Source organism: Salmo trutta, chromosome 10 (assembly GCF_901001165.1).
Source record: "Salmo trutta chromosome 10, fSalTru1.1, whole genome shotgun sequence".
Taxonomy (NCBI): Eukaryota; Metazoa; Chordata; class Actinopteri; order Salmoniformes; family Salmonidae; genus Salmo; species Salmo trutta.
Genome location: NC_042966.1, coordinates 44,469,411 through 44,607,530, shown reverse-complemented (window position 1 = coordinate 44,607,530; position 138,120 = coordinate 44,469,411). Strand labels below are relative to the sequence as shown.

At 40.7% G+C, this 138,120-nt stretch overlaps 6 protein-coding genes and 2 long non-coding RNA genes across 11 annotated transcripts; 4 read left to right on the top strand and 4 right to left on the bottom strand.

Annotated features, from left to right (window-relative positions):
* Positions 1–114: 114 nt before the first annotated feature.
* LOC115200871 (protein TBATA) lies at positions 115–6,212 on the bottom strand (the record flags this gene model as incomplete). The annotated part of the gene is given in 6 exon segments (XM_029763989.1): positions 115–196; positions 2,132–2,293; positions 2,453–2,541; positions 5,067–5,240; positions 5,366–5,576; positions 6,054–6,212. Coding segments are annotated over 5 exon segments (712 nt in total), but the record flags the coding sequence as incomplete, so codon positions are not given.
* An 18,098-nt stretch (positions 6,213–24,310) lies between these two features.
* LOC115201763 (peptidyl-prolyl cis-trans isomerase A) lies at positions 24,311–35,118 on the top strand. The gene is made up of 6 exons (XM_029765652.1): positions 24,311–24,620; positions 27,415–27,445; positions 31,532–31,620; positions 31,770–31,866; positions 32,496–32,571; positions 34,358–35,118. The coding sequence occupies exons 1-6, from the start codon at positions 24,459–24,461 to the stop codon at positions 34,491–34,493; spliced, it is 591 nt and encodes a 196-aa protein (XP_029621512.1). The 5' UTR covers positions 24,311–24,458; the 3' UTR covers positions 34,494–35,118.
* A 4,723-nt stretch (positions 35,119–39,841) lies between these two features.
* Positions 39,842–46,016, bottom strand: LOC115201762 (zinc finger CCHC domain-containing protein 24-like). Of its 2 annotated transcripts, none has more exons than XM_029765649.1 (4): positions 45,782–46,016; positions 44,894–45,000; positions 42,695–42,859; positions 39,842–40,577 (listed from the first exon to the last, which is right to left on the bottom strand). In XM_029765649.1, the coding sequence occupies exons 2-4, from the start codon at positions 44,930–44,932 to the stop codon at positions 40,464–40,466; spliced, it is 318 nt and encodes a 105-aa protein (XP_029621509.1). In that variant the 5' UTR covers positions 44,933–45,000; positions 45,782–46,016; the 3' UTR covers positions 39,842–40,463. The 2 variants fall into 2 exon arrangements, with proteins under 2 accessions (XP_029621509.1, XP_029621511.1); XM_029765651.1 differs by having other exon boundaries at positions 45,835–46,016.
* A 1,817-nt stretch (positions 46,017–47,833) lies between these two features.
* On the top strand, positions 47,834–50,661 carry LOC115201761 (uncharacterized). The gene is made up of 2 exons (XR_003879811.1): positions 47,834–47,934; positions 50,297–50,661. It is a non-coding gene; the product is annotated as an uncharacterized LOC115201761 (long non-coding RNA).
* LOC115201760 (uncharacterized) lies at positions 49,838–108,394 on the bottom strand. Of its 3 annotated transcripts, none has more exons than XR_003879810.1 (9): positions 108,344–108,394; positions 107,970–108,036; positions 107,130–107,210; positions 104,348–104,404; positions 89,772–89,919; positions 81,570–81,655; positions 81,225–81,323; positions 67,592–67,739; positions 49,838–50,688 (listed from the first exon to the last, which is right to left on the bottom strand). It is a non-coding gene; the product is annotated as an uncharacterized LOC115201760 (long non-coding RNA). The 3 variants fall into 3 exon arrangements; XR_003879809.1 differs by having other exon boundaries at positions 107,130–107,170; XR_003879808.1 differs by lacking the exon at positions 107,130–107,210.
* LOC115201759 (myosin-7-like) lies at positions 57,896–79,452 on the top strand. Its single transcript, XM_029765648.1, has 40 exons — positions 57,896–58,002; positions 58,153–58,200; positions 60,480–60,688; positions 60,856–60,999; positions 61,094–61,250; positions 61,350–61,377; positions 61,674–61,779; positions 61,882–61,974; positions 62,083–62,146; positions 62,236–62,334; positions 63,967–64,070; positions 64,166–64,304; positions 64,404–64,522; positions 64,734–64,883; positions 65,348–65,518; positions 65,704–66,013; positions 67,308–67,378; positions 67,550–67,755; positions 69,386–69,509; positions 70,220–70,356; positions 70,446–70,701; positions 71,516–71,758; positions 71,844–72,020; positions 72,131–72,276; positions 72,395–72,485; positions 72,578–72,967; positions 73,113–73,239; positions 73,340–73,458; positions 73,547–73,743; positions 73,909–74,092; positions 74,191–74,356; positions 74,460–74,584; positions 74,682–74,990; positions 75,665–75,868; positions 75,968–76,264; positions 76,391–76,495; positions 76,586–76,681; positions 76,776–76,910; positions 78,135–78,182; positions 79,324–79,452. The coding sequence occupies exons 3-39, from the start codon at positions 60,488–60,490 to the stop codon at positions 78,153–78,155; spliced, it is 5,811 nt and encodes a 1,936-aa protein (XP_029621508.1). The 5' UTR covers positions 57,896–58,002; positions 58,153–58,200; positions 60,480–60,487; the 3' UTR covers positions 78,156–78,182; positions 79,324–79,452.
* On the top strand, positions 84,937–101,263 carry LOC115201758 (myosin-7-like). Its single transcript, XM_029765647.1, has 39 exons — positions 84,937–84,961; positions 85,845–86,053; positions 86,221–86,364; positions 86,459–86,615; positions 86,715–86,742; positions 86,834–86,939; positions 87,042–87,134; positions 87,243–87,306; positions 87,396–87,494; positions 87,703–87,806; positions 87,902–88,040; positions 88,140–88,258; positions 88,470–88,619; positions 88,726–88,896; positions 89,082–89,391; positions 89,483–89,559; positions 89,730–89,935; positions 90,043–90,166; positions 91,523–91,659; positions 91,749–92,004; positions 94,335–94,577; positions 94,663–94,839; positions 94,951–95,096; positions 95,214–95,304; positions 95,397–95,786; positions 95,929–96,055; positions 96,157–96,275; positions 96,364–96,560; positions 96,742–96,925; positions 97,024–97,189; positions 97,294–97,418; positions 97,521–97,829; positions 98,469–98,672; positions 98,772–99,068; positions 99,201–99,305; positions 99,381–99,476; positions 99,570–99,704; positions 100,722–100,769; positions 101,142–101,263. The coding sequence occupies exons 1-38, from the start codon at positions 84,940–84,942 to the stop codon at positions 100,740–100,742; spliced, it is 5,847 nt and encodes a 1,948-aa protein (XP_029621507.1). The 5' UTR covers positions 84,937–84,939; the 3' UTR covers positions 100,743–100,769; positions 101,142–101,263.
* An 8,985-nt stretch (positions 108,395–117,379) lies between the features above and the next one.
* Positions 117,380–135,441, bottom strand: LOC115201757 (cofilin-2). Its single transcript, XM_029765646.1, has 5 exons — positions 135,312–135,441; positions 124,190–124,348; positions 122,665–122,804; positions 122,199–122,275; positions 117,380–118,191 (listed from the first exon to the last, which is right to left on the bottom strand). The coding sequence occupies exons 1-5, from the start codon at positions 135,312–135,314 to the stop codon at positions 118,076–118,078; spliced, it is 495 nt and encodes a 164-aa protein (XP_029621506.1). The 5' UTR covers positions 135,315–135,441; the 3' UTR covers positions 117,380–118,075.
* Positions 135,442–138,120: the final 2,679 nt, after the last annotated feature.

Below are 138,120 nucleotides of genomic sequence, written 5' to 3'. Positions count from 1 at the left end.
TTTGCTCTTTGGGGTTTCAGGCTGGGTTCTAACTAAGCTCTGATATCTGCTGATGTAAAAAGGGATTTATAAATACATTTGATTGATAAATGTGATTGAATAGGATGTTTTTACCCCTCTGGCCCGCGAGCAGCAGCCACTGCTGGACCAATGATAAGGAGTCAGTCTGAAGGATTTGACACAGCAGCTCCAGCACCTGTCAAGAGGAAAGGAGAGAGGAGAGAAGGAGAGGAGAGGAGGAGAGAAGAGGAGGAGAGAAGGAGAGAGGAGGTGAGGAGAGGAGAGGAGGTGAGGAGAGGAGGAGAGAAGAGGAGGAGAGAAGAGGAGGAAGGGGAGGAGGAAAGGAAAGGAGAGGAGGAGAGAAGAGGAGGAGGAAAGGAGAGAGGAGGTGAGGAGAGGAGAGAGGAGAGGGCCATGACAGGGTGACCCAAACTGAATAGATTTGTTTGACATCTCAAGAAATTGAATAATTATTGTGTGGTAAACACATCTTCAGCCCTGTTAAAACCTGGTTTTATAACAGGTGTCCTTTGTCCTGATCTTGTTCACTTTCTGATTGTGTCCACATTTACAGACAGGTGTAGACGATTAAACGACACATTGTGATCTGATTGTGATCTGATCTTCCTGACCGCCTCCGGAGGTATTCAGGCACGTAATGTGTCTGGATATCTTACAAGTGTAAAAGGATCTGGAAAGTGAAACCATTTAAATCATCAGTATCCTGCCTTTTTATAATCATTGACAGGTGGCACCATTGACTTACGGCATCAACTTGAGTCTTAAATTAAAATAAACAACTACTATTTTGAAAGCATAGCGCTCCATTAATCTGCATACAGGGAGGTACCAAGAAATCTGGTCACAATGTGGGCACAGTGGATGGATATGAGACACATTTTAATACCATGTGTAAACATATTTTAGAAAATGTGGGCACAAACAGAATGCAGACAAAGGACACATGTTAGTGGCAGGTATAAATGAGGCTAGAAAGTTTGTTTCTCGCTCTGTGAATGGAGATGTGATTGCCTCAGGAACCTAGCTCTGTTGAAGTCTGTTAGCCTGAAATCAACTCACACATTCTCTGTGTATTTCTGTGTATTTCTGTGGAGATTCTGGAGCTTTGATTCTTTTTTTCCATGTCCTATGATATCAAATCACGTAATCTAACACAGACAGTCTATTCTGATGAATATAAACAGGTAACACAGACAGTCTATTCTGATGAATATAAACAGGTAATCTAACACAGACAGTCTATTCTGATGAATATAAACAGGTAACACAGACAGTCTGTTCTGGTGAATATAAACAGCTAATCTAACACAGACAGTCTATTCTGGTGAATATAAACAGGTAATGATTATTTATCAAAATGGCCGTTGTTCAACACCACATCATGAAATACTTCAGTATCTCATGTCTCTGATCTGCTTTGTTTAACTTATAGTTTAGAGCAATATAATATTTATTTTAGATACATTTTTAATTAAATTATTCAGAAGTTTTACAGAGGGAGAATGGAGGGGGAAACATTTTCCCCTTCCCTTTAGAGCAGGAGAAGTGCATTGCAGACAATAATAATAATAATAATAATAATAGCAGTAGTAATAATAATAATGATAATAACATTAATAATAATAATAGCAGTAGTAATAATAATAGCAGTAGTAATAATAATAATAATAATAATAATAGTAATAATAATAATAGTAATAATAATAATAACAATAATAACAATAATAATAATAATAATAATAGCAATAATAATAATAATAATAACAATAATAGTAATAATAATAATAATAATAGTAATAATAATAATAATAATAATAATAGTAATAATAATAAAAATAATAGTAATAACAATAATAATAATAATAATAATAACAATAATAATAATAGCAGTAATAATAATAATAATAATAATAACAATAATAGTAATAATAATAATAATAATAGTAATAATAATAATAATAATAATAGTAATAATAATAATAATAATAATAGTAATAATAATAATAATAATAATAATAGTAATAATAATAATAATAGCAGTAGTAGTAATAATAAATGAAATGTATATACCGTTTCGGTTATACAGACCATGTGAAAGACGGTACAGTACCATAAGTTCCTGCTGATGTAGACCCGGGTCAGGGGGGTGACGGGGGGTCTGAGGCTGGTGGCTACGCTGATAAGCCTGAGAGGAGGGAGGGATGATCCTTCCTGTCTTGGCCGAGTACTGGGTCTTCCTCCGGAACAGTCCCAGACCCTCCTCTTCATTCTCCTGTATAGTAAGACACACACACACACACACACACACACACACAAAAACACAATAGACAAGGTCAAACAGACATGATATTTCAGCTACTGTCTAAATAACGGCAAGAACAATCCCAATGTTATAAATAATTGCTGATTTTGTTTAAATTAATGTACTTACATCTTTCTCGTCCTTTTTGTCCTGAGTAGAAACGCTGACTTTCGCAGACAGATCTTTCAACTCCTCTTTCCAGGCTTCTGATAACAGAGCTTTAACGCAAAGAGGAAAGAGCATTAGCAATGAAATCTCACTTAATCCTGTTTATTTGTCTGTTTATAGATATCATTTACAGTGTCTTCAGAAAGTATTTTGGACTTTTTCCACATTTTGTTGTCTTACAGCCTTTAAAAAGGATTACATTGAGATTGTGTGTCACTGGCCTTCACACTGGCCCCATAATAAGTGGAATTATGCTTTTAGAAATATTTACAAATTTATAAAAAAAATAGAAAAGTGCATTAGTGGCAGGTATAAATGAGACTAAATCGGCCCTAATTAATCGGCCATTCCGATTAATCGGTCGACCTCTACCCACAACAACAACACCAACAACAAAAAATGCTTAAATACATGTTATTTTGTCTATGCAATTGAAATACTGTAGAATTCCATTCATTCCTATGGAGGACTGCTTTTTCTGGGAAGTGCCAATATGGCCGACTGGTGGCTTCAAAGCCTTTCATTGGCCAATACATAGCATCATCAGTAACCAAGGGTTTATATACATCATTAGTGGTAGCTAACTAGCTAGTCTCCCTCAGCATAAGGGTTGGCTAATGCTAATAAGCTAGCGTAAGAACAAAAATAAGATACTTTTTATAAAAAAAAGACCTCTCGTCGCACAGGGCTACTCATTTCTCCTAAGAGGAGATTCTGTTTTCTCCTATCTCACCTGTCTGTTTCCACATTTGAATTCCATGTAGTCACCGTCACTTGTCCACTCAAGCATAACATTGTTGTCATCTATCACCCACCAGGTGCACTTAGAGAGTTCCTCAATGAGCTTGACACCTTGAAAAGATCATTTTCCCAACGATGGTTCACCACTCATCGTACTGGGCGACTTTATCCTCCCGATGCCTGACCCTTTTCCAGTCGCCTCCCACTCAAGAGGAAGGCAATACGCTTGACCCCATCTTCACTAGAGGCTGTTCTCCTACTAATCTCACTGCAACCCCCTCCAGGTCTCTGTTCTCCTACTAATCTCACTGCAACCCCCCTCCAGGTCTCTGTTCTCCTACTAATCTCACTGTAACCCCCCTCCAGGTCTCTGTTCTCCTACTAATCTCACTGTAACCCCCTCCAGGTCTCTGTTCTCCTACTAATCTCACTGTAACCCCCTCCAGGTCTCTGTTCTCCTACTAATCTCACTGTAACCCCCCTCCAGGTCTCTGTTCTCCTACTAATCTCACTGTAACCCCCCCTCCAGGTCTCTGTTCTCCTACTAATCTCACTGTAACCCCCTCCAGGTCTCTGTTCTCCTACTAATCTCACTGTAACCCCCCTCCAGGTCTCTGTTCTCCTACTAATCTCACTGCAACCCCCCTCCAGGTCTCTGTTCTCCTACTAATCTCACTGTAACCCCCCTCCAGGTCTCTGTTCTCCTACTAATCTCACTGTAACCCCCCTCCAGGTCTCTGTTCTCCTACTAATCTCACTGCAACCCCCCTCCAGGTCTCTGTTCTCCTACTAATCTCACTGCAACCCCCCTCCAGGTCTCTGATCACTACTTAGCTTCCTTTCCTCTCCATCTCTTCTCCAACCCTAACCACTCAGCCCAGATAGTCATGAGTTGCCGCAATCTTTGCTCCCTCTCTCCCCGACTACTTCCTCCTCTTCTATCATATCCTCTCTCCGTTCTGCTCAATCCTTTTCCCTCCTTTTTCCTGACTCTTCCTCTTGACCCTACTCTCCTTCCTTTTCCTTTCTGCATCCTTTGCCTCTCATTGTCCCCCTTTCCGCACAGTCAGCTCAGCTCCGGGTAGCTGAGCGGAAATGTAGGAAAACTAAACTTCTGTAGGACCTATCATCCTTTCACTCCCTTCTCTTCCTCTGTATCCACTGCTAAAGCCACTTTCAATCACTCAAAATGTCAAGCTTCTGCCTCCAACCCTGGGAAACTCTTCTCCACTTTCTCCTCCCTCCTTAATTCTCTTCCTCCTTCCCTCTCCCTGTGGACGACTTTGTCAAGGTTGACAACATCTGCTCCTCATTCACTCAGCCAGTCCACTGGTCCCACTAAAGCAGAACTATCCTACGCCTTGACCTCTTTCTCCTCTCTCCAGATCAAATCCTGCGTCTAGTGAGGTCCGGACACCCAACAACCTGCCCACCATAAAAACATGTTTTACTCTTACAAACAGGATGAGAGAGAGAGAGAGAGAGAGAGAGAGAGAGAGAGAGAGAGAGAGAGAGAGAGAGAGAGAGAGAGAGAGAGAGAGAGAGAGAGATAGAGAGAGAGACAGACAGAGAGACAGAGACAGAGACAGAGACAGAGACAGAGACAGAGACAGAGACAGAGACAGAGACAGAGACAGACGGACGCTACTGTATTGGCAGTGGTGTCTGCTGTCGCAGGTGGGAATGTGCAAATTACCTGAAAAATATGTTCTAATCTGTCAATGTTAATTTCAAAATGCACCAAATTCATTCTTCTAAACAGGAATTCTGGGAAAACCTGGACTTTTTTGGGGGGGGAAAAGTTTCCGGAAGTTTGCAACCTTTATAAATTCACCTGTTCTGTGTCCTGTGCTATATCTGCCTCCGAACACGCTGTGTCCTGCAGGCAGGGAGAAAGGTGCCCCTGAAGTTGTCCTGAATACCTGACTCTTGATGAGCGGATGGGGGAATAGTGAGGTGGTCACATACCAGTCGTCATTCACCATGCATACTGGAATCCCATTTAGACCTATAGAGGAGGAAAAGAAAGTCGGAGGCCGTGTCACAAATGGCACCCTATTCCCTATGGACCCTGGTCAAAAGAAGTGCACTTCTATAGGGAATAGGGTGCTTTGGTCCAATGCGGTCTCTCACCTTGGATGTGTGTGACTCTGTGTGGGTGAGGGTTGTGTCTAGAGAAGAAAGAGTGGTGACTCAACGCTCCAAATCGTGGACTGCCCCTAGTGGCCATGTTGGAAACATCGGCCGTGAACGGCATAACATGATCGTCATGATGACCCGTATTCCTGTCAGATATTTTCTTTTCACCACAGGGATCTGGGCTGTCAAAGAGCGGCATGATGATCTGTGAGAGAAATATCACAGAGTTTATTGTGGATGTGAAGGGTTGATATAGATCCGTTGGTAGAGCGTGGTGCTTGCTAATGGCAGGATTGTGGGTTTGATTCCCGGGGTCACCTCCTTTGGATAAAAGCGATTTCTAAATGGTACTATTAGAGACAGCTCAATTACCATTGAAAGGTAACATTTAAATTCCACACTATACAACCCCAAAGCCTTGTCATGTGCACATACTGTTTATAAATAATATAATGTTGTCATGGAAACTTGAGAAGTCATGTGGACTTTATAAACAGTCTTGTGTAAGCAAAGTTGTTGAACATTTAGTGCTTAAAATGTTTTTTTGTTTTTTTAATAAAATATCTTCATGATTTTACAACGTATCTATAGGCCTAGTGTTCTGTTAAGCAAGACATGAAAAATAACAAAAATCTTTTTTTTTCTTAAAAACTGTGTTAAATAAAATGTAAACTTATCCTACCTCAGAAAGTCCACATAGCCTCTCCACAGCCTTCAGACTCTGACTTAGCGTCCAATGTTTCCCACGTTGCTAGGAGACCCAGCTCTCAACATGAAAAAATAAAAACATCGGTTAACAATGGGGACTGTGACTTCCACCCTGTGTATTAATCCCTGAGGAAATCCATGTATATTCCGAGGCCACACACAGACTACATTCCAAATGGCACGACATTACCTACACTGAGTATACAAAACAATAAGAACACCTGCTCTTTCCATGACATAGCTTTCACCTGGATTTACCTGGATTCACCTGGATTTACCTGTTCGGTCTATGATTCCTTATTGATGTCACTTGTTAAATCCACTTCAATCGGTGTAGATGAAGGGGAGGAGACGGGTTAAAGAAGGATTTTTTAAGCCTTGAGACAATTGAGAGATGGATTGTGTATGTGTGTCGTTAAGAGGGTGAATGGGCAAGACAAAATGGTGAAGTGCCTTTGAACAGAGAGACAATATTAGGAAGGTGTTCTTTAAGCTGGACATCAAGAGTAAGTTGAGACATTACAGTCTATCCTGGATAGGTCCCACTCTAAGACATTGATAGAGTCTATCCTGGATAGGTCCCACTCTAAGACATTACAGTCTATCCTGGAAAGGTCCCACTCTAAGACATTGATAGAGTCTATCCTGGATAGGTCCCACTCTAAGACATTGATAGAGTCTATCCTGGATAGGTCCCACTCTAAGACATTGATAGAGTCTATCCTGGATAGGTCCCACTCTAAGACATTGATAGAGTCTATCCTGGATAGGTCCCACTCTAAGACATTGTTAGAGTCTATCCTGGATAGGTCCCACTCTAACACATTGTTAGAGTCTATCCTGGATAGGTCCCACTCTAAGACATTGATAGAGTCTATCCTGGATAGGTCCCACTCTAAGACATTGATAGAGTCTATCCTGGATAGGTCCCACTCTAAGACATTACAGTCTATCCTGGATAGGTCCCACTCTAAGACATTGATAGAGTCTATCCTGGATAGGTCCCACTCTAAGACATTGATAGAGTCTATCCTGGATAGGTCCCACTCTAAGACATTGATAGAGTCTATCTTGGATAGGTCCCACTCTAAGACATCACAGTCTATCCTGGATAGGTCCCACTCTAAGATATTACAGTGTATCCTGGATAGGTCCCACTCTAAGACATTGATAGAGTCTATCCTGGATAGGTCCCACTCTAAGACATTGTTAGAGTCTATCCTGGATAGGATCCACTCTAAGACATTGATAGAGTCTATCCTGGATAGGTCCCACTCTAAGATATTACAGTGTATCCTGGATAGGTCCCACTCTAAGACATTGATAGAGTCTATCCTGGATAGGTCCCACTCTAAGACATTGTTAGAGTCTATCCTGGATAGGATCCACTCTAAGACATTGATAGAGTCTATCCTGGATAGGTCCCACTCTAAGACATTACAGTCTATCCTGGATAGAATCCACTCTAAGACATTGTTAGAGTCTATCCTGGATAGGTCCCACTCTAAGACTTTACAGTGAATCCTGGATAGGTCCCACTGTAACACATTACAGTCTATCCTGGAAAGGATCCACTTTAAGACATTGTTAGAGTCTATCCTGGATAGGTCCCACTCTAAGACATTACAGTCTATCTTGGATAGGACCCACCACCACTGCCACCGTGACTCAACTCTCCGACTGACAGAGGCTACTACCGGAATGTTTCTCAGACCACGAGACACCCCAAAAATCGGTGATCTCTCAAAAACGTCTGTAGCGCCCGAAAGGTTTGGTTTACAAAAAACAGGTATGACCGCTCTATGGAAAGATGAGACTCACGAACATGATGGTGTTGTTAATTTTGCTCTATGACCCACAAGCGTCACGGGACTCGTCTGAAGTCGTTACAGCCGATCTGCCAACTTCTGTCTGAAGCGTCCAAACCGTTTGGGCTACACACTAATATGACCCATCCATGGAGAGTCTCTCACGAACACGTACATGTTGGTTGTATTGCTCTAGGACACCCACAAGCCTCACAAGACTCATCTGAAGAGAGCCCGGTACCAAAAAAAAATGAATGGAAATTCAAAATGGAAGTAGTTTAGTGCCCCCCAAAAAATGGGCAAAAAAAATGTATCCTGATCTTTCTTAAATCTCTCAGATAAAAACAAATGTCCTTTTTGATTTATTTTTTCGACAATCTGTTTATCCATATTTGAATCTGTTATTCAATGCATTTCTATTGGCTAATAGCAGCAAGGTCAAATTCAAATGAGGATTCAGGAGCTCATGAAAATAGACCAGATGAAGCCGAGGGCTGTAGATGAAGGGTCTGGGGGAGGACTCTGTAGGGTTTGGCTTGGAGTCTCAGGTAGACATCATCGTTAGGCTGTGGTACTTAGGCTGCTGTGTTGATGAGTCATCTGAAATTAAAGGACCTCAGCATTACTCTGGACCCTGAACTCTCTTTTGAAGAACATATCAAGAATATTTCAAAGGCAGCTTTTTTTCCATCTTAGTAACATTGCAAAATTCAGAAACCTTTTCGTCCAAAAATGATGCAGTAAAGCTAATCCATGCTTTTGTCACTTCTAGATTAGGCTACTGCAATGCTCTACTCTTCGGCTAACCGGATAAAGCACTAAATAGACTTCAGTTAGTGCTAAACATGGCTAGTATCCTGACTAGAACTGATTTCAAGGTTTTACTGCTAACCTACAAAGCATTACTGTACATGGACTTGCTCCTACCTATCTCTCCGATTTGGTCCTGCCGTACATACCTACACGTACGCTATGGACACAAGACGCAGGCCTCCTTATTGTCCCTTGAACTTCAGGGCTTTCTCCTATTGAGCTCCATTTTTATGGAATGGTCTGCCTACCCATGTGAGAGACGCAGACTCGGTCTCCACCTTTCAGTCTTTCCTGAAGACTCATCTCTAATCCCCTCTCTCTCCTGGGATTCTCTTCCACGGACCCTATTATGTTGGCTGAATCACTGGCTTACTAGTGCTCTCCCATGCCGTCCCTAGGAAGGGTGTGCCACGTCACGTCAGGCTTTTTTCCCGCTATACTCGACTTGAGTGTGTTGAGTCACTGACGTGATCTTCCTGTCCGGGTTGGCGCCCCCCCTCGGGCTCCTGCGGTGGATGAGATCTTTGTGGACCATACTCAGCCTGGTCTCAGGGTAGAAGGTTGGTGACCTGTTGATATCCCTCTAGTGGTGTGGGGTCTATACTCAGCCTGGTCTGTTGATATCCCTCTAGTGGTGTGGGGTCTATACTCAGCCTGGTCTGTTGATATCCCCCTAGTGGTGTGGGGACTATACTCAGCCTGGTCTGTTGATATCCCTCTAGTGGTGTGGGGTCTATACTCAGCCTGGTCTGTTGATATCCCTCTAGTGGTGTGGGGTCTATACTCAGCCTGGTCTGTTGATATCCCTCTAGTGGTGTGGGGTCTATACTCAGCCTGGTCTGTTGATATCCCTCTAGTGGTGTGGGGTCTATACTCAGCCTGGTCTGTTGATATCCCTCTAGTGGTGTGGGGTCTATACTCAGCCTGGTCTGTTGATATCCCTCTAGTGGTGTGGGGTCTATACTCAGCCTGGTCTGTTGATATCCCTCTAGTGGTGTGGGGTCTATACTCAGTCTGGTCTGTTGATATCCCTCTAGTGGTGTGGGGTCTATACTCAGCCTGGTCTGTTGATATCCCTCTAGTGGTGTGGGGTCTATACTCAGCCTGGTCTGTTGATATCCCTCTAGTGGTGTGGGGTCTATACTCAGCCTGGTCTCAGGATGGTAAGTTGGTGGTTGAAGATATCCCTCTAGTGGTGTGGGTGCTGTGCTTTGGCAAAGTGGGTGAGGTTATATCCTGCCTGGTTGGCCCTGTCCGGGGGTATCGTCCCCCGACCTCCCCCTGTCTCAGCCTCCAGATTCTAGTTTAAAGATGCAATTTTTCATGTCACATGCACAAGTACAGTGAAATGTCTTTCTTGCAAACTCAAAACCCAACAATGCAGTAATCAATAACAATGTAATACTAGACAAAAACAAACAAGAAATATGAAGAACACACTAAGTAAGTAAGCAAGCATACTGTATACAGTGCATTCAGGAATGATTCAGACCCATTTATATTTTAGTCATTTAGCAGACACTCTTATCCAGAGTGACTTACAGTAGTGAATGCATACATTTCATACATTTTTTTTCATCATGTACAGTAGACTACAGACAATATGTTCCTCCATCATGTAGACTACAGACAATATGTTCCTCCATCATGTACAGTAGACTACAGACAATATGTTCCTCCATCATGTAGACTACAGACAATATGTTCCTCCATCATGTACAGTAGACTACAGACAGTATGTTCCTCCATCATGTACAGTAGACTACAGACAATATGTTCCTCCATCATGTACAGTAGACTACAGACAATATGTTCCTCCATCATGTACAGTAGACTACAGACAATATGTTCCTCCATCATTGTACAGTAGACTACAGACCATATGTTCCTCCATCATGTACAGTAGACTACAGACAGACAATATGTTCCTCCATCATGTACAGTAGACTACAGACAATATGTTCCTCCATCATGTAGACTACAGACAATATGTTCCTCCATCATGTACAGTAGACTACAGACAGTATGTTCCTCCATCATGTACAGTAGACTACAGACATTATGTTCCTCCATCATGTACAGTAGACTACAGACAATATGTTCCTCCATCATGTACAGTAGACTACAGACAATATGTTCCAATAGTTATATCCAAGTAGCGGCGTTTTGTTCGTGCGTTCAAGACACTATCCGAAGGGTAATGAAGAGTGACGCGCCGGCGCATATCGTGACAAAAAAATTCTAAATATTCCATTACCGTACTTCGAAGCATGTCAAACGCTGTTTAAAATCAATTTTTATGCGATTTTTCTCGTAAAATAGCGATAATATTCCGCCCGGGAGACTTCGTTTTCGTTCAAAGACTGAAAATGTAAAATGGACTCTTCAAGTGCACGCGCGCACCCGTCTCATTGTTCTCAGATCGACCACTATCCAAATGCGCTACTGTTTTTCAAACGGGGACTGCAGAGTCATCATTCAACGTTCTGGCGCCTTCTGAGAGCCTATGGGAGCCGTAGGAAGTGTCACGTTACAGCAGAGATCCTCAGTCTTCAATAAAGAGAGTGTAGAAGGCCAAGAAATGGTCAGAGAGGGCACTTCCTGTTTGGAATCTTCTCAGGTTTTTGGCCTGCCATATGAGTTCTGTTATACTCACAGACACCATTCAAATAGTTTTAGAAACTTTAGGTTGTTTTCTATCCAAATCAAACAATTATATGCATATTCTAGTTTCTGGCCAGGAGTAATAAACAGATTAAATCGGGTACGTTTTTTATCCGGCCGTGAAAATACTGCCCCCTATCCATAACAGGTTAACACTTTTTTGGTTACTACATGATTCCATATGTGTTATTTCATAGTTTTGATGTCTTCACTATTATTCTACAATGTAGAAAATAGTACAAAAAAAGAAAAAGCCTTGAATGAGTAGGTGTGTCCAAACCTTTGACTGGTACTGTACTTTGACCTCTTTTGTAACTTAGGGGGACTGGGACAGCTATGTTTGACCTACATGTTAATATTGAGCCTATGTGTACTAGTCTATCTGAGGTGCTACAGATAAACAATATGAAGAAAATACCAGGGGGATGCTAGAGGGGAACAGGTCAAAACCCAAACAGATTGTAGGTGATTCATTCATTGAAAAACATTGGCCTAATGTCTCTGTTTGTACATTGTATGTACAATCAGCTCATATTCTAATAACTGGTCAGAACAATAAAGGAACTAATTGTGATTTTTAGTCTTGCAGAATTATTGTATGTAGTTAGATGACGTGACAAGCTAATATTTATATAATAAATATGTATTCAGATGATACCTGTGTAACATTATTTTCTTGTCATTGGTTATTTTTCCGGATTGTAAATATGCCTCAAATTGAGGCTCAGCCATACTATATACCAGCCATACTATATACCAGCCATACTATATACCAGCCATACTATATACCAGCCATACTATATACCAGCCATACTATATACCAGCCATACTATATACCAGCCATACTATATACCAGCCATACTATACTATATACCAGCCATACTATATACCAGCCATACTATATATATATACCAGCCATACTATATACCAGCCATACTATATACCAGCCATACTATATATACTATATACCAGCCATACTATATACCAGCCATACTATATATACTATATACCAGCCATACTATATACCAGCCATACTATATACCAGCCATACTATATACCAGCCATACTATATACCAGCCATACTATATACCAGCCATACTATATACCAGCCATACTATATACCAGCCATACTATATATACTATATACCAGCCATACTATATACCAGCCATACTATATACCAGCCATACTATATACCAGCCATACTACTATACTATATACCAGCCATACTATATACCAGCCATACTATATACCAGCCATACTATATACCAGCCATACTATATATACTATATACCAGCCATACTATATACCAGCCATACTATATACCAGCCATACTATATACCAGCCATACTATATACCAGCCATACTATATACCTGCCATACTATATACCAGCCATACTATATACCAGCCATACTATATACCAGCCATACTATATACCTGCCATACTATATACCAGCCATACTATACCAGCCATACTATATACCAGCCATACTATATACCAGCCATACTATATACCAGCCATACTATATACCAGCCATACTATACCAGCCATACTATATACCAGCCATATATACCAGCCATACTATATACCAGCCATACTATATACCAGCCATACTATATACCAGCCATACTATATACCAGCCATACTATATACCAGCCATACTATATACCAGCCATACTATATATACTATATACCAGCCATACTATATATACTATATACCAGCCATACTATATACCAGCCATACTATATACCAGCCATACTATATACCAGCCATACTATATATACTATATACCAGCCATACTATATATACTATATACCAGCCATACTATACCAGCCATACTATATACCAGCCATACTATATACCAGCCATACTATATACCAGCCATACTATATACCAGCCATACTATATACTATATACCAGCCATACTATATACCAGCCATACTATATACCAGCCATACTATATACCAGCCATACTATATACCAGCCATACTATATACCATACTATATACCAGCCATACTATATACCAGCCATACTATATACCAGCCATACTATATACCAGCCATACTATATACTATATACCAGCCATACTATATACCAGCCATACTATATACCAGCCATACTATATACCAGCCATACTATATACCAGCCATACTATATACCATACTATATACCAGCCATACTATATACCATACTATATACCAGCCATACTATATACCAGCCATACTATATACCAGCCATACTATATACCATACTATATACCAGCCATACTATATACCAGCCATACTATATACCAGCCATACTATATACCAGCCATACTATATACCAGCCATACTATATACCAGCCATACTATATACCAGCCATACTATATACCAGCCATACTATATACCAGCCATACTATATACCAGCCATACTATATACCAGCCATACTATATACCAGCCATACTACTATATACCAGCCATACTATATACCAGCCATACTACTATATACCAGCCATACTATATACCAGCCATACTATATATATATACCAGCCATACTATATACCAGCCATACTATATACCAGCCATACTATATACCAGCCATACTATATACCTGCCATACTATATACCAGCCATACTATATACCAGCCATACTATATACCAGCCATACTATATACCAGCCATACTATATACCAGCCATACTATATACCAGCCATACTATATACCAGCCATACTATATACCAGCCATACTATATACCAGTCATACTATATACCAGCCATACTATATACCAGCCATACTATATATACTATATACCAGCCATACTATATATACTATATACCAGCCATACTATATACCAGCCATACTATATACCAGCCATACTATATACCAGCCATACTATATACCAGCCATACTATATATACTATATACCAGCCATACTATATACCATACTATATACCAGCCATACTATATACCAGCCATACTATATATACTATATACCAGCCATACTATATACCAGCCATACTATATACCAGCCATACTATATACCAGCCATACTATATACCAGCCATACTATATACCAGCCATACTAATATACTATATACCAGCCATACTATATACCAGCCATACTATATACCAGCCATACTATATACCAGCCATACTATATACCAGCCATACTACTATATACCAGCCATACTATATACCAGCCATACTATATACCAGCCATACTATATATACTATATACCAGCCATACTATATACCAGCCATACTATATACCAGCCATACTATATACCAGCCATACTATATACCAGCCATACTATATATACTATATACCAGCCATACTATATATACTATATACCAGCCATACTATATACCAGCCATACTATATACCAGCCATACTATATACCAGCCATACTATATACCAGCCATACTATATATACTATATACCAGCCATACTATATACCATACTATATACCAGCCATACTATATACCAGCCATACTATATATACTATATACCAGCCATACTATATACCAGCCATACTATATACCAGCCATACTATACCAGCCAATACTATATACCAGCCATACTATATACCAGCCATACTATATATACTATATACCAGCCATACTATATACCAGCCATACTATATACCAGCCATACTATATACCAGCCATACTATATATACTATATACCAGCCATACTATATACCAGCCATACTATAACCAGCCATACTATATACCAGCCATACTAATATACTAATACCAGCCATACTATACCAGCCATATATACCAGCCATACTATATACCAGCCATACTATATACCTGCCATACTATATACCAGCCATACTATATACCAGCCATACTATATACCAGCCATACTATATACCAGCCATACTATACAGCCATACTATATACCTGCCATATATTACCAGCCATACTATATACCAGCCATACTATATACCAGCCACTATATACCAGCCATACTATATACCAGCCATACTATATATACTATATACCAGCCATACTATATATACTATATACCAGCCATACTATATACCAGCCATACTATATACCAGCCATACTATATACCAGCCATACTATATAGTATGGCTGGTATAATATATACTATATACCAGCCATACTATATATACTATATACCAGCCATACTATATACCAGCCATACTATATACCAGCCATACCATACAGCCATACTATATACCAGCCATACTATATACCAGCCATACTATATACCAGCCATACTATATATACTATATACCAGCCATACTATATACCAGCCATACTATATACCAGCCATACTATATACCAGCCATACTATATACCAGCCATACTATATACCATACTATATACCAGCCATACTATATACCAGCCATACTATATACCAGCCATACTATATATACTATATACCAGCCATACTATATACCAGCCATACTATATACCAGCCATACTATATACCAGCCATACTATATACCAGCCATACTATATACCATATATACCAGCCATACTATATACCATACTATATACCAGCCATACTATATACCAGCCATACTATATACCAGCCATACTATATACCATACTATATACCAGCCATACTATATACCAGCCATACTATATACCAGCCATACTATATACCAGCCATACTATATACCAGCCATACTATATACCAGCCATACTATATACCAGCCATACTATATACCTGCCATACTATATACCAGCCATACTATATACCAGCCATACTATATACCAGCCATACTACTATATACCAGCCATACTATATACCAGCCATACTACTATATACCAGCCATACTATATACCAGCCATACTATATATACTATATACCAGCCATACTATATACCAGCCATACTATATACCAGCCATACTATATATACTATATACCAGCCATACTATATACCAGCCATACTATATACCAGCCATACTATATACCAGCCATACTATATACCAGCCACTACTATTATACTATATACCAGCCATACTATATATACTATATACCAGCCATACTATATACCAGCCATACTATATACCAGCCATACTATATCCAGCCATACTATATACCAGCCATACTATATATACTATATACCAGCCATACTATATACCATACTATATACCAGCCATACTATATACCAGCCATACTATATATACTATATACCAGCCATACTATATACCAGCCATACTATATACCAGCCATACTATATACCAGCCATACTATATACCAGCCATACTATATACCAGCCATACTATATATACTATATACCAGCCATACTATATACCAGCCATACTATATACCAGCCATACTATATACCAGCCATACTATATACCAGCCATACTACTATATACCAGCCATACTATATACCAGCCATACTATATACCAGCCATACTATAGACCAGCCATACTATATACCAGCCATACTATATATACTATATACCAGCCATACTATATACCAGCCATACTATATACCAGCCATACTATATACCAGCCATACTATATACCAGCCATACTATATATACTATATACCAGCCATACTATATATACTATATACCAGCCATACTATATACCAGCCATACTATATACCAGCCATACTATATACCAGCCATACTATATACCAGCCATACTATATATACTATATACCAGCCATACTATATACCATACTATACCAGCCATACTATATACCAGCCATACTATATATACTATATACCAGCCATACTATATACCAGCCATACTATATACCAGCCATACTATATACCAGCCATACTATATACCAGCCATACTATATACCAGCCATACTATATATACTATATACCAGCCATACTATATACCAGCCATACTATATACCAGCCATACTATATACCAGCCATATACTATATACCAGCCATACTATATACCAGCCATACTATATACCAGCCATACTATAGACCAGCCATATATACCAGCCATACTATATATACTATATACCAGCCATACTATATACCAGCCATACTATATACCAGCCATACTATATACCAGCCATACTATATACCTGCCATACTATATACCAGCCATACTATATACCAGCCATACTATATACCAGCCATACTATATACCAGCCATACTATATACCAGCCATACTATATACCTGCCATACTATATACCAGCCATACTATATACCAGCCATACTATATACCAGCCATACTATATACCAGCCATACTATATACCAGCCATACTATATATACTATATACCAGCCATACTATATATACTATATACCAGCCATACTATATACCAGCCATACTATATACCAGCCATACTATATACCAGCCATACTATATATACTATATACCAGCCATACTATATATACTATATACCAGCCATACTATATACCAGCCATACTATATACCAGCCATACTATATACCAGCCATACTATATACCAGCCATACTATATACCAGCCATACTATATACCAGCCATACTATATATATATATACCAGCCATACTATATACCAGCCATACTATATACCAGCCATACTATATACCAGCCATACTATATACCAGCCATACTATATACCATACTATATACCAGCCATACTATATACCAGCCATACTATATACCAGCCATACTATATACCAGCCATACTATATATACTATATACCAGCCATACTATATACCAGCCATACTATATACCAGCCATACTATATACCAGCCATACTATATACCAGCCATACTATATACCATACTATATACCAGCCATACTATATACCATACTATATACCAGCCATACTATATACCAGCCATACTATATACCAGCCATACTATATACCATACTATATACCAGCCATACTATATACCAGCCATACTATATACCAGCCATACTATATACCAGCCATACTATATACCAGCCATACTATATACCAGCCATACTATATACCAGCCATACTATATACCTGCCATACTATATACCAGCCATACTATATACCAGCCATACTATATACCAGCCATACTATATACCAGCCATACTACTATATACCAGCCATACTATATACCAGCCATACTACTATATACCAGCCATACTATATACCAGCCATACTATATATACTATATACCAGCCATACTATATACCAGCCATACTATATACCAGCCATACTATATACCAGCCATACTATATACCTGCCATACTATATACCAGCCATACTATATACCAGCCATACTATATACCAGCCATACTATATACCAGCCATACTATATACCAGCCATACTATATACCAGCCATACTATATACCAGCCATACTACTATATACCAGCCATACTATATACCAGCCATACTATATACCAGCCATACTATATACCAGCCATACTATATACCAGCCATACTATACCAGCCATACTATATACCAGCCATACTATATACCAGCCATACTATATACCAGCCATACTATATACCAGCCATACTATATACCAGCCATACTATATACCAGCCATACTATATACCAGCCATACTATATACCATACTATATACCAGCCATACTATATACCATACTATATACCAGCCATACTATATACCAGCCATACTATATACCAGCCATACTATATACCAGCCATTACATATACCAGCCCTATACTATATACCAAGCCATACTATATACCAGCCATACTATATACCAGCCATACTATATACCAGCCATACTATATACCTGCCATATATATACCAGCCATACTATATTACCAGCCATACTATATACCAGCCATACTATATACCAGCCATACATAATATACCAGCCATACTATATACCAGCCATTACTACTATATACCAGCCATACTATATACCAGCCATACTATATATACTATATACCAGCATACTATATACCAGCCATACTATATACACCATACTATATACCAGCCATACTATATACCTGCCATACTATATACCAGCCATACTATATACCAGCCATACTATCTACCAGCCATACTATATACCAGCCATACTATATACCAGCCATACTATATACCAGCCATACTATATATACTATATACCAGCCATACTATATACCAGCCATACTATATACCAGCCATACTATATACCAGCCATACTACTATATACCAGCCATACTATATATACTATATACCAGCCATACTATATACCAGCCATACTATACCAGCCATACTATATACCAGCCATACTATATACCAGCCATACTATATATACTATATACCAGCCATACTATATATAATATACCAGCCATACTATATACCAGCCATACTATACCAGCCATACTATATACCAGCCATACTATATACCAGCCATACTATATATACTATATACCAGCCATACTATATACCATACTATATACCAGCCATACTATATACCAGCCATACTATATATACTATATACCAGCCATACTATATACCAGCCATACTATATACCAGCCATACTATATACCAGCCATACTATATACCAGCCATACTATATACCAGCCATACTATATATACTATATACCAGCCATACTATATACCAGCCATACTATATACCAGCCATACTATATACCAGCCATACTATATATACCAGCCATACTATATACCAGCCATACTATATACCAGCCATACTATATACCAGCCATACTATATACCAGCCATACTATATACCAGCCATACTATATACCAGCCATACTATATACCAGCCATACTATATATACTATATACAGCCATACTATATACCAGCCATACTATATACCAGCCATATATATACCAGCCATACTACTATATTACCAGCCATACTATATACCAGCCATACTATATACCAGCCACTACTAGACCAGCCATACTATATACCAGCCATACTATATATACTATATACCAGCCTACTATATACCAGCCATACTATATATACTATATACCAGCCATACTATATACCTGCCATACTATATACCAGCCATACTATATACCAGCCATACTATATACCAGCCATACTATATACCAGCCATACTATATACCAGCCATACTATATACCTGCCATACTATATACCAGCCATACTATATACCAGCCATACTATATACCAGCCATACTATATACCAGCCATACTATATACCAGCCATACTATATACCAGCCATACTATATACCATATAACTGAATAGTCAGAAGGACACGTATGTTAATTGGTTTTTTTAAATACAGTAATGTCTTGTACATTATTTGTAAAAAAATATATACACTAACCACATTTCCATCCACATTTTTTATGCAAAGTAAACTTGGAGTCACATGATGATATGGTGAGTGGTCCTCCCTCCACGACTCGAGAAACCATCAAGTTTATTAGCAGATAGTGGGTGATATCGAGTCGTTTCCATCTTACCGTCCAAACGCTAAGCCATTAAATGTATTTAAGGACAAAATCGATGTCTTTGCAGCCTGAATGGAGAATGTTCTAGGTACTAACTGGTCCGCGAGGGATATGAGTGTATTGCTGGCTGCATACAATGAGTTTGGACGGTAAGATGTGTTGGAATCGGGCTAAACTTTGAACATTGAGATATTAAAATGAATGATAAGAAATGAAAGAGACCGGGGGTGTTATGTTAGAAGTTAATGGTTCTGGAGGAGAGGAGAGCGATGTGTTGATACAGGCGAGACAGATGGACATCTGTGGATTAGATGAAAGAGGGGGAGAGGACAGATTCTCTTAAGGGAGTAATAAATGTTTGGTATCCTGTTACCATCTTTATTAGCTTCCTGTAGAGCCATAAAATGTAAGGATTGGAGAGAAAGGGGGAGTGTCTTAAGTGGGATGTATATAAACTGTGACGTCTGAAATGTTTTGCTGTCTGATTTCAGCTGTACAGAACCTTCGAGAAGAATTAAACTTGGTTAAAGCTTCTCTTAGTGTCCGTGGGTTATTTACTCTGAAAAATAAGAACCTATCAGATTAATATCGCCATCTGCCGGCCTTTGGGCTAGCAGTTTATTAGGCTACAGATGAAATCAGTTATGATGAACTTCACAGGGTGGCGAAAGTGCACGGTGACGAGCTTGATGCTCCTTTTCCGATAAATACTGAGTCTTATTCTGGTAACATGATGATCCATGCTTTACTGCTGTTTGACCAAATGGTGAGGGTAGGCAACAACACATCTGCCACACTGACCCTCAACACAGGGGTGCGTGCTCAGTCCACTCCTGTACCCTCCTGTTCACCCACGACTGCGTGGCCACGCACGACTCCAACACCATCATTAAGTTTGCCGACGACACGATGATGGTTGGCCTGATCACCGACAACGATGAGACAGCCTACAGGGAGGAGGTCAGAGACCTGGTGGTAGACCTGATCACCGACAACGACGAGACAGCCTACAGGGAGGAGGTCAGAGACCTGGCCATGTGGTGCCATAATCCATCCACCTGACAGGTGTGGCCTATCTTATTTATTTTGTGGTACTTTTTACCCCTTTTGTCTCCACTATTTTGTGCCCCCCCCCCCCAAAAAAAAACACAAGCCATCGGTGCACACGATTAGAGAGAAATAAGCTTTTTGTGTTTATGGAACATTTCTGGGATCTTTTATTTCAGCTCATGAAACATAGGACCAACACTTTACATGTTGCATTTCTATTTCTGTTCAGTGTAGTTCCAAACCACATGGACCTCTTTACTGCATATATCTATGCATATAAACACGTCATGGGGTCTAACGCCTTGATCACACCAACAGGGCTAAAACGCAAAATAGTACACAGCATCATCAGGATGTGTGCAACAAAAGTTGAATATTCGCCTTATGAAATGGTATTGGTCACATACACATGGTTAGCAGATGTTATTGGTCACATGGTTAGCAGATGTTATTGGTCCATACACATGGTTAGCAGATGTTATTGGTCACATGGTTAGCAGATGTTATTGGTCACATGGTTAGCAGATGTTATTGGTCCATACATATGGTTAGCAGATGTTATTGGTGTTACGAACCGGCTCAGAGTTCGCAACAAAAGGGAGACAACGTGGAGACAAGGAGTATCAAAATATATATTTATTAAATAAAGTAACTAAGTAATTAACAATGGTGTGTGTGTAATCAGTAATCAGTAGTGTAAGTGAGTGTTTTGCATACCTGAATGTAATAATGCAGGGTGTTGAAAGGTGCCAAAGCAAATAACCAAAAAGCCACAAAACTACACAACCAAAAACAACAAAGTGTCTGCGTGGAGAGTCTCCCCAATGACTGTGGAAGAGTTGTCTTTATCCTGGGACACACCCGAGCCCAGGTGTTTCCCATCTAGCTGACGACCCTTCCAACTCCGCCCACTGGCATCCTAATAAGGAACAAGAGCAAAGAGAGAAAATACAGCAGACAGAGTGGGAGGGTCGTCACATTGGTCACATGGTTAGCAGATGTTATTGGTCACCTGGTTAGCAGATGTTATTGGTCCATACACATGGTTAGCAGATGTTATTGGTCACATGGTTAGCAGATGTTATTGGTCCATACATATGGTTAGCAGATGTTATTGGTCACATACACATGGTCAGCAGATGTTATTGGTCCATACACATGGTTAGCAGATGCTATTGGTCACATGGTTAGCAGATGTTATTGGTCACATGGTTAGCAGATGCTATTGGTCACATGGTTAGCAGATGCTATTGGTCACATGGTTAGCAGATGTTATTGGTCACATGGTTAGCAGATGTTATTGGTCCATACATATGGTTAGCAGATGTTATTGGTCCATACACATGGTTAGCAGATGTTATTGGTCACATACACATGGTCAGCAGATGTTATTGGTCACATGGTTAGCAGATGTTATTGGTCACATGGTTAGCAGATGTTATTGGTCCATACACACGGTTAGCAGATGTTATTGGTCCATACACATGGTTAGCAGATGTTATTGGTCACATGGTTAACAGATGTTATTGGTCACATGGTTAGCAGATGTTATTGGTCACATGGTTAGCAGATGTTATTGGTCCATACACATGGTTAGCAGATGTTATTGGTCACATGGTTAGCAGATGTTATTGGCCCATACACATGGTTAGCAGATGTTATTGGTCACATGGTTAGCAGATGTTATTGGCCCATACACATGGTTAGCAGATGTTATTGGTCACATGGTTAGCAGATGTTAATGGTCACATGGTTAGCAGATGTTATTGGTCACATGGTTAGCAGATGTTATTGGTCCATACACATGGTTAGCAGATGTTATTGGTCACATACACATGGTTAGCAGATGTTATTGGTCACATGGTTAGCAGATGTTATTGGTCCATACACATGGTTAGCAGATGTTATTGGTCACATGGTTAGCAGATGTTATTGGCCCATACACATGGTTAGCAGATGTTATTGGTCACATACACATGGTTAGCAGATGTTATTGGTCACATGGTTAGCAGATGTTATTGGTCACATGGTTAGCAGATGTTATTGGTGCATACACATGGTTAGCAGATGTTATTGGTCACATGGTTAGCAGATGTTATTGGTCCATACACATGGTTAGCAGATGTTATTGGTCACATACACATGGTTAGCAGATGTTATTGGTCACATGGTTAGCAGATGTTATTGGTCACATACACCTGGTTAGCAGATGTTATTGGTCACATACACCTGGTTAGCTGTTGTTTTCTGACGAAAATGAAGAAGAAAAAACGTGTCAGTTTGTCAGTTTCACGAGTTTGGAGTAATAACATGTTCTCAACTACTGAAGACGTTTGCTCCAATCTATGTTGTGCCTTTAAGATTTCGAGAAAATGAACAACTAAAGGAAAAGTGCTTCTACACCTGCATTGCTTGCTGTTTGGGGGGTTTTAGGCTGGGTTTCTGTACAGCACTTTGAGATATCAGCTGATGTAAGAAGGGCTATATAAATACATTTGATTTGATGATAAAGTTTGACATCTCTCATCGCCTTCTCAAATCCCGGCCTGATGTCTCGCGATGTTACGCCTCCGGGATTAGAAACGGTTGATATTCTTCCGAGATTTTGAGGAAGAACTTCCTCCTTGCCGTCACATGTAACCCACCTAACGTGGTATTAACACGCCATCTCAAATCAATTTTTTAATTTTTTATATGTTTACTACCCAGCCTTAAAAATGTTACTTGCCGCTTTACCGAGTAGGGTCAAGCTCATTTCAGGACGTTCGTTGGCGTTTACCGCCGCTCGGATGTATTCCGCTGGTCCTACCGTCGCCAACCCGGTCGTCTACTTTGACATTGCCGCTGACAACCAGCCCGTCGGAAGAGTAACGTTCGAGGTGAGTTCCGTTATTTTGATCCGATGGTTTACGTAACTCGGCTATTAAAAATGTTCATTTTGTTTTGGCCTTTTTGAGATAACTAGTAGACGTCTGATAATACATCAGATGCAACTTGGAAAAACCAACGTGAAAAACGCTAAATTACAGCACCATTTATTAGCACGTCAACCCTGTAGAACTGGGTTCTACTGTACAAACTAGCTAACTACTAGTCTGATTTTTAATCCGCTATTATTTGGTGTATATGCAGTCTGAAACGGATGCCTGCAAAATGGTGTAAATATTCCTCATGTCCACCAAAGATGCATGAAAGTCTTTCCTTTCCGGCGGAAGTCATTAAATGGAGCAGTCTGTAACTCCACGTTGGGGATGCCGCATGTGTTCAACTCGTGAGTTGCTTTACTGTGTGGTAGTACAGACTATAACTAGATAGCATTTAACTAGGGGAATGACGAGGGAAGCGTTTAACTAGGGGAATGACAAGGGAAGCACTTAACTAGGGGAATGACAAGGGAAGCACTTGACAAGGGAAGCACTTGACAAGGGAAGCACTTGACAAGGGAAGCACTTGACAGGGGAATGACAAGGGAAGCAAAACAAAACGTATCTGGTGGACATCGGAATTTAAACGCCGGAACGTTTTAACAAAATTTTATTTCAAACTTACTCAACCGTATTGTCTGCTGCGATTTGTCCTTCAGTTGCTCGAAATTTGAAACAAAATAAAGTATTGTTTACCGGACTTTGTAGTAGGTTTATGGTTCACTTGGGCACCATGAAGTTAGTTTTATATTGGATATGTATAGCTATTGAACCAAGCGTGATGCTGGGCACCGCCTTATGGGACTCCCAGTCACGGCTGGATGTGATGCAGCCTGGACATGGCAATAAACAATCAATATCTTTTTGTTTGAATTCAAAAATAAATCTTCAATTATTGTACTTATATATATCAGTGCCTTAGGAAAGTATTCAAACCCCTTGACTTTTTCCACATTTTGATGTTATAGCCTTATTCTAAAATTGAGGACATTTTTTTATTTAATGAATCTATGGGGTTTGTCATTTTAGCAACTTTTATTAAAACTAAAAGACAGAAATACCTAATTTACATAAGTATTCAGACCCTTTGCTATGAGACTCGAAATTGAGTTCAGGTGCATCCTGTTTCTATTGATCATCCGGGGACAAGGATCTTGGTCAGGGAGGTGACCAAGAACCTGATGGTCACTCTGATATATCTCCAGAGTTCCTCTGTGGAGATGGGAGAACCTTCCAGAAAGACAACCATCTCTGCAATAGTCCACTATTTAGGCCTTTATGGTAGTGTGGCCAGACAGAAGCCACTCCTCAGTAAAATACACATGACGGCTTGCTTGGAGTTTGCCAAAAGACTCTCAGAGCATCAGAAACACGATTCTCTGGTCTGATGAAACCAATATGTTTGTGTCGCACTGCTTTGCTTCATCTTGGCCAGGTCGCAGTTGTAAATGAGAACTTGTTCTCAACTAGCCTACCTGGTAAAATACAAATTAAAAATAAAGATTGAACTCTTTGGCCTGAATGCCAAGATTCACATCTAGAGGAAACCTGGCACCATCCCTACGGTGAAGCATGGTGGTGGCAGCATCATGCTGTGGGGATGTTTTTCAGTGGCAGGGACTGGGAGAGTAGTCAGGATCGAGGGAAAGTACAGAGAGATCCTTGATGAAAACCTGCTCCAGAGCGCTCAGGACCTCAGACTGGGGCGAAGGTTCACCTTCCAACAGTACAAGACCCTAAGCAGAGACCTGAAAATAGCTGTGCAGCGACGGTCCCCATCCAACCTGACAGAGTTTGAGAGGATCTGCAGAGAAGAATGGGAGAAACTCCACAAATACAGGTGTGCCAAGCTTGTACCATCATACCCAAGAAGACTTGAGGCTCTAATCGCTGCCAAAGCTGCTTCAACAAAGTACTGAGTAAAGGGTCTGAATACTTATGTAAATGTAATATTTCTGTAAAAAAAATAAATAAATTAGCAAACATTTCTAAACCAGTTTTTGCTTTGCCATTATGGGGTATTGTGTGTGTAGATTTGCCCTCCTGAGTGGCGCAGCGGTCTAAGGCGCTCGGTGCAAGAGGCGACACTACATTCCCTGGTTCGAATCAGGGCTGAATCCCATCCGGCCGTGATTGGGTGTCCCATAGGGCGGCGCACAATTGGCCCAGCGTCGTCCGGAGTAGGCCGTCATTGTAAATAAGAATTTGTTCTTAAATGACTTGCCTAGTTAAATAAAATAAATGAGGAGGGCGGGACTATTTAATACATTTTAGAATAAGACTGTTACGTTACAATGTGGAAAAAGTCAAGGGGGTCTGAATACTTTCTGAATTATTATTATTATTATTATTATTATTTATTATAAATATTTTCCGAAGGCACTGATTTGTTTTTCATCCTGATTCAGTCATTGTCATGGAGTGCTGGCTTCTGTTAGCTATTGACGAGAGAACTGTGTATCCAACCATGGACCTACCGGCTCTCTACAACGTTTAGTAAACAATACTTTCCTGTGGCTATTCTACCTAAAATTTCAAGGCAGCAGAAGGACAACTGGTATTGTTTTCTTTTTTTGAAATATAAAAGTATTCAACATTCTGTCTTGTAAAGAACATTTACGTGATTTTTGCGGGCATTAGTTTCAGGATTTATATACGAATGAATTGTGTATTACAGCCTGATTTTAATCAGATTAGCTAGCTGCATGCAATTGACTGTCTCATAACGTATGCTATTTTTATTTTGCAGCTGAATGCAGATGTTGTGCCCAAAACAGCAGGTAGGAGAAAGAACAACAACTATTCATGATTCAGTAGTGTTTTTAATCAAATCAAACTTTATTGGTCGCGTAAATCGTTACACCGTTTATCGCAGGTGCAGTGAAATGCTTATTAGGTGGTGGGCTGTACTAGGCCGGCTGTTTTTACTTTTAGAGATGATCGATCTCTGTCAGGAGGAGCTGTTTTTTACATATTGTGTATATTTATTTCTGAACACATTTCCATTTGTTGCCAATGTCAATTTTATTTATAATACTTTTATGTTCTCTAGCTGGAAAACAGGCTCCCAAGTGGCGCAGCGGTCTAAGGCACTGCATTTCAGTGCAAGAGGTGTCACTACAGTCCCTGGTTCGAAACCAGGTTGTATCACAACCGGCCATGATTGGGAGTCCCATATGGCGGCGCACAATTGGACCAGCGTCGACCGGGGTAGGCAGTAGCGTTGTGTTGTGTGACACAACTGCACATTTTTAGTGGCCTTTTGTCCCCAGCACAAGGTGCACCTGTGTAATGATCATGCTTTTTAATCAACTTTTTGATATGCCACACCTGTCAGGTGGATGGATTATCTTGGCGAAGGAGAAATGCTCCCTAACAGGGATGTACAACATTTGAGAGAAATAAGCTTTTTGTGTATGGAACATTTCTGGTATCTTTAGTTTCAGCTCAGGAAACATGGGACCAACACTTTACATGTTGTGTTTATTTGTTTGATTTAGTAGGTTATAGTATATTTAAATACTGCCTGAGACACCTTTGCTACTTGCCACCGTACTCAAATGGTGACACACTTGACGATGGTCTTTGTTCGTATGTACAGTGCCTTCAGAAAGTAGTCAGACCCCTTGACTTTTTCCACATTTTGTTACGTTACAGCCTTATTCTAAAATGTATTAAATTCGTTTTTTTCCCCACTCTACACACAATAACCCCATAATGACAAACCAAAAACAGTTTTTGGGCTATTTTTGCTATTTTAGTACAAAAAAATGGAAATATCACATTTTACATAAGTATTCAGACCCTTTATTCAGTACTTTGTTGAAGCACCTTTGGCAGCGATTACAGCATCGAATCTTCTTGGGTATGACGCTACGGGCTTGGAACACCTGTATTTGGGGAGTTTCTCCCATTTATTTTCTGCAGAGCCTCTCAAGCTCTGTCAGGTTGGATGGGGAGCGTCGCTGCACAGCTATTTTCAGGTCTCTCCAGAGATGTTCGATCGGCTTCAAGTCCGGGCTCTGGCTGGGCCACTCAAGGACATTCAGAGACTTGTCTCGATGCCACTCCTACGTTGTCTTGGCTGTGTGCTTAGGGTCGTTGTACTGTTGGAAGGTGAACCTTCGCTCCAGTCTGAGGTCCTGAGCGCTCTGGAGCAGGTTTTCATCAAGGATCTCTCTGTACTTTACTCTGTTCATCTTTGCCTCGATCCTGACTAGTCTCCCAGTCCCTGCTGCTGAAAACATCCCCACAGCAAGATGCTGCCACCACCATGCTTCACCGTAGGGATGGTGCCAGGTTTCCTCCTTGATATTCAGGCCAAAGAGTTCCAATATTGGTTTCATCAGACCAGAGAATTTTGTTTCTGATGATCTGAGAGACTTGAGGTGCCTTTTAGCAAACTCCAAGCTGGCTGTCATGTGCCTTTTACTGAGGAGTGGCTTCCATCTGGCCACTCTACCATAAAGTCCTGATTTGGTGGAGTGCTGCAGGAGAAATCTTCCAGAAGGACAACCATCTCCACAGAGGAACTCTAGAGCTCTGTCACAGTGACCATTGGGTTTTTGGTCACCTCCCTGACCAAGGCCCTTCTCCCCCGATTGCTCAGTTTGGCCAGGCGGCAAGCTAGCTATATCTGATCCTCTGCAGTCTGGGAGCGAGCTACCGTGCTAGCTATATCTGATCCTCTGCAGTCTGGGAGCTAGCGAGCTATATCTGATCCTCTGCAGTCTGGGAGCTAGCTAGCGAGCTATATCTGATCCTCTGCAGTCTGGGAGCTAGCTAGCGAGCTATATCTGATCCTATGCAGTCTGGGAGCTAGCTAGCGAGCTATATCTGATCCTCTGCAGTCTGGGAGCTAGCTAGCGAGCTATATTTGATCCTCTGCAGTCTGGGAGCGAGCTAGCTAGCGAGCTATATCTGATCCTCTGCAGTCTGGGAGCGAGCTAGCTAGCTAGCTATATCTGATCTTCTGCAGTCTGGGAGCTAGCTAGCTAGCTATATCTGATCCTCTGCAGTCTGGGAGCTAGCTAGCTAGCTATATCTGATCCTCTGCAGTCTGGGAGCTAGCAAGCTAGCTAGCTAGCTAGCTAGCTAGCTATATCTGATCCTCTGCAGTCTGGGAGCTAGCTAGCTAGCTAGCTATATCTGATCCTCTGCAGTCTGGGAGCTAGCTAGCTATATCTGATCCTCTGCAGTCTGGGAGCTAGCTAGCTATATCTGATCCTCTGCAGTCTGGGAGCTAGCTAGCTATATCTGATCCTCTGCAGTCTGGGAGCTAGCTAGCTATATCTGATCCTCTGCAGTCTGGGAGCTAGCTAGCTAGCTAGCTAGCTATATCTGATCCTCTGCAGTCTGGGAGCGAGCTAGCTAGCTAGCTAGCTATATCTGATCCTCTGCGGTCTGGGAGCGAGCTAGCTAGCTAACTATATCTGATCCTCTGCAGTCTGGGAGCTAGCTAGCTATATCTGATCCTCTGCAGTCTGGGAGCGAGCTAGCTAGCTAGCTATATCTGATCCTCTGCAGTCTGGGAGCTAGCTAGCTAGCTATATCTGATCCTCTGCAGTCTGGAAGCGAGCTACCGTGCTAGCTATATCTGATCCTCTGCAGTCTGGGAGCGATATATCTGATCCTCGGTCAACTTCAGTTTAATGCTTCACCACCTATGTTTCTAGCTCCCATAGTGCATTAATACACAACAATACACATAATCCAAATGTAAAAAAACAAGAAATTAGGACCTATCAAACCAAGCAATGTCCGAGTCGTGTGTGTGTGTGTGTGTGTGTGTGTGTGTGTGTGTGTGTGTGTAATTCATACTTTGAATAATACTTATTGTATTCGTAGATCCTGTTCATGTTTTGATGCTATTAACAAGGGCTCTCCCACCCTGTTCCTGGAGAGATACCCTCCTGTAGGTTTTAACTCCAACCCTGTTCCTGGAGAGATACCCTCCTGGAGGTTTACACTCCAACCCTGTTCCTGGAGAGAGACCCTCCTGGAGGTTTTAACTCCAACCCTGTTCCTGGAGAGAGAACCCTCCTGGAGGTTTTAACTCTAACCCTGTTCCTGGAGAGAGACCCTCCTGGAGGTTTTAACTCCAACCCTGTTCCTGGAGAGAGAACCCTCCTGGAGGTTTACACTCCAACCCTGTTCCTGGAGAGAGAACCTCCTGTAGGTTTTAACTCCAACCCTGTTCCTGGAGAGAGACCCTCCTGGAGGTTTTAACTCCAACCCTGTTCCTGGAGAGAGACCCTCCTGGAGGTTTTAACTCCAACCCTGTTCCTGGAGAGAGACCCTCCTGGAGGTTTTAACTCCAACCCTGTTCCTGGAGAGAGACCCCTCCTGGAGGTTTTAACTCCAACCCTGTTCCTGGAGAGAGAACCCTCCTGGAGGTTTTCACTCCAACCCTGTTCCTGGAGAGATACCCTCCTGGAGGTTTTAACTCCAACCCTGTTCCTGGAGAGATACCCTCCTGGAGGTTTTAACTCCAACCCTGTTCCTGGAGAGATACCCTCCTGGAGGTTTTAACTCCAACCCTGTTCCTGGAGAGATACCCTCCTGGAGGTTTTAACTCCAACCCTGTTCCTGGAGAGATACCCTCCTGGAGGTTTTAACTCCAACCCTGTTCCTGGAGAGAAACCCTCCTGGAGGTTTTAACTCCAACCCTGTTCCTGGAGAGAAACCCTCCTGGAGGTTTTAACTCCAACCTAGCAACCTCTAGCGCACCTGATTCTAATAATTAGCTGGTCGATAAGCCGAATCAGGTTAGTTACAACTGGGGTTGGAGTGAAAACCTACAGGAGGGTATCTCTCCTGGAACAGGGTTGGAGATCCCTGGCTAAACCATTCATTCTCCCTCTCAGAGAACTTCAGAGCACTGTGCACAGGAGAACATGGTTTTGGCTACAAGGGATCCATCTTCCACAGGATCATCCCTCAGTTCATGTGCCAGGTAGGTCAAGTAATGTTTTAGTTTGAGAACCCCTAATGATCATCTATACCTTTTTTTTTTGTATTATTGTGGTAACTCATGGTATCTTTGCCCCACACACACGTCTTTCTCTGACCCACTTCTAAATGTGTGTCTATTCGACTCAATAGGGGGGAGACTTCACTAATCACAATGGAACCGGAGGGAAATCTATCTATGGACCCAAATTCAAAGACGAGAACTTCGAACTGAAGCACACAGGACCTGGTAAGTGATTTGCCCTTTTCTGTTTTGTCTGGGTTGAAGTTGACCTGATCTAGCCTGAGTGTCGGTCTGTTTTGTGCTATTATGCCAACTCAATCACTCTGTGAAAGAAATGGCTCTAGATTTTAAATGTATTTCCAGAGTACTGTAGCCTACCTTTTTTGGGCTATTTTTAATGTGTCCCCTTCGTACCACTAGATGGCAGCATTGCACTGCGGATGTTTCAACGAGAGCCTTACTGCATAACCAACTTAATGTGGTTGAGAACGGTTTACCTATTTCGGTTAACACAGCCATAAAGAATCAATTGACTAAATCTAGCTTTTCTTAGCTGTTTCTGATTCTGAGTAATTAGGCCTCTTGATATTTCAGATCACTAACTTGATATCAAGGATGTTGTCATACGAACTGAAACTCGGCTTGTCTTGAGCTGTGTGTGTGTGTGTGTGTGTGTGTGTGTGTGTGTGTGTGTGTGTGTGTGTGTGTGTGTGTGTGTGTGTGTGTGTGTGTGTGTGTGTGTGTGTGTGTGTGTGATTGAGTGTGTGTGTGTGTGCGCGCAGTACCTCAGCTAACTTGCCAGGCATCACTTAGGGTCTAGTTACAATGTAATGTGGTGTTTTTTTTCCATTTAGGCATTCTGTCAATGGCCAACGCTGGGCCCAACACCAACGGCTCTCAGTTCTTCATCTGCACCGACAAGACAGAATGGTACGGGCAGACAGGGAGGCTTACAGAGACAGACAGACTTACAGAGACAGACAGACCAGGGCCTGCTCTGTTGATAAAGCGTCTTGAGTAGGACTGCAGATATACAGTGCATTCTGAAAGTATTCAGACCGCTTGACTTTTTCCACATTTTGTTACGTTACAGCCTTATTCTAAAATAGATTTTTAAAAATATTTTTTAGCAAATAATAAACAAATACCTTATTTACATAAGTATTCAGACCCTTTGCTACGAGACTTTACATTGAACTCAGTTGCATCATTGATCATCCTTGATCTTTCTACAACTTGATTGGAGTCCACCTGTGGTAAATTCAATTGATTGGACATGATTTGGAAAGGCACACACCTGTAATATAAGGTCCCACATTTGACAGTGCATGTCAGAGCAAAAACCAAGCCATGAGGTCGTAAAGCTCCGAGACAGGATTGTGTCGAGGCACAGATCTGGGGAAGGGCACCAAAACATTTATGCAGCATTGAAGGTCCCCAAGAACACAATGGCCTCCATCATTCTTAAGTGGAAGAAGTTTGGAACCACCAAAGACTCTTCCAAGAGCTGGCCGCCCGGACAAACTGAGCAATCGGGGGAGAAGGACCTTGTTCAGGGAGGTGACCAAGAACCCAATGGTCACTCTGACAGCTCTAGAGTTCCTCTGTGGAGATGGGAGAACCTTCCAGAAGGACAACCATCTCTGCAACACTCCACCAATCAGGCCTTTATGGTAGAGTGGCCAGATGGAAGCCACTCCTCAGTAAAAGGCACATGACAGCCCACTTGGAGTTTGCCAAAAGGCACCTAAAGACTCTCAGATCATCAGAAACAAGATTCTCTGGTCTGATGAAACCAAGATTGAACTCTTTGGCATAAATGCCAAGCGTCACGTCTGGAGGAAACCTGGCACCATCCCTACGGTGAAGCATGGTGGTGGCAGCATCCTGCTGTGGGGATGTTTTTCAGCGGCAGGGACTGGGAGACTAGTCAGGATCGAGGCAAAGATGAACAGAGTAAAGTACAGAGAGACCCTTGATGAAAACCAGCTCCAGACCACACATGACCTTAGACTGGGGCGAAGGTTCACCTTTCAACAGGACAACGACCCTAAGCACACAGCCAAGACAACGCAGGAGTGGCTTCAGGACAAGTCTCTGAATGTCCTTGAGTGGCCCAGCCAGAGCCCGGACTTGAACCTGATCGAACATCTCTGGAGAGACCTGAAAATAGCTGTGCAGCGACGCTCCCCATCCAACCTGACAGAGCTTGAGAGGATCTGCAGAGAAGAATGGGAGAAACTCCCCAAATACAGATGTGCCAAGCTTGTAGCGTCAAACCCAAGAAGACTCAAGGCTGTAATCACTGCCAAAGGTGCTTCAACAAAGTACCAAAACAAAGTATTGAGTAAAGGGTCTGAATACTTATGTAAATGTATATTTCAGTTTTTATTTGTATTAAATTAGCAACAAATTGGAATCTTCTTTTTGCTTTGTCATTATGGGATATTGTTTGTAGATTGAGACATTTTAGAATAAGGCTGTAATGTAACAAAATGTGGAAAGTCAAGGAGTCTGAATACTTTCCGAAGGCACTGTAGGATCAGTTATGCCATTTTTATATCCTAAAGAATAATATTGTGTAGACAGGGAGGACCTGATCCAAGATCAGGACTTGGCTGAGATGTTTTCTACATACAGAACGGCCCCAGACCATTATGGTTTTCTTTCTCAGTCCGGGGGGAAAGTTAATAAACCTCTTCCTCTTCTATCTCAGGCTGGATGGAAAACATGTTGTGTTTGGCAGCGTGACCCAGGGATTGGATGTGATCAGGAAAGTGGAGATGTTTGGATCTCGGTCGGGGCGTACCTCCAAGAGTATCACCATCGCAGACTGTGGAGAGCTTAAGTAGTCTGGCAGTCCCAAATTGTACCCTATTCCCTATATAGTGCACGGAAATGGGACACGACCACGGAGCGGGCATGATGGTTTCTAATAGCCTGGTGTGATTTTTTTTTCTTCTTCTTTTTATATATATTTTTTCTTTAATTTGTATTATTGTTGGACATAAGATTAATAACACGAGGAAATGAGTTCCAAGTGATTTTAATTTTAGAAATCTGTTTCCAGGTGTTCCCACGTATAATAGAGATGTGATTGTATACAAATGTAAGCAAGGTTTGAAGTAATAAGATTTAGGTCTTCCTCTTTTTAAACACTGTGACAGTAGTGTGTTTAGTTTAGTGTGCTTTTCTATGTTGTATTTCTCTCCGTCTTCCATTCCACCACGGATCTTGTTAAGTTAGGAAGAGCCATTTTTTGTTTTGGTCTGTGTTTGATTAATACAAGTGGGATGAGAAGATTCGGTTTCTTATCGGGCTATGTCTGAATGGAATTATATATTTTTTTGTTACTTTTGGAGTGGAAAGACTCTTTTAACATGATGTGGTCAAATTGTTCACGTAGAACAGAATCTAGGTTACTATGGCGACAGATTTTTCATGTGAATATTCTAAAATCTGTGCAATTAAAAATTTTAAAAAAAAAAAAGATATTACATTTGATTTATTTTTAAAGTTTCTAACACATCGACTATCTGTCATGAACCTGGATTCCATGACAGTACAGTACATGTAAGATAAATTCATGACGGCAAACTTTCCAAATGTCAACAGAATAAAATACACAAGGTAAGGAGGGATCTTTTTGTGTCGAACATTCATTTTGCGAGAAATGGCGGTGGAATGTCCAAATATATTGATATAATTAACGTCATATGGAAGTAAAATTGGTGTGTGTGTGTGTGGTCCTCCCACCGATCATATGAACCAATAGGTTATAGATATCATTTTAAAAGGTTACCAGAACTCTACCAATTAGTGCTGAACAGGAGATTCATATATTTCATTGATCCCTATGCTGAACCTCTCTCTATCATCTCTCTATCTACTCTAGTGAGTCTGTCAAGGAACATTTTGTATTAAAGGTACACTGTATTTAAAGGGGTGGCTTTAGATAAATGTACTAAAAACCCTATTAGATGAAAAAACGGCATGAGGAAAATCGGTTGGTCAGCAAGTGGGAGGGTGTTCAATAAAATGTATTTATAAAGCCCTTTTTACATCAGCCGATGTCACAAAGTGCTGTACAGAAACCCAGCCTAAAACCCCCAAACAGCAAGCAATGCAGGTTGAGAAGCACGGTGGCTAGGAAAAACTCCCTAGAAAGGCTAGAACCTAGGAAGAAACCTAGAGAGGAACCAGGCTATGAGGGGTAGCCAGTCCTCTTCTGGCTGTGCCGGGTGGAAATTATAACAGAACGTGGCCAAGATGTTCATAGATGACCAGCAGGGTCAAATAATAATAATCACAGTAGTTGTAGACGGTGCAACAGGTCAGCACATAGCCCATCACATTCAGAGTTAGATAGTGAGCGACGAAGTCGAAAACGGCAGGTCCGGTACAAGGTAGCACGTCCGGTGAACAGGTCAGGGTTCCATAGCCGCAGGCAGAACAGTTGTAACTGGAGCAGCAGCACGACCAGGTGGACTGGGGACAGCAAGGAGTCATCAGGCCAGGTAGTCCTGATGAATGGTCCTAGGGCTCAGGTCCTCTTGGAGGAGAGAGAGAGAGTTGCAAAGCCTTATATGGACCTGTGTACAGTCAGTCTGAATACAAACTTTTGAGAAGTGCTTAAATCAAAGTGTAAAAAATGAATAGATTTCATATAAGTCTGAATCAGGCCCATTGTGTGTACTGTTGGGTTTCACAGACCTTTTTCACAGCAAGAGTTGTAGCACCCTTCACAGTTCCGTCAGAACACCCTTCACAGTTCCGTCAGAACACTCTTCACAGTTCCATCAGAACACCCTTCACAGTTCCGTCAGAACACCCTTCACAGTTCCATCAGAACACCCTTCACAGTTCCGTCAGAACACCCTTCACAGTTCCGTCAGAGCACCCTTCACAGTTCCGTCAGAACACCCTTCACAGTTCCGTCAGAACACCCTTCACAATTCCGTCAGAACACCCTTCACAGTTCCATCAGAACACCCTTCACAGTTCCATCAGAGCACCCTTCACAGTGCCATCAGATCTTTACCATTTTACAGTACTTCTACATTTGAACCCATATGATTTTGCCTGGTCTCAGATCTGTGGTCTCCTCCTATAGCCTGGTCCCAGATCTGTGGTCTCCTCCTATAGTCTGGTCCCAGATCTGTGATCTCCTATAGCCTGGTCCCAGATCTGTTGTCTCCTTCTATTGCCTGGTCCCAGATCTGTGGTCTCCTCCTATAGCCTGGTCCTAGATCGGTTGTCTCCTCCTATAGCCTGGTCCCAGATCGGTTGTCTCCTCCTATAGCCTGGTCCCAGATCTGTGATCTCCTATAGCCTGGTCCCAGATCTGTGGTCTCCTCCTATAGTCTGGTCCCAGATCTGTGGTCTCCTCCTATAGTCTGGTCCCAGATCTGTGATCTCCTATAGCCTGGTCCCAGATCTGTGATCTCCTCCTATAGTCTGGTCCCAGTTCTGTGGTCTCCTCCTATAGTCTGGTCCCAGATCTGTGGTCTCCTCCTATAGCCTGGTCCCAGATCTGTGGTCTGCTTTTATAGCCTGGTCCCAGATCTGTTTGTTGTCGCCTGTCAAGCCAAAGATTTGGCATGATGGCACAGACTGGCACAAACAGAGGCTATATATGGTCACTTATCCCTAGTTAAACTTCCTTCCGATCCAAACATTCAGGAAGTAAAGCATACACATGTAACCTATCCTATAACTGTAGGCACATTCAGGAAGTAAAGCATACACATGTAACCTATCCTATAACTGTAGGCACATTCAGGAAGTAAAGCATACACATGTAACCTATCCTATAACTGTAGGCACATTCAGGAAGTAAAGCATACACATGTAACCTATCCTATAACTGTAGGTACATTCAGGAAGTAAAGCATACACATGTAACCTATCCTATAACTGTAGGTCCATTCAGGAAGTAAAGCATACACATGAACATCCCTTTTTACTAGGAAGGAGGCAACATTTTTATTTCATACAAAAAGTTAAAAACAAGTCAATTATTTTGTCAACAATTGCAGCATTCACATTTTTTGAATCTATTTCATATAGCACAGTGGTGATTTACTATCTAGCTCTGGTATAATTTCTGCTCTATATAATGCCAATTTTCATTCATGATATCACTAGTGCTTCAATATCTTTAACAGAAACATCTTTGGAATGGTAGGGTACATACCCTACACAATAAGCACCTTTTCACAGATAACAATATATAAGGCACTTGTTTGTTAATACAAATAGCATATTCCTAGATACACAAAACAGTTCATGGCTTTTCAAAGATATTAAAAATTATTATAATTGTTTTTATTTAACCTTGATTTAACTAGGCAAGCCAGTTAAGAACAAATTATTATTTACACCGTTTGCCTTGATGACAGCTTTGCACACTCTTGGCATTCTCTCAACCAGCTTCACCTGGAATGCTTTTCCAACAGTCTTGAAGGAGTTCCCACATATGCTGAGCACTTGTTGGCTGCTTTTCCTTCACTCTGCAGTCCAACTCATCCCAAACCATCTCAACTGGGTTGAGGTGGGGTGATTGTGGAGGCCAGGTTATCTGATGCAGCACCATCACTCTCCTTCTTGGTCTAATAGCCCTTACACAGCCTGGAGGCGTGTTCAGGATCATTGTCCTGTTGAAAAACAAATGATAGTCCCACTAAGTGCAAACCAGATGGGATCGGCGTATCGCTGCAGAATGCTGTGGTAGCCATGTTGGTTATGCGTGCAATGAAGAAAAAAAAATCACAGCCAGTGTCACCAGCAAAGCACCATCACACCTCCTCCTCCATGCTTCACGATTTGAACCACACTTGCGGAGATCATCCCTTCATCTACTCTGCGTTGAAACCAAAAATCTCATATTTGGACTCAGACCAAAGGACAGATTTCCACTGGTCTAATGTCCATTGCTCGTGTTTCTTGGCCCAAGCAAGTCTCTTCTGATTGGTGTCCTTTAGTAGTGGTTTCTTTGCAGCAATTTGACCATGAAGGCCTGATTCACGTAGTCTCTTCTGAACAGTTGAGGTTGAGATGTGTCTGTTACTTGAACTCTGTGAAACATTTATTTGGGCTGCAATTTCTGAGGCTGGTAACTCTAATGACCTTATCCTCTGCAGCAGAGGTAACTCTGGGTCTTCCTTTCCTGTTGCGGTCCTCATGAGAGCCAGTTTCATCATAGCGCTTGATGGTTTTTGCGACTGCAATTGAAGAAACATTCAAAGTACTTGACATTTTCCAGATTGACTAACCTTCATGTCTTAAAGTAATGTTGGACTGTCATTTCTCTTTGCCTATTTGAGCTGTTCTTGCCATAATATGGACTTGGTATTTTACCAAATAGGGCTATCTTCTGTATACCACCCCTACCTTGTCACAATTGATTGGCTCAAACAGATTAAGAAGGAAATAAATGCCACAAATTAACTTTTAACAAGGCACACCTGTTAAATGAAATGCATTCCAGGTGACTACCTCATGAAGCTGGTTGAGAGAATGCCAAGAGTGTGCAAAGCTGTCATCAAGGCAAAGGGTGGCTACTTTGAAGAATCTCCAAATATAAAAATATATTTTTATTTGTTTATGGTTACTACATGATTCCATATGTGTTGATGTCTTCACTATTATTCTACAATGTAGAAAACAGTAGAAAAAAATAAAGAAAAACCCTTGAATGAGTAGGTGTGTCCAAACATTTGATTGGTACTGTACACCATACTGCACTAGATTTAAATGTAAACTATTTGCCCTGTTTCAATAGCTACTGATTCCATAGTTTGATCCACAGCAGTCTAGGAAGATATATGAAAAAGGTTACACGATATTTAATCCTAGCTCGTGTTGATAACGTCGCACAATATAAAAACATAACTAGTAAATTACTCAATGAAATATGTTAGACGTAAACTAATAAATACATAAACAGGTAACGTGAAAGCTGACGTCTTCAGAATCCCTCTCTGCGTTAATCACCAGTTGATAAGATGTTATTATTATTATGACCCAACAACAACCTTAATTCACTTCACTTGGGCCAGGATTCAATCAACCGTGTGTTGTCGGCTAGTGCATTGCACTGTTGAAAATGTCCCCTTTTTAAAAGGCAATTTCTCCAACGTTCTCAGAGTTCATATTCACGGTAAACGGTGTGGATGTCGACTCGAGCGTAAATTACTTCTTTTTTTTTAAGTTAAGGCTATGCTCTTGTCGACAACACGCCTTTGGAATCCAGGGATATCGTCATAAAACACACCAGGGTTTGGGTCAACTTCACTTCAATTCAGGAAGTAAACTGAAATTGGAACTTCAGTTTACTTCCTGAATTGACTTAGTTGAAATGGAATTGTCCCCAATTTACACACATGTAGGGAACACAAACAGGTAAATGTTTTACAGTACAACAGAGTATGACAGGACGATCAGGCCTATTTTACTGAGATATATATATATAATCTCAGTGTATGTAGATAGATATATATATAAACACATTGAGATGAGTGTTGCCTCTTCATAAACCACTGGATTGTTAAGTGAATTTAAGGCCAGGGAAGTGAACTTAAGGCCAGGGAAGTGAACTTAAGGCCAGGGAAGTGAACTTGGCTCCAGGGTGAAGTTTTCTCTAGGGACAGCTTCCCCTCCCCCAGACCTAACCTTAACCATTGGTGGAGAAAATGCTAAACTGACCCAAGATCAGTGTCAAGGGGGCAACTCCATGAACTTGTGTGTCAAGGGGGCAACTCCATGAACTTGTGTGTCAAGGGGGCAACTCCATGAACTTGTGGCCAGATAACGACAGGTTATTATTGCACGCGACGACAGTAGTAGCCGAGGACCTTGCATTTTTCACACAGGTGCTGTGGGTGCTCCTTGCTCTGGTCTGAAACATCTAACCCATCAGGTTTCTCCAGAGGTCTCTACACAGAGAAACACAGGTTACATTAAGCTATTTAAAACACAGGTAATACAGGTTACATTAAGCTATTTATAACACAGAGAAACACAGGTAACATTAAGCTATTTATAACACAGAGAAACACAGGTTACATTAAGCTATTTACAAACAGAGAAACACAGGTTACATTAAGCTATTTAAAACACAGGTAACATTAAGCTATTTAAAACACAGAGAAACACAGGTTACATTAAGCTATTTAACACAGAGAAACACAGGTTACAGCTATTTAACACACAGAGAAACACAGGTTACATTAAGCTATTTAAAACACAGAGAAACACAGGTAACATTAAGCTATTTAAAACACAGAAACACAGGTAACATTAAGCTATTTAAAACACAGAAACACAGGTAACATTAAGCTATTTAAAACACAGAAACACAGGTTACATTAAGCTATTTAAAACACAGAGAAACACAGGTTACATTAAGCTATTTAAAACACAGGTAACATTAAGCTATTTAAAACACAGGTAACATTAAGCTATTTAAAACACAGGTCACATTAAGCTATTTAAAACACAGGTAACACATGTTACATTAAGCTATTTAAAACACAGGTAACATTAAGCTATTTAAAACACAGGTCACATTAAGCTATTTAAAACACAGGTTACATTAAGCTATTTAAAACACAGAGAAACACAGGTTACATTAAGCTATTTAAAACACAGGTAACATTAAGCTATTTAAAACACAGGTTACATTAAGCTATTTAAAACACAGGTAACACAGGTTACATTAAGCTATTTAAAACACAGGTAACATTAAGCTATTTAAAACACAGGTAACATTAAGCTATTTAAAACACAGGTCACATTAAGCTATTTAAAACACAGGTTACATTAAGCTATTTAAAACACAGAGAAACACAGGTTACATTAAGCTATTTAAAACACAGGTTACATTAAGCTATTTAAAACACAGGTTACATTAAGCTATTTAAAACACAGAGAAACACAGGTTACATTAAGCTATTTAAAACACAGGTTACATTAAGCTATTTAAAACACAGGTAACATTAAGCTATTTAAAACACAGGTCACATTAAGCTATTTAAAACACAGGTTACATTAAGCTATTTAAAACACAGAGAAACACAGGTTACATTAAGCTATTTAAAACACAGGTTACATTAAGCTATTTAAAACACAGGTTACATTAAGCTATTTAAAACACAGGTTACATTAAGCTATTTAAAACACAATGTATTCAACCTTTTTATCCAGGTCCCATTGAGGTCCGAAGACCTCTTTCACAAGAGAGACCCTTTATAAAGGGCTTCATAAGTAGTTTATAAAGTGCTAAGTATTAGTTTATAAAGAGCTAAGTATTAGTTTATAAAGTGCTAAGTTTTAGTTTATAAAGTGCTAAGTATTAGTTTATAAAGTGCTAAGTATTAGTTCATAAAGTGCTAAGTATTAGTTTATAAAGAGCTAAGTATTAGTTTATAAAGTGCTAAGTTTTAGTTTATAAAGTGCTAAGTATTAGTTTATAAAGTGCTAAGTATTAGTTCATAAAGTGCTAAGTATTAGTTTATAAAGTGCTAAGTATTAGTTTATAAAGTGCTAAGTATTAGTTTATAGGTCAGTAATAAATACTTCAGTTACACAATCAGTTTAAATAATAAGCGACGTCCTTGAGCCAATAAGAACAGTCAGATGGAGGTATGTCATGGTAGCCTGGTCCTTGAGCCAATAGGAACAGTCAGATGGAGGTATGTCATGATAGCCTGGTCCTTGAGCCAATAGGAACAGTCAGATAGAGGTATGCCATGGTAGCCTGGTCCTTGAGCCAATAAGAACAGTCAGATGGAGGTAGGTCATGGTAGCCTGGTCCTTGAGCCGATAGGAACAGTCAGATAGAGGTATGTCATGGTAGCCTGGTCCTTGAGCCAATAAGAACAGTCAGATGGAGGTATGTCATGGTAGCCTGGTCCTTGAGCCAATAGGAACAGTCAGATAGAGGTATGTCATGGTAGCCTGCACTCATATGTAGGCCTATATGCAAGACAGCACAAACAGATCTGAGACCAGGCTTATATCATGGATACTAAATACAAATGTTACTGTTTACCTGCTTCTGAGGGTAAACGTTGATGTGGCACTTGATGCATTCTTGTCCCATGTTGGCCCAGGAGTTTCCACTCACCCACTTCCTCTTGCATTTAGGGCACTTGTATTCCCTGAAACACCTCTTCTTGCCCTGATATGGGGTCACGCCTTCCCCTTTAGGCCGAGCCTGGAGACAAAGCAAATGGAAGAAAAGATTTTACAATGAGTTGTGCATTTATATCTGCATTTTGAACTGGCAATTCATCAGATAAATCAGTAAATGTTGATATTGTATTTATTGTAGTATACTGAGTGAATATAAAGTCCTGTACACAGCAGGTCCTCTACATACAACTAGTACTTAAAAAAAACTGTGTAAAAACTACAAACGGCAGGTCCTGTCTCTCGGTCCACATATATAGAGATATACTGTACACTACAAAGACAGACTGACCTTGACTTAAGATCTATTTATTTGTCATTTGCAGTGAATGAACTAACCATGTATTTCACGCACAGCTTTTTCAATTTCACTGAATGACATTGACGTAACGACCACTGACGATTTATTTATTTCACCTTTATTTAACCAGGTAGGCAAGTTGAGAACAAGTTCTCATTTACAATTGCGACCTGGTCAAGATAAAGCAAAGCAGTTCGACAACATACAACAACACAGAGTTACACATGGAGTAAACAACATACAGTCAATAATACAGTAGAAAAAAATAAGACTATATACAATGTGAGCAAATGATGTGAGATAAGGGAGGTAAAGGCAAAAAAATGCCATGGTGGCAAAGTAAATAAAGTATAGCAAGAAAAACACTGGAATGGTAGATTTGTAGTTTGAAGAAAGTTCAAAGTTCAAATATAAATAATATGGTGCAAAGGAGCAAAATAAATAAAATAAATAAATACAGTAGGGGAAGAGGTAGTTGTTTGGGCTAAATTATAGATGGGCTATGTACAGGTGCAGTGATCTGTGAGCTGCTCTGACAGCTGGCGCTTAAAGCTAGTGAGGGAGATAAGTGTTTCCAGTTTCAGAGATTTTTGTAGTTCGTTCCAGTCATTGGCAGCAGAGAACTGGAAGGAGAGACGGCCAAAGGAGGAATTGGCTTTGGGGGTGACCAGAGAGATATACCTGCTGGAGCGCGTGCTACAGGTGGGTGCTGCTATGGTGACCAGTGAGCGGAGATAAGGGGGGACTTTACCTAGCAGGGTTTTGTAGATGACCTGGAGCCAGTGGGTTTGGCGACGAGTATGAAGCGAGGGCCAGCCAACGAGAGCGTACAGGTCGCAGTGGTGGGTAGTATATGGGGCTTTGGCGACAAAACGGATGGCACTGTGATAGACTGCATCCAGTTTATTCAGTAGGGTATTGGAGGCTATTTTGTAAATGACATCGCCGAAGTCGAGGATCGGTAGGATGGTCAGTTTTACGAGGGTATGTTTGGCAGCATGAGTGAAGGATGCTTTGTTGCGAAATAGGAAGCCAATTATAGATTTAACTTTGGATTGGAGATGTTTGATGTGAGTCTGGAAGGAGAGCTTACAGTCTAACCAGACACCTAGGTATTTGTAGTTGTCCACATATTCTAAGTCAGAACCGTCCAGAGTAGTGATGCTGGACGGGCGGGCAGGTGTACATAGTCAAAGCTTTCCTTAAGTTTGGGTCAGTCACAGTGGTCAGGTATTCTGCCACTGTGTACTCTCTGTTTAGGGCCAAATAGCATTCTAGTTTGCTCAGTTTTTTATTTTAATTCTTTCCAATGTGTCAAGTAATTATATTTTTGTTTTCTCATGATTTGGTTTGGTCTAATTGTGTTGCTGTCCTGGGGCTCTGTGGGGAGTGTTTGTGAACAGAGCCCCAGGACCAGCTGGCTTAAGGGGACTCTTCTCCCTCTCTCTAGTATTGGGTTGTCAACAGTCTCTTAGAAGTAATACGACACGACTTAATACTGAGGTGTGAAAATCTGTTTCACACATTCAATATCTGCAAAGCTTTAACTTGTACATGACCTTGATTTCTAATGTTATACTGACATGAAATAAAAAAGAAAATATATTAAAAAGTTTGTCATAAAACTTTATTGAGAGTTCCTCTTCATCGGGAAGTCTCGCAAGCTTACATTCTATTTCACTATGCGCAAAGGTAATGAGTCTTGTAATTAATTGCTTCATAAACAACAGGTGTAGACTAAAGCCTCATTCACATTACCCATAAGCACTCCGTTACGTTGCGCTGGATGTCATGCATTTCGATGGAGACGTCCACAACGGAATGAAAACGCAATGCACTAGCGTCGTCTTCAGTCCAGCCAGAGTCTGTCGAAGAACAGGAAGTTACTAAAGCAGAGAAGATGACAATACGTGGTTTCGGGCAATAGCTTTATGGGATAGCTAGCAACTTGTACACAATGGCCCATTCCTATAAATGAGTGCTATTTTAACAGTAATGTTAAATAATACACATTGGCTTTTAAGCCAATTATACTATAGAACTGTTGCATCCCGTTTTAGTTTGTGATGGTAATGACAATTGTTTTTGGTGATAATTATTAGGTGGCGGTCGCTATCTACATGGTATCTTCAACCTAGCCTAGCTTTTAGCTAGCTACATGGTATCTTCAACCTAGCCTAGCTTTTAGCTATCTACATGGTACCTTCAACCTAGCCTAGCTTTTAGATAGCTACATGGTATCTTCAACCTAGCCTAGCTTTTAGCTAGCTACATGGTATCTTCAACCTAGCCTAGCTTTTAGCTAGCTACATGGTAACTTCAACCTAGCCTAGCTTTTAGCTAGCTACATGGTATTTTCAACCTAGCCTAGCTTTTAGCTATCTACATGGTATCTTCAACCTAGCCTAGCTTTTAGCTATCTACATGGTATCTTCAACCTAGCCTAGCTTTTAGCTAGCTACATGGTATTTTCAACCTAGCCTAGCTTTTAGCTATCTACATGGTATCTTCAACCTAGCCTAGATTTTAGCTAGCTACATGGTATCTTCAACCTAGCTGCTCTGCAGTGCAAACTAGCTTGACTTGCAATAAAGTCAGAGAAACAAGTTGAGAAAAAAGTTAAGACAAAACATGCTTTATTTTCACCTGAAACAATATATTTATCGTGTTTCAAATGAAAAGGTCATATTTTGCAATACCCCAAAATAAACGCGATCTCTGACGAGAGACAGGCTCTCCCCCATCTTGCGTTACAAACTGACACTTGTCAGTTCAGTAGCGGGGCAAGAAGATGACGTACGGCGTAATGAAATATGTCACAATGTGAATGGGCCTTAACAGTGAAATGCTTACTTATGGGCCCTTCCCAACAATGCAGAGAGAAAAAGAATAGAAAGATAACACGATAACTTGGCTGTATACACGTGCTGCTAGTACCATGTCGATGTGAAGGGGTACGAGGTAGAGGGAGATATGTACATACGCAGGTACATAGTGATAAAGTGACTAGGCAACAGGTTAAATAATGAACAGTAGCAGCAGCGTATGTGATGAGTCAAAAAGGGTCAATGCAGATAGTTAAATAGTTGGACTAACTACCTGGACTAACTATTTATCAGTCGTATGGCTTGGGGGTAGAAGCTGTTCAGGGTCCTGTTGGTTCCAGACTTGGTGCATCGGTACCACTTGCCGTGAGGTAGCAGAGAGAACAGTCTACCGCCTTGTATAGAGGTCCTGGATGGCAGGGAGCTCGGCCCCAGTGATGTACTGTACCGTACGTACTACCCTCTGTAGCGCCTTGTGGTCGGAGGCCGAGCAGTTGCCGTACCAGGCGGTGATGCAGCCAGCCGTACCAGGCGGTGATGCAGCCAGCTGTACCAGGCAGTGATGCAGCTAGTCAAGATGATCTTAATGGTGCAGCTGTAGAACGTTTTGGGGATCTGAGGGCCCATGCTGAATCTTTTCAGGCTCCTGAGGGGGAAGAGGCATTGTCGTGCCTTCTACAAGACTTGTGTTGGTGTGTGTGGACCATGTAGACACTGAGGAACTTGAAGCTCTCGACCTGTCAACATGCCTGTTCAACCCTAGCCTTAACTCTCAAACACAGAAACAGTATGTAGCCTACTGTAAATCAAATGAAAAATGGGGTAACATGCCGGCAGTTGGGGAAAGGTGGTACCTACTCAGTTGACCAACAAAGGGGATACCTATTCAGTTGCGCTGAAATGCGTCTTCCGCATTTAACCCAACGGCTCTGAATCAGAGAGGTGCGGGTGGCTGCCTTAATTGACGTCATCGGTGCCCGGGGAGCAGTTGTTGTTGGAGGTTAACTGCCTTGCTCAAAGTACTGTACTATTGTACTAGGTAGGTATGATGCAGTACGATGTGGTTATAATGCATTATGATGTGGTTATAATGCATTATGATGTGGTTATAATGCGTTATGATGTGGTTATGATGCGGTTATAATGCGTTATAATGTGGTTATGATGAATTATGATGTGGCTATGATGAATTATGATGTGGTTATAATGCATTATGATGTGGTTATAATGCATTATGTGGTTATAATGCCTTATGATGTGGTTATAATGCATTGTATTTCTTGTCATTGTAAAATAGTATTTGTTTATTGTATTTCTTGTCATTGTAATATAGTAATTGTTTATATGGGAAACCAGCAAGTTGAGAAATGGCAACAGCTAGGCCTACACCTCATTATTTTTTACATCCTACTTTCTACCTTTGGCTCACACGCACTCAGCAGCAATAACTGAGGCAGTGGAACGCCTGAGATAGCAACACTAAACTGACACAAGTGCTCTTTATAAAGAGACCATAGCTCTGAGTTTCTGCCAACACATCATGATTGCTAAGGAACACATTCATGGGGACATAGTTAGCTTTTATGTATCAGGAATGGATACAATTCTTTCAATATAATTTCTTTATAACTCAGTTCATTGATGGTGAAAACAGTGAACGAGTGTGAACTGCAAAATGCAAAAGTGGCCTTGACAAATTATGATATTATCTAACAGATTTCTGATGAATTACCTGCATTTTTGAAATGCCTTAACATAATGGTCAACAGATAAGATTGTAGCAGGTCCGGCGTGTATTTACCATATTATGAGGAACTGTGGACTGTCATGGGAGTGTGTGATTGATGTCTTTGCTGGCAGACAGGTACTATTATTAGCAGGCTCCTCTACAGCAAATAGAAATACTTCTCCACAGCAAGTAGGCTACTCAGAACAGCTAGACTGCTCGCCTGACTGGGTCCTGAGCCTCTGGAGGTAAGGTGCTCATATTATATATTCAATTGCCTTTTAATGTTTTAAGATTCTGGCAATCATATATGTATTTTTTTTTCTTTCAGATTTGATGTTTCTAAAATGTAGATGTATGTAGCCACTATTTTTCAGGCAATTAATTGAAAATGCTCTGGTGCTCTGATACAATACTAGGACACTTTATATGCTATTGTACAATGGGTGGGTCTAATCCTGAATGCTGATTAAAATGCCCATTTACTCTGTTTCATCTGGCTGCGCAATCCGCTGTCTCATCAGCCCAGCCAGGCAATTTATACACTTGATCTCCAATATAAAAAGCATCTAGACATTATCTCAAATTTCTTTTAGACTAACATTTAGTTTTCAACAGCGGAGATTTGTTTAAACCTTGCTGTCTGTCTATCTGACATTTGCAACATTATTTCAATTTTCAAATTCGATCTCCAACTGTCGCATAGTAATGAACGTGTCGGGAGTCGGGACAAGACAGACAGGCAGGCAGCGTTTCTCAGCCAATCAAAATCATGAATCAGTTGACATCTTTTTTATGGATATATACAAAGAAATGTCAATTGAAAAAAGGTCAAATGAAATGAAGTGCAGCTAGTCTTTCCAGCTTCAGTTTGAAGTGATTGTGTTATCTGTGTTGTTGGCTAGCTCCTCTGAACAACAGTGTCCTTACGAGAGAGCACATTTTCTATGCCAGGCGAAATTGCGCCTCATTAGCACATTTTTATGGATGTGTCCAAATAAATGTCACTAATAACTACTTTTGTTATCCGTAGTTGGCTACCTAGCAAGCAAGGGATAAGAACGTTGCCAGCCAGTATGGCAATGGAAGATTTAGAACAAACGACTGGGTCGCATCCATAGACAAAGAACGTAAAGATTGAACGACTGGGTCGCGTCTCTGGCAACCAAACCGATAGAATGTGGCTCTCCAGAAAGTGGAGAGCCACACTTATGCAGCTCCACTACACAATACATAAAAAAAAAAGCCGCGTTCAACAGGATTACCAACACAGAGTGACGAGCTTCTATGGCAGACCAATCCGAACTCCTCTCTCGGCATGTCCAGCCCACTCATTATCTCAGCCAATCATGGCTAGTGGGAAGGTTTACATGTTCAAGAAGGCATTTCTGCCCCCAAAAAATATGTATCTTGACGAAAAAATATTTTTTACGTTCAAACGGCTCTCCTGTGAAGTCGTGACTTGCGACATACGCCTAGATTCCTGAATCGGGTCACATATGCTGTATCTTGCCCTAACATTGGAGGGGGTCCCAGAAGTGCCGGAGGAGCACTTTCAAACGACATCTATTTCAACATAACGGATAACTGTTGTCCATTGGGAGGTTTTAAGCTAGCCATTGGGAGGTTTAAGCTAGCCATTGGGAGGTTTTAAGCTAGCCATTGGCAGGTTTTAAGCTAGCCATTGGGAGGTTTAAGCTAGCCATTGGGAGGTTTAAGCTAGCCATTGGAAGGTTTAAGCTTGCCATTGGGAGGTTTTAAGCTTGCCATTGGGAGGTTTTAAGCTTGCCATTGGGAGGTTTAAGCTAGCCATTGGGAGGTTTAAGCTAGCCATTGGGAGGTTTAAGCTAGCCATTGGGAGGTTTAAGCTAGCCATTGGGAGGTTTTAAGCTAGCCATTGGGAGGTTTAAGCTAGCCATTGGGAGGTTTAAGCTAGCCATTGGGAGGTTTTAAGCTAGCCATTGGGAGGTTTAAGCTAGCCATTGGGAGGTTTTAAGCTTGTCATTAGGAGTTTTTTTTGTTGTCTTATTAAGTCATAAATGATGGACAACTAATCTAATCACTAAATATCTTACAGCATAAAGATGATATCTATTTTATTTTGTGGGTCACAAAGCAATGCACAATATTAATGAGACATTTAGGAAACAGTTTTATGTTTGATCAATTTATTAAATCAATTACATTACTATACTGATCAACAAAATGTATTAAACAAAACATGAACTACATTACTGCATTGATCAACAAAATATTTATTCAACAAAATGTTAATTACATTACTGCATTGATCAACAAAATATTTAACACATGAACTACATTACTGTACTAATCAACAAAATATTAACAAACATTAATACTCCCCCAAAACAAAAACACATGAATAATATTACTGTACTAATCAACTAAATATTTATTCAACTAAACATTAACAACATTTATTAAACAAAACATGAATTACATGACCGTCAACAACATATGACAACAGATGGTAAATATAGTAACATCTATTTCCCACGAAGGGGTAAGATGTTTTTCTTACCTGTAATTGAAAAAAATATATTAAAAAGGCTACTAGGAAATGAGGTAACACTTCTTTTGTTTCCCCAGCCTACAGTAAGGGTGAAACGACTGTGTGTGTGACTTGGGCTGCAAACTCAGAATGTTCTCCTTGCACTTCCCACATTGTCCACTACGGGAAAGTAGAACATGGTCTGTACCATTCCCACCTCTTGACTGGCTTCCAATGCCACCACTGGTAAGTTATGAGAAGAATATAACATAGTCCCTACACTATTTTGAATATTAAATAAAAAAATACCTACACCAAAATCAGATATAACATTGAAGTGAGGTCCTTTAAAATCAAGGCCATTTTCTCAGTCTTTGAGATACAGACCATGACACCCACCAATTTCCTATGAATCCCTGGGAGTTCGATCTTGGTGCTGGACAATAAAGTATATCATATATCATATCTCATCTCTTCCACTCATTCCATTCTATGGAGACAAAGGATGCCAGGAGAAAAGGTTAAGGTGAGTCCATGTGTTCAAGTACATCAAGTAAGACTCAAATAAACCCTTAAAGGGATAGTTCACCCAATTGTCAAAAATACATATTGGTTTCCTAATATCGGGATATTGACTTGCATTGGTTTTGGGCCACAAATGCTAAAAAGTGGCAGTGGCCAGGTAAGCAAAACCAAAGCATGGACTGCTGTCTTAGCTTTGTCCATAGACTGCTTACAGGGTAAGGAAACCAATATGTAATTATATAATTTGGGTGAACTGTCCCTTTAACCCCTTCAATAAATAACATTGGTTCATCAAGCAAGATTCAAATGCACCTCTCCCCCCTCCACGTCACACATGCACGCAAGACAGCTGGGAATGGGACCCTTAACATGTCATTGAGGGACACGGTCTGGTATGTTCAGATCTAGAAGCTAATTACAGAGGCTCAAGGTTGAAGCTAGGCACAGGTGTGAAGTTGTAAGAGTCAAAAGGGCTCCAAGAGTTTACAGAAGAAAATACAGGGCATTAACCCCTGCACACACAGGTCTCGAAGGAGGTAACTTTCTTTCCAGCTATGTCAACCCCCACATTACAACCTTGTAGACAGCTTCACACTTTCACTGTCTCGAAGGAGGTAACTTTCTTTCCAGCTATGTCAACCCCCACATTACAACCTCGTAGACAGCTTCACACTTTCACTGTCTCGAAGGCGGTAACTGTCTTTCCAGCTATGTCAACCACCACATTACAACCTTGTAGACAGCTTCACACTTTCACTAGTGTCTTCCCACAGCCGCTGTGTCTCGGACAAAATGAGTACATTTACATGCACACTAATAATTCGATATTAAACTGATTATGGCAATATTATGACAAGTCATGTAAACACCTTACTCTGCTTAAATCGGTATTCCAGCGGCGTATTTGATCTGAGCATGTGCCAGCGAGTGAATTAGGAAAAACTTAAATTCTGCATCTTAGAAAGTTTTCACAAACAAACTTTATACATCCAAACTCAGAATAAAATAGGCTTTTCAACAAAAAAAATCTACTTGTATTTTGATTTAGCATTTATCCGAGTGCCATCATGACTTCAGATATGTAATTTTAGTCATTTAGCAGACACTCTTATCCAGAGCGACTTACAGTAGTGAATGCATACATTTCATACAAAATATGTCCATGTAAACAGGATTATTAGGGAAATCGTTCTTGCAAAGCATGTAAACGTTTAAAACAAACTATTATATTAATCTATCCACAATAATCACATTATTTTGTGCATATAAATCATACTCAATTGAGACCCCTAGTTGTTTTCTTCTGAATAATAACCTTGCCTGGGACCTTGTGGCACACAGGTCAAAAACATTTGTTACTCACCTGATATTGTATTGACCACCAGATAATGTAATAACTTAGGTCATGATCCAGGAAACAGTTACGTATCAGTTCAACCATTTTATTAAATTAACTGGCTTTTTATGACATTATCCAGTGTTATTACATTATAAAATACATTATTACATTATTCAGTTACAGGATAATGTTGACGGTCGCCCAATTAAAATGATCTTAATGTCCAGATTAATGAATGTCCTGTCTGCCTGTTTGTCTCCCTGCCCGTCTGTCTGTCTCCCTGCTTGTCTGCCTCCCTGCTTGTCTGCCTGTCTGTCTCCCTGCCTGTCTGGCTCCTTGCCTGTCTGCCTGCCTCCTGCTTTTCTCACACTCTTTACCCTTTGTACTGTGTGAAACTACACAATGTCTTGCAAGAACCTGCGCAATGTTATTACAATACATTATTTATATACATTATTTTGATACACTGTCCATCCCAGACACCATCCAGAAAATCATTCTGGACTGCACTAATTTGGAGGGAAGGTGTGTTTTTGGAGAGAGATGGAAGGAGATGGACCAAACTCATTTACATGCATACTTTGGGGTTCTTATCCTTGCTGGTGTTTTCAGATCCAATGGGGGAATCCACAGAATCCCTGTGTGATGCAGAAACTGGCAGATCACTTTTCAGTGCAACAACGTTTCTGGAAAACTTCCACATTATTTCCATGATTATCAGCTTCGAAAACAGAGACACCAGACCACCTCGGCGGCAGAGAGAAGCTAGCTGCAATCAGGTCAGTGTGGGACAAGTGGGTGGACTGCCTTCCCCTGTTTTACAACCCTGGGCCCAACATTACTGTGCAGCTTATGCCATTTAGGGGCCGCTGCCCCTTCAGGCAGTACATACTGTCTAAACCCGACAAATATGGAATCAAGATCTGGGCTGCCTGTGATGTTGCGTCATCATATGCGTGGAAATTGCACGTGTATACGGGGAAGCCAGATGGAGGAGCCCCTGAGAAGAACCAAAGGAAGCAGGTTGTCCTGGACGTGACACAGGGACTCCATGGCCACAACATCACATGCGATAACCTTTTTACTTCGCACAAGCTGGGACAGGAGTTCCTCAAGAGGAAGCTGACGATGGTAGGAACAGTACGGAAAAACAAGCCAGAGCTCCCACCTCAGCTGTTGAATACACAGAACAGGCCTATCAATTCCTCTAAGTTTGTGTTCACCGCCGACACGTCCCAAGTGTCCTACGTGCCAAAGAAAGGCAACAATGTGGTACTCATGAGTACGCTGCATAGGGATGAGAGAATCTGTGGCCAGGAACATCAAAAACCAGAAATATTAATTGATTACAATGCCACAAAAGGAGGGGTGGACAATTTAGACAAGCTGGTGACTGGCTACAGCTGCAAAAGAAGAACCCTACGCTGGCCACTTGTGATATTCTTCAACATCTTGGACATGTCGGCATATAACACGTTTGTCATTTGGATGGCGTTGAATCCAGATTGGAACAGAGGAGACAGCTCTTTCTCGAGGAGCTGGGCAAGGCATTGGTAAGCTCTCAAATCCAGAGGAGGCAACATATCCCAAGGACCCCAGCTTCTGCAGCCATCATGAGGAGGATTCAGGAGGAGGATGCTGGTGCCCCATCCACCCGACCCACAGAACCAAAAACTCCAATACGGGAAGTAAGTGTGAGTGATGTTGTTGCATGTGTGTGTGTCTGACTCTATTACCTTGGCCTGCTGTAACTAAACTCAGCAAAAAAAGAAACATCCCCTTTTCAGGACGCTGTCTTTCAAAGAGAATTCATAAAAATCCAAATAACTTCACAGATTTTCATTGTAAAGGGTTTAAACACTGTTTCCCATGCTTGTTCAATGAACCATAAACAATTCATGAACATGCACCTGTGGAACGGTCGTTAAGACACTAACAGCTTACAGACGGTAGGCAATTAAGGTCACAGTTATGAAAACTTAGGACACTAAAGAGACCTTTCTACTGACTCTGAAAAACACCAAAAGAAAGATGCCCAGGGTCCCTGCTCATCGGCGTGAACGTGCCTTCGGCATGCTGCAAGGAGGCATGAGGACTGCAGATGTGGCCAGGGCAATAAATTGCAATGTCCGTACTGTGAGATACCTAAGACAGTGTTACAGGGAAACAAGACGGACAGCTTATCGTCGTTGCAGTGGCAGACCACGTGTAACAACACCTGCACAGGATCAGTACATTCGAACATCACACCTGCGAGACAGGTACAGGATGGCAACAACAACTGCCCGAGTTACACCAGGAACGCACAATCCCTCCATCAGTGCTTAGACTGTCCGCAATAGGCTGAGAGAGGCTGGACTGAGGGCTTGTAGGCCTGTTGTAAGGCAGGTCCTCACCAGACATCACCAGCAACAACGTCACCTATGGGCACAAACCCACCGTCGCTGGACCAGACAGGACTGGCAAAAAGTGCTCTTCACTGACGAGTCGCAGTTTTGTCTCACCAGGGGTGATGGTCGGATTCGCGTTTATCGTCGAAGGAATGAGCGTTACACCGAGGCCTGTACTCTGGAGCGGGATCGATTTGGGGGTGGAGGGTCCGTCATGGTCTGGGGCGGTGTGTCACAGCATCATCGGACTGAGCTTGTTGTTATTGCAGGCAATCAATTGATTGCAGGCAATCAACACTGTGCGTTACAGGGAAGACATCCTCCTCCCTCATGTGGTACCCTTCCTGCAGGCTCAACCTGACATGACCCTCCAGCATGACAATGCCACGAGCCATACTGCTCGTTCTGTGCGTGATTTCCTGCAAAACAGGAATGTCAGTGTTCTGCCATGGCCAGCGAAGAGCCCGGATCTCAATCCCATTGAGCACGTCTGGGACCTGTTGGATCGGAGGGTGAGGGCTAGGGCCATTTCCCCCAGAAATGTCCAGGAACTTGCAGGTGCCTTGGTGGAAGAGTGGGGTAACATCTCACAGCAAGAACTGGCAAATCTGTTGCAGTCCATGAGGAGGAGATGCACTGCAGTACTTAATGCAGCTGGTGGCCACACCAGATACTAACTGTTACTTTAGATTTTGACCCCCCCCCCCCTTTGTTGAGGGACACATTATTCAATTTCTGTTAGTCACATGTCTGTGGAACTTGTTCAGTTTATGTCTCAGTTGTTGAACCTTGTTATGTTCATACAAATACTTACTCATGTTAAGTTTGCTGAAAATAAACGCAGTTGACAGTGAGAGGATGTTTCTTTTTTTGCTGAGTTTATATATGTGAGTGAGTGAATGAGGTGTTAGTAAAATGCCTGAACTAAGTGTTTTCATCATTCTAGATTGCAGCCGGTAGCAACAAGAAGCACTGAGATGTGTGTGGACCCAAGAAGGACAGGAAGACACAGTACACATGTATCAAGTGCAAGAAATACATTTGCAATACACACACAGTAAAACTCTGTCCCTTATGTGGGGTGTAGACCGGCATTAATTTGTGTTCAATTTGTGCTCATTTTTCATTTCCATAAAATATTGTCCTTCAAATTTGTTCAGTTCAAAGTAATAAACATCAGTAGTGATGAAAACCTTGTTTCATTTATATTTGTTCAAGATAAACATGATTTATTCCACCCGTTTTGAGTATAATTAATTTGTTTACAAAAATCTAATTTCATCAACAACAAAAAAAACAAATAGCGCTTTTATTGATGTGATCTAGCAGGTAAATGGCAAATATTAACCATGTATGCTGTCTATGTTGCTTGTAACTGATATAAGTCAACACATAAGTATGAAGTATTTTTATGTAAATTATTATGGCTGTATTGTTTTAAAAACCCAATAATGTTGTGGGTCCATCAGACCCGTGAACATTAGGTGAATACCAAAAACATGAACACCACACAAGGGTTAAGGAAGGTGACAAGTGTTCTTTCATGTATGGCCTAGATGTATTTATGTGAGACCTTTGCAAACAGCCCTCAGCTATTACAATGTCAGATGGTGAGGCCCAGACAGTCAAGCACATTGAAGTGCCTCAGTTGGAATCCAAGAACAATTTCACAGGTTTATCTTTGTCCTCAAGGATAAAGGGAAGGGACAAAGACACGTAAACAAGATGGGGCTTAGGGTTATACTTACAGTAGCTGTTACTCTGTGACAATGGATAGGACGGTGACCTTGTCTTGGTGAACAAAGGAGTACAGCTGCAGTGGTCTTGAAATAATCAGAAATTGTCAACATGAAACCATCTCATAGTGACAGTGCAAATTAGGAGGGTCCTTCTTGAATTGTGGTGGTAATGCTGTTCCTGGACTTTAGCACCATGTGAAAACACTTTAAAATGTAAAAAGAATGACAATACTGTTATTTAATAAGAAAACATATATGTAAGTAATTTATACTTGGGGCGGCTGGTAGCCTAGTGTTTAGAGCGTTAGGCCAATAACCGAAAGGTTGCTGGATTGAATCCCCGAGCTGACAAGGTCTTCCCCTGAACAAGGCACTTAACCCACTATTCCCTGGTAGGCTGTCAATTTAAATAAGAATTTGTTCTTAACTGACTTGCCTGGTTAAATAAATAAATACAATTATACTGCAAAAACTGTGGGGGTAACAAATTGGCTTATCCCGACGCTGATGTGTAGATAAGTAGTGACACGATTTGAGTAGATACTTATTTAATTAATTAAACAAAAGCATTATATTTACGGAAAATATATTGAGAAAAAAAATCAGCAATTCCTGCAAAATAGTTAAAATAATTTGTGTCAAGTCATTGGTGTTACATTGCGTCAGTGGTGTTATACAACTTTACACATACTGTACCTGATTAAGTTAAAATACATTTCCTAGTGGCTAAAATTCTAATAGTTCACATAATTTCAGTTTGTGACAAAAGCAATTATAGTGTTGAGAATCATTGTACCATCGAAACCACTGTGAAATATCTTTTCCATAACCAAAAATATTGTATTTTTCAGCTGTTTGAAGCTGGTGGACAAAACTGAAAGTAAAAGATGCAAAAACAAAACTTAAAAACGGGAAACGTAGAAATAGCAGCAATAGAACAGATCTACAACTTCTTAGACTTGCTTTCAATGAGAATGACAGCTCTATAACAGATATTTCTATGTGAATTTGGTCGGGTCGCCCAAAAAGTTACGTACTGCAGCTTTAAGTTAGAGATATCTGGCATTCCGCATCTGCGGTGGAAGGTGGCCGAGCAACAGGGAGACATCCCGAAAACCGGTCTTCTCACAAAAAGTTGTGCCCCCCCCCAAAAAGGGTGAAGCGTGTAAAAAAAAATAAAAAAATCCTAAGCATTTTTATATATCTCCTAGAATTAGCACAGAGACTTCAAAACCGTATTCCTTATTATTTATGATTTGACTGTCTTTTTGCCATTTATGAATGTGCTATTCAATGCGTTTCTATGTGCTATAGTAGTAAAGGCAAAATTCAATATTTGATCAAATACATTTTTATTATTATACCTACAGGGGTCCTACAATTCTAAATCAAATAGCTAAATGATCCATGGTATGAACATTTTAAAACAATTCCATATGTCAGCTTTATGAATTGGACTCATTCTAAAAAGCTATCATTTATGTTGATTTAATAATGTTAAGAAGTTCAGTAATATTGTACAATAAGTTTTGATAAAGAAAAAGTTGAAATGCCACCGCAATTTAAGAACAGCTCAAGAGTTATAACAAAGGGTTACACATCCTGGGGGTTTTGCCCCCTCCTCTGCCCTCATTGATAGCCTGCCTTACACACACCTCTACTTCCAAATACAGATCTTTTAAAATAATCAGAGTAACTTTTGCATGTCCCATCTCCATATAGGGCTGAACAACAGCCTTTATAAAGAGGGATGAAGGTCTGGAGAGAAACAGACCAGGGAGACACAAAGCACCGGACTGTCATCCTAAAAGGTAAGCACATAGAGGCAGTCTGATGAGGAAGATAATGATTAAAGGACCTAACAACTATGATTCCCACAGCATCACAAGGCACCAATCAGCAAATACATAGCTGGTCAGGTGATTGATGCTGGTCTTTGTATTTGTCTATTTCATTCTCAGTAGAGATCCTTTCTACCAAACCAAGAGGTGACCACTGACCAACAACAGGTAAGGAACGTAAACTTCCACACTAAGTGTAGATACACTCTCTTGACTAAGGCACAGGCCTACATATATATATATTTAAAGTCATGGCATGCATTTTCTTGGTTGTTTAAGTTGTTGTTGTGAAATAGTTTTTATAGTTGTGCAATGAATTGAATTTAGGCCATCAAAAGTCTGAGTGGAATGAAGGTGATTTAATGTGTAATTCATTACACAAGAGCACGTGTTGAGGTTGAAGACAGCAGTCTCTCTAGCTTGTAATCAACTTGTTATTCAGTCAGGTCAGTCTCTCTAGCTTGTAATCAACTTGTTATTCAGTCAGGTCAGTCTCTCTAGCTTGTAATCAACTTGTTATTCAGTCAGGTCAGTCTCTCTAGCTTGAGATCAACTTGTTATTCAGTCAGGTCAGTCTCTCTAGCTTGTAATCAACTTGTTATTCAGTCAGGTCAGTCTCTCTAGCTTGAGATCAACTTGTTATTCAGTCAGGTCAGTCTCTCTAGCTTGTAATCAACTTGTTATTCAGTCAGGTCAGTCTCTCTAGCTTGAAATCAACTTGTTATTCAGTCAGGTCAGTCTCTCTAGCTTGAGATCAACTTGTTATTCAGTCAGGTCAGTCTCTCTAGCTTGTAATCAACTTGTTATTCAGTCAGGTCAGTCTCTCTAGCTTGTAATCAACGTGTTATTCAGTCAGGTCAGTCTCTCTAGCTTGTAATCAACTTGTTATTCAGTCAGGTCAGTCTCTCTAGCTTGTAATCAACTTGTTATTCAGTCAGGTCAGTCTCTCTAGCTTGAAATCAACTTGTTATTCAGGTCAGGACATCAATTGAGAATCCTAGCCAAGAGTAACATTTTATTGAAGCCATACAAATATTATTATGACACGATCATTAAGCATTATAAGACTTGACATAAGTGACTATGAACTGCTTATAATATGTAAGTATTGTTGCGAACAGCGGGGCAGGGAAGCGAACCCGGGTCTCTGGGGAGAAAGTCAAACACATCGCACTGATAGGGTTAACTCACTTAGGGGGAATTGTAACATGGCTCACATTAGTGAGGATCGCTACACTTCCCGCTCCGAACAGGAAAGAAGCATCCCAGTGCTTCGACCACATGAGCCCCCTCACACGTCTGTCTGTGCGTTCCCATGGCCTCATGGCCACCATCCCACTTCTAACACCAATGTTGACCTACTTGGTGAGAATTGTAACGTGGCTCATATTAGCAAGGATCGGATACAGTATCCTCTTACAAGAAGCTAGAGTTATTATCAGTCATTTATAACCTATTATAAATGGTATATGTTGAGTTATGAAACATTGTAAGGACTCATACATATAATAGTAATAACAATACATTATAACTGTACACAACAACCCATTAACACAAAATAAACCATGTCACCATCTGTCAGCATCTCATTCAAAATGGAATTTGCTTACACGGCAGGGTAGCCTAGTGGTTAGAGTGCCCCTGAACAAGGCAGTTAACCCACTGTTCCTAGGCCGTCATTGAAAATAAGTATTTGTTCTTAACTGACTTGCCCAGTTAAATAAAGGAAAAATAAATACAGTATTAACAATTACCTAAGACTGAAGGTCCAATCCCTGTGATGAAAATAAACTGTCTTCTTAAGCATGTACTCAACAAAACCACGTATTCAGTGTGAAACAAAACGAAAGGAACATAAAACAGCTTTTCAATTCAGACTGCACAGAATAAATACTATTTAAAACTATCCTGGAAAGATTATATTTTTTTATTTAACACTTATCTTACCAGGTAAGTTGACTAAGATAACATTCTCATTTACAACAACGACCTGAGGAATAGTTACAGAGAGGAGGGGGGATGAATGAGCCAACTGTAAACTGGGAATGATTAGGTGGCCATGATGGTCAGATTGGGAATTTAGCCAGGACACCAGGGGTTAACACCCCTACTCTTACGATAAGTGCCACGGGATCTTTAGTGACCACTGAGAGTCAGGACATCCGTTTAACGTCCCATCCGAAAGACAGCACCGTAAACAGGGAAATGTCCCCAATCACTGCCCTGGGGCATTGGGAGAAAAACATTTTAGACCAGAGGAAAGGGTGCCTCCTACTGGCCCTCAACACCACTTCCATCCAGGGACCAACCCTGTTTAGCTTCAGAAGCAAGCCAGCAGTGGGATGCAGGGTGGTATGCTGCTGGCATTACAACTGCTAATGTCAGAATGGGATATTTTGAATGACACTGTGGACAGATGTAGATATTCTCTGTTCCTCCCTGTACAGATTTCAGGATGGGGGACATGGTTATGGAGGAGTTCGGGGCAGCAGCTCCCTTTCTGCGTAAACCAGACAAGGAGAGGATGGAATGCCAGACTAGACCCTTTGACATAAAGAGGGAGTGCTATGTGCCTGACCCTGAGGTTGAGTACGTCAAGGGCACAATCACCACCAGAGATGGGGACAAAATCACAGTTAACACGGAGTTTGGGAAGGTGAATGTTTTAATAAAAAGGTTTTAATGTGGATAGACAACAGGAACAATATGTAGTCTATATGATGACTCATGTTCTTTTTCCTTTACTGATATTAAATAGAATACCGCTGAACCTTGAAAATGAAATGAAACAAACTGTGGAAATGTAATTTACTCTTCTTTCAGACTGTTGTCGTGAAGGAGATTGACTGCCACCCCCAGAACCCGCCAAAGTTTGATAAAATTGAGGACATGGCGATGTTCACCTTCCTGCACGAGCCCGCTGTGCTGTTTAACCTCAAAGAGCGTTATGCAGCCTGGATGATTTACGTAAGTAATGACCTGCCTGCTGATATCTCCATTATATCAAAACATGGATTCAAATGAATATAACTTAAATCTGCACCTCTCTCGTCTTCCACAGACCTACTCAGGGCTGTTCTGTGTCACTGTCAACCCCTACAAGTGGCTGCCAGTGTACGATCAGTCTGTTGTCAATGCTTACAGAGGCAAGAAGAGGACTGAAGCTCCTCCTCATGTATTCTCCGTCTCTGACAATGCCTACCAGTACATGCTATCAGGTAAAATGCAACTGTTGTTTTCTAAGTGCATTCAAAACATCAAACTATATTTGGAAAATGACCTGTGCTATTTACTGATAATTCCTGTTCTTTCAACAGATAGGGAAAACCAGTCTGTCCTCATCACGTAAGTACCTCAGCCTTCAGCCTTCCCTGTAGCTCAGTTGGTAGAGCATGGTGTTTGCAACGCCAGGGTTGTGGGTTCGATTCCCACGGGGGGCCAAGTACGAAAAAAAAAAAAAAATGTATGAAATGAAAATGAAATGTATGCATTCACTACTGTAAGTCGCTCTGGATAAGAGCGTCTGCTAAATGACTAAAATGTAAAATGTAAATGTACCTCAACTAAAGGTTTTATCAATTTGAGGCTATTTCCAATTAGGAGAAATGTTGAAACATCAACATTTGTATTTCCATTCCCAGTGGAGAATCCGGTGCTGGAAAGACTGTGAACACCAAGAGAGTCATTCAGTACTTTGCCAGCATTGCTGCTGTTGCTGGAAAGAAAAGTGCAGCAGAAGAAAAAAAGGTCAACAGAATGTCCATCCTAAATGAAACACTTGAGCATGTTGACAAATTCATTGAGATATTCATGACAGAAATGTAACACTGTATGGATGTTGGTTTGTAGGGGACCCTGGAGGATCAAATCATCCAGGCCAATCCTGCCCTGGAGGCGTTTGGTAATGCAAAGACCATCAGGAATGACAACTCCTCCCGATTCGTACGTTTTTCCCTCTTGTTTGAGAACACGTCTTTATTATCAAATCCTATCACCATATTATCTGGTGTATATGCACCCATTAATTAATATGTTGGCAAAACCTTATAGGGTAAATTCATCCGAATTCATTTTGGAGTCACTGGGAAACTTTCCTCTGCTGACATTGAGACTTGTAAGTAAAAGTTCAATTTGATCAGCTTTGAACAAATCTCTTTGACAACAGATTCATAAAATACACATGTACTTTTTCATGCATATCAGATCTTCTGGAAAAGTCACGTGTCACTTTCCAGCTCAAGGCTGAGAGAGACTACCACATCTTCTACCAGATCCTGTCCCAAAAGAAACCAGAACTGCTAGGTAAGTAATAGAACACTCAACTAGGTACTGAACATTATATCAGTGTCTCTCAATTAGAGGTCGACCGATTATGATTTTTCAACGCCGAAACCGATTATTGGACGACCCACAAAAAACCCCGATACCGATTAATCGGCCGAGTTAAAATATATATATATATATATATAATGACAACTACAACAATACTGAATGAACACTTTTATTTTAACTATTTTAACAAATAAATAATGAAACTTGTTCAATTTAAATAATGCAAAAACAAAGTGTTGGAGAAGAAAGTAAAAGTGCAATATGTGCCATGTAAAAAAAGCTAACGCTTAAGTTCCTTGCTCAGAACATGGGAACATATGAAAGCTGGTGGTTCCTTTTAACATGAGTCTTCAATGTACCCAGGTAAGAAGTTTTAGGTTGTAGTTATTATAGGAATTATAGGACTATTTCTCTCTATACCATTTGTATTTCATATACCTTTGACTATTGGATGTTCTTATAGGCACTATAGTATTGCCAGCCTAATCTCGGGAGTTGATAGGCTTGAAGGCATAAACAGCGTAATGCTTGAAGCACAGCGAAGAGCTGCTGGCAAATGCAGGAAAGTGCTGTTTGAATGAATGCTTACGAGCCTGCTGCTGCCTACCACCGCTCAGTCAGACTGCTCTATCAAACATCAAATCATAGACTTAATTATAATATAATAACACACAGAAACACGAGCCTTATGTCATTAATATGGTCAAATCCGGAAACTATCATTTCGAAAACAAATGTTTATTCTTTCAGTGAAATACGGATCCGTTCTGTATTTTATCTAACGGGTGGCATCCCTAAGTCTAAATATTGTTGTTACATTGCACAACCTTCAATGTTATGTCATAATTATGTAAAATTCTGACAAATTAATTACGGTCTTTGTTAGGAAGAAATGGTCTTCACACAGTTCGCAACGAACCAGGCAGCCCAAACTGCTGCATATACCCTGACTCTGCTTGCACAGAACGCAAGAAGTGACACAATTTCCCTAGTTAAAATAAATTCATGTTAGCAGGCAATATTAACTAAATATGCAGGTTTAAAAATATATATACTTGTGTATTGATTTTAAGAAAGGCATTGATGTTTATGGTTAGGCAGGCTGTGATTCGATGATAAATTAACAGGCACCGCATCGATTATATGCAACGCAGGACAAGCTAGATAAACTAGTAATATCCTCAACTATGTGTAGTTAACTAGTGATTATGTTAAGATTGATTGTTTTTTATAAGATTTATAAGTTTAATGTTAGCGAGCACCTTATATTGGCTCCTTGCTGCACTCGCATAACAGGTAGTCAGCCTGCCACGCAGTCTCCTTGTGGAGTGCAATGTAATCGGCCATAATCGGTGTCAAAAAATGCTGATTACCGATTGTTATGAAAACTTGAAATCGGCCTTAATTAATCGGCCATTCCGATTAATCGGCCGACCTCTACTCTCAACCTCAGGTCTGTGGACCAGCACCAGTCCTTGGAATGTAACTGATCGTTGTCAGTAAATTAGCTGCCACAGTTACAAAAAAGATTGAGAAACACTGTATAATAAACAGTACCATAGACATACTACACATTCAACTGTGCTGTTCAAATCTTTTCAGAGATGCTCCTCATCACCAGCAATCCCTATGACTACGCCTTCATCTCCCAAGGAGAGATTAAAGTAACTTCCATTGATGATTCTGATGAGCTAATGGCTACTGATGTAAGTCAATTTTCATGTCAATTTCCATTTATCTCTCCGTGTTCATCTGTCCAACTTTCTACCCAATGCAAAAATATTATTTTATTCTGAACTAGGATGCCTTTAATGTGCTGGGCTTCTCTCAAGAAGAGATTAATGGCATTTACAAGCTGACTGGGGCCATAATGCACTACGGCAACATGAAGTTTAAGAACAAGCAGAGGGAGGAGCAAGCAGAATCTGATGGCACTGAGGGTGAGGATTTAAAACCTCTCACTTTAATATATAGTAATCTTTGAAAAATCTGACGGTCAGAATGCCGCCTCCTACAACCATAAAACCTTTCCTTTCCAGATGTTGACAAAGTCGCATATCTGATGTGCCTGAACTCTGCGGACCTAGTCAAGGGGCTGTGTCACCCGAGGGTCAAAGTAGGAAATGAATGGGTCACCAAAGGTCAGAGTGTCGACCAAGTGAGTCTAAAAAAAAAAGTTGTACATTTCCAGGAGCTAATAATTGTGAGTATAAAACTTCTGTTTAGGGTTGCTAATATTTTAATGAGTGATTCCCCCATTGAGCAGGATGTTTAGTCCAGGACTAGGCCTAATCTGTGTCTGGGAAATTGTCCCAATTCGTTCATGTTGAACCTATGTTTCAGTCATTTTTTCCCTCAATATTTTGTAGGTGTACTACTCTATTGGTGCACTGTCAAAGAAAATTTACGAGAACATGTTCCTGTGGATGGTGATAAGAATCAACCTTACTCTGGACACTAAGAACGCTCGGCAGCATTACATTGGTGTGCTGGACATTGCTGGCTTTGAGATCTTTGATGTGAGTGTTTCATGTAGGCTATATTTCATAAAAATAACCAATCATGGGCCTCCCAAGTGGCGCAGCGGTCTAACGCACTGCATCGCAGTGCTTGAGGTGTCACTACAGACACGGGTTCGATCCCCGGCTGTGTCACAACCGTCCATGAACGGGAGTCCCATAGCGCAGTGCACAATTGGCCCAGTGTTCGTCCGGGTTACGGGAGGGTTTGGCCGGGGGGGACTTTACTTGGCTCATTGCGCTGAAGCGACTCCTTTTGGAGAATGCATGACTCGACCTTCACCTCTCCCAAGCCCCTCGGGGAATTGCAGCGATGAGACAAGATCGCAATTGGATATCACAAAATTGGGGAGAAAATGGGGGTAAAATACAACAACAAAAAAAGAAAAAAAAGAACACATCATAAAATGATTTATCTAAAACATTACAGCTGACAAAATAAAGTAACTGAACTTCTATTCCAGTTCAACACCTTTGAGCAGCTGTGCATCAACTTCACTAATGAGAAGCTGCAGCAGTTCTTCAACCACCACATGTTTGTGCTGGAGCAGGAAGAGTATAAGAAAGAGGGTATCGTTTGGGAGTTCATTGACTTTGGCATGGACTTGGCTGCCTGCATTGACCTCATTGAAAGGGTTGGTGTCTTCAGTTTTGTAGTAGTTTATATAAAGTGTCCTGAGTTATCTTTGAGATTTCAAACATTTAATGGGAGTACTTTTAAAATGAGCATTACAAGGGAAATCTTCATAGACAAATGATTCTGATATTTATTCACTATGCTTTTCTCTTAGTACTAAATGATTTTCATTTCTTCCACCAGCCCATGGGTATCATGTCCATCCTTGAAGAGGAGTGCATGTTCCCCAAGGCCAGTGATTCTACATTCAAGGCTAAGCTGTATGACACCCATCTGGGCAAAAATGCATGCTTCCAGAAGCCCAAGATTGTTAAGGGAAGACCGGAAGCCCATTTCTCCCTGGTTCACTATGCTGGCACTGTTGACTACAACATTGGTAACTGGCTGGTGAAGAACAAGGACCCGCTGAATGAGACTGTGGTTGGACTGTTCCAGAAGTCAAGTCTTAAGTTCTTATCCAATCTCTTTGCAAGCTATGCTGGTGCAGAAGGAGGTACTATATGTTTCTATCTGCAAAGACAATAAACCACTAAAGTAAATAACATTTGACATGACAGAACAGAGGAGCGGCAAGTAGCCTTGCGGTTAAAGTGTTGGGGCAGTTAACGAAAGGTTACATGTTCGAATACCTGAACCGACATGGAGCAAGGCACTTAAAACCAGTTTACTCCAAAACATTTCACTGCACCTATCCGGTGTAGGTGACAATAACAACATGTATATTCTAATTGTTATGTGGTTATCAGATGAAAACAATAACAACATGTATATTCTAATTGTTATGTGGTTATCAGTTGAGGACAATAACAACATGTATAATCTAATTGTTATGTGGTTATCAGGTGAAAACAATAACATGTATAATCTAATTGTTATGTGGTTATCAGGTGAAGACAATAACAACATGTATAATCTAATTGTTATGTGGTTATCAAGTGAAAACAATAACAACATGTATAAACTAATTGTTATGTGGTTATCAGATGAAAACAATAACAACATGTATATTCTAATTGTTATGTGGTTATCAGTTGAAGACAATAACATGTATAATCTAATTGTTATGTGGTTATCAGGTGAAGACAATAACAACATGTATAATCTAATTGTTATGTGGTTATCAAGTGAAAACAATAACAACATGTATAAACTAATTGTTATGTGGTTATCAGATGAAAACAATAACAACATGTATATTCTAATTGTTATGTGGTTATCAGATGAAAACAATAACAACATGTATAAACTAATTGTTATGTGGTTATCAGATGAAAACAATAACAACATGTATATTCTAATTGTTATGTGGTTATCAGTTGAAGACAATAACATGTATAATCTAATTGTTATGTGGTTATCAGGTGAAAACAATAACATGTATAATCTAATTGTTATGTGGTTATCAAGTGAAGACAATAACAACATGTATAATCTAATTGTTATATGGTTATCAGGTGAAAACAATAACATGTATAATCTAATTGTTATGTGGTTATCAGGTGAAGACAATAACAACATGTATAATCTAATTGTTATGTGGTTATCAGGTGAAAACAATAACAACATGTATATTCTAATTGTTATGTGGTTATCAGGTGAAGACAATAGCAACATGTATATTCTAATTGTTATGTGGTTATCAGGTGAAGACAATAACAACATGTATAATCTAATTGTTATGTGGTTATCAGGTGAAAACAATAACAACATGTATATTCTAATTGTTATGTGGTTATCAGGTGAAGACAATAGCAACATGTATATTCTAATTGTTATGTGGTTATCAGGTGAAGACAAAGCAGCTGGAGGAAAGAAGAAGAAAGGCTCTTCCTTCCAGACTGTGTCTGCACTGCACAGGGTAGATCTGACATTAAATCAGTCTAGCTTTTCACATAGCACAATATTACATTACATTTGAGATGTCAGTATGTTGTGGATTGGAATGTTAGCATTTAATGTCGTTGTGACTCGTGAGGTACTCTTGAGACTCATTCACTGATGGAAATTTCTACATTTGTCATACTCACAGGAGAACTTGGGTAAACTCATGACCAACTTGAGGTCTACTCACCCTCACTTTGTACGTTGCCTCATCCCCAACGAGACCAAGACTCCAGGGGCCATGGAGAATCCTCTGGTCATGCACCAGCTGCGCTGTAACGGTGTGCTGGAAGGCATCAGGATCTGCAGAAAGGGCTTCCCCAACAGGATCCTGTATGCTGATTTCAAACAAAGGTAAAAAAAAAAAAAAAATAAGGTTATACATTTTCTTTCTAACAGGAAAGGAGGGCCTTTTGAGTCCCTTTGACAATTTAAGTAGAAATTGTTTTAAGCCTGTTATATTAAATGAAGTGCCCTTTAATATAGACCACATGGAAAATTTAATAAATCAGCTTTGCTAAAGTACAAAATTCCTGAAGCTGTGCATCCTATGCGACCTCTCGGAAGATTTTAACCCACTTAATAGCAAAATGAATCCACGTTTTCACCATCATTGTAAAGCCCTAGCTATTTTGTTGCTTTGACAATGTAATATCTGAAGAGTATTATTTATTTAATGTGATTAGTGATTCATAACAAAATGTATAATAATATATATCCCTAATTTTAAAGGTCAACCCTGTTACATGAACTGAACTGAAACTATTCCTTAAAAATGAAAAACAAAACACGGACATCCAATAGTCAAATCATAGTATAAAAGTAGATGAGCTGGTTCTACTCTTTTTGGTCATTTTCTGATGTTTTGTGGTGGAAAACTGAGTGGGTGGAGCACATCATGTCAACACTGTTAGCCATAGATAGACAGGCTAGAAATGTCAATTTCCTTGTGAAATTTGCCTTCAATTGCCACTCCCTGTTGCATACAATAAGCTTCCATTCCCCCCCTCACAAGGGGAATTATGGATGATTTAAGATTAAGTCATCAACCCTATTACTGTAACCCTGTTACTTTATTTGGCACTTAATGATAGTATAATAGGTACTTACGATAGATTGTCTTTTTTTTATTTATTTAACCTTTTGAGATGGGAAAAGATGTTTTTGTTAAGTTGAACATGTGCTCATTATGAAAGAATGTTAAAATTAGGTGAAATAAAATGTACAGTACCAGTCAAAAGTTTGGTCACACCTACTCACCTACTAAGTATTTTCTACATGGTAGAATAATAGTGAAGAAATCAAAACTATGAAATAACACATACGGAATCATGTAGTAACCAAAAAAGTGTTAAACAATATATTTTAGATTCTTCAAAGTAGCCACCCTTTCTTTGCCTTGATGACAGCTTTGCACACTCTTGGCATTCTCTCAACCAGCTTCATGAGGACTTCTTTAACAGTCTTGAAGGAGTTCCCACATATGCTGAGCACTCGTTGGCTGCTTTTGCTTCACTCTGCGGTCCAACATCCCAAACCATCTCAATTGGGTTGAGGTGGGGTGATTGTGGAGCCCAGGTCATCTGATGCAGCACCATCACTCTCCTTCTTGGTCAAATAGCCCTTACACAGCCTGGAGGTGTGATGGGTCATTGTCCTGTTGAAAAACAAATGATAGTCCTACTAAGCGCAAACCACCTGTTAATTGAAATGCATTCCAGGTGACTACCTCATGAAGCTGGTTGAGAGAATGCCAAGAGTGTGCAAAGCTGTCATCAAGACAAAGGGTGGCTACTATCTCAAACATAAAATATAATTCGATTTGTTTAACACTTTTTTGATTACTACATGATTCCATGTTTTATTTAATAGTTTTGATGTAGGTAATCGTAAAAATAAAGAAAAACCCTGGAATGAGTAGGTGTGTCAAAACTTTTTACTTGTAATGTATATTGAAGATAATTGTTTGGTGATTTTAATTCAGGTATCGCATCCTCAATCCAAATGCTATCCCTGAGGGTCAGTTCATTGACAACGTGAAGGCGGCAGAAAAACTGCTGGGCTCTCTGGACATTGACCACACCCAGTACAGATTAGGACACACTAAGGTAAGTTCTCTAAATAGATGGGAGGCAATATGGCCTGTTGAATCAGGAGGGAAAGATAGGAGCAACTAAAGGGTCCTAGCAACATATTGCCATTACACCACTATCACCAAAACCAGGCCAAACTGAGAATTACCCATAGAGTTGTACTAGAGAACTGATGCAATGGCCACTTTTATGACAGAATGGCCAGCAGCATTGAGGACTATCTATTTTAAAGAAGTCAATTAAGTTTTCTTATATTTCCATGAGTGTATTATTGGAAGTTGGTAAATAAACTGAAAAGGTTCATACTAGCACCTACTGAGCTAGAATGCATAATCTAGAAGTATAAAAACAACATGGTTGGTGATTTACTGCCACCTGCTGTTATTGAATGCTCAGGAGGACAATTAATTGGCAGACCCCTCCAGCTGATCTGAATGGAATTCTGTTATCCGTCCTTTACCATATACACAGTAAAATCATTGATGTGTACTGCATATATACACACACACAAATCCATCCATCCATCCATCCATCAAATCAAATTTATTTATATAGCCCTTCGTACATCAGCTGATATCTCAAAGTGCTGTACAGAAACCCAGCCTAAAACCCCAAACAGCAAGCAATGCATGTGAAAGAAGCACGGTGGCTAGGAAAAACTCCCTAGGAAAAACTCCCATCCATCCATCCATCCATCTTTATATGTCTCTGTATATCTTTATTAGGTGTTCTTTAAGGCTGGTCTCCTGGGTACCCTTGAGGAGATGAGAGATGACCGTCTAGCTCTCATCATCACTGGCATGCAGGCCAGAGCACGTGGTCTACTTGCCAGGATTGAGTTCCAGAAAATTGTTGACCGCAGGTTGGAAAAACAATAGATAGAACTTCTGCAGACAATAGGGTGGAGGTGGAAAGGGTTGTATAACAAGCAAATTTTATAACAATTCACAGGGATGCCTTGCTTGTGATCCAATGGAACATTCGTGCATTCATGGGTGTCAAGAATTGGCCCTGGATGAAGATGTTCTTTAAGATCAAACCTCTGCTGGTTTCAGCAGAGACTGAGAAAGAGATGGCAAACATGAAGGAAGAATTCCTGAAGCTTAAAGAGCTTTTTGCTAAAACGGACGCCCGTAGAAAGGAGCTGGAAGAGAAGATGGTCTCCCTTCTCCAAGAGAAGAATGACCTGCAAATGGCAGTCCTATCTGTGAGTAAAAGCCACATTGTACGCTACTTTGATGTAACTTTAACTGCACTAGTCCCTTTGCTGCAGTCACATCTTTTGTAAAAATAGCCTTTCGAGTTCTTAGCATGACTGAGGCCCAATCCCAAACCAGCCTTAACTCATTTGAAGGTTAATTTGCTGCCACACTTAATGGCAAAACTCAAAGGGTGACTTCCGGCGTGGATATCAATAAACCCGATCAACTACAGGACACATTCGTGACTTCAATGATGCAATTTAAGGAAAAAAGTACAATAATGAAAATGTATTTTATAAATTCTTTCAAGATATAACAAAATACAAGATTAACAAAATCTAAACCTCAATAACAGTTAAACATTTAATTTTGTTACATGTTTCACACCTCAAAAATAAGACAAACAAATGCATGTGTCATATCATTAGGCAAGACTTTCCATTACTTCATATGAAATTGGGACAAGTCCAAACATATTCCGATGCATGTTGGGATAGCACTTTGCCCTGGAGCCTACAGCGGTGCTGGTCAAAGTGGCTATCGGAGGGTCTCTTATTAGCCCCTACCCCCTTGATAATTTTCACTCCCTCAGCTATGTGAATATGGCGGAGACACTTGTGAACGTGCAAATCGAGGGCTTACGGGAAGGGACTGGTTTGGGATTCAGCAAGAGACATGGAAAACAAAAAGAGAGGGATGAGACATGATTTGATAAATCGATGTCATACAATTAATTAATACAGAATATTTTACAACCAACCAAATTTCAGAAATTTGAAGGATTTGATATATACTTACAATATATTGACACATTGACAGTCAGAAGACACTCTAGGTGACGCTGAAGAGAGATGTGAGGGGCTGATCAAGAATAAGATCCAGCTTGAGGCCAAAGCCAAAGAGCTGACAGAGAGACTGGAGGATGAGGAGGAGATGAATTCAGAGCTGACTGCTAAGAAGAGGAAGCTAGAGGATGAGTGCTCAGAACTCAAGAAGGACATTGATGACCTGGAGCTCACTCTGGCTAAAGTGGAGAAGGAGAAGCATGCCACAGAGAACAAGGTCAAAGTTTATTTTCATTCTTGGGTTGTTAAAACTCCAAATAATTGGTGTGGATGAAAGTGTAATGACACAAGTGTTTCTTTAGGTTAAAAACCTGACTGAGGAGATGGCAGCTCTGGACGAAATCATTGCCAAGCTGACCAAAGAGAAGAAGGCTCTGCAGGAGGCTCATCAGCAAACGTTGGATGACCTGCAGAGTGAGGAGGACAAAGTCAACACGCTGACCAAGGCCAAAGCCAAACTGGAACAGCAAGTTGATGACGTGAGTATCGAATTAGTATTGATAAAAATTACAACATAACTAGTCATATCCTAAAAAATAGGCTACAGTAAATGGTTTACTCCTAATAATGTTAATATATCCTTTATCAGCTTGAAGGGTCTCTGGAGCAAGAGAAGAAGGTGAGGATGGACCTTGAGAGAGCAAAGAGAAAGCTGGAGGGAGATTTGAAGTTGACCCAGGAGAGCCTAATGGACCTGGAGAACGACAAGCAGCAGATGGAGGAGAGGATGAAGAAGTAAGATCACAAATACATTGAACTGTTTACATACTAATATTATTTTATAGCAGAAAAGTTCACAACTCCCAAAAATCATTAAAATATTTCAAATAAACCATTGTTTTTTACTCATCAGGAAGGACTTTGAAATGAGCCAACTCAACAGCAAGATTGAGGATGAGCAGGCCATGAGTGCCCAGCTTCAGAAGAAACTGAAGGAGTTGCAGGTATTTCAATATTATTGTTGAAAATATAATCTTTCTGTTAAACTTAATTATGAACTGCTTTTACCAGAAAAGTTCAATTCCGACCATTTCAGGCCCGCATTGAAGAGCTGGAGGAAGAGCTGGAGGCTGAGAGAGCTGCCCGTGCCAAGGTGGAGAAACAGAGGGCAGACTTGTCCAGAGAGCTGGAAGAGATCAGCGAGAGGCTGGAGGAGGCTGGTGGAGCCACTGCTTCCCAGATTGAGATGAACAAGAAGAGGGAGGCTGAGTTCCAGAAGGTGCGCAGAGACCTTGAAGAGGCTACTCTGCAGCACGAGGCTACTGCTGCCACTCTGAGGAAGAAAAATGCTGACAGTGTAGCTGACCTAGGAGAGCAGATTGATAACCTTCAGAGAGTGAAGCAGAAGTTGGAGAAGGAGAAGAGTGAGCTCAGGCTGGAGCTGGATGATGTGGTCTCCAACATGGAGCAGATTGTCAAGACTAAGGTCAGTGGATTAATCATTATGAAACACAAGCCTTTTCTGAGATCAGATAGATATCGCACATGGCACTGCACATGCTCTTAGTTTCAGAGATATGATCTATGAAGGTTGTGCTGCATTATATTTAAAAAAAAAAACATGTTTTCAGACAAACTTGGAGAAAATGTGCCGCACTCTAGAGGACCAGATGAGTGAATACAGGACGAAAGCTGAGGAAGGACAGCGATCCATCAATGATTTCACCATGCAGAAAGCAAAGCTTCAAACTGAGAATGGTATAACAACTTAACATGAACATTCACATAAACAGCTACAATGAATACCCACATCCACAAAAAGAGACTAACTGAAATAATCAAAAATCGATGAAAACAGGTGAACTTGCCAGACAACTGGAGGAGAAGGACTCTCTGGTCTCCCAACTGACCAGGGGTAAGCAGTCTAACGTTCAGCAGATTGAAGATCTCAAAAGACAACTGGAGGAGGAAGTCAAGGTATTTATACAATAAATGTAGAATCTGTTATCCAACTACATTCATCCTCCTGCTTAACTGCATATTCCTTTTTACATTTATTTTCCAGGCAAAGAACGCACTTGCCCATGCAGTGCAGTCTGCTCGCCATGACTCAGACCTGCTGAGGGAGCAGTATGAGGAGGAGCAGGAGGCCAAGTCTGAGCTGCAGCGTGGCATGTCCAAGGCCAACGCTGAGGTGGCTCAGTGGAGAACCAAGTATGAAACTGATGCCATCCAGAAGACCGAGGAGCTTGAAGAGGCAAAGTAAGGATGTTTTCTTACTTTCAAGGCTATTCAACCATGGCTGAATGAGCGATACACAAAAGTATATGATGAAAGATACCTGAATTACCTGATATACAACCATTATATATATAGAAAAATAAAGTCAGCTGTTCTGAAATGAGTTTCCCATCTATGTCAATCTAGGAAGAAGCTGGCTCAGCGTCTGCAGGATGCAGAGGAAGCTGTGGAAGCTGTTAACGCTAAATGCTCCTCCTTGGAGAAGACTAAACACAGACTCCAGAATGAGATTGAAGATCTCATGGTGGATGTGGAGAGATCCAATGCAGCTGCTGCCGCTCTGGACAAGAAGCAGAGGAATTTCGACAAGGTATTATTATGGGACAGTCTCCTTAACTTTCATTATAATACATGATAATCATATGCTGTTTATTCAAACCATTTACAATACCTGTATGATTCTACTAGGTCCTGGCTGAATGGAAGCAGAAGTTTGAGGAGTCTCAGACTGAGCTGGAGAGCTCCCAGAAAGAAGCTAGATCTCTCAGCACTGAGCTCTTTAAACTCAAGAACTCTTATGAGGAGTCTCTGGATCATCTGGAGACCATGAAGAGAGAGAACAAGAACCTACAAGGTTAGAGCATCAGTATTATTGGCCTGCATTTCAGGCAATCATTTAAATATTATTAAAGAGATTTGTCATCACAAGATACTGATGTGTAATTCTTTTCCCACAGAGGAAATTTCTGATCTGACTGAGCAACTTGGTGAGGGAGGAAAGAGCGTCCATGAGCTGGAGAAGATCCGTAAACAGCTGGAGCAGGAGAAGGCTGAGATACAGACTGCCTTAGAGGAAGCTGAGGTGAGACTGGAAGATATTTACTGGCAGGGATAGACACCATTTACTGAGGGTAAAATATTAGAAGATTTTACATACAATGAGTGTTGTGTTCCCATAGGGCTCCCTCGAGCATGAGGAGGGCAAGATCCTGAGAGCACAGCTGGAGTACAACCAGGTCAAAGCTGACATTGAGCGCAAACTGGTGGAGAAGGATGAGGAGATGGAGATGAATAAGAGGAACCAGCAGAGAGTGGTGGATACCCTGCAGAGCTCCCTGGAGTCAGAGACTCGCAGCAGGAATGAAGCTCTCAGGCTGAAGAAGAAGATGGAGGGAGATCTCAATGAGATGGAGATCCAGCTCAGCCAGGCCAATAGGCAGGCAGGAGAGGCCCAGAAGCAACTTAAGGGTCTCCATGCCCATCTGAAGGTAACACTTCCACAGCATTTAATCCAGGGTTGGGGTCAATTCCAATGTAATTAGAAATTACAATTCAATTCTTGAATTTAGGTTGAATTAAATTCGAATTTCACTGCCAAGTTATGGAATTAGACGACTAGAACTGTTTGAATTGGAATTGAATTGAAAATCAATTTAATACTTGTGTAAGAGGGCGGCAGGTAGCCTTGTGGTTAGAGCATTGGACTAGAAACCGAAAGGTTGCTAGATCGAATCCCCGAGCTGACAAGGTAAAAATCTGTCGTTCTGCCCCTGAACTAGGCAGTTAACCTGCTGTCATTGAAAATAAGAATTTGTTCTTAACTGACTTGACTAGTTAAATAAAGGTTAAACAAATATAATTGTTTGGGATAATATTGAATTGGGAATTTTGGAGGAATTGAATTATCTCTGATTGAAAAGACTAACTTTAAAAAAGACTAATTTTAATTGAATTAAATTTACAGGGAGATGGAATTGAATTCGAATTGAATTAGTAGAATTAACCGCAACCCTTATTTAATCATAAACACTACAGCCTTCACAAAAACACAATACCAACTACATTTTTACTATAATGATAAATGATTTAAAAAAAGAAATGTTAAACAGATCTGGGGTATTTCTGGGACCTCTTTCTAACAAAACTAAAATTCTCTCCACAGGATTCTCAACTGCAGCTGGATGATGCTCTACGTGGTGGTGATGACCTGAAGGAGAACATTGCCATTGTGGAGAGACGCAACAACCTGATGCAGGCTGAACTGGATGAGCTGAGGTCCCTGGTGGAGCAGACTGAGAGAGGCCGCAAACTGGCCGAGCAGGAACTGATGGATGTCAGTGAGAGAGTTCAGCTACTGCACTCTCAGGTAAGGCATTGATAGACAACAATAGATAGCCTTATTAAATATACACAACTTGAAAATGTTGAAGATAATATGAAAGTAATTCCTCAAACATATGTGTAGAACACCAGCCTGTTGAGCCAGAAGAAGAAGCTAGAGGGTGACACATCCCAGCTTTCGACTGAAGTGGAAGAGGCTGTGCAGGAATGCAGAAATGCTGAGGAGAAGGCCAAGAAGGCCATTACTGATGCTGCCATGATGGCAGAGGAGCTGAAGAAGGAGCAAGACACCAGTTCTCACCTGGAGCGCATGAAGAAGAACATGGAGCAGACCATTAAGGACCTGCAGCATCGCCTGGATGAAGCTGAACAAATCGCCATGAAGGGGGGCAAGAAGCAGATCCAGAAGCTGGAGGCCAGAGTAAGTGTTTGAGACTAACCTACCTTCTCTTCTATAAATTAACATAAAACATTTCTAGCTTCAATGTTGAATGTAGTTGTAACGACATAATTGGAAATAGTGTTAACATCCATCATATCTTTCTAGGTGAGGGAGCTAGAGACTGAAGTGGAAATGGAGCAAAGGAGGGGTGGCGATTCTGTGAAAGGAGTCCGTAAATATGAGAGACGAATCAAGGAACTCACCTACCAGGTACATCAAAGTTGCACTATGAACATGCTCAGAATAAAATGAAGGTTAATATATATGACCCTATTTTTTCCCCCTTGTTTTCTGGTGCAGACTGAGGAAGACCGTAAAAATTTGAGCCGTCTGCAGGACCTGGTGGACAAACTGCAGTTGAAGGTCAAATCCTTCAAGAGAACTGCAGAGGAGGCTGTAAGTACAAAACCCTTCCATCATCCAACTGATGCATCTGTCATTAATGAATTGTTGCGTTTGCTAGAGACTAAATCATCCATATTTTTCACAGGAGGAACAAGCCAATTCCAATTTGGGCAAATTCCGCAAGATTCAGCATGAACTGGATGAGGCAGAGGAGAGGGCTGATATTGCTGAGTCTCAGGTCAATAAGATGAGAGCCAAGAGTCGGGATGTCGGTTCCAAGGTCAGTAATTGCTTATAATTTAATAACTCCCCCATGTAATGTATGGCTGAAGCCTTAATGTGGAATACTTTTAAGGCGTATGATATCCAATAGCCATAATATCATTAACATATGAATATCTACATTTATATTATTAATTTGCGAGCATCCACTGTGTTCTAAAACTATACAAGACAGGATCAACTCTAAATGTAATAGCTTACTGCTAATGGTCCCAATGGTTTCATAGATACATTTCCTAAAGAACAAAAAGGCCCCACTTCACATTTAATATATTTCCATGGTAGTTTTATAAGTAGGTACAGTGTAATAACAGTCAAAGATTATACTTTATACCTGTTGCAGTTTTTTACATTCACTCATTTGATAAACAAATTCAAATTAAAGGACAACTTCAATATTAACTTTGATATTTCAACCTTGTGTCTACCATAGCCTTAAGTCATTTCCTCGATAGCAAATCACTGAAGATTATTATGTTATAGGGTAATTGCCCATAGCATTATAATTACTAGCAATTATACTGTATGTAATAACCACTCCGCAACACTGATATTCATTACATTCTTTGACTTATAGAATTTTGTCTTTAGTAAGAAAATGTACCTACACTGCAAATTCCACTGAAACACTGTACCTTCCTATGTAGCTAATATGGTAATACATGGGATTTAAAGAAACTGGGACCCAAAAAAGAATGTTACATTGCATTTTTAAAACACATTTTATGTAATACCTACAATTTAAGAATCAAATGAATCTACTGTTCATTTTACTTTAATTGTTCATTGGACAATATTGCAACTATAAAATGTTTTGCAAACTTTGAATTGATTACATAGCAGATCTAAGGAAATCAGGACCATTACAGGTTTGGTATCTGTATGGGGAAAACATGATGTTCATAGTTTATAAGTGTATACTACTTACCTGTTGAAGCTTATTGTAATTTTAACTAGAGCACATCGTATATGGCAATATAAAGGTTTTCCAGTAGGATTACAATGTTCTTATAACCAAGGGCCAGTAACCCAAAGGTTGCTAGATCGAATCCCCGAGCTGACAAGGTAAAAATGTGTCATTCTGCCCCTGAACAAGGCAGTTAAGCCACTGTTCCTAGGCAGTCATTGTAAATAAGAATTTCTTCTTAACTGACTTGCCTAGTTAAATAAAAGGTAAAAAATTTAAAATATAGATTTTTTTAATATATCTTCTCTGTCACAGAAAGGAAAGGATGAGGAGTGAGACCAAGAGTTGTGACTCTGCTCCCAGGTCAGTTGCTTTGGTTATAATTTGCACACTTCCTGGTTTCAGTGGTTACTTACTACGCAATGGCAAGCAATACTGTTTGAATTGAAAATGTTTATTGTAATAATGACTAGTTGAAGAGCAATAGCCAAATGTATTTAATATTAATTTACTTATTTGATTTGACATCATTGCACCTTTAAAAGTGTTGTAAAATCTTTGTTAATTTGGTAGTTGGTGTAATGTCAGGTCCATTACATTAGTGTTTTAGTACATGATATTTAGTGTATTCCATACCTTAATAAACACTCATTGGAGTTGCCCCATTGTGTAATTTACATTTGAAAACACACAGTATATATTGACACACGGTGCGTCAATCTAAGTTACATAACAAAAACATCCCCAGCAAAATCAGTCAGTTTAAACTAGAGATACGTTTTTTTTTTGCATTGGATTCGTCTCAATCCACCGCATCCGCCAGTGTCACACTTCCACATCTGCGGTAAAAGGTGGCAGAGCTAGAGCGGTGTTTGTCAGCCCATAAAACATTCTGAAAATGTGCCTTCTCGCGAAAACGTCTGTAGCATCCAGTTTGACCTACAAACTATTATGACCACTATATGGACAGGGGAGACTTCCACGAACACGATGGTGTTCTCCGTTTTACTCTACGACCCTCAGAAGTGTCACGGGACTCGTCTGAAGGTATCCAGTTTTTTTAAAAATAATGGAAGTATGAAAGTAGCTTTGTGCCTACACCAAAAATGTGTTAAATATGTGTAAAAAAAAAAAAGAGTACATTTTTTTTATATCTCCTAGATTTAGACCAGACACTTCAAAACCTTATTTCTTCTGATTTATTTTTTTACTGTCCTTTTTGCCATTTATGAATGTGATTTTCAATGCGTATCTATGGGCTTTAGTAGTAAAGGCCAACATCAATATTTTATCAAATATTTTTTGGTGCACTTTTTGGGATACCTACATGGCCCCTAAAATTCTAAATCAAATAGCTAAATGATCCATAGTATGACCATCTTAAAACAATTCCATATGTCAGCTAAGCAACATCCCCCCCCAACGTCTTACACTAAAGAAACACAAATGTTTTCAGAATATACAGTGGTTAATGTTTGTAACGTTTATCCATCTCCTGTCACAGAAAGGACATGATGAAGAGTGAAGCTCTCAGACGGACCTTTCTGATAATCTCCTGACTGTAGTGCTTTAGTTTCTCTCTATTCTCCATGTAACATGAGCTGAATAAAGAATAAAGTCATTTGAAATTGCATCTCTGTGTTTTGCTCTGCATGCTTGCAATCAACCATGTTAAAGCTGTGAACAAATATGTGTCTATCTATACATTGTCTTGAACACACTTGTAACCCTTTCTGTGTGATTACAATTTAGCCTCCATATATGCATCATCCTAAATGTACATACAATTTAGACTACTGTATTCAAGCAGTGTCTTATTGACAGCCTTGAATGCAGATAACAACATATTTCTATGAATATATTCTGTTGAAATCCATTTGAGTAAAGCATCCAGTCACAGAACAAAAATGTTTTACAGTAAGTAGTGAAGGCACATGTTCTAAATATACTGAACAAAAATATAAATGCAACATGTAAAGTGTTGGTCCCATGTTTCATGAGCTGAAATAAAAGATCCCAGAAATGTTCCATATGCACAAAAAGCTTATTTTTAAAAATGTTGTGCACAAATTTGTTTCCATCCCTGTTAGTGAGCATTTCTCCTTTGCCAGGATAATCCATCCACCTGACAGGTCTGGCATTTCAAGAAGCTGATTAAACCATATGACCATTACACAGGTGCACCTTGTGCTGGGGACAATAAAAGGTCACTCTAAAATGTGCAGTTTTGTCACACAACACAATGCCACAGATGTCTCAAGTTTTGAGGGAGCGTACAATTGGCATGCTGACTGCAGGAATGTCCATGAGAGCTGTTAAATTAACTGTAGCTCAGAAAAATATTTGAAATTGTTTCATGTTGTGTTTATATTTTTGTTCAGTGTATATTCAGAATAAGAGGTAGACTTACTTAGTAATGTATGGTACAGAAACAGTGTGACAATCTGGATACTGCCTAGCCATAGTGTTACCTTCACTCAGAGACCCTTCAGGTAAAATAATCCCTGATTTTTAAGCATTTAAAGTGAGTGCGTAAACACTGAGCTATTACCATCGTTGTGGACATTAATCCAGATTCATCTTATTTAAAGCTCAACCAGTACGTTTGAGTAACAGAATACAGTGACAATAGATGGAATAATTACAGAAAGCGGAACGTATTACAGCAAATAGAAATGACCAAAGTAGTGCAGTGACATGAACAGAGTACAGATCACGTACTGATCAAAACAAGATGAAGTGTTTTACATACTTAGAAAACTGTTAACGGGAGTCCAAAGATTAGAAGACATGTAGACAACAATCAGATCAATTGAAATCATCTGATGTACAGACGTAGTGGGAAGAAGGAAGTTAAAATGATCTGATGTACAGACGTAGTGGGAAGAAGGAAGTTGAAATGATCTGATGTACAGACGTAGTGGGAAGAAGGAAGTTAAAATGATCTGATGTACAGACGTAGTGGGAAGAAGGAAGTTGAAATGATCTGATGTACAGACGTAGTGGGAAGAAGGAAGTTAAAATGATCTGATGTACAGACGTAGTGGGAAGAAGGAAGTTGAAAGCAAAAGGAATCAGATGAAAGAGATGAAACGTGAAATGTAACATCAGATTGAAAAAATAAAAAGCTCAGGGAATCATACAGATACGCTGGTTTAAAAGTTACCCTTCAAATCCAATAAATATCTTACATTCTACGGTAAATTCCAGATTAAAAACGTTAGATGAAAATAAAACGTGCAATTATGCTTCCTGCCACAATGCTCTTAACGCAGCGTGATGCAAGCAAAATTTTTTATTTTACCCAGCGCATCTGTACGTTCATGGTATCGAAAGACAGAAATGAAAGACCTTTAACAGAACAGCTTAATAGATAGAGATACATTTTAAAGTGTCATCAAATACCTTATTTGCTTTGGCTGTCAGTTACAGTCTCTTCAGGTATGTTGGGGTGGGTAAATCCTGAAGGCCAGTTGAGATGATGAGAGGCATCATTTTCATAACCTAAGCACAAATGATAACCGAGTTTGTCAACAGCATGATACACGTGGTGCATGCAAAGAAGATACAAGGGACAGTATTCAGAACTCTCGTCAATTTACCTTACCGTTGTTTGTTCACAGCGTGTCTTTGCATGAGGAAAAGGTTTCTAAAGCTGCTTTTCAAAGTGTGTCCAGGTCTCTCTTGCAAAAGCGATTGTCTCAATGTACTGTGTTTAGGGTTGTGGATCATGTCTCCTCTTTCACTCACCCAATCAGGGAGCCCACGTGCCTTGGTGAGGGAAGACTTGGTCTCAGCCTGGGGGAGCAGTGGAGAAGGCCTGGCAGTCTATCATTCTATGGAGACATAGGGTGACAGTAGAAAAGTTCAAGGTGAGCCCATATGTTGAAGTACATCAAGCAAGACTCAAATACATCCATCCACAGACGCACGCAAGACAGCTGGGAATGAGACCCTTAACATGTCATTGAGGGACACGGTCTGGTATGTTCAGATCTAGAAGCTAATTACAGAGGCTCAAGGTTGAAGCTAGGCACAGGTGTGAAGTTGTAAGAGTCAAAAGGGCTCCAAGAGTTTACAGAAGAAAATACAGGGCATTAACCCCCTGCACACACAGGTCTCGAAGGAGGTAACTTTCTTTCCAGCTATGTCAACCCCCACATTACAACCTCGTAGACAAATTCACACTTTCACTGTCTCGAAGGAGGCAACTTTCTTTCCAGCTATGTCAACCCCTACATTACAACCTTGTAGACAGTTTCACACTTTCAGTAATGTCTTCTCACATCCACCGTTCTAATAATCACATCATTGTGCGCATATAATCATACACAATATCTGTTGCACTTATCTGGGTAGTCATCAATTGACAATTTCTGAATAATAACCTTCACTGGGATTTTGTGGCACACAGGTCAAAAAGTTTGATACTCACCTGATATTGTATTGACCACCAGATAATGTAATAACTTAGAACATTATCCAGGAAACAGTTACGTATCAGTTCAACCGTTTTACAAATTAACTGGCTTTTTATGACATTATCCAGTGTTATTACATTATAAAATAATAAGGTATTACATTATCCAGTTTTATTACATTATAAAATAATAAGGTATAACATTATCCAGTTGTATTACATTATAAAATAAGTTATTACATTATCCAGTATTATAACATTATCCATTGTCAAAGGGCAGGATACTGTTGACGTTGGCCTAATAAAAACTATTTAAATGTCCAGAATCATATACACGTTTGATTGTCTACAAATTGTTCAAACCAGTGTTGTAACCAGGGCTTAAGACTGAGTTAATTCATACATTAAACAGAGGATGCTAATAAATCACAAGAGAGAAACGTTAGAAAAGGCTATTGACCAAGGTGTCAATGGGATCTTGTGTTTGAAGGTGAAAATGTTAATGAATGCGTCATGGAGGAAGCAGAGGTGTAATGCACCTAATGCACTCAAGCACATTGTGGTCAGTTGGAATCCAAGAACAATTTGGCAGGTTTATCTTTGTCCTCAAGGATAAAGAGAAGGAACAAAGACACGTAAACAAGATGGGGCCTAGGGTTATATTTACAGTAGTTGTTACTCTGTGACAATGGATAGGACGGTGACCTTGCCTTGGTGAACAAAGGAGGACAGCTGCAGTTGTCTTGCAATGATTTCACACCATGTAACAAGACGTTTCTCACGTCATTCAATAAATCCAAAGCAATGACCTTAAGCAAGGAGATGAAATACGTTTGAACTCAGTTTCTCTGTGAGAAGTCCAACAGACAGTATAATTGGTATGAATAGTACGGGGGAAGAAACAAACCAACACCTTCTACTTGCCTTTCTTCTTGTTTCTTATTAGCACAGATTTGTCTGACTGCTGCTTTATTGAGGAAAGTTTAACTTACTATAACTGTAGTTGTCGTACCTACTAGTAAGTCACTCTGAATAATACAGTCCGCTAAATCACTAAAATGTAAATGAATCTGCGCACCGAGTTCAATTTGCTCGTAGCAATTACTGTTAATTTGCCGCACCTGGTGCTAAACTGATGGAGGAGAAAGGTGTTCTGTCCTGAATGTTGCACAATATAGAAAATCATGCCTGTTCTACTTAATGTCTATCTATCTGGATGTGAATACATTTCTGAAGGAGGGCTCTATTTAAAAGCACGATTATATGATACAAATGAACATGAGATTGTCATTCTGTCCTTGCTCAAACATACATACCATACATGCACCACACTTGGATGTACATGGTGTCAGACTGACCTGCGGAGGAGGGTGCTATTGTCATCATGAAGCCATAAAGTGACAGTCCAAATTAGGAGTTATAACAAAGGGTTACGCAGCCCGGGGGTTTTGTCCCCTCCTCTGCTCTCATTGATAGCCTGCCTTATACACACCTCTACTTCCAAATACAGATCTTTTAAAATAATCAGAGTAACTTTTGCATGTCCCATCTCCATATAGGGCTGAACAACAGCCTTTATAAAGAGGGATGAAGGTCTGGAGAGAAACAGACCAGGGAGACACAAAGCACCGGACTGTCATCTTAAAGGTAAGCACATAGAGGCAGTCTGAAGAGGAAGATAATGATTAAAGGACCTAACAACTATGATTCCCACAGCATCACAAGGCACCAATCAGCAAATACATAGCTGGTCAGGTGATTGATGCTGGTCTTTGTATTTGTCTATTTCATTCTCAGTAGAGAACCTTTCTACCAAACCAAGAGGTGACCACTGACCAACAACAGGTAAGGAACGTAAACTTCCACACTAAGTGTAGATACACTCTCTTGACTAAGGCACAGGCCTACATATATATATTTAAAGTCATGGCATGAATTTTCTTGGTTGTTTAAGTCGTTGTTCCCATACCATCTATTGGCTGATTTAGGTATCTGGAGTTCTAGACAAGTATGCCCATACCGTCTATTGGTTTGATTTAGGGATCTGGAGTTCTAGACAAGTATGCCCATACCGTCTATTGGCTGATTAAGGGATCTGGAGTTCAGGTCATTGCTTTAAAAACATTATAAAATGGGATAGTTTATATCCTATATCTCCAGTGACGAGCACCTTATCCAGCAGGTATGACGAGTTCCTTCACAATTTCCTGATTTCACAGGCCATTTACAAGTTAAATCATGGTGAAAATAGTTATTTTACCCACTGATGGAACATAGGCTTTTCACCAAATTGACAGGAGTCTCATCATTTGTATTTCTGGGAATGGATTATCCCTTTATTAATGCAACCACTGTGTCAGATTTCAAAAAAGCAGTCAGAAATAGCATTATAAATATACACTTACCTTTGATGATCTTCATCGGAATGCACTCCCAAGAATCCCAGTTCCACAGTAAATGTTTGTTTTGTTTGATAAAGTTCATCTTTATGTCCAAATACCTCCATTTTGTTCGCACGTTAGGTTCACTATTCCAAATGTAAGGCGCACGCTTACTAAGTCCAGACAAAAAGTCAAAAAAGTTATACTACAGTTTGTAGAAACATGTCAAACGATGTATAGAATCAATCTTTAGGATGTTTTTATCATAAATCATCCATAAAATTCCAACCGGACAATTCCTTTCTCTTTAGGAATGAAGATGAACTCAGCTTGCTCCCAAGGTAGCGAGCGTTCTAAAGACTGTTGACATCTAGTGGAAGCCTTAGGAAGTGCAATATGACCCCAAAGACACTGTATATTGGATAAGGAATCACTTGAAAAACTACAAGCCTCAGATTTCCCACTTTCTGGTTGGATTTTTCTCAGGTTTTCGCCTGACATATGAGTTCTGTTATACTCACAGACATCATTCAAACAGTTTTAGAAACTTCAGAGTGGTTTCTATCAAAATCTACTAATAATATGCATATCTTACCTTCTGGGCCTGAATAGCAGGCAGTTTACTCTGGCCACGCTTTTCATCCGGGCGTGAAAATACTGCCCCCTATCCATAAGAGGTTTTTAAGCAAATAGAATATGCTTACACAGTATTAACAATTACCTAACGATTCTAAGACTGAAGGTCCAATCCCTGTAAAGTAAATAAACTGTCTTCTTTAGCATGTACTCAAAAAAAACATGTATTGAGTGAGAAAAAAAACTGGGAATGATTAGGTGGCCATGATGGTCAGATTGGGAATTTAGCCAAGACACCCGGGTTAACACCCCTAATCTTACCAGTGCCATGGGATCTTTAGTGACCACTGAGAGTCAGGACATCCGTTTAACATCCCATCCAAAAGACAGCACCCTACACAGGGCAATGTCCCCAATCACTGCCCTGGGGCATTTGGAGAAAAGAAATTTAGACCAGAGGAAAGGGTGCCTCCTACTGGCCCTCAACACCACTTCCATCCAGGGACCAACCCTGTTTAGCTTCAGAAGCAAGCCAGCAGTGGGATGCAGGGTGGTATGCTGCTGGCATTACAACTGCTAATGTCAGAATGGGATATTTTGAATGACACTGTGGACGGATGTAGATATTCTCTGTTCCTCCCTGTACAGATTTCAGGATGGGGGACATGGTTATGGAGGAGTTCGGGGCAGCAGCTCCCTTTCTGCGTAAACCAGACAAGGAGAGGATGGAATGCCAGACTAGACCCTTTGACATAAAGAGGGAGTGCTATGTGCCTGACCCTGAGGTTGAGTACGTCAAGGGCACAATCACCACCAGAGATGGGGACAAAATCACAGTTAACACGGAGTTTGGGAAGGTGAATGTTTTAATAAAAAGGTTTTAACGTGGATAGACAACAGGAACAATATGTAGTCTATATGATGACTCATGTTCTTTTTCCTTTACTGATATTAAATAGAATACCGCTGAACCTTGAAAATGAAATGAAACAAACTGTGGAAATGTAATTTACTCTTCTTTCAGACTGTTGTCGTGAAGGAGATTGACTGCCACCCCCAGAACCCGCCAAAGTTTGATAAAATTGAGGACATGGCGATGTTCACCTTCCTGCACGAGCCCGCTGTGCTGTTTAACCTCAAAGAGCGTTATGCAGCCTGGATGATTTACGTAAGTAATGACCTGCCTGCTGATATCTCCATTATATCAAAACATTGATTCAAATGAATATAACTTAAATCTGCACCTCTCTCGTCTTCCACAGACCTACTCAGGGCTGTTCTGTGTCACTGTCAACCCCTACAAGTGGCTGCCAGTGTACGATCAGTCTGTTGTCAATGCTTACAGAGGCAAGAAGAGGACTGAAGCTCCTCCTCATGTATTCTCCGTCTCTGACAATGCCTACCAGTACATGCTATCAGGTAAAATGCAACTGTTGTTTTCTAAGTACATTCAAAACATCAAACTATATTTGGAAAATGACCTGTGCTATTTACTGATAATTCCTGTTCTTTCAACAGATAGGGAAAACCAGTCTGTCCTCATCACGTAAGTACCTCAACTAAAGGTTTTATCAATTTGAGGCTATTTCCAATTAGGAGAAATGTTGAAACATCAACATTTGTATTTCCATTCCCAGTGGAGAATCCGGTGCTGGAAAGACTGTGAACACCAAGAGAGTCATTCAGTACTTTGCCAGCATTGCTGCTGTTGCTGGAAAGAAAAGTGCAGCAGAAGAAAAAAAGGTCAACAGAATGTCCATCCTAAATGAAACACTTGAGCATGTTGACAAATTCATTGAGATATTCATGACAGAAATGTAACACTGTATGGATGTTGGTTTGTAGGGGACCCTGGAGGATCAAATCATCCAGGCCAACCCTGCCCTGGAGGCGTTTGGTAATGCAAAGACCATCAGGAATGACAACTCCTCCCGATTCGTACGTTTTTCCCTCTTGTTTGAGAACACGTCTTTATTATCAAATCCTATCACCATATTATCTGGTGTATATGCACCCATTAATTAATATGTTGGCAAAACCTTATAGGGTAAATTCATCCGAATTCATTTTGGAGTCACTGGGAAACTTTCCTCTGCTGACATTGAGACTTGTAAGTAAAAGTTCAATTTGATCAGCTTTGAACAAATCTCTTTGACAACAGATTCATAAAATACACATGTACTTTTTCATGCATATCAGATCTTCTGGAAAAGTCACGTGTCACTTTCCAGCTCAAGGCTGAGAGAGACTACCACATCTTCTACCAGATCCTGTCCCAAAAGAAACCAGAACTGCTAGGTAAGTAATAGAACACTCAACTAGGTACTGAACACTATATCAGTGTCTCTCAACCTCAGGTCTGTGGACCAGCACCAGTCCTTGGGATGTTACTGATCGTTGTCAGTAAATTAGCTGCCACAGTTACAAAAAAGATTGAGAAACACTGTATAATAATCAGTACCATAGACATACTACACATTCAACTGTGCTGTTCAAATCTTTTCAGAGATGCTCCTCATCACCAGCAATCCCTATGACTACGCCTTCATCTCCCAAGGAGAGATTAAAGTAACTTCCATTGATGATTCTGATGAGCTAATGGCTACTGATGTAAGTCAATGTTCATGACAATTTCCATTTATCTCTCCGTGTTCATCTGTCCAACTTCCTCTGCAATACAAAAATATACTATTATTCTGAACTAGGACGCCTTCGATGTGCTGGGCTTCTCCCAAGAAGAGAAGAATGGCATTTACAAGCTGACTGGGGCCATAATGCACTACGGCAACATGAAGTTTAAGAACAAGCAGAGGGAGGAGCAAGCAGAATCTGATGGCACTGAGGGTGAGGATTTAAAACCTCTCACTTTAATATATAGTAATCTTTGAAAAATCTGACGGTCAGAATGCCTCCTCCTACAACCATAAAACCTTTCCTTTCCAGATGTTGACAAAGTCGCATATCTGATGGCTCTCAACTCTGCGGACCTAGTCAAGGGGCTGTGTCACCCAAGGGTCAAAGTAGGAAATGAATGGGTCACCAAAGGTCAGAGTGTCGACCAGGTGAGTCTAAAAAAAAAAGTTGTACATTTCCAGGAGCTAATAATTGTGAGTATTAAACTTCTGTTTAGGGTTGCTAATATTTTAATGAGTGATTCCCCCATTGAGCAGGATGTTCAGTCCAGGACTAGGCCTAATATGTATCTGGGAAACTGTCCCCATGTGTTTATGTTGAGCCTATTCTTTGCTAATTCATTTTCTCAATATTTTGCAGGTGTACTACGCTATTGGTGCACTGTCAAAATCAATTTACGAGAAGATGTTCCTCTGGATGGTGATAAGAATCAACCTTTCTCTGGACACTAAGAACGCTCGGCAGCATTACATAGGTGTGCTGGACATTGCAGGCTTTGAGATATTTGATGTGAGTGTTTGATGTAGGCTATATTTCATTAAAAAAAACACGTCACAAAATTATTTATCTAAAACATTACAGCTGACAAAATAAAGTAACTGAACTTCTATTCCAGTTCAACACCTTTGAGCAGCTGTGCATCAACTTCACTAATGAGAAGCTGCAGCAGTTCTTCAACCACCACATGTTTGTGCTGGAGCAGGAAGAGTATAAGAAAGAGGGTATCGTTTGGGAGTTCATTGACTTTGGCATGGACTTGGCTGCCTGCATTGACCTCATTGAAAGGGTTGGTGTCTTCAGTTTTGTAGTAGTTTATATAAAGTGTCCTGAGTTATCTTTGAGATTTCAAACATTTAATGGGAGTACTTTTAAAATGAGCATTACAAGGGAAATCTTCATAGACAAATGATTCTGATATTTATTCACTATGCTTTTCTCTTAATACTAATTGATTTTCATTCCTTCCACCAGCCCATGGGTATCATGTCCATCCTTGAAGAGGAGTGCATGTTCCCCAAGGCCAGTGATTCTACATTCAAGGCTAAGCTGTATGACACTCATCTGGGCAAAAATAATTGCTTCCAGAAGCCCAAGATTGTTAAGGGAAGACCAGAAGCCCATTTCTCCCTGGTTCACTATGCTGGCACTGTTGACTACAACATTGGTAACTGGCTGGTGAAGAACAAGGACCCGCTGAATGAGACTGTGGTTGGACTGTTCCAGAAGTCAAGTCTTAAGTTCCTGGCCAACCTCTATACGGGCTACGCTGGTGCAGAAGGAGGTACTATATGTTTCTATCTGCAAAGACAACAAACCACTAAAGTAAACAATTGACATGACAGTAGTAATAATAGTAATTCATTATGATACAGGTGAAGACAAAGCAGCTGGAGGAGGAGGAAAGAAGAAGAAAGGTGGTTCCTTCCAGACGGTATCTGCATTGCACAGGGTAGATCTTTCAATTCATATATTTCTGATGTTTTTGCATGGCAGAATATTAACACATGTATTATATTTGCACTGTGGATTGGAATGTTAGCATTTAATGCCGTTGTGACTCGTGAGGTACTCTTGAGACTCATTCACTGATGGAAATGTCTACATTTGTCATACTCACAGGAGAACTTGGGTAAACTCATGACCAACTTGAGGTCTACTCACCCTCACTTTGTGCGTTGCCTCATCCCCAACGAGACCAAGACTCCTGGGGCCATGGAGAATCCTCTGGTCATGCACCAGCTGCGCTGTAACGGTGTGCTGGAAGGCATCAGGATCTGTAGAAAGGGCTTCCCCAACAGGATCCTGTATGCTGATTTCAAACAAAGGTAAAAAAAAAAATAAGGTTATATATTTTCTTCATAAAATAAATGGAACTGCTTGCCTAACCACGTGCTCCATTATTGAAGGTAATTGTTTGGTGATTTTAATTCAGATATCGCATCCTCAATCCAAATGCTATCCCTGAGGGTCAGTTCATGGACAACGTGAAGGCGGCAGAAAAACTGCTGGGCTCTCTGGACATTGACCACACCCAGTACAGATTAGGACACACTAAGGTAAGTTCTCTAAATAGATGGGAGGCAATATGGCCTGTTGAATCAGGAGGGAAAGATAGGAGCAACTAAACCTTGAGTGTAGATACATTTATCAACAACAACAAAAAATCTGAGTGTGCTCGTGTTACAAAGAGAAAACATTTTCTGCTCTAGATATCATATTGATGTGCTTAAGAAGACAGTATGCCTACACTTGCCTAGCAAATCAAAATCAGTTGTGTGTAGAGTACAACTTCAGCTGTCTAACCAGGACAAGAATGGCATTCTAGTTGACATTCCATATGTCTAGACTATTTTAGTCTGCGGCTCGCTAGCAAGCATTATGTAAGGGATAATCAACGAGAGGCTTTGCATTCTCTGGAAAATAGTAGTGATTTTTTAAAAATGTTATTTCCATGAGTGTATTATTGGCAGTTCATAAATAAACTGAAAAGGTTCATACTAGCACCTACTGAGCTAGTGTGTATAATGTAGAAGTATAAAAACAAAATGGTTGGTGATTTACTGCCACCTGCTGTTATTGAATGCTCAGGAATATAATTCATTGGCTGACCGCTCCTGCTCATCTGAATGGAATTCTGCGATCCGTCATTAAAGCGGAAATCTGCAATTGCTACATACATTTCTGGACTTTTATATGAAGACTAAAATGTATGAATGCCTCATGAGCTTAGTTCAATTGTCGTACCCCATTGGAACCCCTAATATAAGGATCATACATGTGTTATTGTTTGAACTGGGCTTGCCCCTTTAAGCCATATAAAGTCATAAAATTGTGAAAGCCCTCAATGGCACTGCCCATACAAAAAAGGAAGTTGGGCCACGTGCACTTTCAATCAAACTATGTGGCAATAACTATTGAAAGAACTATTGATGGATACAAATATGTGCTTGTCATAGTGCCACCATGTGGCAGATCACCATCTGGCTACTTAAAAACAATTACACATTTCAAGTGACAGGCCACACCCTCACGGAAGTTCATTGTGCACATGCTGTTAAGGATAGACTATCCAAACATGTTTTTAAAGACCTTGGTCTTTAGATGTTATATACTCAATGTCATACAAATGTATCAAACTTCGTAAAAGTAGCATTTAGGTGTTGTAAATAAGATTCAAAGCTGGGGCTGAATTTTATATTCAATTGCTAATTACATTGACACCTTGTGGTCAATTTCTCCAATGTTCATTTGGAAGTAAAAATGTAAGAATCTAAACACCACCTCCAACTTATGTAAATATGAAGTATACCACCTTAAAGTTATTTCCTGTCGTAGGGAGGGGTAAAAAACCAATGGAACCAAATACAATACAATCCAAACGGCACCTTATGTTTTCTGTATATCTATATTAGGTGTTCTTCAAGGCTGGTCTCCTGGGTACCCTTGAGGAGATGAGAGATGACCGTCTAGCTCTCATCATCACTGGGCTCCAGGCACGAGCACGTGGTCTACTTGCCAGGATTGAGTTCCAGAAAATTGTTGACCGCAGGTTGGAAAAACAACAGATAAAACTTCTGCAGACAATATGGTAGAGGTGGAAAAGGTTGCATAACAAGCTAATTTTATAACAATTCACAGGGATGCCATGCTTGTGATCCAATGGAACGTTCGTGCATTCATGGGTGTCAAGAATTGGCCCTGGATGACAATGTACTTTAAGATCAAACCACTGCTGAAGACAGCAGAGACTGAGAAAGAGATGGCCAACATGAAAGAAGAGTTCCTGAAGCTTAAAGAGGTTTTTGCTAAAACGGACGCCCGTAGAAAGGAGCTGGAAGAGAAGATGGTCTCTATTATCCAAGAGAAGAATGACCTGCAGCTCGCAGTCCTATCTGTAAGTAAAAGCCACATTGTACGCTACTTTGATGTAACTTTAACTGCACTAGTCCCTTTGCTGCAGTCACATCCTTTGTCAAAATGGACTTGGTAGTTTTTTAGATGAAATTCATGTCAAAAAAAATTATGAGACAAGCATGAAAATCGAATTTAAAAATTCTTTCAAGATATATCAAGACACCAGATTAACAAGCTCTAAACCTTAGTAACAGTTAAACATTTCATTTTGTTACATATTTCTCACCTCGAAAATAAGACACAAACAAATGCACGTGTCAAATCATTAGGCAAGACTTTCCATTGATTTATATGAAATTGTGCAAAAGCCGAACATATTCCGATGCGTGTTGGGACAGAACTTTGCCCTGGAGCCTACATCATTGCTGATCAAAGTGGCTGTCAGAGGGTCTCTAATAGGCCCAACCCCCTTGATAATTTTCACTCCCTCAGCTTTGTGACACCAGTGAATATGGCAGAAGCAAACCGAGGTTTGAGGGGAAGGGACAAGTTTGGGATTCAGAAAGATACATGGAAAAACGGAGAGGAAAGAGACATGATCTGATAAATTGATATGTCATACAATTAGTGGAGAAATTGGACATCAATTGTAGTGTCAGAATATTTGCCAACCTACCAAATTTCTGAAATGTGAAGGATTTGATATATACAGTTGAAGTCGGGAGTTTACATACACCTTAGCCAACTACATTTAAACTCAGTTTTTCAGAATTCCTGACATTTAATCCTGGTAAAAATACCTGTCATTGGAAAGTTAGAATCACCACTTTATTTTAAGAATGTGAAATGTCAGAATAATAGTAGAGACAATTATTTCTTTCAGCTTTTATTTCTTTCATCACATTCCCGGTAAGTCAGAAGTTTACAAACACTAAATTAGTATTTGGTAGCATTGCCTTTAAATTGTTTAACATCGGTCAAACGTTTCAGGTAGCCTTCCACAAGCTTCCCACAATAAGTTGGGTGAATTTTGGCCCATTCCTCCTGACAGAGCTGGTGTAACTGAGTCAGGTGTGTAGGCCTCCTTGCTCGCACACACTTTTTCAGTTCTACCCACAAATTCTCTATAGGATTGAGGTCAGGGCTTTGTAATGGCCACTCTAATACCTTGACTTTATTGTCCTTAAGCCATTTTGCACAACTTTGGAAGTATGCTTGGGGTCATTGTCCACTTGGAAGACCCATTTGCGACCAAGCTTTAACTTTCTGACTGATGTCTTCAGATGTTGCTTCAATATATATACATAATTTTCCTCCCTCATGATGCCACCTATTTTATGAAGTGCACCAGTCCCTCCTGCAGCAAAGCACCCCCACAACATGATGCTGCCACCCCCGTGCTTCACGGTTGGGATGGTGTTCTTCAGCTTGCAAGCCTCCACCTTTTTCCTCCAAACATAACGATGGTCATTATGGCCAACAGTTCTATTTAGGTTTCAACAGACCACATGACATTTCTCAAAAAAGTACGATCTTTGTCCCCATGTGCAGTTGCAAACCATAGTCTGGCATTTTTATGTCAGTTTTGGAGCAATGGCTTCTTCCTTGCTGAGCGGCCTTTCAGGTTATGTCGATATAGGACTCGTTTTACTGTGGATATAGATACTTTTGTACCTGTTCCCTCCAGCATCTTCACGAGGACCTTTGCTGTTGTTCTGGGATTGATTTGCAATTTTCGCAACAAAGTACGTTCATCTCTAGGAGACAGAACACGTCTTCTTCCTGAGCGGTATGACGGCTGCATGGTCCCATGGTGTTTATACTTGAGTACTATTGATTGTACAGATGAAAGTGGTACCTTCAGGCATTTGGAAATTGCTCCCAAGGTTGAATCAGACTTGTGGAGGGCTATAATTTGTTTTTTGAGGTCTTGGCTGATTTCTTTTGATTTTCCCATGATGTAAAGCAAAGAGGCACTGAGTTTGAAGGTAGGCCTTGAAATACATCCACAGGTACACCTCCAATTGACTCAAATTATGTCAATTAGCCTATCAGAAGCTTTTAAAGCCACGACATCATTTTATGGAAATTTCCAAGCTGTTTAAAGGCACAGTCAAATCAGTGTATGTAAACTTCTGACCCATTGGAACTGTGATACAGTGAATTATCAGTGAAATAATCTGTCTGTAAAAAATTGTTGGAAAAATGACTTGTGTCATGCACAAAGTAGATGTCTTAACCGACTTGCCAAAACTATAGTTTGTTAACAAGATATTTGTGGAGTGGTTAAAAAAGTTTTAATGACTCCAACCTAAGTGTATGTTAACTTCCGACTTCAACTGTACTTACAATATTTTGACACGTTGACAGTCAGAAGACACTCTAGGTGACGCTGAAGAGAGATGTGAGGGGCTGATCAAGAATAAGATCCAGCTTGAGGCCAAAGCCAAAGAGCTGACAGAGAGACTGGAGGATGAGGAGGAGATGAATTCAGAGCTGACTGCTAAGAAGAGGAAGCTAGAGGATGAGTGCTCAGAACTCAAGAAGGACATTGATGACCTGGAGCTCACTCTGGCTAAAGTGGAGAAGGAGAAGCATGCCACAGAGAACAAGGTCAAAGTTTATTTTCATTCTTGGGTTGTTAAAACTCCAAATAATTGGTGTGGATGAAAGTGTAATGACACAAGTGTTTCTTTAGGTTAAAAACCTGACTGAGGAGATGGCAGCTCTGGACGAAATCATTGCCAAGCTGACCAAAGAGAAGAAGGCTCTGCAGGAGGCTCATCAGCAAACGTTGGATGACCTGCAGAGTGAGGAGGACAAAGTCAACATGCTGACCAAGGCCAAAGCCAAACTGGAACAGCAAGTTGATGATGTGAGTATCGAATAAGTATCGATAGATATTACAACATAACTAGTCACATCCTAAAAAATAGGCTACAGTAAATGGTTTACTCCTAATAATGTTTAATATATCCTTTATCAGCTTGAAGGGTCTCTGGAGCAAGAGAAGAAGGTGAGGATGGACCTTGAGAGAGCAAAGAGAAAGCTGGAGGGAGATTTGAAGTTGACCCAGGAGAGCCTAATGGACCTGGAGAACGACAAGCAGCAGATGGAGGAGAGGATGAAGAAGTAAGATTACAAATAAATTGAACTGTTTACATACTAATATTATTTTATAGCAGAAAAGTTCACAACTCCCAAAAATCATTAAAATATTTCAAATAAACCATTTTTTTTACTCATCAGGAAGGACTTTGAAATGAGCCAACTCAACAGCAATATTGAGGATGAGCAGGCCATGAGTGCCCAGCTTCAGAAGAAACTGAAGGAGTTGCAGGTATTTCAATATTATTGTTGAAAATATAATCTTTCTGTTAAACTTAATTGTGAACTGCTTTTACCAGAAAAGTTCAATTCCGACCATTTCAGGCCCGCATTGAAGAGCTGGAGGAAGAGCTGGAGGCTGAGAGAGCTGCCCGTGCCAAGGTGGAGAAACAGAGGGCAGACTTGGCCAGAGAGCTGGAAGAGATCAGCGAGAGGCTGGAGGAGGCTGGTGGAGCCACTGCTTCCCAGATTGAGATGAACAAGAAGAGGGAGGCTGAGTTCCAGAAGGTGCGCAGAGATCTTGAAGAGGCTACTCTGCAGCATGAGGCTACTGCTGCCACTCTGAGGAAGAAAAATGCTGACAGTGTAGCTGACCTGGGAGAGCAGATTGATAACCTTCAGAGAGTGAAGCAGAAGCTGGAGAAGGAGAAGAGTGAGCTCAGGCTGGAGCTGGATGATGTGGTCTCCAACATGGAGCAGATTGTCAAGACTAAGGTCAGTGGATTAATCATTATGAAATACAAGCCTTTTCTGAGATCAGATTGATATCGCACATGGCACTGCACATGCTCTTAGTTTCAGAGATATGATCTATGAAGGTTGTGCTGCATTATATTAAAAAAAAACATGTTTTCAGACAAACTTGGAGAAAATGTGCCGCACTCTAGAGGACCAGATGAGTGAATACAGGACGAAAGCTGAGGAAGGACAGCGATCCATCAATGATTTCACCATGCAGAAAGCAAAGCTTCAAACTGAGAATGGTATATCAACTTAACATGAACATTCACATAAACAGCTACAATGAATACCCACATCCACAATAAGAGTCTAATTGAAATAATCAAAAAATCGATGAAAACAGGTGAACTTGCCAGACAACTGGAGGAGAAGGACTCTCTGGTCTCCCAACTGACCAGGGGTAAGCAGTCTAACGTTCAGCAGATTGAAGACCTCAAAAGACAACTGGAGGAGGAAGTCAAGGTATTTATACAATAAATGTAGAATCTGTTATCCAACTACATTCATCCTGCTGCATAACTGCATATTATTATTTTCATTTATTTTCCAGGCAAAGAACGCACTTGCCCATGCAGTGCAGTCTGCTCGCCATGACTCAGACCTGCTGAGGGAGCAGTATGAGGAGGAGCAGGAGGCCAAGTCTGAGCTGCAGCGTGGCATGTCCAAGGCCAACGCTGAGGTGGCTCAGTGGAGAACCAAGTATGAAACTGATGCCATCCAGAAGACCGAGGAGCTTGAAGAGGCAAAGTAAGGATGTTTTCTTACTTTCAAGGCTATTCAACCTTGGCTGAATGAGCGATACACAAAAGTATATGATGAATGACACATGAATTACCTGATATACAACCATTATATATATATATATATATATATATAGAAAAATAAAGTCAGCTGTTCTGAAACGAGTTTCCCATTTATGTCAATCTAGGAAAAAGCTGGCTCAGCGTCTGCAGGATGCAGAGGAAGCTGTGGAAGCTGTTAACGCTAAATGCTCCTCCTTGGAGAAGACTAAACACAGACTCCAGAATGAGATTGAAGATCTCATGGTGGATGTGGAGAGATCCAATGCAGCTGCTGCCGCTCTGGACAAGAAGCAGAGGAATTTCGACAAGGTATTATTATGGGACAGTCTTCTTAACTTTCATTATAATACATGATAATCATATGCTGTTTATTCAAACCATTTACAATACCTGTATGATTCTACTAGGTCCTGGCTGAATGGAAGCAGAAGTTTGAGGAGTCTCAGACTGAGCTGGAGAGCTCCCAGAAAGAAGCTAGATCTCTCAGCACTGAGCTCTTTAAACTCAAGAACTCTTATGAGGAGTCTCTGGATCATCTGGAGACCATGAAGAGAGAGAACAAGAACCTACAAGGTCAGAGCATCAGTATTATTGGCCTGCATTTCAGGCAATCATTTTTAAATTATTACAGACATTTGTTATCACAAGATACTGATGTGCAATTTCTTTTCCCACAGAGGAAATTTCTGATCTGACTGAGCAACTTGGTGAGGGAGGAAAAAGCGTCCATGAGCTGGAGAAGGTCCGTAAACAGCTGGAGCAGGAGAAGGCTGAGATACAGACTGCCTTAGAGGAAGCTGAGGTGAGACTGAAAGATATTTACTGATAGACACAATTTAGACACAATTTACTGAGGGTAAAGTATTAGAAGACTTTACATACAATGAGTGTTGTGTTCCCATAGGGCTCCCTCGAGCATGAGGAGGGCAAGATTCTGAGAGCACAGCTGGAGTACAACCAGGTCAAAGCTGACATTGAGCGCAAACTGGTGGAGAAGGATGAGGAGATGGAGATGAATAAGAGGAACCAGCAGAGAGTGGTGGATACCCTGCAGAGCTCCCTGGAGTCAGAGACTCGCAGCAGGAATGAAGCTCTCAGGCTGAAGAAGAAGATGGAGGGAGATCTCAATGAGATGGAGATTCAGCTCAGCCAGGCCAATAGGCAGGCAGGAGAGGCCCAGAAGCAACTTAAGGGTCTCCATGCCCATCTGAAGGTAACACTTCCACAGCATTTAATCCAGGGTTGGCGTCAATTCCAATTTAATTAGAAATTGCAATTCAATTATTGAATTTAGGTTGAATTAAATTCGAATTTCACCACCAAGTAATGGAATTAGACTACTAGAACTGTTTGAATTGGAATTGAAAATCAATGTAATATTTGTGTAAGAGGGTGGCAGGTAGCCTAGTGGTTAGAGCATAGGATTAGGATCGAATCCCCGAGCTGACAAGGTAAAAATCTGTCGTTCTGAACAAGGCAGTTAACCCACTGTTCCTAGGCCGTCATTGAAAATAAGAATTTGTTCTTAACTGACTTGCCTAGTTAAATAAAACAAACATAATTGTTTGGGATAATATTGAATTGGGAATTACATTCTTCGAAATTGGAGGAATTGAATTATCTCTGATTGAAAAGACTAAACTTGAATTTTAATTGAATTAAATTTACAGGGAGATGGAATTGAATTCTAGGAATTAACAGCAACCCTGATTTAATCATAAACACTAGAGCCTTCACAAAAACACAATACCAACTACATTTTTACAATATTGATGAAGCCCAAAAAAATAATTGTTAAACAGATCTGGGGTCATTTGGGGGACCTCTTTCAAACAATCTAAAATCTCTACAGGATTCTCAACTGCAGCTGGATGATGCTCTACGTGGTGGTGATGACCTGAAGGAGAACATTGCCATTGTGGAGAGACGCAACAACCTGATGCAGGCTGAACTGGATGAGCTGAGGTCCCTGGTGGAGCAGACTGAGAGAGGCCGCAAACTGGCCGAGCAGGAACTGATGGATGTCAGTGAGAGAGTTCAGCTACTGCACTCTCAGGTAAGGCATTGATAGACAACAATAGATAGCCTTATTAAATATACACATCTTGAAAATGTTGAAGATAATATGAAAGTAATTCCTCAAACATATGTGTAGAACACCAGCCTGCTGAGCCAGAAGAAGAAGCTAGAGGGTGACACATCCCAGCTTTCGACTGAAGTGGAAGAGGCTGTGCAGGAATGCAGAAATGCTGAGGAGAAGGCCAAGAAGGCCATTACTGATGCTGCCATGATGGCAGAGGAGCTGAAGAAGGAGCAAGACACCAGTTCTCACCTGGAGCGCATGAAGAAGAACATGGAGCAGACCATTAAGGACCTGCAGCACCGCCTGGATGAAGCTGAACAAATCGCCATGAAGGGGGGCAAGAAGCAGATCCAGAAGCTGGAGGCCAGAGTAAGTGTTTGAGACTAACCTACCTTGTCTTCTATAAATAAAAAATATTTTTTCATATTTCTAGCTTCAATGTTGAATGTAGTTGTAACGACATAATTGGAAATAAAGTTAACATCCATCATATCTTTCTAGGTGAGGGAGCTAGAGACTGAAGTGGAAAGTGAGCAAAGGAGGAGTGGCGATTCTGTGAAAGGAGTCCGAAAATATGAGAGACGCATCAAGGAACTCACCTACCAGGTACATCAAAGTTGCACTATGAACATGCTCAGAATAAAATGAAGGTTAACATATGACCCTATTTTTCTGGTGCAGACTGAGGAAGACCGTAAAAATTTGAGCCGTCTGCAGGACCTGGTGGACAAACTGCAGTTGAAGGTCAAATCCTACAAAAGAACTGCAGAGGAGGCTGTAAGTACAAAACCTTCCATCATCCAACTGATGCATCTGTCATTAATGAATTGTTGCGTTTGCTAGAGACTAAATCATCCATATTTTTCACAGGAGGAACAAGCCAATTCCAATTTGGGCAAATTCCGCAAGATTCAGCATGAACTGGATGAGGCAGAGGAGAGGGCTGATATTGCTGAGTCTCAGGTCAATAAGATGAGAGCCAAGAGTCGGGATGTCGGTTCCAAGGTCAGTAATTGCTTATAATTTAATAACTCCCCCATGTAATGTATGGCTGAAGCCTTAATGTGGAATACTTTTAAGGCGTATGATATCCAATAGCCATAACATCATTAACATATCAATATCTACATTTATATTATTAATTTGCGGGCATCCACTCTGTTCTAAAACTATACAAGACAGGGTCAACTCTAAATGTAATAGCTTACTGCTAATGGTCCCAATGGTTTCATAGATACATTTTCTATAGAACAAAAAGGCCACACATTTAATGTATTTCCATGGTAGTTTTATAAGTAGGTACAGTGTAATAACAGTCAAAGATTATACTTTATACCTGTTGCAGTTTTTCATTCACTCATTTGATAAACAAATTCAAATTAAAGGACAACTTCAATATTAACTTTGATATTTCAACCTTGTGTCTACCATAGCCTTAAGTCATTTCCTCGATAGCAAATCACTGAAGATTATTATGTTATAGGGTAATTGCCCATAGCATTATAATTACTAGCAATTATACTGTATGTAATAACCACTCCGCAACATTGATATTCATTACATGCTTTAACTTGCAGAATTTTGTCTTTAGTAAGAAAATGTACCTACACTGCAAATTCCACTGAAACACTGCACCTACCTATGTAGCTACTACCGTGGCAATACATAGGATCTAAAGAAACTGGGACCATTTAAAAAAAAAACGATTTTATGTAATACCTACAGTTTAAGAATCAAATGAATCTACTGTTCATTTTACTTTAATTGTTCATTGGACAATATTGCAACTATAAAATGTTTTGCAAACTTTGAATTGATTACATAGTAGATCTAAGGAAATCAGGACCATTACAGGTTTGGTATCTGTATGGGGACAACATGATGTTCATAGTTTATAAGTGTATACTACTTACCTGTTGAAGTATATTATAATTTTAACTAGAGCACATCGTATATGGCAATATAAAGGTTTTCCAGTAGGATTACAATGTTCTTATAACCAATCTATTTTCTCTGTCACAGAAAGGAAAGGATGAGGAGTGAGGCCAAGAGTTGTGACTCTGCTCCCAGGTCAGTTGCTTTGGTTATAATTTGCACACTTCCTGGTTTCAGTGGTCACTTACAATGCAGTTACATCGTTTTTAGAGATGTTTATTGTAATAAGAACAGCAGTTGAATTTAAAGCAATAGCCAAATTAATTTAATGTTAATTTAATTATTTGATTTGACATCATTGCACCTTTAAAAGTTGTCAAGTCTTAAATTTGCTACCAAACACAGTTGTAATGTTCGGACCATTTTATGAAGTGTTTTAGTGCAGCATAAACACTCATTGGAGTTGCCCCATTGTGTAATTTACATTTCAAGACCCAAAGTATATAATACAAATGTTTCCAGAATTTTGAGCTAATTTTCACAACCTTTATTCATCTTCTGTCACAGAAAGGACATGATGAAGAGTGAAGCACTCAGACCGACCTTTCTGATAATCACCTGACTGTAGTGCTTTAGTTTCTCTCTATTCTCCATGTAACATGAGCCGAATAAAGACAATTGAAATTGCATCTCTGTGTATTGCTTGTAATATGTTACACTGTGTGCCAAAGGTTTTTCATGTCTGGTATAGAAATAAAGGTTTTGTGTTGATGCCATTAAGAATAGGAATTCCAGACATTTTGGGAAGAACAACTTTTGTTACACAATTATGTAAACAACACTGATTTTAATAGAATATATTGATAACTTACCTCAAATTGTACCATAGAAAAAGACACATGTTTAACATATACATGTATCGCCTACATTTTTATAAAATTGGAGTAATACAGTGAGCTCCAAAAGTATTGGAACAGTGCATGTTTTATTTGTTTGTTTTGGCTTTGTACTCCAGCACTTTGGATTTGAAATGGTACAATGACTATGAGGTTAAAGTGCAGACTGTCAGTTTTCATTTGAGGGTATTTCTATCCATATCGGGTGAACCGCTTAGAAATTACAGCACTTGTTGTACATAGTTCCCCGATTTTAGGGGACCAAAAGTATTGGAACAAATTCACTTATGTGTATTAAAGTAGTTAAAAGTTAAATATTCCCATATTCCTAGCACACAATTACATTAATAATTTTAATATGACTCTTGAAATATTGTATTTTCACTGTGTGTTTAAAATATACGACTCACCACCTGGATTCGTGTGGCTCAGTTGGTAGAGCATGGTGTTTGCAACGCCAGGGTTGTGGGTTCGATTCCCACGGGGGACCAGTACGGAGAAAAAAATGCATGAAATGTATGCGTTCACTACTGTAAGTCGCTCTGGACAAGAGCGTCTTCTAAATGACTAAAATGTACTAAGTAACAAAATTTGAAAATGTGTTTTTTTTACATTGGATAAAAGTACAGACTCAGAGATACAAAATGTTATATCATTCACTGCATTTGAGGAACAATGGGAAAGTAATTCTACTTTGAAAGTTGATCAACTTGTAAACTCACTTTTGAGAAAATGGCCTTTGGATGTTTTGGTATCTAGTGAAGAGCTCTTTTTTGTCTACACCCATTCAGCATCGTTCACACCCTCTTAAACTTTAGCCCGACCCATCTCGTTTCGCTCTCGGAGGGCACACTTGACGCTCTGGCCGATGATTTGATTACCTCTGGATAACATGAAAACAGACTAACCAGCTCTGCTGGCAACAATTTCAATACACTTTTTTTTTTTTACAGACGTTTACTGACACAGGCCATAGTCAACAGGTGTTGTACACACGTCACGTAACGGTAGCTAACGAGCCAGCCAGCTAACGTTAGCTAGTTAAACAACAATGAACAGCGCCAACAATGCCACAGTGCTGAGAGCTAACCAACCAGGTCAATGTTAGCTAGTTAACATTAGGCACTAACTAGAAAAGCAAACAGCTCAGGGATACGAATAATAATGCCAGCTTGGGAGCCTGCCAGCTAACGCTAGCCAGCTAGCTAACAGTACACTTTAGCTTAAGACATATAGCTAGCTAGCTAGCTAGCTAGCTAGCTAGCAAGGTAAACAATGTACCTAGCTGGGTAAACAAAGTGTAAGTTTACACACGTCACGTAACGTTAGCTAACGAGCCAGCCAGCTAACGTTAGATAGTTAAACAACAATGAACACAGTGCCAAATCATGTAGTTACTACCCTGCATGAATACGGCTCTGGGTTACGAATAATAACGTCAGCTAAGGAGCCAGCCAGCTAACGTTAGCTAGCTAGCTAACAGTACACAGTCCACTTGAAATGAAAGCACTTTGTCAAAATTAGAAACGTGTAATATCTGAAAACGTAGCTAGCTAACGCTAGACTATCTTACCTGTATACATCATCATGCGTGATGGAAGTGTCTCCCTGTCAGGAATGCCATACCACGGTTGCCCTTAGTTTGAAGATGTAATCTGGAGACAGGTGTTTTCTCCATCTCTTTAGATATCATACTCTAATTCCACTGATTTCAAAACTTGAAAGTGGAGAGCAACACTTATGCAGCGCCACCATTTACATTTTTTACATTTACGTCATTTAGCAGACGCTCTTATCCAGAGCGACTTACAAATTGAAGTAGCGGTCCTTGTACCTAGCATCGACCACGGTGGCGACACAGTAAAGAGGCTCAGAGAGAATGCCACCGAATCGCTTGTTCAGTCTCCAGTAGAGTACTTTTCCAAGTTAACCCCACGGTCTGTGTCAGCAGTATTGTTGAGCAGGTGTTTCAATGCCATGACAGAGGGTATCACGTCTGCTGCAGATGCAGTTGATGAGCTTATTTCTCGAGTCAGTTGTTCGAATGGAGCTAGGAGTGTGTTCATGTTTCCAAGTTTCAAACATGTTCTCAAATGCCATAGAAATGGCAGCAGTGGTATGAGAACCAGCACATTCTTGAGCATGCAATACGGCTTTCCTCAGTACGAAATCCTCATCGACCCAATGTGATGCAGACTAAGCATGCTCATGGAACTGGCATCGCTGGTCCAAATGTCAGTCGTGAAGCTAATAGCAGTGAGGCCCACAGCAAGTAGCTCATGGATGTACGTTTCAGCAATACTGTGTAACTCCGGTAGGACAAAATCTGAAAAATAGCGCCTACTTGGTAGTGTGTACCGGGGCTTGAGATGCTCGACCAGTCGGCGAAAGCCAACATCCACGACAGAGAACGGTTGATTGTCAAGGGCATTAATGGATTTCGCCTTTGAGTTGTCTCGCTGAAATGTTCTTACTCTTTCAAATGACTGATAGACCTGTTGACTGCTCAATCCACACAGCAGACATTGTGGGCTAGGTTAGGAATGCTGTGATGTACATGTAGCACTATATTTATCGTGGCGTCATTACGTCATCTGCCTACGTTATATAGGCATGCACGTCAGCTTTGACATCGGTTTTGCACATCGATGTTAAACTAGACATCGGGCCGATGTTGGCATTTTTTAGCTAATATCGGCCGATTCCGACATGCTTACCGATATATCGTGCATCCCTACAAAAAAACGCATTTTGATTAAAATATATTTTTTACGTTCAAACGGTTCTCCTGTGAAGTCGTGACTTGCGACATACACCTAGTTTCCTAAATCAGGTCACATATGAGCTTACCTAAAATAAAGAAACATATGCTGTTACCTGCCAGAATAATGATAAATCTCCCGTTGTTATCCTCCTTAGATGCTTCTGTTGTCCCTGTGGAAAGAAAATACTATCCTCAGACTATATTGAAGGTGATCTAATGTTACAAGTGTATCCACATCTAATATTATTTTACAGACAGCGCCTTCGGAAAGTATTCAGACCCTTCCCCCTCATCAATCTACATACAATAGCATACATACAGAGCGACTTACAAATTGGTGCATTCACCTTATGATATCCAGTGGAACAACCACTTTACAATAGTACATCTATATCTTTTTTGACAAAGCAAAAACAGGTTCAATTTTTTTTGCTAATTTATTTAAAATAAAAAACTGAAATATCACTTTTACATAAGTATTCAGACCCTTTACTCAGTACTTTGTTGAAGCACCTTTGACAGCGATTACAGCTTCGAGTCTTCTTGGGTATGATGCAACAAGCTTGGCACACCTGTATTTGGAGAGTTTCTCCCATTATTTTCTGCAAATCCTTCCAAGCTCTGTCAGGTTGGATGGGGAGCGTCGCTGCACAGCTATTTTCAGGTCTCCCCAGAGATGTTCGATCGGGTTCAAGTTCGGGCTCTGGCTGGACCAATCAAGGACATTCAGGGACTTGTCCCGAAGCCACTCCTGCGTTGTCTTGGCTGTGTGCTTAGGGTCGTTGTCCTGTTGGAAGGTGAACCTTTCTCCCAGTTTGAGGTCCTGAGCGCTCTGTAGCAGGTTTTCATCAAGGATCTCTCTGTACTTTGCCTCGATCCTGACTAGTCTCCCAGTCCCTGCCTCTGAAAAACATCCCCACCTCATGATGCTGCCATCACCATGATTCACCGCAGGGATGATGCCAGCTTTCTTCCAGATGTGACGCTTGGCATTCAGGCCAGAGTTCAATCTTGGTTTCATCAGACCAGATAATCTTGTTTCTCATGGTCTTTTGGTGCCTTTCGGCAAACTCCAAGTGGGCTGCCATGTACCTTTAACTGAGGAGTGACTTTCATCTGGCCACCCTACCGTAAAGGCCTGATTGGTGGAGTGCTGCAGAGATGGTTGTCCTTCTGGAAGGTTCTCCCATCTCCACAGAGGAACTCTAGAGCTCTGTCAAAGTGACCATCGGGTTCTTGGTCACCTCCCAGACCAAGGCCCTTCTCCCCCGATTGTTCAGTTTGGCCGGGTGGCCAGCTCTTGGAAGAGTCTTTGGTGGTTCCAAACTTTTCCATTTAAGAATGATGGAGGCCATTGTGTTCTTGGGGACCTTCAATGCTGCAGAATTAATTTGGTACCCTTCCCCAGATCTGTGCCTTGACACAATCCTGTCTCTGAGCTCTACGGACAATTCCTTGGTTTTTGCTCTGACATGCATGTCAACTGTGGTGCCTTTCCAAATCATGTCCAATCAATTGAATTTATCACAGGTGGACTCCAATCAAGTTGTAGAAGCATCTCAAGGAATATCAATAGAAACAGGATGCACCTGAGCTCAATTTCAAGTCTCATAGCAAAGTGTCTGAATACTTATGTAAATGAGGTATTTCTGTTTAAATTTCTTATACATTTGCTAAATATCTGAAAAACCTGTTTTCGTTTTGTCATTATGGGGTATTGTGTGTAGATTGCTGAGGATTTTTATATATTTAATCAATTTTAGAATAAGGCTGTAAGCTAACAAAATGTGGAAGAAGTCAAGGGGTCTGAATACTTTCCGAAGGCACTGTATAATACATTTATTTGGTATATTACACTAATGTATTGAGCAATACATTGATCTTTATTACAGGCATGTGTAATAGTATAGAGCCCCACAGTGGACAATTCATAATACCCATAAAACCTTGCGGTCAAACATGGAAATGGTTCCAATAGTTTTTTCACCATTCATTTTTGCCCATAGGGGATTTTAGAACCAATTTAAAAAAGGTCTGTGTTTCATGTAGGCTTTCCCTGGCATGACCATTTGATACTAAATATATACTGAACACTTTAAATTTACTGTCCCATATTTAACTAATATTTGTTGGCTTATTTATACATGTGGTATTGTGTCTTGTACAGAATACTATCCTAGTAGCAGTCAGATATGTACAATGTGATATCATACTAGATATCGTTTTTTTTGTTTAATCCCAGCCCCCATCCCTGCAGGAGGCCTTTTGCATTTTGGTAAGCTGTCACTGTAAATAAGAATTTCTTAACTGACTTGCCTATTTAAATAAGGTTAAATAAAATAAAATAATGAAATACTAGACTAGTATTTTGCAAAGAAGCTAGCTTGCTAGCTACTTATCAATCTAGATGATATTAACAACATACCTTTAAGAACAAGTTAAGGAAGCATGAAGGTAGAGATAAAATGGAGAGTTCCAAAGTGTCCAAAGTTGAGGGACCATGGGGCATAAAAGGCATAGTGTGGAATAGGGGGTAGCTGGAGGGATGGTTGCAAATGGAATAAATATAAAATGGGGTGTTGGTGTGTTAGCCTACAAAGCTGGAAGCTACCAGTTTTTTCTTCCATTGTAAAGTGTTCTAGCCTGTAATGGACTAGTCTGTTTTGGACTAGCCTACAATGATTCTCTACAGAATGACTGCTTGTTTTGTCACATAAACTGATATTAGGCAAACTATCAGAATTTTAACCAGGAAATGGCAGAGCGATTTCTGCATAGTGCACCTTTAAAACTCGCCCAAGACCGTACACAGAAGTGTCAATTTAAACAAATGTATCCTATTTATTCATAACTAAATTGAGCTAACATTAGATATTTAAATCAAGAGATTCTTACCTTTGCCTCAATTCGGCAGTCTCGTCCAGATCATCACGGCCCTGGTGAGTGATGTGAAGCTTGAGACAGGCATTTTTAGTTCTGTATGATAGACATAATTTGTAAGTCGCTCTGGATAAGAGCGTCTGCTAAATGACTTAAATGTAAATGTAATGTAATTGGATCCTATTGCTGTCCTGCCTGAGCATTCGAAATGTAATGAGTACTTTTGGGTGTCAGGGAAAATGTATGGGAGTTAAAAAGTATATATTTTCTTTAGGAATGTATTGGAGTAAAAGTAAAAGTTGCCAAAAATAAAAATAGTAAAGTACAGATACCCAAATAAACTACTTAAGTAGTTATCAAAACGTCAAGCCAGGGCAAGCCTACATGAAAAATAGCCCTTATTTGAAGTGTTTCTAAAATTCTCTATGGGAAAAATTAATGGTGGGAAAAACGACTGGAACCATTTCCATGTTTGACTGCTAGGTTATGGGTATTATGACAGTGGTACTCTATTGCTCCCATCCCTCTCCTTAACCCAACCAGGGACCCTCTGAATATATTGTAATGAAACAGCAGGGAGCAGGTCTCGAACCCTCGACCTTCAAGTCCGAAGTCCAGCGAGCTATCGACTGTGCAACAGAGTCGACATCGACTCTTATAAACCCAGGGTCGTTACAATATCAACAACTGTCACTCATGAACTAAAGCATCATTACTATAGAAAGGGAAACAACTAACGTTAGTTAACAAGCCAGCTAATTTAGCTAGTCAGATTAGCACTGATTCATTTAGACAAAACTCCGCACATTCATTTCATAAAGGATCTCCATAACGTCCACGTTATGTTAACGTTACCTGGTTCACACGGGCAGACGGAACAATCAGACGGACTGGACGTCAATTCACATTAGCTGTCTCTCCCCTGTTTGAAGATGAAAACGAAACTGAAACAATGGTAACGTTAGCTAGCCACCGAACACTGAATGCTAGGAAGGTGCTAACGTTAGCTATAACATTACGAGCTAGCAAGCTAACGTACGTCAGGAAGAAAAACTTATAACATGAATTGCTGACACCGCACAAAGAGACAGTTTACTCTGTATGTAACTAATATTGATAGTTAAAACTACGTTAAACCTTTTTCAGAGGTTACAAACTCCATTTTGGTTATTAACTTTTATACATTTAAAAAGGGGGAAGAGCGAGAGAGACAACCACCCTAACGTTACCTCTCGTCTCCTTCAGTTGGAAATTCAAACGGTTTTCAAATTGTGAGCGTGCAGCTCCCGCCGCGCGCGCAGCGCTGACGTCACACACAGAGACCAAACAAATACACGTAGGTTGGGCCAATATATTATTCATATATACTTGTGTTCCAACATGTACTTCCTGTATTGATTTGTTGTTAATAAAAATAAATAAAAATAAAAAAAATGTAGGTTGGGTCAATATATTATTCATATTTACTTGTGTTCCAACATGTACTTCCAGTATTGATTTGTTGTTAATAAAATGTTTAAAAATACATTTAAAATGTAGGTTGGGTCAATATATTATTCATATATACTTGTGTTCCCACATGTACTTCCTGTATTGATTTGTTGTTAATAAAAATAAAACAATTTTAAAAAAATGTAGGTTGGGTCAATCCCCGAAAGAATATACAATTGTTTTTGATGCGATTCCAAGAGGGGGGAGGTTGTATGTTTTTTTTAATTTTATATTCCTCTGTGGTTGATGTAAGTAACATATATTTACATGAAAATATATATATTCATTGGCAATATTAAAATCCTCAAAGAAAAATGTAGTGATAAACCGATTAGGAATATTGTTTGTGATACTACATTTCCCTCGGCAAAATTTCTTTGTTCGAATATCTATGGTGATATACAATGGGAGAAAGCATGGAAAATCCAACAAATATAGTATCAGAAACAAAGGTAAATGAAGTTTCATTTAAAATGTTACATGTCATTTATCTTGTGAAACATGTCTTGGAAAGATTCAAGCTGAATATTGACTATAATTGTGATGTCTGTGGAATGGAGGAGGTGACCATATTTCATTTGTTTTTGTCACCTGTATTTATAATATATTTTGGGGGGATTGACACACAGAACTTTGTTACAAAGAAAACAGGACAGGTTGGACAATTGAATGGTTTTGATATAATGATTTATTTCAAAAACTCTGACATTGATAAATTGATATATTTTAATCAACTGCTAATAATATTAGGTATATTTCATATTCACAAATGAAAATGGTCTAATTCACAACCTAACATTTTTCACTTTATAAATGAATTTAAACAATATGGCACTACTTTAACTAAAATGAAACACAAAAAGGCAATCAAAACTTGTTGTATTAATAATACTTTTGGGGGGGATTCATGGCAATGTAAATAGTTTGTATGTGACTATTCCTCTTTAGTTTTTTTGTTCAATTATTATTTTTTATTTTGGGGGGGATTAACAAATTGTGTTAACATGTAGGTTGGGCCATGTATAAACAAGAAAATACTAAACAAACCAAAAAAAATATGAAGAATTTGTATTCACTCAGAAAAAAATGTAATTATAATGATTCAGGAAGATGTTATTCTTTTTGTTATTCACTATGGGAATGTCTTAACAAGATGATTAAATTGAATAAAAAATATTTGCAATTTTGCTATAGAATTTTGGCATTTTTGTTTGTGTATAAAGTATTTGGCAACAAGAGTAACAAAAATGCACAATCATTTCAATGGTTGTTTTATCATAGCAATAGTAACATATTACATCCTTCATGTCAAAAACATGTGTATTGTTCAAAAAGGTAAATAAGTATTGTGCAAGGTTTTCCCAAAAATGTATCACAGATTTACATTCATAGAACAAGTGAGTAAGATTTTCACCTTTTTCACAGAAAAATGCAGATATCATCAATATCAACAGATTAGGACAACATGGAATTACATGGATATATCTTATGTAGAATCTTAAAGTGCACTTCCTTAAATTTGTTTGGTATACAATATTTTTAAGGCATCAAGCTAGCTTTTTCCCAGATAATATCAGGAATAAGCATGTTCCAGAAAAATGTTCCTCGAGGTCTAAGTTGGTTCCGTGAATGGAAAATGTTCCTCGAGGTCTAAGTTGGTTCCGTGAATGGAAAATGTTACTCGAGGTTTAAGTTGGTTCCGTGAATGGAAAATGTTCCTCGAGGTCTAAGTGGGTTCTGTGAATGGAAAATGTGTCTATACTTGTGTTTGTTTTGTTATACTTTGATGTAGGGATATAAGTTGTTGATAATTTTTTATAATGAATAATTAAAAACATGTGTTAGTTTTTTTTACGTATTTTTTATTTTTATAGTAATTGGTTGAGCCACAGAACAATGACCGCTTCTTCTTCTTCTTCTTCTTCAGTGGGGCTTATCGGCGGTTGTCATTCAACATCATGGTGCGTTACCATACTGTATATCTAATGATATTCTCTCAATATACTCTTTAAACTCATTTCCTGTATCCCCTTCTCCCTCATACTAGATCTCAGCCTCTCTCTTTCCCTCTGATTCTGCCCACACTGTAGCGATACATGTTCCACGGTCCCTGTTTCCTGGTAGTAATCACACTTTCCTGTTGGATGTTTTCCTATCACATTTAAGGTCTTATTCAACTGGCTGTGTCTCACCATTAATCTTGTAAAAATAGCCTCCTCTCTTCTGTCCCTTCCTGCCGTCCTCCCCTCCCCGACTTTCCTCTGTACTTGAAATAAATGTCTGCCCTTAGTATCTCTATTCCACTGCTCCTGCCATCTCTGCACCATCACTGTCCATATCAGGCTTTTAACCTGCTCCTGCCATCTCTATACCATCACTGTCCATATCAGGCTTTTAACCTGCCATCTCTGCACCATCACTGTCCATATCAGGCTTTTAACCTGCTCCTGCCATCTCTGCACCATCACTGTCCATATCAGGCTTTTATCCTGCCCCTGCCATCTCTGCACCATCACTGTCCATATCAGGCTTTTAACCTGCCATCTCTGCACCATCACTGTCCATATCAGGCTTTTAACCTGCCATCTCTGCACCATCACTGTCCATATCAGGCTTTTAACCTGCCATCTCTGCACCATCACTGTCCATATCAAGCTTTTAACCTGCCATCTCTGCACCATCACTGTCCATATCAGGCTTTTAACCTGCCATCTCTGCACCATCACTGTCCATATCAGGCTTTTAACCTGCTCCTGCCATCTCTGCACCATCACTGTCCATATCAGGCTTTTATCCTGCCCCTGCCATCTCTGCACCATCACTGTCCATATCAGGCTTTTAACCTGCCATCTCTGCACCATCACTGTCCATATCAGGCTTTTAACCTGCCATCTCTGCACCATCACTGTCCATATCAAGCTTTTAACCTGCCATCTCTGCACCATCACTGTCCATATCAGGCTTTTAACCTGCCATCTCTGCACCATCACTGTCCATATCAGGCTTTTAACCTGCTCCTGCCATCTCTGCACCATCACTGTCCATATCAGGCTTTTATCCTGCCCCTGCCATCTCTGCACCATCACTGTCCATATCAGGCTTTTAACCTGCCATCTCTGCACCATCACTGTCCATATCAGGCTTTTAACCTGCCATCTCTGCACCATCACTGTCCATATCAGGCTTTTAACCTGCCATCTCTGCACCATCACTGTCCATATCAAGCTTTTAACCTGCCATCTCTGCACCATCACTGTCCATATCAGGCTTTTAACCTGCCATCTCTGCACCATCACTGTCCATATCAAGCTTTTTGCCTCTGCCTTGCTCATTGAAACTACCACATCAACATTCCAACTACTAAGTGCTTGTTTAGCCAGTACATCAACTATCTCGTTCCCCTCCACCCCCACATGGGCTGGGACCCAAGTAAATCTTAACTGTATACCCATTTATCTAACCCTGCCATGGGTTTGTAGTACATCATAAAGCAGGTCTTGTCTGCTACGTGAGCTAAAGGACTGGAGACTCATCAACACTGCACATGAATCAGAGCAAATAACTACTCTATCTGGCTTAACTTCCTCCACCCACTGCAAGGCCAACAGTATGGCCATCAGCTCTGCAGTATAAACAGCCAGATGATCTGTAATACGTTTCCTGACTTCCTCCCCCACTGCAAGGCCAACAGTATGGCCATCAGCTCTGCTGTATATACAGCCAGATGATCTGTAATATATTTCCTGACTTCCTCCCCCCACTGCAAGGCCAACAGTATGGCCATCAGCTCTGCCGTATATACAGCCAGATGATCTGTAATACGTTTCCTGACTTCCTCCCCCCACTGCAAGGCCAACAGTATGGCCATCAGCTCTGCAGTATATACAGCCAGATGATCTGTAATACGTTTCCTGACTTCCTCCCCCACTGCAAGGCCAACTGTATGGCCATCAGCTCTGCTGTATATACAGCCAGAATGAATATTAATGAGTCTCAAATATTCATGAGTGTCCAAGGAGGGCTTGACCCTTTTCCAGTACGCAACACACTGACGTCACGCACAGATGCGCCCGACTCTTGGTGGCAGCAAGAAAAAGACATCGCCATCTGCCGTCCATTCAACATAGATTTAAGTTATTACTTCTAAACAAAATAACTTTTGGGAGTTTCTCATACACTTACAATGATATTTTGATTCTTGCTTTTTAACAGTCGCTAAGATTATATTTGGTTGTGATCTTTGCAAAATAACTATTTTGGATGCAGCAATTGTTAGCTAGAATGCTAACGCTCACTGATATAGGCTGTAGACAAAGCTAGCCATAGAAGTTTAAGTGTTTTTTTTTCAAGTATAATGCAGTTGATTTGTGATGATGACACAAACATTGTATTAAGCATGGACCAGTGATATTAAGCGAAACGTTCATACGAGCTTTAAAATCCAATTAAAATCTAAAAGTAGTGTGAAATGCTCTCATTAGAAACATGTAAATAGAGGCTTTATTTGTTGCCGTTCTATAAGAACTCCCCCTTGTTCTGCCAACAACTTGAGCACATCGCTCTCGTACGGTAATGTTTATAAACACAGAAAGGGGTCTATAGGGTTTGATTCAGAACCGGCCATTTTCTTTTAAACAGCTCAGCTAGTTAGCGAAATGCTAATTCGCAATGCTAGCTAGCTAACGTTAGCTAGACTCTGGAGCTCATGTGGACACATATGCTTCAGGAGCCAGCGGGTTAGATATGATTCCCCCATGGGCAACAACAACTGGCTACTAGATCATTTTCAGCCAAATACTGTATGTTCAACTCATAGCTAGTTTATCCACTGACCACCGCATTTAGGAGGATGGCTAATTACTGAAATGCAGCTAGCTAGATCACTGGCCAGGCAGTAGCCACTAACTAATCTTTGACAAAATGTCCTATTCTTTGATACATATGTGTTAACTTGCTCATATCAAGCAACACATACCAGACCGTTCGTGGAAAGATTAAAAATAACAATATGTGGGCTGAGATCATTTTTTTTTAATGATCAGACAGTGAAACTAAAATATACTGAATAAAAATATAAACACAACATGCAACAATTTCAAAGATTTTTCAGACTTAGAGTTCACATAAGGAAATCAGTCAATTGAAAAAAAAATTCTTTGGGCCCTAATCAGAAAACCAGTCGGTATGTGGTGTGACCCCCATTTGCCTCATGCAGCGCGACACTTCTCCTTCACATAGAGTTGATCAGGCTGTTGATTGTGGCCTGTGTAATGTTGTCCCACTCCTCTTCAATGGCTGTGTGAAGTTGTTGGATATTGGCTGGAACTGGAACATACTGTCGTACACGTCGATCCAGAGCATCCCAAACATGCTCAATGGGTGACATGTCTGGTGAATATGCAGGACATTTTCAGCTTCCAGGAATTCTGAACAGATCCTCGAGACATGGGGCCATGCATTATCATTCTGAAACATGAGGTGATGGCGGCGGATGAATGGCACGACAATGGGCCTCAGGATCTCGTCAGGTATCTCTGTACATTCAAATTGCCATTGATGAAATGCAATTGTGTTTGTTGTCCGTAGCTTAACCCCACCGCCACCATGGAGCACTCTGTCTACAACGTTGACATCAGCAAACCGCTTGCCCACACGACACCATACACGCGGTCTGCGGTTGTGAGGCTGGTTGGACGTGCTGCCAAATTCTCTAAAACAACCATGGAGGGGGCTTATGCTAGAGAAATGAACATTAAATTCTTTGGCAACAGCTCTGGTGGACATTCCTGCATTCAGCATGCCAATTGCACGCTCCCTCAAAACTTGAGACATCTGTGGCATTGTGTTGTGTGACAAAACTACACATTTTAGAGTGGCCTTTTATGGTCCCCAGCACAAGGTGCAACTGTGTAATGATCATGCTGTTTAATCAGCTTCTTGATATGCCACACCTGTCAGGTGGATGGATTATCTTGGCAAAGCAGAAATGCTCAATAACAGAGATGTTAACAAATTTGAGCACAATTTCAGAGAAATAAGCTTTTTGTGCATATGGACATTTCTGGGATTTATTTTATTTATTTCTGGACTTTCTTTTATTTCAATTCATGATACATGGGACCAACACTTTACACGTTGCGTTTATATTTTTGTTCAGGATAGCTATCTAGTGAGGCTTTCATTTATTACCCAATTCATTTGGTAAAGCTGGGTTTTCCAACACGTGCAGTCGTTGCTGTCTACTCATGCCGGCAGCACGAGTTAGCTTAACAGGCGGCTCTGTAGATGACATGCTGATCCCATCGTTAACCTATGGTGCCTTCAAGACAACTGGGAACTCAGAAATAACTGAGGTCAAATCATGACATCGGTGATCTTCAGATCTAAAAGTCGGAGCTCTAGAAAGAGTTGGATGACTGTTCAAGCCAATTTTTCCCAGTCGGAAGGTATTGAAGTTGGAGATTTCCCAGTTCCCATTTTGTTTTGAACACGGCACTCGTCTGTAGGGCATATGTGTGAGGTCGCACACTCAAAAAGGCTCAGCTAATCACCCGACGGGTTTCGATGTTAAGACTCATGAATATTCATGAAATTATCCCCCTCCCCGCCTTCCTACACAATGACATTAAGCTTCCAGGGACGATGAGCGTTTTAGCTTTCAGTTTATTCCAAGATCTATAGGACAAGTAGTGTAAATATAACACAGTCATGAAGGCAGGACCCACTCATTTCATTCATACTGACAAATAGGAAATGCCAACATTATCCCTGTCAACAGTTAGGATAATTGCAGAGCACCCTGCCTCAGTCAGGATGTTCATTTTCTAGCTCACAAACTACATTCCTTTGCTGTGATGATCATTCTTGTCTCTCACTTTTTGATCTATTCAGCTCTTTGTGTGTCCTGTTCCCAGAGATCAACCAAGGTGTTGATCAGAGACCCAGGCTTTTGGCATAGATGGTAAAGCTTTCATTTCTGGACTGCAACATTGTAAGATTGTGCTGGACTGCAACATTGTAAGATTGTGCTGGACTGCAACATTGTAAGATTGTGCTGGACTGCAACATTGTAAGATTGTGCCCTCCACAGCACTTGATATACGTTGATTGGTAGGTTACACTATATTTAGATATTTCAAATATTACCTTAGACACCTTTGCTGTTTGCCACCGTACTCACTATTCGTGATGGTCTTTGTTCGTATCTACAGTGCCTTCGGAAAGTATTTAGACCCCTTGACTTTTTCCACATTTTGTTATGTTATAGCCTTATTCTAAAATTGATTAAATTGTTTTTTTCCCCTCATCAATCTACACACAATACCCTATAATGTTAAAGCAAAAACAGGTTTTGGGATATTTTTTTGCTCCGTTCATCTTTGCCTCGATCCTGACTAGTCTCCCAGTCCCTGAAAAACATCCCCACAGCGTGATGTTGCCACCACCATGCTTCACCGTAGGGATGATTCCAGATTTCCACAAGACGTGACGCTTGGAATTCAAGCCAAAGAATTTAATCTTGGTTTCATCAGACCAGAGAACCTTGTTTCTCATGGTCTGAGAGTCCTTTAGGTGCCTATTGGCAAACTCCAAGTGGGCTGTTATGTGCCTTTTACTGAGGAATGGCTTCCGTCTGGCCACTCTACCATAAAGGCCTGATTGGTGGAGGAACTCTAGAGCTCTGTCAGAGTGACCATCGGGTTCTTGGTGACCTCCCTGACAGTTTGCGCTGTTCTGTGAAGGGAGTAGTACACAGGCCTTTGTTTCTGGCCATTTTGAGCCTGTAATCGAACCCACAAATGCTGATGATCCAGATACTCAACTAGTCTAAAGGCCAGTTTTATTGCTTCTTTAATCAGAACAACAATTTTCAGCTGTTCTAACATAATTGCAAAAGAGTTTTCTAATGATCAATTAGCCTTTTAAAATGATAAACTTGGATTAGCTAACACAACGTGCCATTGGAACACAGGAGTGATGGTTGCTGATAATGGGCCTCTGTACGCCTATGTAGATATTCCATAAAGAATCTGCCGTTTCCAGTTACAATAGTCATTTATACATTAAAGTCTACACTGTATTTATGATCAATTTGATGTTATTTTAATGGACAAAAAATGTGCTTCTGTTTCAAAAACAAGGACATTTCTAAGTGACCCCAAAAGATTTTAACCCACTTAAAGCCAACATTTCTCTGAGTTGTCGCCATCATTGTAAAGCCCTATTTATTTTTGTTGCTTTGACAAAGTCATTTCTGACGATCATTATTTATTTAAAAGTGATTAGTGATTCATTTTAAGGTAAACGTAAAAAAATAAACAAAAAACCCTGTTACCTGAACTGAACTATTTTAATATGGAGAAACTATTCCTTTTTAAATATTTTTTTGAAAAGATACATTGAACATCTGATAGTCAAATCATAGTGTAAAAGTAGATGAGCTGGTCCTACTCTTTTTGGTCATTTTCTGATGTTTTGTGGTGGAAAACTGAGCAGGTCGAGCACAACATGTCAACACTGTTTGTTGTGGTGATGCATGCATTCAATGATAATTTATGGCTGATTTAAGATGAAATCAACCTTGTTTTATGGTCAACCCTGTTAATTTATTTGGCACTTAAAATTGTCTATTTATTTAATTTAAATGAAAACATGTTTTTGATTAAGTTCAACATGAGCTCTTTATGACAGAATGTTCAAATGAGGTGAAATCAAAAGATTTTCTTCAATCTCTGTGGTAACAAATGGAATACTGATATGACAGACAAACCATCCAGGGGAAATTCAGTTTCTCTTTATTATAAAGTGGCGGACCTTCTGCCATCGACATTTTGTGGAGGGATCTTCCTTTTTTAACAATATATTTTGTGACATTTTCCAATTCAAACAAAACATCAGCAAACATGGAAGGTGTGATATCAATGGTATGCTTAAAAAAATAAAATAAAAAAAATCACATGATTGTTCTGGAACAGAGTCAATAGACACAAGATACCACAAATAAAAGCACATTCTAGGATGATACTAGGATCCCAAGTCACAGGAAATACATGTGAATTTGTATAAAATTGTGGAGCAGTGACGTCTGGAAAAAGTAAATGTATCAACTACATGAGTAGCTATTTCATTGACTAAGGCATGTTTCCACAAAGACCAAATCAACTACCGTACTCTTGTCGTTGGACAGTTCAGTTGGAGACACCGACAGTGGGCTGCTTTTGTATCTGTGTTATGAACAAACCTGGGTTCAAGAACTATTCAAAATAATTCTAAATACTTTAGCTGTGCTTGATTGAGCTTGCCTGTTGCAATCAGTAGAAAATCCCTAAATGTTCAAAAAAAACCTGCCCACCTGGCACTCTTAAGCAGCCTTAAGCAAACGCTGAAAGTATCTGAAGGATTTCGAATAGTATTTGAACCCAAGTCTGGTTTCGATTCCATGTTGTACGGCGGCATCAGTAGTCAGGACCTTAGACCGCTTTCCCCTCCAGTTTTTTAACGACTCCTCTCCCTCCCAGCTTATCGATGAAGACAGAGCTGTCTTTGGCGTCTGACATGTCGTTCACCTGCCACTCAAACTTCAGACCTGTGAAACACACGAGAACACAGCCAGTCAGTCATTTCACATTTTTTTAAGGAATGGGGCAGTCCCAATCCTCACATATTTTAGTTAGTTTATTGGAGCTGAAATAGGCAGGTTTCAACTCTATGCTGCAGTTCTGGAGGACCTGGCGTAGCATGCTAGACCACCCTAGGTCACTAGTCTACAGTTTATGTCATTCATCAGGCTCATGAGCACTAGAATCCACAGTTGAAACAATAACAAAGTGGACACCCCGTCTCTGTTTTGGTAAAAAGCTGATGGATGGATGGGCCTGGAGAAATGTAACCACTCTATTTCATAGACAGAGCCATATGCAAGGACTGACCATCCATGATATAAAAATGATAGTTTTATCCATGTTATGAGTCTATACAGTATTTGTTTAAAACCTACACTCGATCCCTCCGATGTCAACAACTACAGACCAGTATCCCTTCTTTCTTTTCTCTCCAAAACTCTTGAACGTGCCGTCCTTGGCCAGCTCTCCTGCTCTCTCTCTCAGAATGACCTTCTTGATCCTAATCAGTCAGGTTTCAAGACTGGGCATTCAACTGAGACTGCTCTTCTCTGTGTCACGGAGGCTCTCCGCACTGCTAAAGCTAACTCTCTCTCCTCTGCTCTCATCCTTCTAGACCTATCTGCTGCCTTTGATACTGTGAACCATCAGATCCTCCTCTCCACCCTCTCCGAGCTGGGCATCTCCGGCGCGGCCCACGCTTGGATTGCGTCCTACCTGACAGGTCGCTCCTACCAGGTGGCGTGGCGAGAAGCTGTCTCCGCACCACGTGCTCTCACCACTGGTGTCCCCCAGGGCTCTGTTCTAGGCCCTCTCCTATTCTCGCTATACACCAAGTCACTTGGCTCTGTCATATCCTCACACGGTCTCTCCTATCATTGCTATGCAGACGACACACAATTAATCTTCTCCTTTCCCCCTTCTGACAACCAGGTGGCGAATCGCATCTCTGCATGTCTGGCAGACATATCAGTGTGGATGACGGATCACCACCTCAAGCTGAACCTCGGCAAGACGGAGCTGCTCTTCCTCCCGGGGAAGGACTGCCCGTTCCATGATCTCGCCATCACGGTTGACAACTCCCTTGTGTCCTCCTCCCAGAGTGCTAAGAACCTTGGCGTGATCCTGGACAACACCCTGTCGTTCTCCACTAACATCAAGGCGGTGACCCGATCCTGTAGGTTCATGCTCTACAACATTCGCAGAGTACGACCCTGCCTCACACAGGAAGCGGCGCAGGTCCTAATCCAGGCACTTGTCATCTCCCGTCTGGATTACTGCAACTCGCTGTTGGCTGGGCTCCCTGCCTGTGCCATCAAACCCCTACAACTCATCCAGAACGCCGCAGCCCGTCTGGTGTTCAACCTTCCCAAGTTCTCTCACGTCACCCCGCTCCTCCGCTCTCTCCACTGGCTTCCAGTTGAAGCTCGCATCCGCTACAAGACCATGGTGCTTGCCTACGGAGCTGTGAGGGGAACGGCACCTCCGTACCTTCAGGCTCTGATCAGGCCCTACACCCAAACAAGGGCACTGCGTTCATCCACCTCTGGCCTGCTCGCCTCCCTACCTCTGAGGAAGCACAGTTCCCGCTCAGCCCAGTCAAAACTGTTCGCCGCTCTGGCACCCCAATGGTGGAACAATCTCCCTCACGATGCCAGGACAGCGGAGTCAATCACCACCTTCCGGAGACACCTGAAACCCCACCTCTTTAAGGAATACCTGGGATAGGATAAAGTAATCCTTCTAACCCCCCCCCCTTTAAAGGATTTAGATGCACTATTGTAAAGTGTTTGTTCTACTGGATATTATAGGTGAATGCACCAATTTGTAAGTCGCTCTGGATAAGAGCGTCTGCTAAATGACTTAAATGTAATGTAAATGTTTACATTTATGTTGTTTACAAACATTGGAGTAAAACAATCTTATATTTTGGGTTCTGATGAGGTACGATCAGGGGCGTGTCCAGGGTGGCCAGTGTCCCCCTGAAATCTGATTGGCTGCCCCCCCCGTTTGAATAGATGTCCCTTTCTATGCACTGTTCGGAGGCTGGACTTATTTTGGAGTAGACAAACGTGCTCAGGTTACCTACTTAACCTGCTTTCTGAAGTGATTTGTTTGACAATCAGATGAAAACATCATGAGTTGTTTTTGTTCATGACACAGTCAAAGATAATACAGTAAATTAGGCTAGATGTCCTTACCATAAAGCCCATCAAAATGGTGCAAGCGTGTGTAAAACTAGGATGTCAAGTTAAAAACAGAGACGCCTGCATGTCACGGTATAATTCTGACTTTCAAGTGAATTTACTGCTGTACATTAATATCCTTATAAAAAATCCTGACCTTGAATGCAAACACTAATACTACTTTTGGAATTGATTTATGATTAATTTGGACAGGGAAACGTACCAAACCTAAGCTGAAGCATTAAATGCGTTGAACCATCATAATTATATTGAAACAAATCCACCTTGTATCAATTCAATTCCTCATTTTATGGCCCTCCCTAAACTGGGTCTGTGCCCTGGCCACCTGGCCACCTCATCCGCCCTGGCCACCTGGCCACCTCATCCGCCCTGGCCACCTCACCCGCCACACCACTGGGTACGACAGTTGAACTCAGCTCATTAGGCATTTAACCCGTGTATATAGCCAGGTTATCATCGACTAGGTACTGGTAACCCGTGTATATAGCCAGGTTCTCATCTACTAGGTACTGGTACCCTGTGTATATAGCCAGGTTATTATCTACTAGGTACTGGTAACCCGTGTATATAGCCAGGTTCTCATCTACTAGGTACTGGTAACCCGTGTATATAGCCAGGTTCTCATCTACTAGGTACTGGTAACCCGTGTATATAGCCAGGTTATCATCGACTAGGTACTGGTAACCCGTGTATATAGCCAGGTTATCATCGACTAGGTACTGGTACCCCGTGTATATAGCCAGGTTATCATCGACTAGGTACTGGTACCCCGTGTATATATCCAGGTTATCATCTACTAGGTACTGGTACCCCGTGTATATATCCAGGTTATCATCTACTAGGTACTGGTAACCTGTGTATATATCCAGGTTCTCATCGACTAGGTACTGGTAACCCGTGTATATAGCCAGGTTATCGTTACTCATTGTGTATTTATTATTACGTTTTGCTTTTCTATTATTTCTCCATTTTCTTTCTCTCTGTATTGTTGGGAAACATTTCACTGTTAGTCCACACCTGTTTACGAAGCATGTGACGAATAACATTTAATTTGTTTAATGATTAATCTATAAATCCAACTGTGGATTAAAGCTTTAAGTCATGTAATAGAAGGCTTTTGAAAATGAGAGTATTTTATTGGACAAGCCAGTCTCCCTGTTTCAGTCCATTTTCTTCCATCTGATGCTGGAAAGGAGATATGTTGAACGTTTTGAAACATTTTACATTTTAGTCATTTAGCAGACGCTCTTATCCAGAGCGACTTACAGTAGTGAATGCATACATTTCATACATGGCCCCCCGTGGGAATCGAACCCACAACCCTGGCATTGCAAACACCATGCATTGCAAATACCATGCTCTACCAACTGAGCTACAGGGAAGGCGCCTAAACTCTTACTGTCACGACTTCCGCCGAAGTCGGTCCCTCTCCTTGTTCGGGCGGTCGACGTCACCGGCCTTCTAGGCATCACTGATCCACTTTTCATTGGTTTTGTCTTGTCTTCCTTCACACCTGGTTCCAATCCCATCAATTACATGTTGTGTATTTAACCCTCTGTTTCCCCTCATGTTCTTGTCGGAGATTGTTTGATTGTATGTGATTGTGCATGTATTATGTTGATGTGCGACGAGTTTTGTACCCACTTTTGTTATTTTGGACATTTTGTTTTTTTTCAGCATTTATTAAACAACTCCGTTTTTTTTTTACCAAGTTCGTTCTCCTGCACCTGACTTCCCTGCCACCAACACGCACCCATTACACCTACCTTGGAACTTTGCTTTAATGTATTGCTTTGAGCTGGCGTATTTCATTTTCTTTTTGATAGTTGAGTGTTCTGGAGCCCTGTAATTAAAAACAGAAGAATACTACATTTAGAAAGTGTTCCAAACATTTTGCCTTGAGTCAATTAACAAATCCTCTCTCTCACACACACACACACACACACACGCCCTCCATTCAATATGGCTGCCATGGTAATGTTATTGATGTAATTCTAACTCTATGGTCCAACCTACCACATGATCTATAGTCCACCTTCCTTGGGGCTGTCCTTGCTCTCCCAGGAACAGTCATACTGGGTTAGTTATTGTAATCTATTTATTCAAACTCTGTTATTCTCACTTTTTAGCCAACCTACCACATGACGAAGACCAGGTCCTAAGGGTTAGTGTTAGTTATTACAAGTCTAGTTATTACAAGTCTAGTTATTCTAACTCTATGGTCCAACCTACCACATGATGAAGACCAGGTCCTCTTTGGGGCTGTCCTTGCTCTCCCAGGAACAGTCGTACAGGGCATAGCGGCAGTCATCCGTCGGCATCATGTTAACGATCTTCCTGAATACGTCCTCCTCCCCGTTCAGGTCCTTGACCTTAATTGATTGGTAATTGATAACAAATTATATAGAGCTTTTTCCCCCAGATGTTCACGTTACTAACCCTAACCCCAATTATAATAGTAAGAAAGTTTGGACATTGCGGTTTCTGCATTTTGATACATTAACATGACACTACATAATTATATGGCAGCCACGTTAGCTCCCAATTACATTATACAGAATGTTCTGAATTTTAAACAATGCTACGTGTAACTGAATGTCTAGGATTAGAACAAGGTAGCTATTACTTGTCATCATTGGATCAAATTAATGCTTAAAAAAAAGGCAAGGCGCTAACATGGCGCCCATTCTACAAGTTGCCCAAACTCTGATTGCTTACAAAATGTCACCCTATTTCCTAGGGGGGGCGGCAGGTAGCCTGGTGGGCGGCAGGTAGCCTGGTGGGTGGCAGGTAGCCTGGTGGGCGGCAGGTAGCCTGGTGGGTGGCAGGTAGCCTGGGGGGCGGCAGGTAGCCTGGGGGGCGGCAGGTAGCCTGGTGGGTGGCAGGTAGCCTGGTGGGTAGGAGGTAGCCTGGTGGGTAGGAGGTAGCCTGGGGGGCCGCAGGTAGCCTGGGGGGCCGCAGGTAGCCTGGTGGGTAGCAGGTAGCCTGGTGGGTAGCAGGTAGCCTGGGGGGCGGCAGGTAGCCTGGTGGGTAGCAGGTAGCCTGGTGGGTAGCAGGTAGCCTGGGGGGCGGCAGGTAGCCTGGTGGGTAGGAGCGCTGGGCCAGTAACCCCAAGGTTGCCGGATCGAATCCCCTGAGCTGACAAGGTTAAAATTTGTCATTCTGCCCCTGAGCAAGGCAGTTAACCCACTGTTCCCCGGGCGCCGATGACTTGGATGTCAGTTAAGGCAGCCCTCTGCACCTCTCTGATTCAGAGGGGTTGGGTTAAATGTGGAAGACACATTTCAGGTGAATGCATTCAGTTGTACAACTGACTAGGTATCCCCCCCTTTCCTATATAGTTCACTACTTTTGACCGGAGATTTTTTAATGAGATTTAGGATGTAGCCCCAAAATTCTTTCTGCGATTCCTCGCATCCTACCTCCTTGACTCCATCTCAGTAATATGAGGGTGGAGGGGGAGGTCCCTCCCCTTGGACCTTGGGGGGTTGAGGTCCCTCCCCTTGGGGGGTGGGGGGGGGGGTCCCTTGGACTTTCTTCTCCAATTCATTTTGAGAACGAAGCGAGGATGCAAGGAATCGAGGAAATAGGAATTGAGAAAAGGGCTTAAAATGCCTAAATACTTGGTCCTCTGAATCTCAGTTGGTACAGCATGACGCTTGCAACACCAGGATAGAGGACTTCGGATAAAAGTATCTGCTAAATGTCCTATATTATTAACTGATAATTATATACTATTATATACGCAGCTTCTGACCTTCAGGCATTTGTCCTCATCCACGATGATACATTTCCCGTCGTCGCTGATCTTGAAGAGCACCAGCTTCAGCTGCTCCTGCTTGTCAGCCCCCTGGAGGCGAACTCTGATCTTGTCAAACGTGAGAACGACGTCATCATGAACCGCTATTCCAGAGGCCTGGTCACAAAGGAGAAGACGAAGAATTAGAATACAAATGGTCACAAAGGAGAGAAGAAGAAGACAATGGACACCAAAAAAAAATACTCCTATTGATGGGAAGTTCAGCTCTTTTAACAGACTCTGATCTTTGACTCATTTTGTTCATTTGAGTCAGTAATGCTGACTACCGGTGAAAGATTAACTGAAAACTGGAGAGTCATGATTCTACAAGCCTCTTGTTTACATGTCGCATAGGAGGCTTATTGGAGCCGTCATTTGTGACCGAGACTTGTAAAAATATGCTTTAAACAAATGTACATGTGTTGATTGCTAGGCATACAAATACTATTATTTCTTGAAACATTTTAAATGAGGTCTAGTTGTGGCCACAACCGACTAGATTCTGAACGACTCTTGGCGGAATGCATTGCTCGACTGCCACGAGGGTGATAAGTACAGTCGTTTGAGGAACTACAGCCCCCCCCCTAAAACGATTCGTTCTCGGGTTCGAGTTTGTTGAGCAGCGGGTCTGAGTTTCTGTTTTAGTTGTACAAAGCGGTGTCCATCATAACATTCAATAATCAATTCATTTCATTCATTTTTTGCACCATGCGATGATCAATGAACAGTTCTAAACATGTTTCGTCTCCGTGCTCATGATCGATTTCCCTGTATGCAGTTGATGGTCGGAGGACGTCTCTGGAGCCGCGGAGCCAGAGGATTAATGTATTAATCCTACTGTAGGACTCATTGCGGCCAGCACTAGCAGGTCAAACTAACGACTAAAATGAACGGGTCACTCAGAAAATCATGACTCTCGAATCAGTAAAAAAATAAAATAAAAAAGTCGTTCAAAAAGAACGAATCGTTCGCAAAACAGCATAAATGCCAATCCCTGATATGTAAAGAAACGTCATCTCGCCGTCGACTGCGTTTATTTTCAGCAAACTTAACATGTGTAAATATTTGTATGAACATCACAAGATTCAACAACTGAGACATAAAATGAACAAGTTCCACAGACATGTGACTAACAGAAATGGAATAATGTGTCCCTGAACAAAGGGGGGGTCAAAATCAAAAGTAACAGTCAGTATCTGGTGTGGCCACCAGCTGCATTAAGTACTGCAGTGCATCTCCTCCTAATGGACTGCACCAGATTTGCCAGTTCTTGCTGAGATGATACCCCACTCTTCCACCAAGGCACCGGCAACCGTCTGGGGGGGAATGGCCCAAGCCCTCACCCTCCGATGAAACAGGTCCCAGATGTGCTCAATGGGATTGAGATCCGAGCTCTTCGCTGGCCATGGCAGAACACTGACATTCCTGTCTTGCAGGAAATCACGCACAGAATGAGCAGTATGGCTGGTGGCATTGTCATGCTGGAGGGTCATGTCAGGATGAGCCTGCAGGAAGGGTACCACATGAGGGAGGAGGATGTCTTCCCTGTAACACACAGTGTTGAGATTTCCTGCAATGACAACAAGCTCAGTCCGATGATGCTGTGACACACCGCCCCAGACCATGACAGACCCTCCACCTCCAAATCGATCCTGCTCCAGAGTACAGGCCTCGATGTAACGCTCATTCCTTCAACGATAAACGCAAATCCGACCATCACCCCTGGTGAGACAAAACCGCGACTCATCAGTAAAGAGCACTTTTTGTCAGTCCTGTCTGGTCCAGCGACGGTGGGTTTGTGCCCATAGGCGACGTTGTTGCCGGTGATGTCTGGTGAGGACCTGCCTTACAACAGGCCTACAAGCCCTCAGTCCAGCCTCTCTCTCAACCTATTGCGGACAGTCTGAGCACTGATGGATGGATTGAGCGTTCCTGGTGTAACTCGGGCAGTTGTTGTTGCCATCCTGTACCTGTCCCGGAGGTGTGATGTTCAGATTGTCGTGGAATATTGCTTCAAAAAATATAACACTCTTACAAGAACTTTTGAATTCAATATAGACTTTAATACAAAGTACCAAAGCCGAGCCCTTCCATGGAAGGACCCTATTACACACGCAACAGGGCCGAGCCCCTCCATGAAAAAGACTAAATTCTCATATTTCAGAGTCCTATCTTTATATGATTCTGTCTCTGCATATCGTATAGAGTCCCCTCCCTCTATATGAAAATAGCTTCCCTAGACCGTTCTTCACCATTATCTCTCCATATCAGTTCTTGCTTGTTTAACGCCTGACGACGCACACATCTGTTCCGGTTTTGGATTACAATGGTGGCAGAACCCCCTAGCTTACACAACAAAAATACATTGTATATGGTTCACATGTCGGTCAATTTGCCACCATCCTTCCTCCTGCTTCCTCCTGACATTGGTACGTCAGAAGGCACAAATGTATCTATGTTCTCAGCTAATGCAATCTTTGGCATGACATCCTACTCAGAGATGGCAATTGTATTGCATTCCCCCACCTCTCTATCCGGCCAATGTACTCATTGTCTACATTAGTGGCTCAGCATATCAGCTGCCCCTAGTAGCCCCCTAGTTACATTACATTAACACCCACAAGATGTACCGATCCTGTGCAGGTGTTGTTTACACGTGGTCTGCCACTGCGAGGACAATAAGCTATCCGTCTTGTCTCCGTCTTAGGCGTCTCAACATACGGACATTGCAATTTATTGCCCTGGCCACATTTGCAGTCCTCATGCCTCCGTGCAGCATGCCTAAAGCACGTTCACGCAGATGAGCAGGGACCCTGGGCATCTTTCTTTTGGTGTTTTTCCAGAGTCAATAGAAAGGCCTCTTTAGTGTCCTAAGTTTTCATAACTGTGACCTTAATTGCCTACCGTCTGTAAGCTGTTAGTGTCTTAACGACCGTTCCACAGGTGCATGTTCATGGTTCATTGAACAAGCATGGGAAACAGTGTTTAAACCCTTTACAATGAATATCTGTGAAGTTATTTCGATATTTAGGAATTAACAAGCCAGTGTTGTAGTCGAGTCACTAAACCTTGAGTCTGAGTCTAGTCCCAAGTCTCCTGTGCTCGAATCCGAGTCGAGTCCCTATGGCTGAAGTCCAAGTGCTCAAGTCTGAGTCACTGGGTCTGAGTTTAAACAAAATATACCACATTAATATTGGTTTATGTGCACAAAGCAAAAACAAATGATTCAGTTTTGTTGTTAACATATTTGGTATTTTGGTTACTGCTGTTTTTTTGCTTTACTTGTAGCTCATCCGTTGTTAGATTCGTGCCTCTCTTGATTTGGCCAGGATTTGGTAGAAGAAATCTGCCCAGCAACAATGTCCTCCCGCTTGCTATTTTCTGCTTTCCCTATGCCCAAAGCTATAAATTCCTACCTGGCGGGTGAGCAGAGTTTGCCATTCAAGATGCGACTTGCATCTCTGGTGGGTAGCCTGAACTCATAGGACCGGTATAAGCCCTTGGCAGGCTATCTAGTCATGAGTTAATTTGAAAAGACAATTGCAAGGAATTTCTCTAATCTCAAAATCGGCATACCACTTTACAGCTAACCACAGCCAGCCAGAGGCTGCAAGCTGTTTTGTTGTTCCTTTATAGGAATAAATGCCACTCTAAATCGTCTCACCCACTTGAAGAAGTGTTGATCACTATGTACAGCGGCACCTCTTAAAAAAAAAACACAGAAGAAGCCGAAAAGCCTCAACAGGGATGTTCTCATTGTTCCCATCCACCAACTAGTTTTCAAACCTGTCTTTAATACTCGATTGGAACAGTATTTATATTTATCACCATGGAACGTTTTGAAATACCGAACAATAATACACGGTACCCATTCAGTTGATATAGATAGATGGAGCACCAATTCACTAGCCTGGATTTTGAATAACGCATGGAGAGACTAGGATCCGTGCAATCCTGAATCCTTGGGATGTCCCTACTCCATAGCTTAGCTAGCTATTTTATTTATTTATTTCAAACCAATGCTTTTGAACATTTCTCGTTTTTTTGTTCTCATCTGTTCATGCACCTGATTTGAATGTAAATGTTTGCTCAAGTAAGTAGAATTAAGTAGTTTTAGTTGTGTAACGTGAACATCAACGAGGACAATAATGCAAGCTAACTAGTTAATGTTACTTGGCTAGCTTGCTAATGTTTGATGGTTTGCTAACGTTAGCTTGCTATCCAGCTAGAACTTGGCTATTGCTAGCTAGCTAAATGCTGTTAAGTTGGCTAGTTTGCTATCTGATTGTGACCTTGCTAGCCGAGTTACTTAGCTAGCTAGCTTATGTTTGATGCTAAAATTGGCTAGCTAGCAACATTGACTAACGTTATAGCTATTTACATTCAGAGGAGAAAAAAAAGCGCTGGCTTTATTCATGTGCTAATCTGGAGTCTTTCAATTATTTTATTTAACTAGGCAAGTCATTTAAGAACAAATTCTTATTTACAATGGACGGCCAAACCCAAATCAGGATGACGCTGGGCCAATTGTGCGCCACCCAATGGGACTCCCAATCACGGGCAGTTATGATACAGCCTGGAATCAAACCAGGGTCTGTAGTGACACCTCTAGCACTGAGATGGAGTGCCTTAGACTGCTGCTGTGCCACTCGGGAGCCCCTATTTAGGGCAATGGCCAGTCCCAGCCTTGTATTCACCACAGCACCATGTGGATGTATGTAACGTTATATTCACTTTGCCCAGATAAGACTATCTGTTCCAACAGATTAACTCTGGGCTCACTGCTGCACCCTACCACACTTACCAGTTATTCATATTCTGTTACACATTGAAAGTACTTTTGTCTACCAGACCAATGCAATAGTTATGTTACCTTACTGCACTACCAATGTACAGTATATAAAAATAAAAAACTGTTAAGTGAGAAGTAGGCATTGGTCTGGACCCGAAAAATAAAGGAAATTCACATAAGTACCACAATGCCTATTCCACCCACCAAGGTTTTCCAGCACACAGCTTTGACCTACTACAGTAGCTATGTTGGTATTGTACTTCAAACAATGTGTAGGCAGGTTGCTTAGGATTCAAACCTTCTCAAAACTGTCTCATTTATACTCCTAGAGGTGCTTCCACAATAATGTGATTTTTCTTTGTTCTGCATACAAGATAAAGTTTTGGATTCTTCACTCACAACACCGATCCCATTCCACTACCTTTTCCAGCTGTTTTTATTATTTGAAAATAAAGCTTTGCTTTTATACTTACAAGACCATCATGCTTGATGGAGCTGTTTAGTCTTGTTGTAATGTGGTGCCTGCCTGTATTTCCTTAAATAGTTTTATTTAGTAATTCAAGTCATTGAGAACAAAATATATATTTTTGGGGGGGGGGGTCAGTAGGTGTCCCACATGAACACCACACCTGGTGTTCAACACAGCCACTCATGTATAGAGGTCTATAGAGCCTGTCTCCATCCCTGATTTCTAAAACCGTTAGCTTACCGCTGTAATACTGACATAAGCTCAGAAACACTTGTTTTGAAAACATGGTCCTGTTTTATCAATTGCCGTGCTGATCAATGGGGAGTTCATGACCTCTGTCAAATGAATATATGTCACTTAAAGTTCTGTCTATCGCCTCGCCCCCCCCACACACACAATAATACTGACATTCTATGCTGCTACGGCACTGAACTTATTCCACTCACTATGCACATGGGAAAACAATGTATACTATTATACCTGTAAACTCACTTTTTAATTTGTTTTATTTACATCTTATTTTCTGCATGCCTCTTGTACTTGATTTTGTTTGTCTTTTTTTTCATATATATATATATATATATATATATATATATATATATATATCTCACTTATTTCACTGCTTTCCTATGTTACTTATTTGATTACTATGTTGTGATTGCACTGTGTGAGAAGCACATGACAATAAAATTAGATTTGACTGGATTTGATTAGTGGTCACCACTGGATGGAGGTGACACAGGACTGGACTCTCCTTATCAGATAGATTTTGTACACACATCATTTACACTATTCTTCAAAAGGCGCCCAATGCATCTTCATGAATAAAGATCTATACATATATCTGAAAGTAAGTGGTGACAAGGGAGTAGGAATGCTGCTGGTTTGACGCTGAAAAAGGAGGCCTAGTTTTTGTTTTGTTCCAGAGTGAAAACTAAAAAGGGAGACGGGGAAGTGGGAGGGTAGAGTGAGACAACGCATTCAAAGATGATCTACTTTTCAATACTCAAGGGGACAGAAAGACAATACTATTGTTTTCAATTTCGTAAAGCAGTTTGTGTTTCTTAACCAGGTAAAAGCTAGAATAGTAGACTGGTGACTACTGGTTACAGTGAAGCAAGCGAGTCACTTGCGCAATGTGCAGAGTTGAGGAAGCTACTCTGAAAATATAAAGTTAACCAAGCTACCAATTACATCACACTGGGAAAAAGGTTAAGCAACACTAAAGCTCCCCTTAAGAAAAATATAGTTTACTGAACTAAAGTAGTTTACTAAAATCCAAACTACTTTGTGATAAATTATCATATCTGAATCGTTGTAGAATGAAAATTTCAAAAACAGATCTGTCGTCAGATGAAACACAGAATGTGAAATTTATCCTATTAAAACACAAACACGATGTTAAGTGAGAATTAGGCAGATGATAAAAAGAGAAGGGTGAAGTAGTCAATCATTTCCTTACTTTTTTTTGTTGCAGTTTTTTGTTATTGTAAAACTAGTGTGTAGTTCCAGTAGTTAGCTACATGGCAAAAAAAACAAATGAACTACTGAAAACCGGAACCTGGCACTCATCACGTGTTTCTCTGCAGATCACCATCTGACTGCTGAGGCAAGTCCTTTACACTGCGAGCTAGTCAACAGAAACCTCACTGCTCTGCAAACCCAGAGCTGCTAATATTCTGCTTACCATAGTAGCCCATCCAGTCTAAGTGCAAATACAAGTCACATGAAGGTGAGTCCAAGTCACCGATGACACAAGTTGTAGTGCAGCTCATCAATGTGGAAAGAGAACGGTTAGAGCCCGTTGGGTTCAAGATGAGTCGGCCAGCTGGGGTTAAGGGTTAAGGGTCAGGTTAACACACAGGACTAGAATGAGTAGAACTGGCTTCCCTATTCAAGTCAATGATGCCATAGTGGGGGTGGACTGGCAGCCATTTTGAGTGCACCAAAGCAAAGCAGGAAGTAAAAGCAGTTATAGTATTTATATGGGTGGTCTGGGTAAAGGCCTCAATGGCAGTTTCAGCTTAGTCACATCAAAAACACTCAGTGTTTGACGATATCATTTATTTGATAGTTCATTCATTGCCAGGTGATTGATTAAAGTCAAATTATTAAATTCAGATTACATTTTTTGCAGGCTTTAATATCACTCCATATCAAGGCATAGTCTTATTAGCTCTACGTAGCCCTATGTAGCCCTATTAGCCCTATTAGCCCACACAGAAGGTTGTCATTGAATCCATGTGGGTTTAGTCGGATGAATGCACGACCCTGTGAAGGCGAAGCCCTATTAGTTTGTTTTTAAAGCAGTTAATTCCACCTCTCTAGCAGGGAAGACTTCCATTCACTACCTGGAATGTAACACAGTTACAGCTAGTTCTGAAGTAATGCACTCAAGCCAGTCTAGCTTATCCAACCTACTCTTAGACACAATACCAATAACCCTGGCCTGATACGACTGCAACTCTACTCTAACACAATCAATACAACACACACACACACACACACACACACACACACCAACTGCATCCACTAATTCAATCACCCTGAGCAACAGCACTAAAACCATTCTGACTAGAGTGGGCCATGTTTGGACAATAACCATAGAAGTTGGCAAGACTTCAGACAGATATGGGACAGGGCTAGAAGCAGTTTATCTGTTCATACAGAAACCTTCCTTCTTGCTTCCACTGAGGAGTAGAGAAAGACTCACCTGAACAGGACTGACCTGAAAACAGAGGCAGTCTCTCACCTAAACAGGACTGACCTGAAAACAGAGGCAGTCTCTAACCTGGACAGGACTGACCTGAATGTATTTAGCTGAGGAAGCTGCACCCACATGGGGCAGACATAGCCTAGGGGGAAAAGATAAACATTTCCCAAACAAGTTTGTCAGCTGAAACTGTTGTATAAACAATTTTCCAGAATGAAGATGGTAAAAGCTCTAAAAAGGTATAATGTTATAGATTTAAATTCATTTTTGTTTCATCAGACCAGAGGACATTTCTCCAAAAAGTCCAATCTTTGTCCCCATGTGCATTTGCAAACCGTAGTCTGGCTTATTTTAATGGCGGTTTTGGAGCAGTGGCTTCTTCCTTGCTGAGTGGCCTTTCAGGTTGTGTCGAAATAGGACTCGTTTTACTGTGGATATAGATACTTTTGTACCCGTTTCCTCCAGCATCTTCACAAGGTCCTTTGCTGTTGTTCTGGGATTGATTTGCACTTTTCGCACCAAAGTACGTTCATCTCTTGGAGACAGAACGCGTCTCCTTCCTGAGCGGTATGACGGCTGCATGGTCCCCTGGTGTTTATACTTGCGTACTATTGTTTGTACAGATGAACGTGGTGCCTTCAGGCGTTTGGAAATTTCTCCGAAGGATGAACCAGACTTGTGGAGGTCTACAATTTTTTTCTTAGGTCTTGGCTGATTTCTTTAGATTTTCCCATGATGTCAAGCAAAGAGGCACTGAGTTTGAATGTAGGCCTTGAAATACATCCACAGGTACACCTCCAATTGACTCAAATGATGTCAATTAGCCTATCAGAAGCTTCTAAAGCCATGACATAATTTTCTGGAATTTTCCAATCTGTTTGAAAGGGTTAGGCGTCCCGCTAGCGGGACAACTTCCGGTGAAACTGGAGGGCGCGGCAATTCAAATAAATAATCATAAAAATTATGGATATTAAACATTTCGGTACATATAAGTGTCTTATATTGTCTGAAAGCTTAAATTCTTGTTAATCTAACTGCACTGACCGATTTACAGTAGCTATTACAGCGAAAGCATGCCATGCGATTGTTTGAGGACGCCACAAAATATTTTTCCACCTGCACAGGTTTCATAAATTCACAAATAGCAATGAAATATTTACTTACTTTTTGAAAATATTCCTTTGATTTGTCATCCAAAGGGTGCCAGCTATAACATGTAGTGTCGTTTTGTTAGATAGTCAGTTTAGTTGGTGCCATTGATTTGATTAATCCACTCGTTCAACTTGCAGAGAAAGGAATCCGAACATCTACCGCTAAACTTTGTTTCAACAAGTCAAAATACGTTTCTATTTACTCCTCAGATAACCTAAAATGTAATCAAACTATAATATTTCTTACGGAAAGAAGTATGTTCAATAGAAAACTGATTTTATCAGGTGCATCTTGTCTTCATCGCGTGCCCAAACACGAATTTCCAAGACTGTGTCTAAAACTAAGATTTCTTATTTGTTTTGAAAGTTACAAGCCTGAAACCTTGAACATAGACTGCTGACACCCTGTGGAAGCCATAGGAATTGCATCATGGGAGCTAGAATTCAGAATGCCCCTATACTTTCCATTGTAAGAGCATGGTCTCTCAAAAAAGAACAATTTCCGGTTGGTTTTTCTTTGGATTTTTTCCTACCATATCTATTGTGTTATAGTCTCCTACATCATTTTAACATTTCTACAAACTTCAAAGTGTTTTCTATCCAATGGTACCAATTATATGCATATCCTGGGTTCAGTGCCTGAACAACAGGCAGTTTACCCTGGGCACATCAGTCAGGCGGAAAATGAGAAAAAAGGCGCCCTAAACTTCTGCCCCACTGGAATTGTGATACATTGAAATATAAGTGAAATAATCTGTCTGTAAACAATTGTTGGAAAAATTACTTGTGTCCTGCACAAAGTAGATGTCCTAACCGACTTGCCAAAACTATAGTTTGTTAACAAGACATTTGTGGAGTGGTTGAAAAACGAGTTTTAATGACTCCAACCTAAGTGTATGTAAACTTCCGACTCCAACTGTACATGGAGTATAGTGAGAGAGAGAATTGGAGAAGAGAGAGAAATACATGGCGTATAGAGAGAAAAACTATTATTGGTCCCATGTTAACAAAGAGTCTCAGCGTAGGTGTGCTGATCTTGGATCAGGCCCCCTGGTCAACACATTGATGAACTAAAAAGCCAAACTGACCCTAGATTAGTCAGCTTTGTGAACACAGGCCCTGACCTTTGTGAACACAGGCCCTGATCTTTGTGAACACAGGCCCTGATCTTTGTGAACCCAGGCCCTGATCTTTGTGAATCCAGGCCCTGATCTTTGTGAATCCAGGCCCTGATCTTTGTGAATCCAGGCCCTGATCTTTGTGAATCCAGGCCCTGATCTTTCTCAGTAACTTTCTTAGTCTCTCTCGGCATACATAGTTTCCTTGTGAGTGGTCTAGGCCTCTGTCGGCCACATTCCTGGAGACAGTAAGGAACAAGTCAGCACTAGTCGTAGAACCGCCCTGGTGACGCCAAAACACTCAGGAGGGCGCTGGTTGTATAACTAATGTCACCCTATATAGTGCACTACTTTAGACCAGGGCACATAGAAACCTATTCCCTATATAGTGCACTACTTTTGGCAGTTCGAATGCCCCCTAAACCTTTTATATTCCTTACTTAGAAGAATCCAAAACATATTGTAAGACAAAAGCTTTCATCCGAATGGCAAGAGTAAGCAAGTCGATGACACACAACAAAAACGTTTGCTCTTTAATGAAGATGGTGAAAGTAACTCTGGACGTTGTGAATGCCAAAAGAGCCAAAGATTCAGGATAGATTCCCACTGAGGGTTCAAGTGTTATGTTTTTACAATTATCAGTGTGGTATTGGTGAATATTGGACTGGAGAGAGAGAGAGAGAGTTATACTGTCCATTTGATAAGTTATTTTAAAACCGTTCTCTCAGTTTCATAACATAAGACATATTTCCTAACCTCTAACCCCACGATATATAGTAATACTGAGAATATGTTGGCTTAGGAAGCGCCATCGATGCAAAAACAGCCAGTACTCACCATTTACACTGCTGTGAAGAAAGTAGACAGGAGAAGGACGAGGATAGGTGTATCCAGCGCTTCTTGGTCGGGAAAGAAAAAGCAGGTAGAAAGAGAGGGAGGTTGGATTGCAGTGGTACACACCCGTCAGCTTCCTGTTTTCTTCTGACGGCAAACGTAGCCTGAGGCCAGTTTCCTGTAAAAACAGGTATATTAAATTGGTAAGAACACTACAAGGCTCTCTGCAACTCAATTTATAAACACTAACTTATCACAATGCTAATAAAGTCATAAGTTACCCGACTATGTACACTGAACAAAAAATATAAAAACAACATGCAACAATTTCAAAGGTTTTATATAAGGAAATCAGTCAATTGAAATATATTCTTTAGGCCCTAATCTATGAATATCATGACTGGGAATACATATATACATCTGTTGGTCACAGATACGTTAAATAAAAAAGGTAGGGGGGTGTGGATCAGAAAACCAGTCAGTATCGGGTGTGACCACCATTTGCCTCATGCAGCGCGACATCTCCTTCACATAGAGTTGATCAGGGTGTTGATTGTGGCCTGTGGAATGTTGTCCCACTCCTCTTCAATGGCTGTGTGAAGATGCAGGATATTGGAACTGGAACGCGGTGTCGTACACGTCGATCCAGAGCATCCCAAACATGCTCAATGGGTGACATGTCTGGTGAGTATGCAGGCCATTGAAGAACTGGGACATTTTCAGCTTCCAGGAATTGTGTACAGATCCTTGCGACATGGGGCCGTGCATCGTCATGCTGAAACATGAGGAGATGGCGGCGGATGAATGGTACGACAACGGGCCTCAGGATCTCGTCACAGTATCTCTGTGCATTCAAATTGCCATCGATAACATGCAATTGTGTTTGTTGTCTGTAGCTTGTCCAAACCATAACACCACCACCATGGCACTCTGTTAACAACGTTGACATCAGCAAACCACTCGCCCACACGACCCTTACTTTACACCGTCAGTGTGCTGGCAGTGAGTTCATATTTCACCTGAAGCACCTGAAGTGGATGTGGATGGATTAAACAAATCAAAATAGATTTTAGATTCTTCAAAGTAGCCAGCTTTTGCCTTGATGACAGCTTTGCACACTTGTGGCATTCTCTCAACCAGCTTCACCTGGAATGCTTTTCCAACCGTCTTGGAGTTCCCATATATGCTGAGCACTTGTTGGCTGCTTTTTCTTCACTCTGCGGTCCAACTCATTCCAAACCAACCAATTGGGTTAAGGTCGGGTGATTGTGGAGGCCAGGTCATCTGATGCAGTACTCCATCACTCTCCTTCTTGGTCAAATAGCCCTTACACAGCCTGGAGGTGTGTTGGGTCATTGTCCTGTTGAAAAACAATTGATAGTCTCACTAAGCGCAAACAATATGGAATTGGGGCTGCAGAATACTGTGGTAGCCATGCTGGTTAAGTGTGCCTTGAATTCAAAATAAATCACAGAGCGTCACCAGCAAAGCACCCCCACACCATCACACCTCCTCCCCCATGCTTCACGGCGGGAACCACGCATGTGGAGATCATCCGTTCATCTACTCTGCGTCTCACAAATACACGGAGGTTGGAACCAAAAATATCAAATTTGTAATCATCAGACCAAAGGACAGATTTCCACTGGTCTAATGTCCATTGCTCGTGTTTCTTGGCCCAAGCAAGTCTCTTCTTATTGGTGTCCTTTGGTAGTGGTTTCTTTGCAGCAATTTGACCACGAAGACCTGATTCACGCCGTTTCCTCTGAACAGCTGATGTTGAGATGTGTCTGTTACTTGAACTCTGTGAAGCATTTATTTGGGCTGCAATCTGAGGTGCAGTTAAACCTAATGAACTTATCCTCTGCAGCAGAGGTAAATCTGGGTCTTCCTTTCCTGTGGCGGTCCTCATGAGAGCCAGTTTCATCATAGCAGTTGATGGTTCTTGCAACTGCACTTGAAGAAACTAAAAGTTTTTGAAATTTTCTGGGTTTCTCTTTGCTTATTTGAGCTGTTCTTGCCATAATATTGACTTCATCTTTTACCAAATAGGGCTGTCTTCTGTATACCACCCCTACCATGTCACAACAACTGATTGGCTCAAACGTATTAAGAAGGAAAGAAATTACACAAATTAACAAGGCACGCCTGTTAACTGAAATGCATTCCAGGTGACTACCTCATGAAGCTGGTTGAGAGGATGCCAAGAGTGTGCAAAGCTGTCAAGGAAAAAGGTGGCTACTTTGATGAATCTAAAATATATTTTGATTTGTTTAACACTTTTTTTTGGTTACTACATGATTCCATATGTGTCATTTCATAGTTTTGATGTCTTCAATATTATTCAACAATGTAGAAAATAGTACAAATAAAGGAAAACCCTGGAATGAGTAGGTGTGTCCAAACGTTTGACTGGTACTGTATCACCTACCAGAAATGGTGATATCTTTACGAGTCTATAATATACATAAAGTGCATTCGGAAAGTATTCTATCCCCTTCACTTTTTCTACATTTTGTTACGTTACAGCCTGATTCTAAAATGGATTAAAAAAAAAATATATATATATATATACACTCATCAATCTACATAATGACAAAGTGAAATACACATCTATATCACCTACCAGGAGTAATGACATCTTCTGTGTCTGATCTGTCTGCGTCCCAAATGCCACCCTATTTCCTACACCTATACCCTATGGGCCCTGGTCAACAGTAGTGCACTACATAGAGATAGGGCTGCCATTTGAGGCACAGCCTTGCTGTAAACGGTGGGGGTGTAGTTAGTTTGATGTAAACGGTGGGGGCGT

Bases quoted from the DNA above. Each gene is read 5' to 3' on its own strand.
- LOC115201763 (XM_029765652.1), top strand. From the start codon at position 24,459: ATGTTACTTGCCGCTTTACCGAGTAGGGTCAAGCTCATTTCAGGACGT. The intron at 27,446-31,531 runs GTAGGAGAAAGA...TCTCCCTCTCAG, and splicing joins TGTTGTGCCCAAAACAGCAG to AGAACTTCAGAGCACTGTGC. The intron at 32,572-34,357 runs GTACGGGCAGAC...CTTCTATCTCAG, and splicing joins TGCACCGACAAGACAGAATG to GCTGGATGGAAAACATGTTG.
- LOC115201762 (XM_029765649.1), bottom strand. From the start codon at position 44,932: ATGCATGACATCCAGCGCAACGTAACGGAGTGCTTATGG. The intron at 42,860-44,893 runs GTAATGTGAATG...CTTTGTCTCCAG, and splicing joins ACGTAACGGAGTGCTTATGG to GCTCGGCCTAAAGGGGAAGG. The intron at 40,578-42,694 runs GTAAACAGTAAC...TTCTCTGTGTAG, and splicing joins ACGTTTACCCTCAGAAGCAG to AGACCTCTGGAGAAACCTGA.
- LOC115201759 (XM_029765648.1), top strand. From the start codon at position 60,488: ATGGGGGACATGGTTATGGAGGAGTTCGGGGCAGCAGCTCCCTTTCTG. The intron at 64,523-64,733 runs GTGAGTCTAAAA...AATATTTTGTAG, and splicing joins AAGGTCAGAGTGTCGACCAA to GTGTACTACTCTATTGGTGC. The intron at 76,682-76,775 runs GTAAGTACAAAA...TATTTTTCACAG, and splicing joins AGAGAACTGCAGAGGAGGCT to GAGGAACAAGCCAATTCCAA.
- LOC115201758 (XM_029765647.1), top strand. From the start codon at position 84,940: ATGAACTCAGCTTGCTCCCAAG. The intron at 87,807-87,901 runs GTAAGTCAATGT...ATTCTGAACTAG, and splicing joins ATGAGCTAATGGCTACTGAT to GACGCCTTCGATGTGCTGGG. The intron at 98,673-98,771 runs GTAAGGCATTGA...ACATATGTGTAG, and splicing joins TTCAGCTACTGCACTCTCAG to AACACCAGCCTGCTGAGCCA.
- LOC115201757 (XM_029765646.1), bottom strand. The intron at 122,805-124,189 runs GTCAGAAGCTGC...CAATCAATTAAG, and splicing joins ATGAGGACAAATGCCTGAAG to GTCAAGGACCTGAACGGGGA. The intron at 122,276-122,664 runs GTAGGTTGGACC...TTTTAATTACAG, and splicing joins GACCTGGTCTTCATCATGTG to GGCTCCAGAACACTCAACTA.